General features: G+C 42.5%; 1 protein-coding gene across 1 annotated transcript; it reads left to right on the top strand.

The window, feature by feature from the left end:
* The first annotated feature begins 75,331 nt into the window (after window positions 1-75,331).
* BACE2 (beta-secretase 2) lies at window positions 75,332-143,116 on the top strand. The gene is made up of 9 exons (XM_037903821.2): window positions 75,332-75,910; window positions 112,826-112,914; window positions 122,835-123,051; window positions 124,304-124,432; window positions 126,562-126,696; window positions 129,647-129,748; window positions 132,730-132,879; window positions 134,237-134,405; window positions 138,248-143,116. Exons 1-9 carry the CDS (start codon window positions 75,626-75,628, stop codon window positions 138,499-138,501), a joined length of 1,530 nt encoding a protein of 509 aa, XP_037759749.1. The 5' UTR covers window positions 75,332-75,625; the 3' UTR covers window positions 138,502-143,116.
* Window positions 143,117-144,179: the final 1,063 nt, after the last annotated feature.

The raw sequence follows: 144,179 nt of genomic DNA, 5'->3' as shown, positions 1-144,179 counted from the left end.
TTATTGATAAATGTCAACATTTGAATGGCAACCACTTTATAGAAATTCTACGTGACAACAGTGTATTTCACTTTTCTAACTAACTGCTTAGGAAAAGTAGGAAACTCTCCTCCCCTCTTGGGCAAAGCAATGTATAGCATGCACCTGCTACTAAAATTGTATTAGCACCAATCTCCTCAGGATCAAACACTCCCACACTGAATTTTGATATGATTATTTTGCAAAGAATGTGCCAAAAGATTTACTTATTCTGTAGAACTGTTTAAAGAACGTTGTGGAGATCAAAGCAGCAAGCATTTTCATGACAAAAGGCATTTGTACTCTTGACTCTGTAGCACAGACAGTGATTAGTGAGTCATACACAGGTGTCTTGCTTTTCTTTTTTAAATAGCTAGTGTAGCATTTAACTAGACATTATGGTGCCGAATCAGTAGTTTCACATGTCTTCACCTTTATTGCTTGAACTGCTCACCATTAGCTGCTAATACCCCACTGATGCATTGGAGTTTGAAAAAAATATATGTTCTCTCACCGTTATTTAGGCTGCTCGTAAACAAGCATATACATTTTTACTGAGGATTTCTTGAGGGGGAAGGGAGCAACAGTGGTGTTTGAAATTTTAAAACGTGTCTAAAAAGGATTTATTTACAACAAAAAAAGCATTAAAATTGAAAGTGTCTTTTCATTGAGCTCAGTTAAGCCCAAATTCTAACACTATTTTGAACAACAAAATTCTGCATGCACAGTAACATCTGAAAATGGACATTTGCTCTCCATTGCTACATAATCCCTCATCATTCACCCCCAGTTGGATTTAGGGGGCAAAGTTAGACTAAGATTTGGTTGACTTTATACAAAAAAAATTTAGACTAAAAATAGCGAGCTAAAACCCCACTTTCTACATGGGTGGGAGATAATGGAAAACACTCACCTTTGTAGAGGGAACTTTAACATCTCTCTACCTCAGTAGTCACAGCAAGCAAGATTGATTCTCCACTGCACTGCATCAGCCTCACTGACTTCACCACTCTAATAGTTGAACTGATGCATTCAGCTGAGATGCTTTATGTCTGGAGCAGGGGCACTCAAACTGTGGTACTTGCACCACTGGTGGTACATGAGCTTGTTGGAAGTGGTACACCAAGAACTCAAAAAAAAAGATTTAATTTCAAATGAAGTCATAGCATGCACTGAAGCACATCAGAAGAGGCTTAAGAGGCAATATGCACTTTGCTTTCAGCCATAATGGTGAACATTTGATCATGCCAGCATCGTATAGTATCATTTAGTTGTGTGTTGTGGCTGTGCAAAAGGATACTGTAGTCCCAGTACAGACCCCTGGGGGACACCACTATTTACCTCTCTCCATTCTGAAAACTGACCATTTATTCCTACTCTTTATTTCTTATCTTTAACCAGTTACCAATCCATGAGAGAACCTTCCCTCTTATCTCATGACTGCTTACTTTGCATAAGAGCCTTTGGTGAGAGACCTTGTCAAAGACTTTCTGAAAATCTAAATACAATATATCCACTATTCCCCCTTGTCCACGTGCTTGTTGACCCCCCTCAAAGAATTCTAGTAGATTGGTGAGGCATGATTTCCCTTTACAAAAACCATGTTGACTATTCCCCAACAAATTATGTTCGTCTATGTGTCTGACAATTTTGGTCTTTGCTATAGTTTCAATCCGTTTGCCCAGTACTGAAGTCAGGCTTACAGGCCTGTAATTGCCGAGGTCTCCTCTAGAGCCCTTTTTAAAAATTGGGGTCACATTAGCTCTCCTCCAGTCATTTAGTACAGAAGCGGATTTAAATGATAGGTTACAGATGACAGTTAGTAGTCCTAAAGGAACTCAAATGTGAAATTGCAGAACTCTTGGGTGAATACCATCAGGTCCTGGTGATTTATTACTGTTTAGTACATCAATTTGTTCCAAAACCTCCTCTAATGACATCTCAATCTGGGACAGTTCCTCAGATTTGTCACCTAAAAAGAATGGCTCAGGTTTGAGAATCTCCCTCACATCCTCAACCATGAAGACCGATGCAAAAAATTAATTTAGTTTCTCCATAATGGCCTTATTGTCCTTGAGTGCTCCTTTATTATTTAGATCATCCAGCAGCCCCACTGGTTGTTTAGCAGGCTTCCTGCTTCTGATGTACTCAAAAAAAGTTTTGCTATTACTTTGAGTCTTTGGCTAGCTGTTCCTCAAAATTATTTTTTGGCTTTCCCAATTATATTTTTACACTTCATTTGCCAGAGTTTATGCTCCTTTCTATTTTCCCTGTTAGGATTTAACTTCCACTTTTTAAAGGATGCCTTTTTGCCTCTTGCTGCCTTTTTTTTTTTTTTTTTTACTTTGTTGTTTCGCCACAGTGGCTCTTTTTTGGTTCTCTTGCTATGTTTTTTAATTTGGGGTATACATTTAAGTTGAGCCTCTATTATGGTGTCTTTAAAAAGTTTCCATGCAGCTTGCAGGGATTTTACTTTTGGTGCTGTACATTTTAATTTCTGTTTAACCTCATTTTTGTGTAGTTCCCCTTTCTGAAATTAAATGCTACAGTGTTGGGCCGCTGTGGTGTTTTCCCCACCACAGGGATGTTAAATTTAATTATATTATGGTCACTACTACAAAGGGGTCCATGCAAAAAGACCCAGGGGAAATTCCATCCTGTCTTCAGAGGGAAATTGTGCTTATTGTGAAATCAAACATTCAAAAGTCATGTGTTAGGCTCCAAAAGTCTGAAGGTTTTTTGTTTAAGCTAATAAAATGTGGGGGGTGGGGGTTAATTTGCCTTCTGGTTTGAGGCTTTAGGGTGAACTTACTTCACATTCAAGCTTTTCTCTGCTAACATGACAAAATAACCCCCAAACCCCCAGACACTCTCCCTGTTAAAGCAAGCAGAGAATCTCAGAGCCTCTCACTTTCAGGAGCTGGAATTTAAGAAACACCAAAAATATCACGACTCAAGTCTCAAGAGTTAGCATAGGGATCGGCAACCTTTGGCACGTGGCCTGTCAGGGAAATCCACTGGCGGGCCGGGATGGTTTGTTTACCTGCAGCGTCCACAGATTCGGCCGATCACAGCTCCCACTGACCGTGATTTGCCGTTCCAAGCCAATGGGGGCTGCGGGAAGCAGCGGGAAGCACATCCCTCGGCCCACGCCGCTTCCCACAGCCCCCATTGGCCTGGAACGGCGAACCGCGGCCAGTGGGAGCTGTGATCGGCCGAACCTGCGGACGCTGCAGGTAAACAAACCATCCCGGCCCACCAGCGGATTTCCCCTGACGGGCCGCATGCAAAAAGGTTTCCGATCCCTGAGTTAGCAACACTGAAATGCTTGGTTGGTTCCACTGACTGCAAGCCTGGCTACAGGATTATGTAGAATTGCCTTGCCTGGCTCTTCAGGAGCCAAGCAGGCTGCTATTTGAGCCTCCTCTTAGTAGGGGGGAGATACTGTGCCATTTGCCCTGCATTGAAGGCATCCAAGGGCCCTGCTTAGGAAGGTGCTAGAGCTACTGAGGAGCTAAAGGCCTCCTGGAACTGAAGCTGCCCGAGACCTATATAAAGCCCTCACTGCCAGGCAAGACTCTGGCTCACGTTCACCCATAATCCAGTTCAATTTTAAGTCCCTGCTGCTGCTTAAGATAGACCGATTTAAAAAGCCAAACCAGAGAGTGTAGTTCAGTGGCACACACCAAGATAAAGACTTCCTCTATGACATAATTGTTACTTGTTGTTTGAGTAACGTGAGATTCATAAGTAATAATAATGGCTGCTTCATAGCATTTCTTTTTGATGCCCTGTCTAAAGACCTGAGATGTTTAGAAAGGATGTTATAATTGAATATTTTAGGCTTCCTTTGGCATTTATTACTATAGAGTCCAGAGATACTTAAGCCTATTAAGGAGTCAAATAAATGTGCACAAAAAGGATAAATGTACATATGATACTTCAAACATCAAATTAAGGTGGAATGTGAGCCACTGAAGTTTGCTGATCTAGAGTTTACTACGATGTCTATGTAGCTTTTGTCTGACTCATAGATTAGGTGGGGTATGACTCAATACCAGGGCTAGAACTGTGTAAAGACTGAGACCAGGGCCATCCTTAGGATTTATGGGGCCCTACGCAAGTTACCTGAGTGGGGATATTGAGGGATGGGGGAGGCAGGGGCTCCATTGAAGACAGTCCCCAGCTGGTGCCGCTGACCCCAGGATGTCTAGGGGGAACAGCCACCACCCCACCTCCCCCCCGTCCCCCACCCAGCACCACCATTCCCTCTGCTGCCCGCCCAGTGAGGCTTCTGCCGGGGCACCCAGGCGAGCTTGGGACTTCTTTCACCCCACAGCTTAGGCTGTCTGCTTGGGTGCCCATTTTTTTGAGGATCCCATATTGGCTTGGGGAGGCGCTTTGGGCACGTGCCCTGTTGGCCTGTGTTAATCTGCATGGGGGGGCAGTGATGGAGGCTCTGGCCAGGACCCCTGCCCCACGCACCCAGCTTTGAGAGGAGATGCTGCTCTCCAGCACACATGGCTCCCTCCCAGCAGCCATGTCAGCTCCTACCTTGTTGATCTCCCAAGGGGCAGAGAGAAGCCTTCCAGCCAGTGGGCAGGCTGAAGGGAGTGAGCAGTGGGCGAGGGGGAGGGGCCAGGTGGCTTCTTCCACTCCCCACCTTTTTAGTTTCCCACCCACCCTACGGATTGGCTGTCCTGATTCACTCTGCACATATGCAACAAGGAAGACACCAGGTACAAACTGCACACAAGCAACCCCAGCCAGCCTGCCCACAGGTAGAGACAGCGGAGTCAGCGCACAGCACAAGCTGAACAGGCCGGGGCCCCTCAGCCAGGGGGTGCCCCAAATTTTCAGGTGCCTTACACAGCCATGCATGCTACTTATGCCTAAGAACGGCCCCTACTGAGACTGCTTAAAAACAGAGGCGTTGCAATAGGTCTCTGTGGTACAGATAAAGAGGAAAGAATCTGCTTTGTTTCCATTTCACATGAACTGCATGTGACTTGGCTGGAGGGCTGAGTCACTGAAACTGCCTAAGACGTGCACCTCGGCGGGGGGTGCTTGCAAGAGTTGGCCACTCTGTTACCATAGGCATTGGGTATCGTAGGCACGGGAAGGCATTGCCTTCCTAAACAGCCTGACGTCCCACCCACCCATGCTCCAGGAGGGCTGGGGGTGCTGTTCCTTGGGGCAGGCAGGCTGGGAGCTGCGGTGCACCACTGGGGCCATGCCACACCATGGCACCTGTCTACCCAGGGCTGCTCTGGCCAGGGCCAGCTGCCCGGCTCTCCAGGGCCTGGGGCATGCCGGCTGCGGATTGGGCTGGACGGCGCAGCCTGGGAAGACTGGGGCCACGTTGCCCAGCGCTCCGGGCCCAGGGGGGGGCTGGGACAAGGGTTGCCAACTTTCTAATTGCATGCTGCTTCGCCCGCAGGCACTGCCCCTCCCCAGCTCCCATTGGCTGGTTCTCGGCCAATGGGAGTGCGGAGCTGATGCTCGGGTAGTGCACAGAACCTTGTGGCCCCCCTGCCTAGGAACTGGACCTGTGCAACGCGATGTCAGAACAGGTAGGGACTAGCCTGCCTTAGCTGGGCAGGACCACTGACCGGACTTTTAACGGCCCAGTAGGCAGTGCTGACCTGGAGCCCCCTGGGTCCCTTTTAGACTAGGCATTCCAGTCGAAAACCGGACACCAGGTCACACCCTAGCTGGGGCCATGCTGCCTGGTGCTCTGGGAATGTGGGGAGCTGAGGGGTGCTAGCCTGGGGCAGGGGCCAGCAGCCACAGTGGGGGGTGGCTGGGGGCACGAGGCAGGGGCCAGCCGCTACAGTGGGGTTGGGCTCCTGTTGGCGCAGAAGGGGTGGGGCCTCAGGCAGAAGGGGTGGGACTAGGGGCCTCCTCAAGCCAGGGGTTCCCCCACCGACCATGTCTGTTACAGTTGTAGAGAGCCTTAAAAATGGGATGTAAGCACAAACTAATAGTTTTGTCATTCTGCTGAGAGGGGAGCAGTTGGGATTTGCTGGAGGGACAAATGCAAAGAACAAAAGGAGCAGACCAAGCCAAGGAAGAAAGAAAAGGTGCAACAGCAGACATCACAAAAAATAAGCACATTTTCCTTCTGCGGGGGGGGGAGAGGGGGTAGAATGCAATAAGGTGTTGCACAAATGATAATGTTTACTTACTAATTAAAGTCACATTCCCTCACTTACATTGGAACAACTTACCAAGGGCTGTGATGGATTCTCCATCACTGACAATGTTTTTCTAGATGATGTGCTCTAGGAATTATTCTGGGGAAGTTTTATGACAGATGTTATACAGGAGGTCAGACTAGATGATCACAGTGATCCTCTCTGGCCCTTGGAATCTGAATCTGATACCTGTGGAAGCCTCCAGCTGACATCACTGGGAATTCTGCTCTGGATGAAGACGAGTACTGCATACACCAGAGACTTGTAGTAGATGAACCATCTAGGTACCCAAAGATGGAGATTACAAGACACTTTCACTCCCCAGAATGTTGCTGGAAAGCAAAAAGTTTCTGTATGAAGGCAGCTTCTATTTTAGTGTCCTGAGATTAATTTTGCATTTGTTATTACTGCCAGCAAGAATTGCCCCTCTCTAGAGCCACCTTCTTGTGTAACCGGGGATAAGTCACTTAATTTCTCTGTGCCTCAGTTTTCTATGTAAAGTGTGTTTCATGTTGATATGCTACGTAGAGGTTCTCCTCTGGCTGAATTCATTAATCTTTGTAAAGCACATTCAGCTTCCCAGACAACAAGGCACTAGAAAAATGAGAAGTATTTATTATTAGCAGCTACAGGCATAGGTGTGGACTTGTTTTACCCTGGGGGTGCTCCACCCTCGCTCTACCATCTCCACCAAGGCACCAGCTGTTCTCCACCCTCCCTGAGCCACCGAACAGCTGTGACTGGTGGGTGCTGAGCACCCACTATTTTTCCTGTGGGTGCCCCAACCCCAGAGCAATCCACAGAGTTGGCACCTGTGGCTACAGGGACAAAGTAAAACAGATTCATAGATTTTTAAAGCCAGAAAGGACCATTATGATCTAGTCTGACCTCTGCATAACAAGAAAAAAAAACCTCACTCAAGGATTTCTACATAAAGCCTCTAATTTCTGCTTGAGCTATGGAATCTCTTTTAGAAAGAGATCCAGTCTTGACTTAAAGGCTTCAGGTAATGGAGAATCCACCATGTACCACAATAAATTGTTCCAATGATTAGTTACACTCACTGCTGAATCATGGCCTTATTTCTAATGAGTTTGTTTAGCTTCACCTTTCAACCACTGGATCGCATTATCCCTTTTTCTGCAAGATTAGAGAACCACCTATTATCAGAAATTTCTTCCCTATGTGAATACTTTTAGACTGTGTTCAGATCACCTCCATCTTCTCTTGGATAAACTAAGCAAATTGAGCTGCTTTTGTGTTTCACTATAAAGCATATTTTTGGTACCTCAGATCATTCGAGTTGTTCTTTCCAATGTGTGAACACCCTTTCTGAAATGTGGATACCAGGCATGGACACAATATTTCAATAACGGTTTCTAACACTAGAGAGAGGTAATACCACCTCTGTACTCCTACTTGATATTACATTGCCTATACAGCCAAGGACCATGGTCATCCTTTTAGCTACATTATCACACTGTGAGTCCATGTCCAATTTGTTATTTATGACCATTAAGTCCTTTCAGATTCACTGCTTCCAGGAGACAGTCCCCCACCGTAGAAGTGTGACCTCCATTCCTAGATGTATGACCTGGCATTTGGCTGGGTTAAAAATGAATGTTGTTCAAATTAGCCCAATTTACCAAGTGATCCAGGTCTGTCTGGGTAACTGACCGGTCATTATTTGACACAAATTGGTGGAGTAGTATCTGCAGATTTTACGAGCAGTGATTTTATATTTTCTTCCAGATCAAGATATTGAATAGCATTGGAATAACAGATCCTTGCCAGACCCTGTTAGAAACAAGCCCACTGGATGATGATTGTCCATGCACAGTTAAATGGATTAAAATCTGGTTAATATATGCTATATTTTGTAGAGTCCTATTTTTTTAAAAAGTAGAATCAGAATATCATGCAGGACTCCGTCAAAAGTCTTATAGAAGCTTAAGTAAACTGTAAGTTCACAATTTTGGCTGGAAAAAAGGTCTCTCACCAACAAAACCCGGGTTTGTTTGATAAGACCAACTCTCCATAAAGCCATATTGATTGGCATTAATTATGCTGCCATGTTTTTATTGATTGTGTCACAGATCAGCCTTTGATTCCCTCCTGCCCCCAGGATCAGCATCAGGCTAACTAGCATCTCATTTACCCTTTTTAAATAGTGGCACAACTCTGACTCCCCCCCCACCCCCAGTCCCTGGAACACCGGGGAAATTTCAAAGATTTATTGAAAGTCAACCTTAATGATTCAGAGTTCCTCAACCAGTTCTCCTAGTACTCTGAGATGCAAGTTATCCAATCCCTCAGATTTTAAAATGTTTACTTTAATAGTTGTTTCACATCCTCTCTAGTTACTGATGGCATCGAAGTAGATTATAGTAAGATACAAATACATCATGCTATATCTTTCTGAATACAAAACAAATATGTTGAATACTTTTGCTTTTTCTGACTTGTGATTGATAATTCTATCATTCTTGTCAAGTATGTGATGGGCAGGGATGGAAAATGATGCTTTTCAGAACCCATGTTGAAAACTAACAGCTAGAGAGGCACAATTTAAAAAAACACCCACACCCAACCTTAAGGGGCTAGTAGGTGTTCCAAAGGAAGCCATAGTTCAAAAAAAAACCCCTAAGTAACAACCATTTTCTCTTGTGTCTGCCCCCCCTTTTTCCTTTTTAAAAAGCCACCTTTTTTGTTCTTTATATTCACATTTGTTTCCTCTCTTCCCTTGTTTCTCTGCACCTCAAGTTTCCCCCCCGCCCATGTTCTTGTGGGCCTCACCTTTCTACTTCCCATCAGCTCAGCACTTATCTGATTAGGTTTTGAAAGGTTGCCCTCCCTTTTTACACCTTCCTGAAAAATCTGTTAGTTAATCTCTTCCTTTTCCTGGCCTCTTTTTACACCCCAGCTGCAGTATACACACCCCAACCAAGTTTTCTTTTACCCTAATGTCTTGAATTCCTCTTCCTCTTATTTCCCCTTTAGTTAGGAACATGGATCTTGATTTGGATACAATATAGCAGTTCCTATCTAGTCCAGTAACATGTCTGACAGTGGTTGATATCAGATGCTTCAGAGGAAAATGTAAGAACCTAGCAGCAGGCAGTTTATGTGAGGGAGAAGGATTCACATGAGACCAGGAGGAGACCTAAAAGGCTGTTTTAAGCCTCATCCTTGCTCCCTTTTTCTTTCCCAGAGTCATATGCTAAAGTAAACACACCCATAGCTAAAAGCAAGCTAGCTAGAGAATCACCAACCTCTCATATGAGCCATTAATGAATCTTTAGGCCCAACCCATGGGCAGAAGAAAAAGTCTACAAGGTTTCATAATGGAACTATGAATTAAAGTTTGCCCCCCCCCGTGGCAGTCCATATCACTGAACATCCATCCTATATACTTGAAATATATATTTTTGAGTACTGCATTCAGTGCCTATACTTCAACCTCACTATAGTTTATGGGATTGTGACTCACTACATAGTACTCATTGGCAATAATGAATCTTTGTAACCATTGTGACAGACCCAGACCAGTGGGATACAGGAGTCTGGTAGAAGGCAAATATATTGGCCACTGGATGAAGAGTTTTCTGTTCCCTGAGTGACCAGATCAGGAGCTGCCATAGAGCAATCAGGAACCTGCCAGAGCCAATTAAGACAGGCAAGCTAATCAAGACACCTGGGGCCAATTAAGAACTTTCTAGATTCAATTATGGCAGGCAGGCTAATCAGGACACCTGGTTTAAAAAGGACCTCCTATCAGTTAGTAGGGGAGCATGCCAGGAGTGAGAAGGTGTGTTGCTGGAGGAGTGAAGAGTTCAAGTGTGATCAGACTTCAGGAGGCAGATCCTGCAGTAAGGATAAAGAAGGTGCTGGGGGGGAGGCAATAGGGAAGTAGCCCAGGGAGTTGTAGCTGTCACACAGCTGATACAGGGAACATTGTGGACAGCTTCTATCCACAGGGCCCTAGGCTGGAACCTGGTGTAGAGGGTGGGCCCGGGTTCTCCCCCATTTCCCCCTGCCCCCCAACTCCTGGTCAGACACAGGAGGAGTTGACCTGGTCTGTGAGAAACACCAGAAGGGAAGGTTTAAATTGGAAAGGGATCTGCCCTGTCCCCGACCCACTAGGTAGGACACAGACTGCAGGGATTTGTTCTCAGTTTCCCCCATGCTGGCTAGTGATGAGGTTTACTGAGTGGATGGTAGATTTGAGCCACACCCTAGAGTGGCCAAACTGAGGGCTGCTGTGAATCTCTGAGGCAAGCAAATCTGCCAATAAGTGCAGGACCCACTGAGGCAGAGGAGGAACTTTGTCACACCATGTAAAATTTAAATATTTACTGTAATGCTTCAGAAATGCAACTTTACAGCCTCCTGAATGCATTATATCCAGTGCATATGGCTGTAATGAATGATGTATGGTATAACAGATAATGTATGCAATGAATATTGCATATGAATGACCATGATCAAGACTTACAAATGTTCCTGAATGCATTACAATAGATCCATGCCAGTTCTTCCGACAGATCTGCAAATGAAGGAGATGCACACACTAAGTCTTGGACATTTTCAACTAATGCAGGCAGAAGAGTTAGGAAATCATATTCATCATTCCGAGACAACTTAATAGCTTCCAGGCAAGAAAAGGTAACTGGATTGTTGAGACTTGAATCAATTTCCTTCATTCAGAAGTGTTTTGGCCATGCCACCCTTTACAAGATTATTAGACAAGACTAGGAGGGCAGGTCACACCCTCAAGGTGGAGTTGTAGTGCCCTCTGGCCAGTGACGGCTCTCTTTGTTAGAAGGGCTGTTAATCCCAGAGCCTTTAAGGGTACATCTACATAGTCTGCAACAGCAAGTCTCAAAGCCCAGGTTGACGGTCTCACGGTCACTGGACTTGGCTACTGCACTAAAACCAGCTGTGTAGATGTTGCAGCTTGGACTCTGAAGCCTATCCCACTCCCAAGGCTTCAGAGTCCAGGCTGAGGTAGCCCAAGTCCCATAAACCCAAATCTGTCATCCCAGGCTCAGACTTTCTGTAACAGGCTGCCACTTTGTGTAGACACATCCTAAGGAGTGCTGTGATTGGCTGGCAGATGGGGAAGCACCTCGTGTTGCCAACTCTTGGGACTTCTTTGAGTCTTGCGATATGGTGTTTCTTTGAGCCCCCAGCTCTGGGAGTTAAGGTAGTTAGTATCTCATCTTTCATAAAAAAGAGAGTCTAGCCCTCATGGTTGCAGACAAGCCTGAAAAATGTGACCCAAATGCAACCTAGATATTCAGAAGGCAAATTAAAAACAATTTTAAAAAAACCCTCCCAATTTTAGCCAGACTCATGATATTTGAATGCTTGGGGGGTCAGCAAGAATCAACTCTCAAATGATGTGCCAAACCCAAGCAGGACTCTGTGCTTTCACCCTGCCACCTCAGATATCATCTTCGGCTATCCCTCAATGGAAGGATAATGTCTGCCAACGGGGCTCACTGATGAGTTTTTAAGTGGCTGAGGAGCCCAATTCTGCCCTGCAGATTTTCCCACAGAAGTGACAGGTATAATCTTGGAGGAGATCTTGTTGGCTGGACTGTTGTGCCCTTTCTTTCCTCCTTTGTTGCTTCTCTGTCTCATGAGCACATCTGTTCTCCTCAAAGTGAGCTGTGGCTTGACATATGGTGTAGCTTCATTGTGTTCTGTTCCTTGCCAAGTCCTCCCAGTTTGTTGGGTTGATACCTCCCTTTTTAAGATGTACTTTCAGTAGGGCTTTGAAACGCTTCCACTGCCCTCTGTGAGCCCTTCTTCCCTTACTTGAGAGAAGAGTACTTGTTTCAGGAGGCAAGTGTCAGGCATACGTACACAGTGGCCAGCCCAGTGGAGTTGGTTTTTTCCTGACTTGCGCTTATATATTGTTGATGTTGGCTGCAGAGAGAATGCTGTTAGTGTGACAGTCTTCCCAGCTGATCCTGAGAATCCTCCTGAGACAGTGCTGCTGGAACTGCTCCAGCTGCTTGAGATATCTGTAGATTACCCAGATCTCTCACCCATAGAGAAGGGTGGGGATGACAACTGCCTTGTAAACCAAGATCTTGGTACCTGTTTGTAGATCCTTGTCATTGAAGACTCATTTGAGTAGTATTCTAAAAGATGTGCTGGCACAGTGGACCTTTTATCCAATTTCCATGTCAATGTTGGCTGTTTGGGAGAGGTGGCAGTCAAAGTATGGAAAAATGGTACACATTTTCCAGGGGTTCTCTGCTGATGGTGATTTGTGGAGTATGAAGAGTAGTTTGTACAGGTTAGGTCTGGTAGGCTGGTTTTCCCCAATGTTGAGAGAGAGACAGACACACAAACACACCCAGGCTGTGATAGGCAGCTGCAAAAATTTCTTTGCAGGTTGACCTCTGTGTGTGCAAGAATGACAGTCATCTGCATACTGAAGGTCAGTGATGCCAATTCTCATGATCTTAGATTTTGTTTGGAGACCAAGATTAAGGAGATGGCCATCCATATTATACACAATCCTGATTCTGTCAGGAAGGCGGTTGTGAATGAGCATCGAGATCATGGCAAGGTAAATGGAGAAGAGTGTTGGAGTAATGACACAGTCCTGCCAGACACTGCTGCAAATGGTTCAGTCTCTGAGCCACTGCACAAAATGGTGGCAGTCATCCCATCACGGAGCAGTCTGATGATGGAAATGAATTTCTGTGGACAACCAAACCTACACAGTACCCTCCATAGGGCATCACAATTGATAGAGTCAAAGGCCTTGGTTAGGTCGATGAATGCCATGAACGGTTCCTGGTGTTGTCTCTGCACTTCTCCTGAATCTGTCATGCCACAAAGGTCACATCTGTTATGCCTTGGGGTGGCCTGAAGCCACACTGATTTTGGGAGGAGTTCCTCACCAAGGGGAGGAGGCAGTTTAGTAGGATCTGGGCAAGAATCTTCCCTGTGATGGAAAGGAGAGAGATGCCTCTGTAGTTCCCACACAAAGATTTGTCCCCTTTTCTTGAATATTGTAAATGCTGGCGTTCTTAAAGTCATGTGGAATTTCTTCACGGGTCCAGATTTTGTCAAGGAGTTGGCAACGTTTGTGCTGGAGCATTGTTCCATCAGCTTTAAAAACTTCAGCAGGGATGCTGTCTGGGCCTGGTGCCTTAGGATTTTTTGTCTGAGTGATGGCATTCCAGACTTCCTCAGAAGATTTGGGGCGGGGGGGGCGGGAAGAATCAGCAAGGTGTTCAATTGCTGAGTGTTGTGGAATAAACTTGATGTCTTCTGAGACCGTGGATTCACGGTTTAGTAGCTCTCAAAGCGTTCCTTCCAGTGTAGTTTAATAGCTGCATTGTCCCTGAGGAGGGTGGAGCCATCCCGAGAGCGTAACCGGGTTGGGGCCTTTGGAGCTTGGCTCACAGAGCTTTTGTTGCTTGAAAGAAGCTTCTCATGTCATCCTGGTCTATGAAACCCTGGATCTCAGAGGCCTTCTCTTGCCACCATTTGTTTTTGATGTTACATAGCTGACATTGGCTTTAAGCAGGTGATAGGCCTCATGTTTTCATTTGTTAGAGGAATCATTTTGCCAGTTACAAAATGCATTTCTTTTCTGTTGAATTAATGCTAGGATTTCTTCATTGTTTTCATCAAACCAGTCTTGGTACCGATGAGTGGAACATTCTATTGTTTCAGCACATGCCTTGTGAATGGCGTTTTTAAATTGATCCCAGTGCTCTTTAATGTCGATGTTGTAAGGCAGGTTAGAGTTTCTCAGACAAATGTTGCTGGAACATCTCGCAGCTGGCTTGGTCTTGAAGTGCTTTGATGTTGTACTGCTTTCGCTTAGTCTTTTGGTGTTTGCAGTGTGGTGGAGTGAGCTGCAGGTACATGACTGATCTTACTAATCGATCTGTCCAACAGTGATCGGCACCTCTCACCGCTCCTGTTATATGGATGTCGGTATAGTCTTGGGTTCTGACTATGACAGTCAAGGAGGTGCCAGTGTTTGGACTGAGGATGTTTTCAGGTGGTCTTAAATTTGTTACTCTGCCTGAAGATGGTATTTGTGATGAGCAGGTCATGCACCACACATTTGCTAAGAAGGAGAATACCATTGGGGGTTTGTTTCCCACCCCTTCTTTACCTGTTGTGCCTCTCCAGAGTTGGGAATCCCATCCAACTCTGGCATTGAAATCTCCCAGGAGGATGAGTTTGTCGGCCTTAGGTGTGGTTGTGAGGACAGCATCAAGAGTTCTATAAAATGCTCCTCTATAAAAGTCTTCCTCATCGAGTGTTAGGCGTATGCACGGATGACCATGGCATATTGGTTGTTGCTACGCTTGAGCCAAAAAGAGTCATGAGATGCTTGTTGATCCCCACAGGAAGCTCCAAAAGCTAATTGGTGACCTTATTTTTGATGGCAGCGCCAATCCTGTGAATGTCTCTCTTCTGGTGGCTTTCCTTTCCAAAAGAAGGTGTAGCCACCTCCATCCTCTTTTAATTGGCCCTCATCAGCCCGGCAGGTCTCACTAAGAGCTGCAATGGCAATGTTGAGTCTTGCCAGTTCTTCTTTCTGGGCATTCACTGCGCTTAGAGTCCATAATGGTGTGGATGCACCAGGTGGCAAAATTCATGGTCTGATATCTCATTTCAGCCCCAGAGTTGAGTGAGGCCTGTGTGCACATTTGTGATTAAAGACTCCCAGAGATCACTGCTCCTGTCTTCCCCACCACTCATCTGTCACCGCAGGACTTTGTGCAGGTGTGAACCCTTTGGCAGAGACCTGCGTGTGAAATCTTTTAACATAGGGAAACCAGTGTACACATGTTAACCACACAAAACTTGACAGAAGGAAAACCCCAACTCAGTGGCAAGGAGATCCAAGACAACCAGGGTCCTCTCTCCTGCTGCAGCCCCCATCTGCCATTGCAGCTGCAGAGTACTAGAAGATCCTCTATATGCGCCCGATTGACCATTGTGATCTTTTGAAGTTTGGACCACGGTTAGTCAGGAGCTTTGCCTCAGACCTGCTTGCCAAGGGGGACCCTGCCAGGAGTACAAAAGCTCCAGACAATATAGCTCGGAGGGTCATCAGTCTATGCAAGCCTCTCCGCCACAACAAGGTTGCAGACTATCAGAGAGGGCCCCATAATATAGGCTAATAGTCATGTTAATAACATCAGGGCTAACAGATTTGTGTGTGTCCAGAATTGTGTGTTCTGAATTAGAAGAGTTCACAGCTCAGCAAGTTTCCAGAATACCTTTTGGACTTTGAAGCAATTGCACAAGGTGCATTGCTTAGGCTTTAGTTACTCAGTATATGCACATACATGTTAAATTTGTTTCTTTCCTAGGATCTCTGCTTTATGTGGCTTGTCCTGGCAGCAAGGGTTAGAATTACTGTGGGTGGTGGTTTGGTCTCCCAACCTTGGAGAAAATAGGAGACGAAGTAATTCTCTTTTGTGAGTTCGGCTGAAGAAGCTGGACCCTGAAGGATGTCCAAGGTCTAGTGTGTAGTAACCTGTGTAGGGCTGAAGGCATTGGAAATATCAAAGCCTTGAGTGGAAGTGGGTTAATCAGGCTTGGGACAGATTATTCCAGTTTTGAGCACCAAAATTGAGCAAGCCAGCTTGCTTCCTCCAATTGCTGACAGGACAGGTTGTATTTTGGGGTATTAAAAAAAACTATGACCATTTGACCAAGTTAAATGCTTGTGCTGGTCTTTACTGGCTCCTGCCATTTGCAAAAAGGCCTTTGGAACATTTTTCTATAGTGTTTATACGTTAATCTTACCTTTGGTGATCAATGAGTTTTTACTAAATTAATCCCTCTCTCACTACAGTCCCCTGGGACATAAATTCCTGCAGCCACTAGGTGATATTTGTTGTTTCAAGTGAGCAATTTGATCAGTTGCAAGCATGTCACAAAGTCTGCCAGCAGACAACTTGCTATTTGTAACATTACCTCTGGGTTAGGAAGTGAAATCCTCCCTTCCCCTACACCCCTTCTAGAGGAAGTGGTTGGAAGTTCAGAAACAGACTTGTCACCTGGCATCAGTGATAAAGCACACACAACTTAGACCTTGTCTTCTCTTAGAAGTTGTACCACTTTAACTATGCTGGTATAGTTGTAGAAGGGGTTATCTGCATAGCTCATTCACCTTCATGCTGGGAATAAGCTATACTGCTATAAAGCACCTTCATCCTGCATCCAAACTAGGGCCTGTATCGGTATAACTATTTGGTTTAAAAAAAAAAATCACAGCTCTAACCAAATTTGTTATACAAATGCAACTTTCAAGTTTAGACAAGACCATAGATGTCAACTTAAAACAGCACACACAGAATTACCTCTGGGCAGTGTTCACTCTGCACCTGCCACACTAGTACAATCCACAACAAGAGTGTAGAGGGTCTTTCACACCTCCAGTACATTTAATTCTAAAACCTTTGGTTTGGAATACCAGAAGTTATGGGAGCTATAAACTGTTACTTAGACCTGATTTCGTAAAACATTTAAAAACATACTCAGTTGTTTACTGGATCATGGCCATAAGGAGTGAGACACCCTCTTCACTTATGTACTGCATGTGGGAGGTTACATTTTTGATAGGCCACAATAAGCAAAATAAAAAATGATAAACTATCTTTCACAATAACTTTCAGTGGCTATTTCCAAAATTTGGCTAACTAGTCACTTGTGACATGTTCCCTGGTTCTTAATTTAATAGCTGTTCATACATCAGTTTATGGTACCAAAATGATAGGTCAATTCTGCAAGTCAACTGAACATAAAAGGTTTTTTGATCTGCTAGCAGCTGATGACTAAGTACAGAGTCACACAAATAGAGCAACCATTTCTATATTAAACATGTCTTGTTACCTGTATAACTGAAGACAAACAACCTCACCAGTTCTCAAGTAACAAACATTTCCTACCTACATTTATAAAAGAGTCTACAAAAAAAAGTTGAAGTGTCGTAATAAATTTTGCTATCTTAATCTAGGAGGATCAGCTCAGACAAGCCTTTGCATTCCCCAGATCCTAGGGTCAGTCAGGGGCCAGTCCTGCCCCCCAACATTAAAGCCACCTTAGTACTGCTCTAACTTACACCCAGCTGCCAATGGTGCCAAGGGGCAGGATTGCCAGGGCATAAAAGCTACCCAGCCAAATCCCTGGTGCCATGCAGAGATTCCCCATCAGCAGGGAAAATTGTGGGGGGACTGGATCCATTATGGCAATCAGAAAAGAGTGAAGATGAGGCCTTGAATGCTCATTTACCTTTCTAGAGTGGTGAATACAGACTCCTGTAAAATAAACACTCAGAGTTGCATTTTGACCAAGTAGTAAAAAAAAAAAGCAGGTTTTCCTTAGTATCAATTCCATACACTACCACTGCATATGGGTCTCAAACCATTTTTCAAAAACACATTTTCTTTAACAAAAAACATTTTAGAAAATGTCAACTTCTCTTCATTATTTCTATTTGCCAATAAAGATCAAATACATATGCTTAATGTCTTCCAGCTGAAATCCTTGAATATAGGGAACAATGTCAGTGTTAAACTAGGGTATTTTTCCCCTTAAAATGGCATACAATATTCATTGGCATGCAAGAACAAGATTGTCACTCAAAAAAAGTTTCTGCCTCCAAGTTACACATCAAACTTTACAAATTTAAATATTAGAAAGTTAAAAAGCCACCCAGAAGGAAATAATGAAACTTATGTCCAGACAACTGTTATTGATGGAAAACAAGCTATTGATACTCAGGAACATAGAATCAGCTATAAACAATCCTCTGAACTGTTCAGGAAAGCCTCAGTTGCATCACTGATATTTTACATTTAATGTTTAAGAAATCACAGCAATGTCATACTTAAGAGGTTATATGCACATACATGTACCACAGCCTTGATGGCTGTGAAAGAAACCCTAAAGAGTGAGGTGTAATAGTCAGCTGGCATAAATTTGTCACTGCTCCATTGACATTTTCATTAGTTGAAGATCTACCCCTTAGAAGCCTTTTCCTATAGGACTGACTAGCACTGGGTCAGATCTTGCAATAAGTTGATTCTTTCCCCTTATATTTTTGAGCTGTAAGCTCTTTGGGATGGCGAGCACAACTTCCTGTGTGTTCGTACAGCACTTTGTATAACAGGGCCCTGATCCTAACTGGTGTCTCTGGGTACCGCAAATATAAAGTATGTTTCTTTGGCACAGGTATTTCCTGAAAGGGAGAGGTAGTTTTAAATATTTTTAGCCAATCAGAAGTGTCCTCCTGTGGCAGCAGGGAGAGGCTGTGGGGAGTTATTACAGAATACTAACCAAAAGAATCTTAGACATGTGGAGTAAAAAGGCAAGATTAAATTTCAGCATTTTTGACCAGCTTCCTTTATTCTCCATCAAGCAGAAAAAAAGCATGGCCCACTGGTTAGGGCACTAGCCTAGGACTTGAAAGACCTGAATTTGAGTCCATGTCCTGCCACAGGCTTCTTGTGTGATCATGAAGTCACTTAGGCAAGGTCTGCACAACAAGCTTCTGCTGACATAGAAGAGAGTGGTCACTTTGGATGGGCTATTACCAGCAAGAGAGTGAGTTTGTCTGTGGGGGGGGCGGAGGGTGAGAACCTGGATTTGTGCTGGAAATGGCCCATCCTGATGATCACTTTAGATAAGCTATTACCAGCAGGAGAGTGGGGTGGGAGGAGGTATTGTTTCATGGTGTCTGTGTATATAATAATGTCTTCTGCAATTTCCACAGTATGCATCCGATGAAGTGAGCTGTAGCTCACGAAAGCTCATGCTCAAATAAATTGGTTAGTCTCTAAGGTGCCACAAGTACTCCTTTTCTTTTTGTGAACACAGACTAACACGGCTGTTACTCTGAAACATAGCTATGTCAGTGAGGGGTGTGATTTGTGACCACCATGGCTGTACCAACAGAAGCTTCTAGTGTGGAGACAGCTTATTTGTAGATATAACTGTGATAGGGTGAATTCCCATCCTCTGCTAGAGAAGGAAAAAACCAGAATTAACAACATGCTCCACACTTGTGGGGTGACTAATTATTTCTTGGCTGGCAGGTGGGGGAGTGGAAGAGCTAAGTGATGAGCTCTAAGTCACCTGGGTCTTATCAGCAGAGTGAGGGAGCTCAGCAAAGGGGCTGTAGAGAAGTCAGGACTCTCCTGCAACAAGCAACCTCAGGAGCAGGGTAGGCATAAACTTCTGTGGGCATTATTTCTCTTTTTAAATTGGTTTTAGTTTTGCATTTGTAATTACTTACTTACAATAGACATAATTCACAGGCCCTTAGTGCTGTGCCTTTCAAAACAAACATGAGTCATCACAGCCCTTAGGTAAACTTCATGAGCTGGCTGTTACTGAGTACAAGAGCTGCAGCAAGCTGTTTGCCAGAGATTCAAACTCCTAAAGCTAGTAAAATACACTTCCATTTACTGATTACACTCATGATGGTTACCATCATCACTGCAGGACCATTCAGTTTACTACAGTCTTTTCATGGTGCTGTTGCCAAGATTATTTTCTTAACCAAATGGAACAAAGTATCGTTGCCCTTTTGGCTGAGCAGTTGGCCAGCATTCTGGGTCTTGGAAGGTTATTTCTGTTAAGTGGGAAATTGAGTAGGATATGATGCGGCATTCTTGGGCTGAAGAACGTACACAAAACAGGTAGTTTTTGCCCAGAAATCCTAAAGTCTGCACTCCAGAAAGTTCTATGCCCAAGAAGCCTTGTACCTCTCCTTCCTATTAGGGTCACACTCAACACCTTATCCTAGCTTTCTACCTCCAATGCAGGCAGCTTGCAACTGATAGGAGTCCCTGTGTTTGCAACCAGGGAAAACACCTTAGTCCACATGTCTTAACTCTGACCTGCCACATAGCTTTAGCCTCAGGAGATTCCCACCTTCAGCAGTTTTTACTATAGGGGGCTGACCAATGGCCCCTTCTGTTGAGCCAAAAAGAGTTCATGGCACACCCATTGGCTTTAGTGGGGTCGAGGATGGACACTGGATCCAAGACTCCCTTTATGGCAGCCATTAGAATGTCTCAGCCTAACATTATTATACACCCTGCAAAAGATCACAGGTCATATCCATCTTCACTGCCAGCTTTACCTTGGACATGCTTGTGACCATGGGAAACCTTCTGCTTACCCACCTATAAGAGAGGCAACAACCCTAGCACCAGTGAAAACCTACACACTCGTAACAGGACACATCACACTTCTATTAAACCAAGGGCTCATAAATGAATTTGACCATAACAGCTTTTTCTGTGTCTTGGCAGGGAAGGGGAGAGAAAAGAAAAGGAAGGGGGAAGAGCTGGTTCATTGGGACACATTTTTGTGCATAAGGCCCTAATACTGCAAAACATGACAAAGCTTAAACTTTAGCACCATACTATTTTGACCTGACCTCCATGGGACTACTTGTATTTGAAGTAAGTCACACGCATGGAGGATCATCAGTGAAGTAACTAGTTACATATGTTACCATGTCTACCGATATGACTAACTTTAGACAAAGTCAGCTGAACTACTCACAGCACATAAGTTGTAAAGATCCTTAACAGAGAGAGCGAAAGCTTTTTTTAAAAAGTTGAAAAATGAAACAAACTGTCTTGAGGAACCTGTGTTGAATGTTTTCATTGACCATGGTCAGTTTTCATAAGAAACCCCTGCAACAAATAACTGCTTTGTGTGGTTAAACATTCGCAGCCGTTCTACAGTATTTGAACTTTCAGGATGAAAAAAGGCAAAATTTCACAGACAATGCATCAGTGTCTTGAGCATTCTCTAGAGCAGCAGTTCTCAACCGGGGTCCCCAAGCTGGTTTCAGGGGTCCCCATGCCCCCTGTAGGGCTTAAAAGCCTCAATCCCCAATGCCCTCCCAGGGGGCTAAAAGCCTAGAGCTCTGGTACTCCCACAAGGCAGAATCCCCAAGTCCACCCCCATGTGGGGCTAAAGCTGGGAGCCCAGCCCCTGAGGCCTAAGCCCTGGCACCACATAGGGCAGAAGTTTTGAGTCCTAGCAGCTGAAGCCCCAAGTCCTTCTATGACAGGTGGCTGGAGTCCTGAGCCCCCCATTTCATGGTTGAAGCCCAGAGGCCCCCACACAGTGGGCCCTGGAGTTTTTGTAGCCAGGGGGGGTTGCGCTCAGAAAGAAAAAGATTGAGAACCCCTGCTCTAGAGTCATCACCTGCAGTCACTGTTAAACCAGTCACAGGCTTTACCTTTAAAGCATCCCATTGGCATGAATACTGGCACTTCCTCTGTCCTCAACAGTTTCCTGTTGCAGCAGTGCTTGCTATACAGTCACCTTGGAAAGGGGCTGCCTCTCTCCACCTACAAGTATCAGGGAGGCAATCCTCCCTTGTTCTGGGAGTTAACAATAGTCCACATAAAAAAGGTATAGTTGAGCCCTCTCATAGTGCAGGGTCACCCCTCTCTTCTTAGAGGGACAATAGCTCAAGTGTCTCCGAGATAAGGCTACATTTCTAACCCTTTGTCAGCCTGAGGGCCCAAATTGAGCTTTCTAGGCTATGAAGAAAAAGAAACTAAACTAAAGATTCCTCTGTTTATACAGGAAGTGAGGCAATAGGTTATCTTCAGCCACTTGCTTAATTAACACTCTCTGCTCTGGGATCTAACTCTGCTTCCCTATAAGTTTGCTGCTTATTAAGCTGGAATCCTTCCTTGTAGGGAGCTGCCTTCTCCAGGTGCAGCAGGTCTCACAGGTGCATTGGGTTAGAGTTGACTGTGCCCCGAGAGGTCATTAACCTCTTCCTGGCTGGCATGGAAGCCTGTCCCCCCACAACTATCTTTAAAGAAGATACAGATTGCTGTAAGTATTACAATAAGCTTGAATCCTAGCACTCCCTCCTCCCCACATCCGTGCTTCTAATCTTGATGCAGATTCCAGACTGTAAAGAGACACCAGGGTAGCAATGTCACACTTTGCTCAGCTTTGTGTAGAACAAACACTCTAATATTCTTTCAGTTGAATGTAGCTTTTTTTTTTGTTAAAGAATGAAACATTACTTTTTGGTATTGCCAACTCTCACGGCTCATTGTGAGTCTTGTGATGCTTTTCCTAAAGAGGCAGCTCCTGGAGTTAAGTGCTCACATGAGAATTTCAGCTTTCCTTTAAAAAAAAATTCTAAGGCTCATGGTTGTGAAGAAACTCTTCATAATGTGGCCCAAGTGCACCCTGAAGACTCAGAAACCACAAACACCAATAAAAGGAACCCCAAGTTAGGGTTTATTTAAACCTTAATTTAAAGCTTATAAATAAAATGAGATATAAGCTAATATCAGGATTTTTTGATGGCCTAATTCATTTTTGAATGACTGAGGTAGCAATAGCGTTTCTAGTTCTTTAAGTTTGGCTACTTTTTACCTTATCATTTGTTTAGCAGGACTGGTTTGTTTTGTTAAATCCAAAACTTTTCATAATGTATGTGGCAGTATTAGTATGCATGCTATTTCATACAGAAAATAACACCAGGCCTTTGCCCTGCATAAGGTGAGCATGAGACTGGTATCAAGCATGAGCAGGAGAGAGAGATGGTTTTGGCTGTTACCATGTGGGCTACATAGTCAGCTGACCTGGCTTAGGTGTCGGGAGAGGGTTAGCAGCTGAGGACCCCAAGAGGAGGATGGTGTCTATCTCTGGCCTATCAACCAGGTGAATCAGGTCAGCCACTTGAGTGCCTAACCCCCCTTCCCTTTGCATTTCACTCTTCGCTGACTTAAGCAGTTATCGACTCAGCTTGCTGGTGTCTGCAGATTCCCTCTTTAGGTGCCTATGTCTTCCCGTGCATTGTAAGGGGAGCCTGGGAGCCTAGTTAAGGGCTGAGATTTCTACTAGGCAGCAGGGTAATGACCAGTTAGGCATTACAATGCAGAGTGGAGCATTGTACATTTTGAGGATCTGGGCCTGTGTTACCAGGCAGTGCATATTTCAGTATTATGTAAAACTTCCTATCAAACAAGTACAGAACATCAGTGATTTTCTGATGAATATTTCTCTGGCACTCACTCTCGCTAACTAGTGTTTAGGGAGTAGATTCCTGTCACTGCACCTTTGCTTTACCGATGTTCCCTTTGTTATAAGCCTATCAAGAGAGTTTAGTTCAGACATGTACGTGTTTCTCTTACATCATCATATATGGCACTGAGAAACATAGAATTATGCTGAGAACTATGTAGTACACTGATTGAAGTGGGATTTGTAGGTAGTTAAGACCTTTGAAAATCAAGACACTTTTATTTAAGAGCAAAAAGAAAAGGAGTACTAGTTACACCTTAGAGACTAACCAATTTATTTGAGCATAAGCTTTCGTGAGCTACAGCTCACTTCATCGGGTGCATTCAGTGGAAAATACAGTGAGGAGATTTATACACACACAGAACATGAAAAAATGGGTGTTATCATACACACTGTAAGAGTGATCACTTAAGATGAGCTATTACCAGCAGGAGAGTGGGGGGGGGGGAGGAGGAGAAAATCTTTTGTAGTGATAATCAAGGTGGGCCATTTCCAGCAGTTGACAGGAATTTCTGAGGAGCAGAGGGGGGTGGGGGAAATAAACATGGGGAAATGGTTTTACTTTGTGTAATGACACATCCACTCCCAGTCTCTATTCAAGCCTAAGTTAATTGTATCCAGTTTGCAAATTAATTCCAATTCAGCAGTCTCTCATTGGAGTCTGTTCCTGAAGTCTTTTTGTTCTAATATTGTGACCTTTAGGTCTGAAATTGAGTGACCAGAGAGATTGAAGTGTTCTCTGACTGGTTTATGAATGTTATAATTCTTGACTTCTGATTTGTGTCCATTTTATTCTTTTACGTAGAGACTGTCCAGTTTGACCAATGTACATGGCAGAGGGGCATTGCTGGCACATGATGGCATATATCACATTGGTAGATGCGCAGGTGAACGAGTCTCTGATAGTGTGGCTGATGTGATTAGGCCCTGTGATGGTGTCCCCGAATAGATATGTGGACACAGCTGGCAACGGGCTTTGTTGCAAGGATAGGTTCTTGGGTTAGTGGTTCTATTGTGTGGTGTGTGGTTGCTGGTGAGTGATTGCTTCAGGTTGGGGGGCTGTCTGTAGGCAAGGACTGGCCTGTCTCCCAAGATTTGTGAGAGTGATGGGTCGTCCTTCAGGATAGGTTGTAGATCCTCGATGATGCGTTGGAGAGGTTTTAGTTGGGGGCTGAAGGGGATGGCTAGTGGCGTTCTGTTATTATCTTTGTTGTGTCTGTCCTGTAGTAGGTGACTTCTGGGTACTCTTCTGGCTCTGTCAGTTTTCTTCACTTCAGCAGGTGGGTACTGTAGTTGTAAGAATGCTTGATAGAGATCTTGTAGGTGTTTGTCTCTGTCTGAGGGGTTGGAGCAAATGCGGTTGTAATATTTGTCTAATGTTTCTGTCCTAAGGAATGCTGCAAAGAGCCGAAACTTACTCATTAAATAATATTTAAAAGAAAGAAACAAGTCACTTGGTTCAAACCACAGATTTCTCTGGTTGGGAACCTACATATCAACTGACCTGGGAAAATGAGTTACTTTGAGATCATGTGTAAGTCACCCGGTTCCTTCCCTCTGCTATCTGCTCCATTCCTGTAAGCAGGCTGAGAATTGAAATGTAAGACTCTTATTTCTCAAGCATTTATAGTCCTACTGATTTTATTAATACTTAGTGCCTTTCATCAAGGAATCTCAAAGCACTGTACAGAAGTGGATGCTCTATCCATTTTACACATGGAGAAATAGAAATGGAGAGTGAAATCCTAGTCCTATTGAGTTTTGCCATTGATTTCAGCAGGGCCAGGACTTCACCAGAAAGGTTAAAATGACTTGCCTAAGGTCAAATGGGAAATCAGAGTCAGGAATAGAACCAAGCTTTTCTGACCCTCTGTTCCTTTCTCCAACTTTAAAATGACACTGTTTCTACTGAGAAGGATTACTACCTGTTTCAGTACCCCATTGGCTCATAAGATGGGAGACAGGGTGTGGTGGGACAGCAAAATGTGTCTACTTTCCCTATGGGGGGAGGAAGGGAACAGCACTGGCCAACCTCATTAACATAAAGTCTAACCCATAATTTATATATAGTTCCACATGGTATGTTTTGTTGGTTTAGTTGGAATTTGTCTTTGTTTGTTACTATAACTGTTATGAAAAGGCATAGAAACTTGCAAGATATATCCTGTATTCAATGGGTCACCCTTGTTTCATAGGCAGTATAATAGTTTAGCAATAGAATTCAAGTTCAACAAAAGAAGCTAGCAGGCTCTATCTTGGGGACTAGGACATCTATCTCATGGAGAGCCCTGTATGCTAGGAGTGCCTGACCTAGGTATTCTGAACTATGCATAGAGTGGTTCTATGTGACTGGGCCAAGCTGAATTGGCACTGAGGACAGATGAGACCAGCAGTGTTGACAGCATGGAACTGAACCAGGTAACTGCACTTCAGAGTAGTACCTGGTGGTGCAGACTTCTTTGGACAGGAGCAATCAGGCGGAAGAGAGCACCTACTTACGTCCTTAACTACAAGTGAGTCAACTTGGACCTGTGAGTGTGGTTTTAAATAGGTGGGGGTGTTTTGTGGCTAGGAATTCTGGACTTAAATAGGCCAGACAATTAATATTTGGGGCTATGGTGTTGGTCATATTCCTGACTGTAGCGGGGCAGTCACCCTGCTCCGGCCCTGAAAGGGTTAAAGCCAGCCCTTGGAGAGAGCTGAGGCTGTGAGAAAAGGCTAGGCTGATTGGAGGTTTAGAGGGCAGGGTGGTAGAGCGGCTCTGGAGATGGACAGGACTACTCCGGTGTCTGCCCTTTCGAGGGCGGGCACTGGTGCTCAGTCAACTAGTCCTGTCCATGCTCTGGTACCGGCTCAACACCCTGGTTCCGGATTTCCTGGCCAACCTCCGGAAGTTGATTCTGGAGTTCTTCTGGTGAGGACTGCACTGGGTCTCTGCAGGGGTTCTCCATCTACCCCTGGAGGAGGGAGGGCAGGGCCTGAAGTGTCTGCGCAGTCAGGTCCATGTCTTCCACCTCCAGGCCCTGCAGAGGCTCCTTTATGGTGCAGGTAGTCCGGCATGGAGTATATTGGCGCACGCCTTCCTGCGCCGCTTCCGAGGGCTCCGATATGACCAGCAGCTCCTTTATCTCCATCTGAGAGGTCTTCCGCGAGACCTCTCCAGGCAGCCGGTCTTCTACCAGGACCTCCTCCGGACCTGGAAACTGTTCACAGCGACCAGGTCCGTGGCGGCCTCCGTGGGGGAAGATCTCCTCGTGGAGCCCCTGCTACACAAGCTCCGTGTGCAGGTGACGGAGTCCCCCTCGGTGCGCCAGAGATCGACTCTGGTGACTTCTGCCAGGACCAGAGACCTCCTGGACTACGACCGGGGAGACTGGCTGGATCCCCTGACGCTCGCTCTGCGCATGGGGCTCTCCAGACCTCGTACTCCCCTGCGTGTACTTCAGGAGGTGAGGGCCGCTTTGCCGCCCGCTGCTTGGGTTTACCTCGACCGGGTCCTGCGAGAGGGCGCGCCCCGCCCACCCTCCACCCCAGGCCCTCCTGACCTTTTCATCGGGCCCCTGCCCCGTGGATCCGACCGACCCCCCCCCCCCGGCCCCTTCACCGTGAGCCGGTTACGCGAGCTGCAGTCGGTCCGGTTCCAGACCTCACCAAAACAACATCTCTACACGCTCGTGCTCCACACCCTTCATGTCCTCACCCTCGTGTCCCGCCCTGACACAAAGTGGCGGGACCTCCTACCACCTCTAGAGGGTGAGGAGCCCCGGTGGGCCAGCCTCTATTCCACCTTAGTTCCGAGGCCCGCCGGGGATATCAGTTGGCAGCTCCTTCACGGGGCCGTGAGCACGGGCGTGTACTTGGCGCGGTTCACCCCAATCCCAGACACCTGCCCCTTTTGCGGCGTGAGGGAAACCCTGGCGCACGTCTACCTGGAGTGCGCCAGGTTGCAGCCCCTATTCCGGCTCCTCACGAATATTTTGTTCAGGTTTTGGTTGCACTTTTCTCCTCACCTCCTTATCTATGCACTCCCTGTCCGTGGCCCCACTAAGTCGCGGGACCTCCTGGTCAACCTCCTTTTGGCCCTGGCTAAAGTGGCCATCTATAAAACCAGGGTGAGGAGGTTGGCCGATGGAGTCTCCCGCGACTGCGGGGCCTATTTCCGATCCTCTGTCCGTTCACGCCTCCGGGCAGAGTTCCTCTGGGCGGCATCCACTGACTCCCTTGACGCCTTTGAGGAGCAGTGGGCACTGTCCAGGGTTCTCTGCTCGGTGTCCCCGTCCGGTTCCCTTCATTTGACCCTTTGACCGCACTCCCGTCCCTGTTGTTCATTAGTTGTCCCCCGTAATTATTTGGTTTCCCAGGTCCTGTGGATCCCCTCTTAGGCTTGGGGGGGGGGATCCTTTAGCAGTGGGCGGGCTTCCCCCGCCCACTTCCTGGATCCCAGTAGGGCTGATTGGGAAGGCAGTCACAGCTGTTTGCCAGAAGCTGGGAATGGGTGACAGTGGATTGATCACTGGATGATGACCTGTTCTGTTCATTCCCTCTGGGGCACCTGACATTGGCCACTGTTGGAAGACAGGATACTGGGCTAGATGGATCTTTGGTTGACCCAGTATGGACGTTCTTACGTTCTTAAATATAAGCACAATATTTATATTCAAGTTGATTTATTTTATAATTGTATGGTAAAAATGAGAAAGCAATTTGTCAGTATTAGTGTGCTGTGACACTTCTGTATTTTTACGTCTGATTTTGTAAGCAAATAGTTTTTAAGTGAGGTGAAACTTGGGGGTACCCGAGACAAAACAGACTCCTGAAAGGGGTACAGTAGTCTGGAAAGGTTGAGAACCACTGATTTATGGTATCTACATCATCATTAATGGCATGTGCTTAGAACTATCTTCACTCTTGGTCAATCTATTATCTAGCTGTATAACTTCCCACTGATTGATAAAATGTCTACCACTGTATTCAGTTAATGGTGTAGAGCAGTGGTTCTCAAACTTTTGTCCTGGTGACCCCTTTCACACAGCAAGCCTCTGAGTGTGACCCCCCCCTTATAAATTAAAAAAATGTTTATATATTTAACACCATTATAAATGCTGGACGCAGAGCGGGGTTTGGGGTGGAGGCTGACAGCTCATGTCCCCCAATGTAAAAACCTCACAACCCCTTGAGGGGTCCCGATCCCCAGTTTGAGACTCCCTGGTGTAGAGTGCAAAGTTACATAGTGAAGCAACAGATGCATAAAAGTAAAGGTGCTGAACAATAATGCCATGAGCCTGAGGGCATGGGGCCTGATTCTGATCTCACGTAACTGGTTTTACACACGTGTAACTTCACAGGCCTCCATAGAGTTACCCCAGAATTACGCTGAGACCAGAATCACAGTTAAACTCATGAAGTTCCACGGGGTGCGTAGTTTGTGGGACTTCAGTTCCCTGATTGCTGTCAAAGGGGGAATTGGTGGGACAATCTTCACGTGTAGGCTGGCAGTTAGCCTGTCCTGTGAGGTCTTGCCTCAGTGTAAGCGGGGGAATAGTCCCGCTTTTGTGGGGAACTTTCCTGGCTTCTGCACTGTCCCGGTGAAGTGGGCTAGTGAAAGGATCTGAGTCCTCGCTCCCACTTCCTTTACCCAGTGGCCTCCCTGCCCTTGAGGACTCCCCTTCCACTCTCCTGTCTGGCAGAGTCCTCGTAACCCCAACAAGGCTGGGTCCAGGATTCCTGGGGGCTCGACCCCCAACCCTGCTGTGGTCACCTAGGACAGGGGCTAGGGTGTCCCCACTCCGGGGTACTCTCTCTGCACTGGGCACTTCTCTGACCCACTGACCATTACATACAAGTTAAAGCAAATGCAAGTTATTTAATCAACACTTAATTTTAAAAAGAATAAGGAAAAATGGGAAAGGTTAAAGGAAACACATCACCCCGCTCTGTGGCAGGGAACATCACAAACAGTGTCTCTGGAACGTCAGGGCAGGTCACAGTCTGTTCCTTGTAAGTCCCAGGCCGACCTTCTCAGGCCCTGGCTGTGCTGCAGGGATGCTGTGGGTTGGACACTTGCTCTGGTGGTGGCCACACTCTCTCAGGCTCTAAGTGGCAGGACCCTTCTTCCCAGTGTCGCCCCTGCCCTGTCGGGGTTATGATCCAAGCCTGGCCTGCAGAGCCCCTTGGCTGAGGCGTCTCCCTGTGCTGGGCCAGCTGCCCAGAGTCCCCTTTGCTCTCCCCAGCTGCTCACCACAGACTGCTCCAGCCCCAGCTCCACCACTCTCTCTGCACTGCTGCTGCTCTGCCTCCAGCTCCCTGGGCTGCTTCTTTGGCCCCTCTGCCTCTGGTTGCTACAGCTCTGCTCCCAGGACAGGTCTGCTCTGCAGGCTGCCTCTGTGACTCTGCTCCCAGCACTGACCTGCTTCCTAGGCTGCTTTTCTGGCCCCTCTGGCTCTGGTTGGTTGCTGCAGCTTTCTTCCCAGGGCAATGGGAGTTGCTGGAAGCGGCGGCCAGTACATCCCTCGGCCTGCGATGCTTCCCGCAGCTCCCATTGGCCTGGAGCAGCGAACCGCGGCCACTGGGAGCCGTGATCGGCCGAACCTGCGGACGCAGCAAGTAAACAAACCGGCCCGGCCCGCCAGGGGCTTTCCCTGCACAAGCGGCAGAACAAGTTTGGGAACCACTGCATTAGGCATTAGCTGTTGGTACAAAAAGACCCACAGTTTAGTTTAAGATCTGCCACTAAGTTTGCTGTTTCTTTTAAAGTACTTTTAATGAGTGTTTGGAATGAAAGGAGGCAGTGCATGTATGTGTAGCTAACATAGGCATGTGGTTCATATCTTGTAAGGTGTGCATGATTAAGGCATGTGTTTAGAGATGCCTTCCTAAATCAGGGCACCTGTGAAGCCTTGCCTATCAGAAATCTCTCATTTTGAGAGATCACTCATTTTAATTCCAAAATTATCACATTTCACTCAAACTGTGTTTCCTCTTTTTTACTGTTGAAAATTTATGTACCTCAGAAATAAAGAATCATTAACCTAAAGGTTATAGAAAGTCATTTCTATTAAAGGACTTAATTCCACAGCATTGTAGGTTTCCTGCATGAATAATTTTGTCTGTCCCTTAACACTGGCATGCAATAACCAAAGAATTATGACTAAGACATTTTAGTGTTTTGTAGATCAAGATTAGAGTAAACTGACTCTTTTTTTTTTTTCTATATGCCACCTCCTTCCGCTTTGGCATCACATTGGAGTGCCAGCAACTGGGGTGTGGCTAGAGAAAGAATCGGGCACTGTTAACAAGAGTTTAGGGTCACAGCAAGAGCCGGAACCAGAAGGCAGAGCAGGGCTGGAGCAAGGCTGGGAACAAACCAGACACTGTAAGTGCTGAGCAGCCAGTAATCTGTGCTGCCTGGTTCCCTTCAGCCAATCAGGCAGTTCTGCTGTAACTGTAAGTGCCAGGCTTGGTGGCTGGCCCTCATTCTTGACAGGCAGAGTAAGTTGTCTTGGTTCCTTAGCATGTTTGGATTTCTTTCAAGTGTAACTTTAATTCAATGTCCTGGGTTTATAATCCCTATCATTTTTTTAACCTTAAAGTTACTGATATGTACATTCAGCCTTAATTCCATTTTAACAGTTTTTATCTCAAAATTCTTTAGCTTAGAAACCCAAAGAGGGTGCTACCATGTGATACTAAATAGCTTCAAATAATTAGACTTTGAATAACTTTTACTTTTTAAAATCAGATTGAAGCACAGCAGACATTTTAGCTGGATTTACCACTGTGTTGCACCACTAGAGAAGTGGAGAGCAACCAAAGCATACTGGTGAATCTAGCCCTTAATTTGCAACCTTCACTGGTTTAGAGGTTGTTAGTGAGACTGGCACTACATGAAAGTGAGACAAGGCAGACCCACTCCATGACTCCCAATGTCTGTGCTTTAAGGACCTACTTGTGCTATTTCAATCATAGAATATCAGGGTTGGAAGGGACCTCTGGAGGTCATCTAGTCCAACCTCCTGCTCAAAGCAAGACCAATCCCCAATTTTTGCCCCAGATCCCAAATGGCCCCCTTAAGGACTGAACTCACAACCCTGGGTTTAGCAGGCCAATGCTCAAACCACTGAGCTATCCCTCCCAGCCCCACCTGGCCATGGAGGTGAAGTTGTTTTGCCATGCAGAGCCTTTCAAGCATTCATGCCCATGGGATCTTTAAACTCTCTACCAGTCTTCTTCTTAGCCTATGCACAATATCTCATCTAGCATCTGAGTAGGATTCATCACTGAATTTGATCTGATGGTTGAATCATTAGCTTCTCTGGCTTGGGTCAGGTACTAACGGGGAGTGCGACGTGAACACTGATCCATGCCCTCCATTCTTCCAATGAGAGTTCTTGATAGGTGTCCAATCTTCCTCGTGCCACTGAGTCATTACAATCAATAGCACTAATGCATATAAATTAGCTGTAAATGATTGGTTGAGTTATTTCTGATGTCACAATGGAACATTTTAAAGTAACCTGAGCCTGCCTGCCTGTTTCTCTAATCCTAAGCTATTAATTGTATTATCTTAAAAACATAGTTTCTTCAAATATAGTACATGCACAATATTTCAATTAATTTTAGTTATATGGGAAGTTTGAAGTGCCTGCATTGTTCCATTGTTATCATTTGGTATGAAGAAACACAGTAAATTTCTTAAAGGACCAAGTTGTAATTAATTTTAACTCAAGCTAATTAACAGACTTGCTGGTAAATTCTCAGAAAATTCATTCTGTGTACACAGAGTAAGTGCTGACAGTTTGGGGATGAGGCGCTGTAATTTTACAACACAGAGGTTGAATCCTTGATTTAAATGTAAAATGGAACTTGCTTAACTATATAGTCCCAACCAGCACCTCCATTTTTTTAGATTAGACTATAAAGTATACTGTTAAGTACAGATGTTTTATTGACATTGATTTAGTAGCTCTATAAGAGTATAGCAGGAGAGAGAGTGATGTTTTTTTAGCATATAAAAGCCCTTATGCCTCTGTCAGCAAACACTTAAGTTCTTTAAAATAAACAAAGTATATTGGCTGGGGAAATCCTTTAGGCTACAAGTACGTGAAAAAGAAATAGAAAAGCAGTGTATTCAATATTTCTTTTTGGATAGGAGAGCTATGCAAAGCTTTCTGTGTCCTAATCTTTAGGCACCTGGAGAGTAAGCTAAAGCACTCTTCATGTCCCATAGGCATAGGGAATACACCATGCTTTTGCTATCCTCTTTACAATAGCTGTCCAGAGAACGTCACGTAGGGACTCAGCCTTCTGTTACCCGCTTCCTTTCTTGGCTTCTGAATGCAGTGCTGATGCACAATAGGTCAAATTCAGTCAGGTTGCACTTGAGAAATTTCATCCAATCATTCATTCAGCTTCCTTTGCCTTCACAACATCAGTAAGAAAAGGTATTCTGCTAGCTTTTCCCATTGTCTTGGGAATAGTCAGCCCACATTTAGGCTCCTGCTCTGATTACTTCAAAGAATAAGACAATCCATAGGCACAGGAAGTGTTTCTACAGCACAAGCAATGCACAGAGTGGCAGTATGTTATCCACATCTTTGTGTAACGTCATCTTTGACTTGTTAGCAGTCAGCCAAAAGCTAAAGAATTGGCCAACAAACTCCAATTAACTAATTTGTAAGGCTATGTTTCATATATGTGTTAGTGATTTTAATCAGTGTTAATTACCCTGTCTTCATATATATTATGTGAGACAGCATATACACAGACTTTTTTTTTTATTGGGCCATATGGCAGTCTGTAATATACTGGCCAAAAAAGTATAATGAGAGAGAGAGAGAGAGAGAGACACACAAAAATCAGTCTGCTATGCAACACTCATTGATGATTTTCAAAATGAATTTCATTGTTTGCCCAATACAGGATGTGCTGTGCTGTTCTTTCCTTACACAGCCTGGCTACAGGCGCAGACCCAAGCTTCTTCATGTGGCCATATGACAAGATGCTGATTCTCAATTCCAAATCCAGCATGGAGATGGAGAGAGTTCATTAACAGTTAGTGCTGAGCTACCCCACTTCCAAAGGCGAACAGAGGGAGATGATTGTTACAAGTAGGGAGACCCCCAAACTGAGGAAAACGAGCCCAATCCTGGGCATAGTCAAGAGTTAATGGTTGGGAATTTCAGAAGGGAACACTGTCCGTGGTCAGGTTAAAGAAGTGTGGAGCACAGCTCTTCCTCTTCTGCTGAAAAGAGTAGGGAGAGTTCCGCCTTCACTCCTTTTGAAGGTGTTGGGGACACTGGGGCATGGCCACTAGGTAACTCGAGGGGATGGAAGACCACGAGTGTCAATGAAGCCCCCTCGCACTAGGCCCAAGTGTCCTTGGGGGGGCCCCCCGCCTGGAGGCACTCACAGCAGTTATGCTGAGGATCTGCAACAATATGTTGCAAAGTCAGACTGCCTGAAACTAAACAAGGCCAAACAGGGCAGATATGGAAGAACAATGCTGAATAAAGCAGCTTTATGTATGGTTTAACAGATGGTACGGAGAACAAGGGAACTAGCTGGTAACTGGATTGGCTGGCTATATGGATACTTAGGGCAGCTTGCTATTGGATAAGTATGCTGAAGAAAGGATGTATAAAAGCCTGTGTAGCTTCCTGCTCTGTGTGCAGGATTTGAGATTCTATTCTCCCAGTACCTTGTTTGCAGCTGCAAATAAACTTTTCTGCTTCTCCACCCCGTTGTGATTATTGGGTGATTATTATATACCGGGCAACGAACCCCTGCTGTTTGCCTCTGGCACTGGGTGCCGGCAACAAAGGCATCTCAGCTTGCACAGAACAGTTGCTCCTCTTACTACTTCACAGACATTTTGGTAATTAATTGATCTTTAAATATTCATGGTAAATAGGCCTAATGGCCTGTGATGGGATGTTAGATGGGGTGAGATCTGAGTTACTACAGAAAATTCTTTCCTGGGTATCTGGCTGGTGAATCTTGCCCATATGCTCAGGGTTTAGCTGATCGCCATATTTGGGGTCAGGAAGGAATTTTCCTCCAGGGCAGATTGGAAGAGGCCCTGGAGGTTTTTCACCTTGCTCTGTAGCATGGGGCACAGGTCACTTGCTGGAGGATTCTCTGCTCCTTGAAGTCTTTAAACCACGATTTGAGGACTTCAATAGCTCAGACATAGGTGTGAGGTTTTTTGCAGGAGTGGATAGGTGAGATTCTGTGGCCTGCATTGTGCTGGAGGTCGGACTAGATGATCATAATGGTCCCTTCTGACCTTAGTATCTATGACTGGTGAAATGAGGATATAGCTGGTATAGGCCTTGCTGGAGTGCTAGGCTGGACAAAGGTGTCCCTCCTACGACTGCCCCTTTTATACTTTGATACAAACCAGTTACATATTACAGTCCTGACTGGTTACCACCCTTATCCTTGTAACTGCTAGTCTGAACAAAACATCCCCATCCATTACCCTGTCATCTCATCCTTATCATACTTGGGGTTCATGTGTTCCTGTGCCTTCTCCTAGGAATGTGTTTATACCATTACTTGAGAACTCTAGGTGTTCCTATACCATCCTCTCAGGTCAAGAATGTGCTTACTTGGTGTTAGTTAATACCTATGGTGCTGGTGTTTTGTCAAAGTCAGACCTATTCTGGTTCACAGCTTTGGGTTCACACTGTTAGTTATGCCTAGGGCTCCCACAAAGCCTACAGCAGTTAAAAGATACTACAGTGCGAGCAGCTAGAGGAGCTGGTTCCCCAGCTGCAGAGCTTTGGGGGCTTCAAATCTTTGCCTCTCTTTCTGTAAGGAGGCTCCCCCCCCCCCCCCGGGAGAATAGAGAAGAGGCCTGTCATTTCTAGCAGTCCCTCCTCCCCAGGTGAAAAGAGTCCCCACCACTGACTTGCCCTCAAGAATCCAGGAGCCTACAATGATCAGATTTCCAATATACTGTCACTCCTTTTGGCCCAATCAGTTAATCCACAAAGCCTAAAATACTGGCTCTTTCTACTAGGGGAAGAAATTCATGACAGTCATGAATTTCTTTGGAGCTATCCTGTTTGTGTACATCTTTGTTAATAAAGTCCTGTTTCCTTCAACGCGACAGGAACAGAGAACAGCAGGCAGTTTCCTTGCTCACAAATCCAAGCTGCTTTCCAGCCAGCACTCTGCCCAAAAGCTTTCTCCTAATGCCACACTAAAACTGTTTTTCTGTCTGCTTTGTCCAGAGGCTTTCTGCTTCTGACCCACACAACAACTGTTGCTAACTCTTGCATTTTTTTCCCCCTACAAGTGACAGATTTTGGCTGGGTCTGGAGCCAGCCTGGGGAAGCCATGAGGACCTCCAGTGCCTCTCACAAATTTCAGGCCCACTAAGGGGGAAATCTCCCCTGAATGGCTGCCTGCCCCACTTGCCCACCTCTTGGGAAAGAGCAGCCAATCAGAACTGCTGCAGGAAGCAGACAGAACTCTCCTCCTCCGCTTAGGAGCAGACACCATTCTCGCAGGAGGGGAGCAACAAGAGCCCAACAGCTCCAGGCAGCCCAGCTCCCTCCTCCCCTTCCCTTTCTCTGAGCAATGGAATGGCTCCTCTGGTCCCTTTTCCCAGGCTGGGGCACAGGGAGAGAGGGGAGCGGATGGAGAACCCCAGGAGAGGCAGAAGCGAGGCTGAGGGATGGGGGAGTAGAATTGATGCAGAAGCTGGGGGCAGGATTGATCTGGAGATTAGCAGTAGAATTAATTCCTGGTCAGGGGTTGCTTAAATATGGAGTGAGACTTCCAGCAGCAGGGGCCAAAATCCCCCCTACCGAGTACATTTCAGAGCATAGGCAACACTAATTGTCACACTGGGGACGGGGGCCTCAAAAGTCAAAGGCCAGACCAAAAATACAATATAATTTTTTTTTAAAAAAAAACACCTCATTTGGGGGTCCTGACTCATGATTTTTGAGACTTTGGTAATGGTAAGATGGAAGACCCATGCCTTGCTCTGGGCACAGCCTGCTAAAGCTGCCAGGCTAATGGTCTCAGAAAAGCATAAACTCTAATCTCAGCTCAGACTGGTAGAGATGCTGAACTAGAGACTCCAAAGAGATCCATTTACCAAGCTATACATGCTGAGCCAATGATGTCACAGAGGCCTGTCCCTTCAGATTGGACCAGCCCTCTACTTGTTCCTTATCAGTCCAGCAGTTACAGAGGCTAAACAAGAATTAGAGGGGGAGGGATTTGCAGTGGGACCAGCAGTAGGGGCTGAATGTGGCTGGAGTGTTTGAGACTTCAGGTCTTCCTGCCAGTGGGTGGAGCAGCACAAGCAACTGAGGGGAGGAGAATTCTCTAAGCTGGGAGTCCCCAGAGTAAGAAGGAGACAGATGCAAATAGTGAAGATCTGTGTCTCTGCTGGTTCCCCTTTGCCTACAAGGCAACAGAGAGATGAAGATGTGACATCACCAGCAAAGTGCTTGCTAGAACATCGCATTCTGTGGATGAGTGGGGGTGCAAAGGGATTGAAAATTTGTTATTAATATGAGCCTTCAATTCAATCTCTGTGGGTGGATTTTTGTACCCCCATAGAGCCCTGTTGACTTTACTGAGGCTATACAGAATTACAGTGGTCCACCTACATGGATCCAGTTGCAGGATCAGGGTAGTGCTGATTGTCTTTCTAAGCCTTTCTATTTAGGGCATTCATACAAGACCACTATGATGGGGTCCCCAGGGTACAACCTGGACTGTGGGACCACTGAGCCCTCAAAATGCACCAACCTGGGCTGCCTCTCTCACTGTGACACTGATGTCAAGCTACAAACCTCTGGCAGCCTCTGCTTCCTTCTCCTTTAAGGCTCACAGGTGCCAAGCTGCTTTAGCACCAAGATTTGCTGATGTTCTTTCTCCTTTTTGGCTGCTTGCAGTTTGTACAGTGCCAAGCTTGCAACTGCATCACTAGTGCTAATTTTTATACCTTCCCTTTCCCGAAATAAGCAAACAGAAAATAACAAACTGGTAACCTTCTCCTTGACTGTTCTCAGGCACCACACTTAAAGTCTCACTTAAAATCTCTACACCAGTGTCTGACGTGCAAATCTCACTCAGAACAACAAACTCTTTCATTTTACCCTGCTCACTGTGCCGAGGTCCAAAGGGTGCAATCTGGACTGTGGAACCACTGAGTCCCCCCCAAACCCACCAACCTGGGTTGCATCTCACACTGTGATGCTGATGTAAACAAAGACTGTGAATGACTAGCCAACTACAAAAGCAGTTTTCTCTCCCTTGGTGTTCACAACTCAACTGCTAGAAGAGGGCCTCATCCTCCCTGATTGAACTAACCTTGTTATCCCTAGCCTGATTCTTGCTTGCATATTTATACCTGCCTCTGGAAATTTCCACTACATGCATACAGTGAGGTGGGTATTCACCCACAAAAGGTTATGCTCCAACACATCTGTTAGTATATAAGGTGCCACAGGACTCTGCCACTTTTACAAACCTCTGCAAGGCACTGCACTTACACAGACATCCACAGCCAAGGACATACCCAACTCGCTTACATGAATGATCTCCCAGTCACTCATGAACCATCAATAGAGGGGCTCCAGACAATTCTGCCCAGCTCCCAAATCTTGCACCCCAGAACTGTACTATCTTGCACTGGTCAGAAGCCTGGCCAGTGTACGCTCATTACCTAGTTCGCCACTCCGACAAAAGGGTAATGGATGTGCAGTAGCCCTTGTTAACCCGAGCTGAGATTTCCCAAGCACAGAAACTACAGAAAGATAGATTTTAAGTGATTATAAGGTCAGAGGTAGTTGCCTTAAGAAAATTTATAAATAAGCATGCATTTTAAATCCTAAACTTTTAGTCTAAGCAAGAGTTGAATCAAACAATGTCTCACCCTGATAGATGGTACAAGCAAGTTACTGTTTCTCGATACTCAGGCTAGAACTACCTTCTACTCTGGGACCACCCTCCCCCACTTCAAAGTCTTTGTCTTCCGGATGGTCTTCCAGGTGTTGAGGAGGGAGAGAGAGAGGTTAAGTCGTGATGTCACTTCCCCTCTTTCTTCCAGCTTGCTGGAAAGATCCTTGCTGTAACAAGAGTTATTATATACCTTCTTCAAGAAGTGTCTGGGATAGTGGATAGTGTTGATGAGCCATTAATGCTGTCTGGCTATTGATGGCTACTCCTTTGTTGTAACTGGTTGTGGGTGTTTCCAACCTCACAAGATATTTCAGTAACACATATTACTATCATTGTATGTGAAGTTATAAAGTATGTACAATCCAATAGGAGGTTATTGTTCAACAGATCAAAACTTACAAAATGATACCTCACAAGGCACACTTTTTACAAAACATATCATAATATCACATTGGTGAATATGTGGGTTCCAGCATGCTACTGTGAGGTAGAGTGTCACAACCATCCTTAAGTTTATTTCTTTTATCAAATGTTTATTGGGGGCGGAATCCAATTCTCTGCTGGAGCCAATGAAACTGCAGTTTGCACCAGCAGAAAATTTGGCCATTTGTCTGAACAGTTAACAATTCCTTGGAGACCGATACAGATAGACCAGAAAACAGTAACTTTCCTTCACTGTCTGAAGGAGACTAGACTACACATTCTTCCCCTCCAACATCCCCATTATTTTCTGAACTTGGGTAGGGAAACATTTAAGATACCTTAATACCTGTTTTACAGGAATTGAATCACATTTAGTTTGATCGGGTGCCCTTTGTAGACCTATAATATACTGACATCTGGTGGACATGGGAGTAATTGGTGGGGGGATTTTTTGTTTGTTTTTTAATTTTTTGCTATTGTTTTAACATAAAAGTTACACATGGAAGAAAGTAGGGGTCCAATCTATGCATGTCAGTTCCCATTACAGTCAGTGAGAATTCATGGGGCTTGATAGTTTGGTGGAATCTGATCTAGGCTTGTTCCCTAAGTTGCTAGTCTCAAAAGGTTTGCTCACACTGGTCTTATATGGCTCAAGAAATGGGGATTCTACCATTCCCTTGTGGGGGGACGCTGTCTTTCAGTCTGTCCTTCAGCAAACACGTTTGCTTCCCACTGTTGCTTCTAATTATACATCCCTGGACCGTGTTCAAAAATTATTATTTTTAGTCTGATGTTTACGCCCTTCAAAAAATTGTGGGAAGTGTTTGTAGACAAAGATACATAATGTATTACTTTTCTATTTAAAAAAAAAAGGGGTGGGGTGTCTTTCAGAGTTCATTTTAAAAGTCTCCGTGGCCACAACTTCATAGGCATGAAATGAGTAAGTGATGGAGGGGAAAAAGCAAGATTTATACTGAGAAAGTGTAGCAAGCTCCCCTGTTGATATAGTGGAGAGGAAGACAAGCTCCCACCCACCCTCTTCTGGAAACTGTAGCCCAGAGCTCTTTTAAAAAAAAAAAACAAAACAGGTGCCTAGCCTCCTGTCCTCTCTGCTTCCTCCACCCAGACCACTTCTCCGGATACTCTTTTCCCATTACCCAGCATTTCCTTTGTGATTGAGAAACACGTGTACCATTTTATGGCAGGTCGGTATTTGACTCTCCAGCCAACCTAAACTGCTTCACTTCAGGGTACCACATTCAAAGTCCAAACTACCCAGTCTGACCAGCTCAGGCAGCCTGAAGGAACCTTCCATGCCTCTCATTCTTTCTGTTCAAGTCTGGTGGCAAGATCTAAGTGAACAAAACAAAAGTCAGGAAAAAGCAAACTTCTGCACCCTCCTTCTGGGTTCACAGGTTCTCTACAATCAGTTGGTGTCAGTTTCCCAAAAACTTCTCTCACTCCAGATTTCCTCATTCGGTCATCTGGATGTGTCCGATACCAATCACAGCTCCTGCTCCTTTTTACTGTCCTCTTATTAAGAGGTTTCAGAGTAGCAGCCGCGTTAGTCTGTATCCGCAAAAAGAAAAGGAATACTTGTGGCACCTTGTCTCTAAGGTGCCACAAGTACTCCTTTTCTTATTAAAAGAGAGAGTAGCTATTTTTTAATATCCTTTCCCAGCCCTCAATACAGGGGTAGACTTCAGGTCCCAGTAGTTTCCTGGACTACAATTCCCAGCATTCTCTGGTGCTGTACTGAAAGTAGGAACTCAGTAAAGCTGAACCATCCTGGAAGGGTCAGTACACCCTGTTACTGGACCATTAAATGTACAGCGGTGACAGAGCATGGATACTAAAGCAGTTCAAGTATTGCCAAACAATGTTTGTAAATGTTTGCTTAAATACTGAACCACTATCATGTCCATGTAGTCCTTATTGTTTGCTGTTCATAAACATTCAGGTGAACAGCTTTTGGTTCATGTGAATGTTTGAGGAATAGCTCTTCTCTGTACAAATATCCATATTTGCATATAAACAAGGACGTTCATGCTCGAACAAGGGTATCTGTAATTCATTATTCCGTTTAAAAAGTCAGTCATCCAACCAGGAGGCAAATATGTAGCCAGGTGAACAGTCACACACCACAAATAGTCAGACTGACCATATTGTACACATAGGCTGGAAACTTCCAAACTATACAGTGAGTAGTAATTTATAGATTTGTAGAAACCAGTTGCAGTCTGTGAATACTACACAAACAGAAAAAGGGCTAAATTGCCAATGCATAATTTTTATTGGATCAACTTCTGTTACAACAATCTGTAACACACACCTGCCTGCTAACCCTTAACAGCCCACTTCAAACCCTTTTGCATAACAATCTAACCCTTATTAGCATTCCATCTCAAGTGACCTCCATCAAGGTGTCGCCCCTTATGGGTAACTATCTGTCCCAACTTGTATTTAGCTCAGACACACTGCTTCCTTCCCCAGTCCTGAAGAAGAGCTCTGTTTAGCTCAAAAGATTATATCTTCCCCCAACAGAAGTTTGCCCAATCACAGGCACTGGCTTTCATTTTTGTAGGTGGGTGCTTTTGAAGAAGTGTATGTGTTTGCGGGGAGGGGAGAAAAGACTCTGCCAGTTTTGGGAGAGGCTATTTTCAGCATATTTATACACTTCATTCATATTCTAGTTATTGAGTATGTGTCTATCATTGGTATAATTACTATTTTAGTAATGATTACATTGTTATGAACTACCTAATTACTGTGATGTTGCACTCCATATGCTTTATGAAAATATGCTTATGAATGTGAATATGATGTAACTGGAATATGTTTTATGCAAAAGGTCTCTTGTAAGGTATCATTACAAAACTTATAATCTACTGAGTGTGTTCATCCTATTTGTATGCATGTAACATTCTTGTATCTGAAGCTAGAAATATGAAGTATAACTCTGAGGTCCTATTGTAATTATGCAAAGTGTGGGCCACTAATGGTGGTTTAGAATTTTGAGGGTCCCATTGACTAGGACAATTGGTTGTAAATGGCTCTGTTTACTTGCAAACCTTCCTATGTACATGTGGGCCAGCCCAGGAAGAATGGAGGCTGGGGTCTCCCAGGACATGTGATCATTTCACCTGATACTGGAATCCATCCTAAATCTGGTACTTTTCGATTTAGAAGGAGGGGTGGGAACCCAGAGAGACAAAACAGTCCCACCTTGAGCCAAAGCTATAGAAAGGGGTGGAGCAGGACAGAGGGGGAGGCCAGTCATGAGGACACTCCTACTTTCCGTCTGAGATGTCTGCTGGAACTAACAAGGTCTGTACCGGGGGAAAGAATTGGGCCCAGACTAGGAAGGAGTCTGGTCTGTGAAAGAAGCTTATTGGAACATCTCTGAGGGTGAGATTTTACCTGTAATCAGTTTCTTAATGTTAGAAACACACTTAGACTTGCGTGTTTTTGCTTTATTTTGCTTGGTGACTTACTTTGTTCCATCTGTTATTACTTGAAACCACTTAAATCATACTTTTTATACTTAATAAAATCACTTTTGTTTATTAGTAAACCCAGAGTAAGTGAGTAATACCTCGGGGAGCAAACAGTTGTGCATATCTCTCTATCAATGTTATAGAGGGTGGACAATTTATGAGTTTACCCTGTATAAGCTTTATACAGAGTAAAACTGATTTATTTGGGGTTTGGATCCCAATGGAAGCTGGGTGCTGGAGGCAGGAAACCTGCTGAGCCATTTTTGGTTAAAGTTTGCAGCTTTGGGGGCGTGGACCAGACCTGGGTCTGAGTTGCAGCAGGCTAGCATGTCTGGCTTAACAAGGCAAGATTCTGGAGTCCCAAACTGGTAGGGAAAATGGGCTCGGAGGTAATTCCAGCACATCAGGTGATGGTCACAGAGACCCCCTTGGGACTGAATCCATCACAATTACATTATCATGAATTACAGTATATTAAAATCATTGCAATCACGTACGACCTATCTTCACTAACATCCGAGTTTAAAGACACTACATCTTACGGTAGCTTTGTTGAGAGTTTTATCCAGAATCTTCTTTAAATCTAGTTCCCTGGTATGGTCTGGATGCACATTAAGGATAGCTACATTATTCAGTTCCGTCTGTCCCATTGATGACTGGAGATATTTTTTAAATCTTCTGAAGCTGGAGAATGAGTGTTCCACATGGATGATGCAGGCATAATGAGAAGGATTCTTATAAATTTGCAGTACTCTGGAACCATAGTGCTTCCAGGGTACTGCAAATGACTCCAACATTTCTTTCTTGAAGGGTAACCGCTAAATTAGACCGCATTATTTTGTATGTATAGTTGGGATTATATTTTGCCACGTGCATTACTTTTAAATTTAACATTGAATTTCATCGGCCATTTTGTTGCCAACTCACCCAGTTTTGTGAGGTCCCTTTAAAACTCTTTGCAGTCAGCTTTGGACTTAACTAGCTTCAGTAATTTTGTATCGTCTGCAAATTTCGCATTGTCTGCAAATTTTGCCACCTCACTGTTTACCCCTTTTTCCAGGTCATTTATGAATATGTTGAATAGGACTGGTCCCAGTACAGACTGCTGGGGGACACCACTGTTTACCTCTCTCTATTCTGAAAATGGACCATTTAGTCCAACCTTTTCTTTCCTATCTTTTAACTGGAGTGCCTGACAAAGCTTTCAGGATCATCTAATGATCTTTAAATTAATTTAATGACAAGCCTTGTTATCCTGAATCTGTTTATAAACAAACTCCCTGCCCCAAGGGAAGAAGCTGGGAGCAGCACAGAATTTATCACATTCTACACTCCGAGCTCCTTCTGGGGTGAGGGCATACACTGTGAGGACACCTCCAGTATGAAACTCGGGGGGTGAGACAATAACCACTATGGCTCATGGGTGCAGAGCACCCACAGAGTCAGCCAGGTGAAGCGAGTTATATGGGCCCATGGTGCCAGGGCTTCAGCAATATTCAGGGCCCGGGGTCCCAGCTCCACCAATGTTTAGGTCTGGGTCTCTTGGCTTGGCATTGCAAAACATAACAGCAGGTCTTTGGGAAAGGTCAAATAAACATATCAGCAGACTAATTGGCCTACACAGGATCTCCTATCTTCTAGATCTTCCCTTGTAAGCTCTTTGAGGCAGGGACTGTCTTTTTGTTCTCTGTTTGTACAGCACCTAGCACAACAAAGTCCTGGTTCAAAACAGGGTCTTCTAGGTGCTATAATAAAACAATTAATAATAATAATCCTTAGTGAAGGAGCTTAGAGAAGGGAGATATTCCTCTCTTTATTTTAGGAAAATAGGAGTTGTGACACCAGGTCCAACATTTGCTGTAAAGAAACCATTACCTTTCAGATGCTCTGAGGAAGGCAAAAGCATAGAGGATGTACCTATTCAGATGCGCAGTTCTATGGCGGAAGGTACTTCTTCCCAAGCAACTCCTGAATGCTAAACACTTTATGGCCTGAAATATTAGGTATTATTTCTAGGGTTGTGGATTAATTGCAGTTAACTCACATGATTAACTCAAAAAAATTAATCACAATTTTAAAAAATTTATCACATGGTTAAACAATAGAATACCAATTGAAATTTATTAAATATTTGGATTTTTTCTACATTTTCAAATATATTGTTTTCTATTACAACACCACATACAAACTGTACAGTGCTCACTTTATATTATTTTTTATTACAAATATTTGCACTGTAAAAATGATAAACAAAAGAAAGGGTATTTTCCAATTCCCCTCATACAAGTACTGTAATGCACTCTCTTTATCGTGAAAGTGTAGCTTACAAATTTAGATTTTTTGTTTTTGTTACGTAACTGCACTCAAAAACAAAACAATGTAAAACAAGACCACTCAGGCCTACTTCTTGTTCAGCCAATCGCTAAGACAAACAAGTTTGTTTACATTTACGGGAGATACTGCTGCCTGCTTCTTATCTACAATGTCACTGAAAGTGAGAACAGGTGTTCGCATGGTGCTCTTGTAGCCCGCGTTGCAAGGTATTTATGTTCCAGATATGCTAAACAATCGTATGCCCCTTCATGCTTCGGCCACCATTCCAGAGGACGTGCTTCCATGCTGATGATGCTCGTTAAAAAAACAATGTGTTAATTAAATTTGTGACGTAACTCCTTGGGAGGAGAATTGTATGTCTCCTGTTCTGTTTTACCCGCATTCTGCCACATGTTTCATGTTATAGCAGTCTCGGAGGATGATCCATCATATGGTGGTTTTAAGAACACTTTCAAAGCAGATACAATAGCTACAGCTCTTGACCCAAGGTTTAAGAATCTGAAGTGCCATCCAAAACCTGAGAGGGATGAGGTGTGGAGAATGCTTTCAGAAGTCTTAAAAGAGCAACGCTCAGATGCAGAAACTACAGAACCCGAACCACCAGAAAAGAAAATCAACCTTCTGCTGGAGGCATCTGACTCAGATAATGAAAATGAACATGCGTCGGTCCACTCTACTTTGGATCATTATCAAGCAGAACCAGTCGTCAGCATGGACACGTCCTCTGGAATGATGATTGAAACATGAAGGGACATATGAATCTTTAGCACATCTGGCATGTAAATATCTTGCAACGCTGGCTACAACAGTGCCATGCGAACGCCTCTTCTCACTTTCAGGTGACATTGTAAACAAGAAGCGGGCAGCATTATCTACTGCAAATTGTAACCAAACTTGTTTGTCTGAGCAGTTGGCTGAACAAGAAGTAGGACTGAGTGGACTTGTAGGCTCTAAAGTTTTACATTGTTTTATTTTTGAATGCAGTTATTTTTGTACATAATTCTACATTTGTAAGTTCAACTTTTATGATAAAGAGATTGCACTGCAGTACTTGTATTAGATGAACTGAAAAATACTATTTTTTTTTGTTTTTTACAGTGCAAATATTTGTAATAAAAAATAAAGTGAGTGCAGTACAATTTATATTGAGTTCAATTACAACACAAAATACATTTGAAAATGTAGAAAACATCCAAACATATTTATTTAAATGGTATTCTATTATTTAACAGCGCGATTAATCATGATTAATTTTTTTAATTGTGTAATTAATAGCGATTAATGTTTTTAATCACTTCACAGTCCTAATTATTTCCCTTGTATCTTTCTTTTTTCATGGCTATAAATATTATACGCTGATAGGTGAAAGGGGGAAGACATGGCGCTCAGGGCATAGCCCATTGTAATGCCCACACACACACAACATATCGCTGACAGAATGGCGCTATGCCTGTGCCTCCCCCAAGCTCTATTGTAGATTGTTGAGGGGCATGTCTGTGTGTGGTGGACCATGTCAGGAAGGGGTCTGACTAGTATGATCCTGCATTCCAGCTGTTTTCTACTTCCTGTGGCCTACGGGGTGGGGGGCATGGGTAGTTGAGTGTAAACTGCAGCAACTCTGGAGCTGCTCTGACTTATACCAGGGGTTGAGCAGGGCCCAGAAATGGGTGATTGAAATGTGGCTTAAAGCCACCTTTCCTTCCATCACCCAACCCACCTGTTCCTGTGCTGAACAAAGACAAATGGGCCCTTTGTCTCAACTTCTGGCCCCAACAACTCCAGAGATTGCCAATATATTTAATCAAGTACTGTGTTTTGGTTTGTTTGTTTTAAATGTATTGCCTTTCACTCTCCTGAAGGAACCTCTTGTTCTTTTACTGTGGGAAGGAGTTAAGAAACAAGTGCCTGACACTGTTTTTCACTCTCTTTCATAATCTTGGCTATTTTAGTCAAGTCTCTTACCAAGTTAAATAATCACAATCTTCGTAGTCTCTCATTGTAAATACTGCCATTCTCAAACTATATTTGTTTCCCTTCATTGCACCCTTTCAGTATTTCAGTTAGCTTAATTCTCTGATTTAAGACAGGCATGTAATATTCTGTTCTTGATTAGATTATTACATACAATTTTTTGTTTTGTGTTCAACCAATGGATTAACAAGATATGTCTAGATATGTTGTCCTTGCCCTCAGGGACACACAAACGCTGTAACTGTGACCAGATCTAAGAGTGGGGGGAAGACTAAAAGGTCCTTCTTCCCTCATTACCCTTATGCAGGACTACTCACAGACCAGCCTCAATCTAGCTCTTACCTTGTAAACTCCTTTATGAAAGGAGCAATCTGTTTTTAATATTAGTCTTTAAATGCCATGCACAGCTGTGGTGCTGCAGCAATAAATAATAATAATGAAAACAATTATTGCAGGTCTGGATGGCTCAGGGGACTGACCATGTGACAAGGAACATTTCACTTCTGGGTCATCGGTTTGAATCCAGCCCCTCTTGATACAGACTGAAAATTATTACCATTTGATTGTACGTTTCTCAATGCAGTATTTAATGGATGGGGGGTGTCAACAATTTTAAGCATCTGCACCAAATTTGGCACTCATTAGCACAGCTGTTGGCACTCACCACTGAAAGACTAAAGTGTGAATGGTGTGGAAACGCTACACTAGAAAATTAGATCGGCCCAGTTACGTTGCTCAGGGGTGTGAAAAATCCATACCCTGAGTATCAGAGTTAAGGCAGCCGAACTCCCCCCCACAAGTAGACAGCGGTAGGTCAGCAGAAGAATTCTTCCGTTAGCCAAGTTACCGCCTCTCGGGGAGGTGGATTTACTACAGTGTTGGGAGATCCCCTTGAGTTGCGGTAGTAAGTGTCTACACTGAAGTTCTACAGCAGTGCAACTCCAGCTGTGCCGCTGTAGCATTTTAAGTGTAGACATAGCCTCCTCCTCTCCCTTGTGTGTGCATGGCGGGCTTGAGGGGGTAGGGAAGGGTCCTCCAGTGTAACTTAGACACACACTGGTGAAACAATGAAAGGGAGCTGTCTGTGCTGTACCTGTCTTGTGGGTAAACAGAATCTTTCATTCCCTGGGCATTTCAACCAGGCATCTTTTCATAAGAACGACAACAAGTCAGGGAAAGGTGGAAGCGTTTTTTTTCTGCTACTGTTACTCACACTGAAAATGGTTCCATTGATTTCAATGGGGCTGTTCACAGAGTAAAGAACTACTCAGTATGAGTGAGGGTGGCAGAATCTGCCCATTCATTTACAGAGAGTAGGGCAGAAACTTCTGAACAGTACAGGCTGCAGCTTCTGGTCCACATGGACATGACAGAGGCAGAGAGGCTGCTCTGAAGAAGAGAATTTGACCATAAAATTCACTAGAATTCAGCCATAGAAACTGACTTGGCCAATCAGAATGAGTGGGATTAGAGTGACTGCCAGAACTCTAAAACAAGGAGCCAAACTGAGGGTGACGTCAAACCAGAACTACAGGCTGTCAGAACACTTTTTTTCCAACACATTCAATTATATTTCTAGTCTTTTATTGTTTTAAGAAATCTGGCGATGCTGCGGTGTTTTGATAACACCATTCTCTAATGTTCAGTTCACAACATATTATTCAGATAACAATAGGCTAGACCGACTTGGTCTACACACCTGTACGGGAGGAGGGACGAAGGAAGAACGCCTTCACTCCCGCTTACATCAGGGTATGAGCTACCCAGACTTCGGTCCAGGTACATAGTGGAAGTGGGTGCGGTGTACACAATGCTCGCCTACTCAAGAGTGGGGAATTATTTCCACCTCCCACCACACCATCTAGCACAGCTGAGCTAGTATACGGGGTTGTAATTTGCTGCTGGTATAAGCCAGCAGTCCCACGCACATACACCCTCCCCCAGGGCAAGGGAGAAGCAGGGACAGAACTGTGCCCCATTGCGGTGTCTCTAGGGAATAATGTCTCACCAGGCCATTCCTGGTGTGGTACAGCTCATTCAATATCCCTTCCTCAAGGCAGAGTGAGGGCACAACCTATCCCCATATGAATTAGCTACAGCTAATACTGTTTTATGAGAGCTTCAATCTTTATGCAATCCCCCTCACAAACAATTGCACACAGTCCCCTTCCAGGTTTCCCTTCTCCAGCTGTCTGGCTCTCGCCACATGACTCTTGCAACAGCTGAAGCTATTGGCATGCAGGCCCCTTCCCCAGGGCCTTTAGGTATGTCTGTACTGCATCTGAGAGCAAGCCTCCCAGCTTGGGTCCACAGACTTGTGCTAGCTGCGCTCGCAGTAGTGCTCTAAAAATAGCTGTGTAGCCATCGGGGCTGAGTCCATGAATCCTGGGGGTGAGGTGAGCTGCAACATCAAAGCAATGTCTGCATTGCTACTTTTAGTTCACTAGCATGAGCCCCACTATCCTGAGTCTGTGGATGCATGCTGGGAGGCTCTCTCACAGATGTAGTCTAGGCATACGCTTATTGGGCAGACAGGGAGACCACACTCTAGATTCTTCCGAAGTTTTCCACTGGACAACAGTGCCACGCAGAGGATTCAGGGGGCCTGGGGCAAAGCAATTTCGGAGGCCCATTCCTTAAAAAAAGGTTAATTTTGCCGCCCCAAGCAGCGAAGAAAAAAAGAAGAAAAACCCAAGTCGTGCTGCCGAAGAAAGAAGAGGACAGGAGGACCCGCCGCCAAATTGCCGCAGAAGACTGAAGTGGAGCGATTGAGCTGCCTCCGAAGTGCCGCCGATGAGGAAGAGCGGGACTGAAAGACCCGACGCCAAAATTGCCCCCGCCCTGTCTGCGGGGCCTGGGGCAAATTGCCCCACTTTTCCCCCCACATTCCCCGGGCGGCCCTGCTGGACAAACCTTCTAGAAGCCTTGCCCTCTTCCAGACCTCTTCTGTTATGGGAAAGAGAGGTATTCATATCCAGTATTGTCAACCCCAAATGTTCAAAAATCATGAGGTTGGATTAAAAATAAAGATTTTTTATTTTTTATTTTAATATTGGGTTCTTTTTTGCCCTTTGGTTTCTGAGTCTTTCAGGTGCACTCAGGTCACATTTTCAAGTATTCCTCCACAATCGTAAAAGCTAGAAAGTGTTTGTTTGTTTGTTTCCCCCACCTAAATGAAAGCTGAGATTCTCACCTATCCATACACCAGGAGCCAGAGCTTCAAAAAGAACACCAAATATTGTAAGACTTGAGAAAAAATCTTGAGGATTAGCAACACTCTGAATCCCTTGTGACTGCCCCTCTTTATATTTCTTGCTGTGAACTATATCTGCACTGGTACCTATGGGTATGTCTACACTACGGAATAAGGTCGAATTTATAGAAGTCGGTTTTTTAGAAATCGGTTTTATATATTCGAGTGTGTGTGTCCCCACAGAAGTGCATTAAGTGCATTAACTCGGCGGAGTGCTTCCACAGTACCGAGGCTAGAGTCGACTTCCGGAGCGTTGCACTGTGGGTAGCTATCCCACAGTTCCCGCAGTCTCCGCTGCCCATTGGAATTCTGGGTTGAGATCCCAATGCCTGATGGGGCTGAAACATTGTCGCGGGTGGTTCTGGGTACATATCGTCAGTCCCCCCTTCCCTCCCTCCCTCCGTGAAAGCAAGGGCAGACAATCGTTTCGCGCCTTTTTTCCTGAGTTACCTGTGCGGACGCCATACCACCGCAAGCATGGAGCCCGCTCAGGTAACCGTCACCGTATGTCTCCTGGGTGCTGGAAGACGTGGTTCTGCATTGCTACACAGTAGCAGCAACCCCTTGCCTTCTGGCAGCAGACAGTACAATACGACTGGTAGCCGTCCTCGTCATGTCCGAGGTGCTCCTGGCCACGTCGGCTGGGAGCGCCTGGGCAGACATGGGCTCAGGGACTAAATTTTTGGTGACTTGACCAGGTCATTCTCTTAAGTCCGGCAGTCAGTCCTATTGAACCATCTTATGGTGAGCAGGTAGGCAATATGTCCTTCTGCACCGTCTGCTGCCAGCCAAAGATGTAAAAGATAGATGGAGTGGATCAAAACAAGAAATAAACCGGATTTGTTTTGTACTCATTTGCCTCTTCCCCTGTCTAGGGGACTCATTCCTCTAGGTCACAGTGCAGTCACTCACAGAGAAGGTGCAGCGAGCTAAATCTAGCCATGTATCAATCAGAGGCCAGGCTAACCTCCTTGTTCCAATAAGAACAATAACTTAGGTGCACCATTTCTTATTGGAACCCTCCGTGAAGTCAACCCTGTAACCCCTCCCTGCGTCAGAGCAACGGCAAACAATCGTGCATCTGAGTTGAGAGTGCTGTCCAGAGCGGTCAAAATGGAGCACTCTGGGATAGCTCCCGGAGGCCAATACCGTCGAATTGTGTCCACAGTACCCCAAATTCGACCCGGCAAGGCCGATTTAAGCGCTAATCCACTTGTCAGGGGTGGAGTAAGGAAATCGATTTTAAGAGCCCTTTAAGTCGAAATAAATGGCTTCATCGTGTGGACAGGTACGGGTTTACATCGATTTAACGCTGCTAAATTCGACCTAAAGCCCTAGTGTAGACCAGGGCTATGGGAACTACAACCCTCCAAATGCCTGGGTTCTGGGCTGAAATAGTACCAGGATAGCGCTGCATCTGGGGTTTACCCTTAAAAGTCCAGCACATCCCATTGCAGGTTTTTAATACATCACTTGTAATTCTGTGGAGCTGGACAAGAGTTACAAAGGAAACAATGAAAAATAATAAACAGAAATGGCAAAGTCAGCAACAGCTAGATCCCAGTATAAGTGCTGTATTGAGGCATAAGGAAGCTAAGAAGAGGAATCTTGATGCATCATAGACAATATTGTAGCATTAAGTTGTAGAACATAGAAAGCCTTTAAGATGAGACTCAGAATGAAGAACGAAATGAAAAGTGAAAGGGGAAGGGACATATTTGCAAAGAGAAGGAGCCAGAGGAGAAAGCTTGATGTTAGAAACAGCATGGGATGAACAAATTGTGCTAAAATTGAGAATTTGAATAAAGGAACCAGGCGGGTGGCTAGGGAATGAAGAAGAAGGAAAAGTACTTTGAGCAGTAGGAATAAAAATAAGGTGAGATTAGTAGGAAAGCAAGAGGGAACCTTTGGAGACAGAACAGCTGCGAGACATAAGTAATAGATCAAAGTGAAAAATCAGTCATGCTGCATGGTTTTGAACAGATTGAAGGGGGCAACTAGAAAAATGGTGTGTGGGGGGGGAAGGTATGGGCATAGACAGTGTTGTAAGAGTTGAGACACAAAACAAGAAGTGCATGAAAGATGGCACTGATAGAACTGAAGGCGGTAATTTTGATGGGAAATTATCAAATCATGCAGATATCTTTTGAGCATGTGAGAGACCAGGGTTAAGAAAAAAGAACATAATTAGTTTTAAAGAGACTACGTACTCTTGGTGGTGGCAACTGAAATTATAAGAATATAATAAATAGTGAGAAAGGAGAGGAGAGAAGATGAATAGTGAGAATTGGAGGGGAAGGAAAGGATTGCTGTTTTCATAATTATTACTTTAAAGTAGTTGGCTTTCATAAACAAAGGAGATAAGGAAGGTACAAATAGAATTATTGATGAGGAGTGACCAGACAAGAAAGGAGAAACACAGCTGGGTGTCATCAGCATACAAATATTGCAGGTCAGAAGCAAAAGTGTTGCCAAAAGCGCAAGTATAAAAATAAAATAGAGCCAAGAACAAAACCCTGAGGAACATCCACTGAGAGAGGAAAAGGATCATCCTCTCAAGACGCCTTGAAGGATCAGCCAGAGAAACCGGATAAAAATTGAAAAAAATATGAAAAAGCATAGGTGCCAAAGTGAGGAAGGAAAAGGAAATGATCCAAAGATAAATCATGAAGAAAGAGGACAAGGGAGAAACTTTTGGATTTGCTCATTTTAAAAAGTTTCGTTTTTACTTTTGTTTTTTGGGGGTTTTTTGTTTTGTTTTGTTTTGTTTTGTGAGACCTGTCATGGTAAAATGACACAAGATAAAAATGGTTTGGAAGGGTTCAAGAGCAAAATGCCCATATGCACTATGAGTCAGTTTTTAAATACATGATCACGTACCATCTTTTCTACCTGGTCCCTGCCTCGTTTATTACATTCTTGGGGCTACTGTGTTATGTTTGAGACCCCTCTGTGTTCCTAATGGCTCCCAGAATCTGACAGATACACGGGGGGTGTATAACAAGGTGCAGAACAGACCAATGGCAATCAGGGGCAAAGTTACAGAGAAGAAAAATAAACACTATCCCTTGCTAGAACAGTATCAGTGTACAGGAGGTCCCATGAGTTCTGGGAGATAGAAGCAGACAAATAGCTCAGCTGCAGTGGGACTGGATCAAGGGAAGATTTAAAGAATAGAGAAAATGAAAGTGCTGGGTTCATGGGGACAGCAAGAGTTTTATATGGGAAGAATGAGGGAAGGACAGGGTTCGTGATGAAGGCCACAGATGACTGTAATACAAAGACTTCTCTCTGTCCTGGTTTGTAGGATGGAAAGAAAGTTTAAGAAGCAACTTTAAACTGTCTTTATGAAAACTGTTGATTCCATTTCCCGTGATGATGGAGAGTGTGGAGCCAATTAAGGAAAGCACAGAAGGAAAGGAATCAGTGCGGGGAAGAAGAATAGGTGAGGTCCAGATGAGACTGAAAGCATAAGAGAGAAAAGGCAAACTGATTAGATATCCTAGGAAGAGTTACAATAATGTTAGTTATGCGCTTTGTACATTAGCACAGCATTACCTGAACAATTCCTGCAGAACTGAGAAAATAACAGGTTTTAGAATAACTGACCTACATAATAAGGCATTGTACACATATCCAGGGTTCTGATGGCAACATGCTTGCATAAATTCCTCCTCCTGTTTTAAGCGAATAAAGTATTCTTGGCTTTCTGTCCTGAACTGTTGTGTAGTGTTGCTGGGCACTGTTAAGGAACCACCATGTTTCACTTGAGAAGTGGTTGCACTTCAGTGGTGAGTGAATTCATGTACTGGAGCATTTGCTGGCTTTCCATGAAACCTTATTTCAGCCTCTTTGTATGTGTTGATACATTTGTAATTACAAGCTATTTTTTCCACAGGACCCCCTTCATTGTTTTGTGCACAGAATGACCAATGCTTACTGAGTGGGTAGCTATTCTATATTTCTTTGTATCCTCACCATTCAGTTTTATCTACCGTACACTAGCCAAACCCTGTACTCGGTACAGAGTTATTAGCTTCCTCATGGGCTTTACTGTGGTGCTCTTGGCATAGCTCAGCTCTTTGCAAACATGAATGAATTTATCTGCATAACACTCTAGTAAAGTGGCATTATTATCCCCATTTTATACTGAGGTATTTTAATTGAGGCACAAAGATCAAAGCCAAAATTGTAAAAAATGTCAACTAATTTTGAGTGTTGTTTGAGAAGCCCTGGGCCTCTGATTTTTTAGAGTACTTTCCATTTTACAGCACTTTATATGTTCAGAGCAGAGCTCCTGTTGGCCTCCTGCCTCACTCGTTACACACCTTCCAACTTCTACAACAAAGGAGGCAGGAGTCCTGAAGACAACAGCCTATTTCACTGCATAACGCTGATACATTCCTAGAGCACGATCCTTCCTGTGGAAAAAATAGTGAGTAATCATGTAATTCAGGACTGTATCTGAATGCACCCAAACAAGGTGGTTGACGCTGCCAATCATTCATTTCCAAGGAATGCTTGACTTTGCAACCTAAATGTTCTTTTAACAGCTTTTGGATGTAATTTCCTTTGTTTTTTAAAAACTTAAATATTGGGGGGGGGGGGGGGGGGGGGAACCACACTGACCCTCCACATATGTCCTCAGAAGAACACCCACAGCACACACAGCACCTCTAGCAAACAGAGTAGCTGGTAGCAGTCAAAGGCTGCTATCCTCTATGTGGATGGGCTGCTAGAAGGGGAAGGCGATATACATTTTTTCAGTGGGTCTCACAACTCTTTGCTGTATATCAAAGAAATGTATGGACTTAGGACCCTAGATGCAATTCCAGTTCTGTAGAGGAGAGTGGTCTATCAGATCCTTCTGCCCCTCTTATGCCCTCCCCACTCCTGCATCTGTCTCCTGCCCCAATCCTTCCCCCAAGTTCTTGTTCCAGTCCTCAGTTGCTGCTCTTTCTTCTACCCCCTCTGCTCCTTTCTCCAGTCCTGTTCCTAACCTCTTTCCCCTAGACTCCTATACCCTCGTCCTACTGCTCTGCATCTCTTCCTCCTTTCCCTCCCCTACTCTATTCCTCACTCCTGTGCTCTCACTCCTCCACATTGCCTAGATGCCAGCAGGAGGAGCACTGACAGCACAGAAGAGAGGGAATCTCCCTGCTTTCATTTGGCACTGGCACTGCACGGTCTCCTGGTCATTAGGAGGAGCAAGTGCAGGGAAACTCCAGTTTCCCCTGCAGCCCTTGGCTGGAGCATGCTCAGTCACTTTGTGGGGATGGCACAGAGGCAGTCTGATTACAGGTCGGAGCTGGTGACATGTGAGGGGTTGGAGCATGCCCAGTGCAGGTGGAACCTCGAGAATTTATCTGCCAAATCCTAACCAGCCTCTGAGCATATGCCAACTACATTTTTTCCAAGGTTTAAAAATTCACCCAAATGTAGGTGAATTCTTATGGGAACAGTAAAAGGCACATCACTGACTACAGGGAAATACCCTTGCCATCTTTCTAATCCTTGAGCCAAAGCATGCAGGCCTTATAGCTTCTCAACTAAATGTTGTAAGAATTTGTTTTTAACCAGGGGAGAACTTTCATTTTTCCCTAACTTAGTTCTCTGTCTGGAACATTTAACTGATGCTTCCCAAAAAAGTTCAACCTGAGGCAGACCATCGGCATGGAAAAATTCATCCCAAATGGTTAAAATTCAGTGAAATTATAAGTAACTAAAGACAGTGTAGTCTAAAGAGATGCATTGGGGAATGTTAACAGTAGGCAACCCTATCAGCTTTGCCTATAATGATGCAATTTGTTGTACAACTCAAACAACTAAAAGATGGCAACCCTATATTTCTTGTGGAGGGATGAGGTGTTAACATGTAGGCAGTTTTGCTAATTATATTTTATTCTCACAAAGCAGTTTTTGCAACAAAAAATTAAAGAGACATGCCTGTATATTCAAAAAGAGAGAGAATGTTCCACAAAAAGGGGAAAGGAATCACTCCAAAATAAGCATATGATCACTACCAATCATCTCTTCTCCACATATGTTTTACTCGCAGAAAAAATGGTAAAGTTCAAAGCTCTCTTGTGGGTTTTGGGTGTGTGTGTTTTTTTGTTTGTTTTTATGTTTTTTTAAACTTGCATAAGCTGCATTTCCTGAGCAGATCATCCTGGCTCTCATGGACCTTGGCAGCATTACAGGGGTCACATGGATGAACTGCTCTTGAATGATTTTTCCAAAGTATGAAGTAAGGACATTCTTCCCTTCAAAGCAGCCATGCATGTCCTTTTTGCCCCTCCAGCTGTTTTTTAAAATTCATTAGACACTTTATATGTTGTGTTCATCACCAAGGGATAGTGTAAGAAGAACTCCCCCATTAATATTAATTTTCCTTGCAATGAAGTATTTCACTCATGGTTTTTTTTGCTTGTTTGTTTGTTTGGAAGGATTCCCCTTTAAAATCCAAGTGCAAGAGGTATAGGATTTTCTTCACAGCAATAGTTCTAATTTTTGGATGTCTGGGATGAAGGGGAGAGTGACAGTTCTGATTTATCTTCTGCTAACCCTTTAGAGATCCAGAGTGTTGCCCTTGTCAGAGTTGCCATGAGAGTACCCGTTTAGCACACAGCAACGTCTCACGCCCTGGAAATCACAGAAGAGACATTAGCAAGGGTCACTATGCATGAGGCACTCCTGCCACCATTTCTTACAAATCCAAGTGGTTGTTGTAAACTACGCATCTCCTAGTATAATTCTGTGTGGTAGGGTGAACCCACAATGGCTTGTTAAGGCCTTGATTCAGCAGAGCTTTAATTTTAAGCACATGCTTTGTTGAAGAGGGTTGAGATTACTAACCAGATTAAAGTTAAGCACGTGGTGAAGTGCTGTGCTGAGATGACGCTTGAGTGTTGCCTGATCATTTTATGTGATTAAAATATGGATGCTTTTCTAGGGCCTGCTGCAGAGACTGTGACCCTTGAAAGTGCTCTCTTATTTCCCCCTTTAGATTTGTATTTTCAGCAAGTTCACTGAAGGAGATTAACTACCACATTGCAATGAGTTTTCTTTCTTTGTTTTCTAGACTGGCTAATAGGATTATGTTTACTATATCCTGAAATTCAGATTCAAATACAGGAGCAGTCAACCCTTTGTCATGGCCAGCGTACAGGCCTGGTTTTTTGCGTAGGTCTGTAGAATGTATTAACTTGTAATCAATGCAGTCATTCTCTGCAATGATAAATATACCTATAAGGATCCAAAAGTCTTATTAAGATAAATGAGACAGAGTACTCTATGAGAGAGACTTGCATGCAATGACAATAATACATTAACACAATATTTCTATCATATACTCAGTATTCCAATGGTATATTCTACTGCAGGGAATGAAGTGGAGAAGAACAAGTTTTATCAGTTCTATTCAACTTTTAATCCTGTGTGTGTGCACATACATACATGTGCTAAGATTTACCATTTACAAATAGGATGCAACTATAGTTAATTTAAGAGATTTTTTTTTTACTCGCTAAACAGGCTTCACATTCAAAAGTTTTTTTTCTCTAAGTGTATTTTCACTCAGGCTTATTATTAACTAATGAGTCTACCAAGCATAACAGCCAACAGTTACATTTTTATAGTTAAAGTTACATAGATATGGCACACCTATAAATGTGTATATATGAACATGTGTTATATATACCCACATCAAACAGCATAAAAACATTGTCAATATCTCTCTTACATCCCACAAAGTGTTAAAATAAAATTAAGGTTGCAAAGTCAAGGACACAAGTGTTAGGAAGTGTCATAATCAAGGTATCCCATAAAAATTTAAATTCGGTCCCTTTTGCAGCTGCATTATGATACAGTCTTTAATTATATATGATCTCATACTATTTCACCTCCCCCCCCCGCCCCCTCCAAACACACACACAGAATAAGCCCTGCCTCGGTCAGTGAATGGGTAGATTTTCCAATATTTCATCTTATCCTCCACATTCAATGTGTGGGCCTAGGTTTTATTTAACGTCCACCATCCAAACCCAGCACTGAATACAAAATTGATTTCCACCTTGGCATTTCCATAATGCTCTGAGAGTATCTGAGTGCTTCACAAACAGCAATCAATCTTCATACCACCAATCTGAGATTAGGTGGTGGTATCCCCATTTTACAGCTGGGGAAATGGAGGCACAGAGATTTAAGGCCAAAGTTGTCGAAGGGTTCACTGATTTTGGGTGCCAAATTTGAGATGTCCAGGACCTGATTTTTTTTTTTGGAATACTTAGAATTTCTATAGAAGCACATATGAACTCTGTGGCAGAGGCAGGGATAGAATGCAATTCTCCAGGGTGCCATTCTGCTCCTTTGAATATGAGAACAATCTTTGTGCTCTTGGAATGAATTAGGATTGTGTAGTGAAGAAGGCGGTTATCTGTTGGACCCCTGTCTAATTTGTGGAAGCAGTTGGAAGGTAGGTGGTGAACACGAGGTAGGGAACTGCTGGAAGACAGTCTATCTTGTGCACTGAATGAGGCAGAAGTCCTGTGGGGAAAAAAATGGCATGTGATCATGTCAAAGGCTATATCGTAATGCATATGCACAAGGGGGCTGAATTAAGGTTGCATGGGCAACCTGAATAGTGACATTCCCTAACTTTCCAATGCTTGACTTTGTATCCTTAGTGTTCTTTTAAAGTAATTTCCTATTTTCTTATAAAAAACTGAAAAAAAACCCTACCACGTGGAACCATATTGACTCCCACATGGTTCATCAGCAGGTCTGGGCTACTTAGAGCCACAGCAGATCTCTACCACTTGAGTAATGGAGTAACTGATAGTGGTAGGAGGCTGTTATCCTCTGTGTGGACCAGCCACTAAAGAGGGTTGAGACATACGCTTTGCTAGTGTGTGTCACAGCTATTTGGCAGTTATATAGACTGACCTGGACCACTTGGTAGGTGGACTCATATGAAAAATATGGTGTCATAGGCTATGCCTGCCCTGTAGTGCCCCCTGCTGAGTCAGTGTGATGCTGTAAGTACACTCTACTTCAGTTTCCCTTCTCAAGAAGCCAATAATTCCACCTCAGTCACTCTTGATGCTTGATTCAATAATACCCTCCTTAAGGCTTGTTTATTACAAGACCCCTACAAAAGGGCCAGAACAAAAAGTCCCAATAAGAAAAGACCAAGAGTGAGAGCAGACACTATGTACAGACCTATTAAACAGGGTGGACCAGCTGTTCCAAATATTTTGTTACTATCAAGCCCATCAGCTCAACACTGTAGTGGATTGGAGGTGCTCTAATCCAGCCAAAAACACTGGGTCTTTACTGAAGAAGAAAATTGCAGCAATATAAACAATGGGTAAACTACCATGGATTTAAAACAAAAACAAAAAAAAACCACACACGACAGACCCTTCTGAAATTTACACATTCTTCAACCTATGAATTTGGGATAAGACTAGAGAGAAAATTCATTCTCTTCTCTCAATGACACCCAGTGCAAATAATCCAGATCTTAACCCAAATCACAAGCCACAGAGTTTCAAAGATTGGGGAGGGCTGTGGAATACACACAGTGGGCCAGCTACTCAGTAAAGAGACTTTTCTAATTTAGTTTTGATCTCTAAATAACTTTAACTGACCCATTCTCCCCTGATACCAGTACTTTCAAGTCAGGAATTATGTTTCTCAACTTTTTAGAATGCCTGTTTTATACTAAAAGCTAATTTTAATAGAACCTATGCCATCTGGTCAGCTAGGAAACAAAACAAAAAAACAAATTTATAATCAAGCTTTGCAGACAGCTTTCCTAACAAAAAAAAGTGTCCACATATGCCATGCTCAGAAAGGGATGTGGATAGACAATTACCCCAAGAGAACGGGGTTTGATCTGGAGAAGAGGACCAGCAACCTTAGTCTGTAGTACAATAAAATTAAAATTTCTTTCAGATACTGTTTCAATGATACCTCACCCCAGTCAGGTTTAAAAATAGAGAGAGATTACATGGGGATTCATGTTGGAGAAACTGTGGTGAAAGAGGAGATTTTATGTGCGTATGTATGGTGGACCTGTCCAGTCATTAGAGACTATTGGGAAATCCGTAACCAAATATCACAAATTGTTGGATATTTATTACCAAACGCTCCTTTGGTAATCCTCCTGGGGCTTCCTAGTGGCAGTGGTCACACAAAAAGAAAATAAAGAATGAATCCGCTAGTAGCAGCTCAGCAATTGGTAGCCTCTCATTGGAAAAAAGAAAGAGCCCAACCACTGAGGAATAGTTCCCCAAAAACGTTGTGGTTATGGAAAATACATACACCAACTATGCACCTAGCACAATAGATAGAGGACAGATGTAACAAAATATCTGAGTTTCTCTTTTATTCATTCAGTGCCCAGACAAAGTACATTCACCTTCCCCGCCCCCCCTCCAAAAAAAAACCCAACACACCTGTCCAGTTTTCTGGAATATTAACATTTGATAGGCATACCTGGTCTGTTATGTGTATACAGAGATTTCACACAATTTAATAAAATCACTAGAAATGACACAGGTGTTGTAATGATGCTCACTCTGTAATATGGTAACACCCTGTTAAATAGAAAGATCTGATGACAAGATTCCTATATAACAGCTCTTAAAACAAAACTAACTGTTGTAATCATTGTTTTGTTTCCGATATTTGCAGGGTAAGGATTTGTAAAATTGTTAGTTTCTTAAATAAATAGCTTAAAACCAACACAAACAAAACAAATCAAGAAGTCCCAGATAAACAAAAGGTACTTCTGGCTTTCAGGTTCCTCTGATGCCTGCCTGCTAAGCTCTATTCTTAGTCGTCTCAGCATTCTTACTCTTTAAGTCTCTCCTCATGGCAGGAGCCTCAGCTCTCTTCTGGAGCTGGATAATTCCTGAAATTATTATCCCTCTCCCTACCAAGAACCCTGAGCTCTCCTCCTGGAGCTGGCTAGTAATTTACCTCCCTCAAGGAATTTGGGGGAGATGGTTGGGAGATGTCCAGGTAATCTCCACGCTGGATTTTAGCATTGAGAGGAAAGAAAACGAAGTAAGAAAGGATACAGCCATGGGTAGGAGGAAGGGCAGTGTAGATACCAGTCTAATAGGTTATACTGGCTGTAGAATGACCGTGCCTATTAGGGTACAGAATGTGAGTGAGGCCAAACAGCAAAAATTAAGATGTTTGTACACTAATGCGAGGAGCCTAGGTAACAAAATGGAGGAACTAGAGCTACTGGTGCAGGAAGTAAAACCAGATATTATAGGGATAACAGAAACATGGTGGAATAGTAGTCATGACTGGACTACAGGTATTGAGGGGTATGTGCTGTTTAGGAAAGACCGAAATAAAGGTAAAGGTGGTGGAGTAGCATTGTATATCAATGATGAGGTAGAATGTAAAGAAATAAGAAGCAATGAAATGGATATGACTGAGTCCGTCTGGGCAAAAATTACATTGGAGAAGAAAACTATTAGCGCCTCCCCTGGGATAGTGCTTGGGGTGTGCTATAGACCACCGGGATCTAATTTGGATATGGATAGAGCCCTTTTTAATGTTTTTAATAAAGTAAATACTAATAGAAACTGTGTGATCATGGGAGACTTTAACTTCCCAGATATAGACTGGAGGACGAGTGCTAGTAATAATAATAGGGCTCAGATTTTCCTAGATGCAATTGTTGATGGATTCCTTCAGCAAGAAGTTGCTGAACCGACTAGAGGGGATGCCATTTTAGATTTGGTTTTGGTGAGTAGTGAGGACCTCATAGAAGAAATGGTTGTAGGGGATAGTCTTGGCTCAAGTGATCATGAGCTAATTCAGTTCAAACTGAACGGAACGATTAACAAAAATAAATCTGCAACTAGGGTTTTTGATTTCAAAAGGGCTGACTTTCAAAAATTAAGGAAATTAGTTAGGGAAGTGGATTGGACTGAAGAATTTATAGATCTAAAGGTAGAGGAGGCCTGGGATTATTTTAAATCTAAGCTGCAGAAGCTATCAGAAGCCTGCATCCCAAGAAAGGGGGAAAAATTCATAGGCAGGAGTTGTAGACCAAGCTGGATGAGCAAGCATCTCAGAGAGGTGATTAAGAAAAAGCAGAAAGCATACAGGGAGTGGAAGAAGGGAGGGATTAGCAAGGAAAGCTACCTTATCGAGGTCAGAACATGTAGGGATAAAGTGAGACAGGCTAAAAGTCAAGTAGAGTTGGACCTTGCAAAGGGAATTAAAACCAATAGTAAAAGGTTCTATAGTCACATAAATAAGAAGAAAACAAAGAAACAAGAAGTGGGACCGCTAAACACTGAGGATGGAGTGGAGGTCAAGGATAATCTAGGCATGGCCCAATATCTAAACAAATACTTTGCCTCAGTCTTTAATAAGACTAAAGAGGATCTTAGGGATAATGATAGCATGACAAATGGGAATGAGGATATGGAGGTAGACATTACCATATTTGAGGTAGAAGCGAAACTCAAACAGCTTAATGGGACTAAATCGGGGGGCCCAGATAATCTCCATCCAAGAATATTAAAGGAATTGGCACATGAAATTGCAAGCCCATTAGCAAGAATTTTTAATGAATCTGTAAACTCAGGGGTTGTACCGTATGATTGGAGAATTGCTAACATAGTTCCTGTTTTTAAGAAAGGGAAAAAACGTGATCCGGGTAATTATAGGCCTGTTAGTTTGACATCTGTAGTATGCAAGGTCTTGGAAAAAATTTTGAAGGAGAAGGTAGTTAAGGACATTGAAGTCAATGGTAAATGGGACAAAATACAACATGGTTTTACAAAAGGTAGATCGTGCCAAACCAACCTGATCTCCTTCTTTGAGAAAGTAACAGATTTTTTAGACAAAGGAAACGCAGTGGATCTACTTTACCTAGATTTTAGTAAGGCGTTTGATACCGTGCCACATGGGGAATTATTAGTTAAATTGGATAAGATGGGGATCAGAAGGAAAACTGAAAGGTGGATAAGGAATTGGTTAAAGGGGAGACTACAACGGGTCCTACTGAAAGGTGAACTGTCAGGCTGGAGGGAGGTTACCAGTGGAGTTCCTCAAGGATCGGTTTTGGGACCAATCTTATTTAATCTTTTAATTACTGACCTTGGCACAAAAAGTGGAAGTGTGCTAATAAAGTTTGCGGATGATACAAAGCTGGGAGGTATTGCCAATGTAGAGAAGGACAGGGATATCCTACAGGAGGATCTGGATGACCTTGTAAACTGGAGTAATAGTAATAGGATGAAATTTAATAGTGAGAAGTGTAAGGTCATGCATTTAGGGATTAATAACAAGAATTTTAGTTATAAGCTAGGGACACATCAATTAGAAGTAACGGAGGAGGAAAAGGACCTTAGAGTATTGGTTGATCATAGGATGACTATGAGCTGCCAATATGATGTGGCCGTGAAAAAAGCTAATGCGGTCTTGGGATGCATCAGGAGAGGTATTTCCAGCAGGGATAAGGAGGTTTTAGTACCGTTATACAAGGCACTGGTGAGACCTCACCTGGAATACTGTGTGCAGTTCTGGTCTCCCATGTTTAAGAAGGATGAATTCAAACTGGAACAGGTACAGAGAAGGGCTACTAGGATGATCCGAGGAATGGGAAACTTGTCTTATGAAAGGAGACTCAAGGAGCTTGGCTTGTTTAGCCTAACTAAAAGAAGGTTGAGGGGAGATATGATTGCTCTCTATAAATATATCAGAGGGATTATTTAAGCTCAGTACCAATGTGGACACAAGAACAAATGGATATAAACTGGCCACCAGGAAATTTAGACTAGAAATTAGACGAAGGTTTCTAACCATCAGAGGAGTGAAGTTTTGGAATAGCCTTCCAAGGGAAGCAGTGGGGGCAAAAGATCTATCTGGCTTTAAGATTAAACTCGATAAGTTTATGGAGGAGATGGTATGATGGGATAAGATGGTTTTGGTAATTAAATATTCATGGTAAATAGGCCCAATGGCCTGTGATGGGATATTAGATGGGGTGGGATCCGAGTTACCCAGGAAAGAATTTTCTGTAGTATCTGGCTGATGAATCTTGCCCATATACTCAGGGTTTAGCTGATCGCCATATTTGCGGTCAGGAAGGAATTTTCCTCCAGGACAGATTGGAAGAGGCCCTGGAGGTTTTTTGCCTTCCTCTGTAGCATGGGGCACGGGTCACTTGCTGGAGGATTCTCTGCTCCTTGAAGTCTTTAAACTATGGTTTGAGGACTTCAATAGCACAGATATAGGTGTGAGGTTTTCTGCAGGAGTGGTGGGTGAAATTCTGTGGCCTGCGTTGTGCAGGAGGTCAGACTAGATGATCATAATGGTCCCTTCTGACCTAAATATCTATGAATCTATGAAACTGGCCCCACTTAATCCTCAAGTTCAGAGGATTTGGAAACCTTCTCCTGCTGGGTTTAGATCCCAGCTAACTCAAGGCCCTGCAGGGGCCCTCTTACTCCTTTCAGCATCTGCAAACAGCTGACCTGTTGTGAAGTCAAAGGCAGCATTTATGCATTTATTATAGGAATTTATTAATCTATTTTCTGACAGCAGAGAAATGTAGAGACTGAGGAATCCTGGGTTCAATTTCCAGATTACTGAGGGGAGTGTACTATAGTGATCATTCCTTATTGGCTGGGTGAGAGGACAGCCCTGCCCCACCCTTTCTGCATGGCTCCAGGTTGCAGTCCCATAAAGATACAGTACCAGGATCCCCTCTAAATACTACTTCTTGCCTGGGACCCCTTTCCTTTCTCCCCGGGTCTCCTAAGTCTTTGTGTATCAGATCACCCCAAACTCGTAAAGGGCTATGCCGGGTGGCAGGGTAGATTGACAAGTAGGGGCAGACTACACCATCACATGTGCATTTTAACAACCAGAAGCAAAGTCATACATCTAGGAATAAAAATGGAGATCACATTTATAATATTGCGGACTTTGAAAAGGACTTAGGGGTTGTGGTAGAAAACCAAATGAACATGACCTCACAGTGCAATGCTGTAGCTGAGAGGGTGAATGCAAATCTTGGATGTATAAGCAAGGGAATATGAAATAGAAGTAGGAAGGCGGTATTGCCTCTCTATACAGCATTAGTGAAACCATTACTGGAATATTGTGTCCTGTGGACTGCAGAGCTGCAGGGGAAGAGGGGAGAACCGGAGCTATGGCTCAGCAACTTTTAAACAGAAATGTGGAAAAAATTGTTGCCATCTGACCCATTTTTGACCACCCTGGCCACCTTTTCTACTCTCTTGCCAGTCAAGAGATGTAATTTGCCAGAGTTTTTTGCTGCACGCGCGTACGGCTGCACATTCAGTGAGCTAGTAACTAGCCACACACCAGGGCTGGGAGCATGCTGCAGCCAGCACCCATGGCCTGCTCTGTGTGCATGGCATGCAGTGACACGCCCTCACCTACCAGCTGCCAAAACAGTGATGGCGCCTTTTAGAGCTGGGAACAAGACAGGAAGCAGGGCAGACCCATCGCCCGAGGGTGAGGCTTGCCAGCAGGGAGGGTAAGGTAAGAAGTGGGGTGGGGGAGGCAGTGGCTCCTGGGAGGAGATGATAGGAGGTTTCCCTCTAGGGCTGAGGCTCCTGAGAGGGGTTGGGGCATGGAGGCTTATTGGCCTGTGGGGGAGGGGTGGTCAGGCTCCTACTGGGGATGCCTGAGAGGAGGAAGAAGAGTCAAGTGGGAGGGTTGAATGGCAGGGGATGCACCACTTTAAATGATGCTCTGCAGCTGCTGTTTTGTCCAGTTCTGGTGTCTACAATTCAAAAAGTATGGTGACCCATCGGAAGGAGTTCAGACTAGAAACAGTTAACAGATTTTTACAAGGATACTTCATCATTGGAACAACTTACCCAGAGACCTGGTAGATCCTTCATCATTTGAAGTCTTTAAGTCAAGACAGGATCTCTTTCTAAGAGATACGCTCTTGCTCAAAAAGAAGTTACGGGCTTGATGCAGAAAATATAAGCTAGGGTTCTTTGGCCTGTGTTGTGCAAGTCAGACTAAATGATCATAATGGTCATTCCTGGCCTTAAAATCTATGCATTTATTATAGGAATTTATTAATCTATTTTCTGACAGCAGAGAAATGTGGAGACTGAGGAATCCTGGGTTCAATTTCCAGGTTACTTAGGGGAGTGTACTGTAGTGATTATAGATCCTTCTACCCCTGTGCCTCTAGCCGGCTCTGTCCCCCATGCTCCTAGACAAACCCACCCCATACCTTCTCACTCATATCCCCCCACACTCCGTCAGTGCCCATCTACCCCCCTAATCCCTGCTCCTGTCCCCACTCCTCTGTTTTCTCTGCACCGTCTGGCTGCTGCAAACCGGTCTTCTTCTGTACCCATTTCTCCATTTCTTACCACTTTGCATTCCATTGTGGATGCTGATGCTGCCGCCACCACCACCTCCTTCTCCTGTATGCTGCCTGAGCATCCCCAGAAGAGTATTAAGACCACAGGTGACACAGTCTGTCTACTCTCAGTTCCTGAGTCCAGCACCACTTTGGCCTCTGGCAATTACAGGGGAAGTCCAGCTTAGCCTCTGAAGCCCTAGCATGGAGCATGCTCAGTTGCCCCATAATGATAGTGCATACAAAGGGCGGTAACATGTAGGAGTTCTGAGGAGGCAGAGCATGCTCAGTGCAGATGGAGTCTTCAGAGAATTTAGTTGCAATACTCTAACAAGTCTCTATTGAGCATGTGCAAACTCAGATTTTTCAGAGGCTTATAACTTGACTAAATTGATGTGAATATTCACTGTAACAGCAAGACACATCTGTGACATGAGAGCAAGCTCCCTTTCAAATTTCAAGCCCCATCTCCAAAGCACAGAGTTGCTGGAGCTTCTCAAAGCAAAGGTTGCTCACATTTTTTTTAAATGGCAAAACAATATATTTTCTCCTTAACCTCATTCTCAGAAATGTCTGAAATGTTTTTGCTGAAACTTTCCAAAACAATTCAGCTGAAGGCAAGATACCTAGCATGGAAAATTTCAGCTCAAACAGCTAAATTTTGGCAAAGTTATAAGCAACAGAAAACAGGGTCTTATAATGGAAAGTGTGGGGAAATCTTAACTGTAAATAGCACTACCAACTCCTGTAATGCATTATTTGAATGTCAGAACAAAAGAAATAGTATAAAAATGAATTAGACTTTAAAAAAAATCGGTTAAAGAAAAATGGCTCAATTCTGCCCATATAAAGAGCCAGCGAATCTCATTTACTTCAGTGAGTTACACAATTATAAATGAAGGTAGAATGACCTGAAGTTTCTTAAGCTGTTTTCGAAGTTTTGCCTTCTTTGGCTATCTGCCTATGAGAATCTACCTTAATGGAACAGTTTCCCTGGTCCATTGTTTCCTGAAATCAAAGAATGCCAATAGGCAAGTATAATTAGTCTCATTGCTAGGTATCTGGAACAAACAGTGGGAGATACAAAAGTTACAAGGAAATCTATGAGCCCAGATCAGGATAGGAAACAATGAACCACTACAAAGATTAAAATAAATAGAAAAATTGAAATGCAGAGGCAGGTAATAATATTTGTAAATATAACTCAGTGTTTTTCAAACTTAGTAATGTTTCTGGTTTGTTTTGAAAGAGGATGTATGATGTTTTGTCCTGGTTCATATTTTATACAAACTGGTTCACCAATATCTAGTTACCATATGGCTTTAAGATGGCATGTGCTTTTATTACTAATTAACTTTAAAAAACCTGAACAGACTTGTCCCTACCTCAGCAGAAGGTCCTGCGTCCAGAGCTATCAGTAGTTCATTATCAGTTTTTAAATTATGTGTGAGTTAAAAATATTTTTAGGCAGTGACTGTTCTTCTAGTTGGAGATAACACTCAGAAAGCTTCATCTATCCCAGAACATTGTGAACTAAGATTATAGTTGGTATTGGAGTGCATTCAGTGAAATAAAATTCTATATCTTTGTCCTTTAGCCCCAATAAAATTTTTAATTTAATGAAGGTCTGCAGAGGAACAAGAAGATACTAACAAAGCATATTTTGTAATGTTGATAGCTATACACTGTGACAGATATTATGACTGCCTGCAGTATCTTTGGGGGAACATATTGCATTAAGTTTATGAATGGTCTATATGTCATTGTGGGCCAGAGATTGTATGCAACTTCAGGGGGCAAGGGTTATCACAACTCGTCCAGGAATTAAAAACAGCTGGGAAGGGGTGGGAGGGTGATTAAGGCTAGTTGTGGATGCATACACTGGTTCAAACTGGGTTTCCTAGAGTTCATCAGACAAAGAAAGGGGTTTTGGTATGAAAAGATTGAGTTTAAACTGACTCAGGGCCTTCATTCTGATCCAGCAAATGGACAGGACCTTCTGGTTCGGGGGGAGATAACCCTTGTGAAAGGGCTGGAGAGATTTTGGCTCACTAGAGCCATCTAAGACGATGGGTGACCTCTCATAAGCTTTTAGCATAGAAACTTTTTTTTGTCTTTGTGTTTTAAATGTTTTCTGTGTAATGCTTTTACATAAATATTTTTCTTTGAGAAGTCTGATTGGTAACTGGTATGCACTGTTGTAACCCCTGGAGAAAGGTTAACCACTAGTGCTGGACCCTGGTCAGACCTGCTAGGGAAATCGCAGTGAGGTATAGGGGGATTGCAAGTCAAAACCGCCCAGGCTGGAGGGAGAAAGGTGCAGGTGTCCACCTGAGAGAGGTGATGGTTGGGAACCTGAAATCTTACGTGGATGCCTTCAAGAAAGACCAGGAAGGGGGACAAAGGGCTCTTAACCCTGAAACTGTGACATATGCCTGTCAAATGGACCATGGTTTTGGTTGCAAGAAAGATCTGGATAACTGTGGAATATTTATTTTTTCTTGGCCCACATTGCAAATCTAATCATTCTGAGACATCAGGAAAGATCTGAACCCTATTGCTGGGTTATTTCCTTGTTAGAAGAGTGGACATACGCTAGAAAGAGTCTAATTTGATGTATATAATGCTGGTCCTAGTGATGATTTTGTCATTGACTTCAATGAGACCAAGATTTGGCTCATAATTCCTGTGATAATTTTAGATAAAAATAGCAAAGTTTACACACACAAAGCACCACTTTCAGAACTCCAAACAAATCAGCTCTGAGTTAAAATTCTCAGTCAGACTACAGCTAAACTTTGTGTTCTAGCTCCTCCCCAAACACAGTTAATGAATCCTACTAAGTACTGTATCCAGTTTGCCAATCCAAATCCCCCCTCCTCCTGCCAAGAGTCACTCAGACACACTGATCTGAAGTCTGTGGGCCACATTCAGTTCTGAACATCTACTCTGGGGTTACATTACATCTAACTTAGAACCCCAGGACAGTGTAACTTATCTGTAGTTTCAGGAATTTAAACAAGTTGCAAATCTTAGCATAAATCTTTATGGATGGTGGTAATTTTGTATAACGTACCCAGTCTACACAGTCTCCTCCAGGAATTAGTCAGTGTGAAAAAGAGAGAAAGGTAGATAACTTAAAAACTGTATGAGGGCAATCTGCTGGGATTGATTGTGGGTGTCAGATATGACCGATAGATACTCTTTATTATTTGGCTTTGCAGAAATAATGAGTTATGCAGTCGCTTCCTTTGTGTAACCTGCTGGCCATTTCCTAGCTATTGGTTGGATGAACGGACAGTGTAATATGGCAATGTCACAAAATGCCTCACTCTATATGAGGGTGGTCCAAAAATTGCGACATTTAAAACTTCCACTAAATTTTCATCCACATTTCAATGCAAAAGAAAATTTGTGAAAATATAGTTTCATTTTTTAAGACTGATTATGTTCTTAAGTGACTTCTGTGTTACCCAGGATATCTTACATGCAAGGTGCTATGTCTTAGTTAGATGTTTTGGTTGTGCCAGTCTACTTGCCACAATCACAATGTGATTTTATTTCCTGTAGCATATTCAGCAACCCCAGAAGTAGCAGGTATGGCCCCTGCAGACCAGAGCAGTTGGCCCGGAGCAATAAGACATGTTTAAATCTTATGTGTGGGAGAGGGAGGAGGTAGTTTAACTTAGAAAGTTCTGCGAGTCACCATTAGGTGCACTTCCACTTCCACAGTATAGCTGTAAGTGTGTGCAGCCAAGGAAGGGCATGCCTCAATTTGTAAATGACCACATTCCCTTTTCTACCTGCGCCCCCTCTGCAGTGCTACCCCCATGGTAAATAAGTGGATTTCACTGGCTGAAGCGTGCAAGTTATACTCTCCACACACTTAAACCTCCCAAAGTGGGCAATGGGCAGATTTTCAAAAGTGCTCAGCACCCACTAGCTCCTGTTGTTCTTAGTGGGAGCTGCTGGCTGCTAAACTCTTTAGAGAATCTGGCCACTTCATTTAGATGTTTCAGTGGGAGCTGAGAACTTTTGAAAATCTGGCTGTATGTTACTATTTGCCTTACCATTTATACCACCCTTAACCTTATCAATGGACTTGGTCATATATATGTTTTCTAGTGTTGGTCAAGTGGATTGCAGCCCTGCAAATTTATGCAAATATCTGAATAATCTTTGCAGCCTGACAGTTTTAATGAGGTTTTTAAAGTGCTATAATAGTTCATCACACGTTTGATTTTTCATTGTTTATAAATGTATAACCATTGCTGGTTGTAATGTATGAATGTTTGGAATCAGATCAATGATTGATAGATTAAAATCTAATCCAGAAATAAGTTTTCCTGTAGGCTGCTGCCTGGTGAAAACTCTGCAAACTTCCTGAGCTGTATTCCTGAGCACTGCTGACTGGGCCATTAAAAATTTGGCCAGTGGCACAGTGGGGCTAAGGTAGGCTCCCCACCTGCCGTGGCTCTGTGCGGCTCCCGGAAGCAGTGGCATGTCCCCCCTCCAGCTCCTACGTGTAGGCAGTCAGGAGGCTCCACACGCTGCCCCTGCCAGTTTCACAGCTCCCATTGGCTGGGAACCACTGCCAATGGGAGCTGTGGGGGTGGTGCCTGCAGATGGGGTAACACACAGAGCCACCTGGCCGCACCTCCACAAAGGAGCTGGAGAGGGGACATGCCGCTGCTTCCGGGAGCTACCTGAGGTAAGCACCGCCTGGAGCCTGCATCCTCTCCCGTGCCCCAACCCCCTGCCCCAGCCCTGATCCCCCTCCTGCCCTCCAAACCCCTTGGTCCCAGCCTGGAGCACCCTCCTGCACCCCAAATCCCTCATCCCCAGCCCCACCCCAGAGTCCGTACCTCCAGCCGGAGCTCTCACCTCCCCCCTGCCCCAGCCCAGAGCCCCCTCCCACACCCTGAACCACTCATATCTGGCCCCATCCCAGAGGCCATATCCCCTCCCACACCCCTGCCCCAGCCCAGAACCCCCTCCCATACTCTGAACCCCTTGGCTCCAACCCCCAGCACCCTCCTGCACCCCAAACCTCTCATCCCTGGCCCCACCCTGGAGCCCACACCCCAAGCTGGAGCCCTCACCCCCTCCCGCATCCCAACCCCCTGAGCCAGCCGGTGAAAATGAGCAAGTGAGTGAGGGTGGGGCGAGCGAGCGACAGAGGGGAGATGGAGTGAGCAGGGGTGGGACCTTAGAAAAGGGGTATGGCAGAGGCGGGGCTTTAAGATGGGTGGGGCAAGGGTGTTCAGTTTTGCGCAAGTCGAATGTTGGCAACCTACTTCCTGCTTGTTTTCCCAATGGAATAACCCAATATAGTCATACAGTAAACATCCCAATAACCAGGTCAACATAAAATATTCGTAAAATTACAGATCAGCTCCATATCTGTCACACAGGGCATTCCGTTTATACCAGTGGAAGGCTCTTTTGGATATAGATATGGATACAATAGGCCTGGTTCACTAATTGGTTACTCCAATTTTATTCTGGTATGATTCCACTGAACTGGATTAATACAGTGGTGAATCAAGTTCCAATTTGCATTTCTACATGTAAATGGATGTCTTCATAAATATAGATTTATACCTACGCATAGATGCCTATAGCAAAATAGATATTCAATCAAATAACTTTCTCATATTTATAAGAAGAGGAATATATCATAGAAACCAGAATTATTGAAAGATATTTTAGAAAACAGGAGAAACAGATACTTAAGATTACCTGCTTCCAACATTTCATATTTTTATATATATTGTGCACAAAGTTGTGTATTAAATTTATATGTACTATAGGCAAATGATCTGCCCTGGGAGAAATATTTTGGATCTGAGTGTCTTCAGATTTTTTGAAGGACTTTGACTTCTTTCAGTTATCTGTCTTGCTTTCATAAACCCTGATTCTGCAGTGACACTGTCATGCATGTGAGTATTCAATAGGACTATTCACATGCATGTTATGGAATCAGGGCCACAGGGTGAATAAAGGAGAAACGAATAAACTACCAGGGTGAATAAAGGAGAAACGAGAAGTGGCAGAGCCCACACAATTAACCATTGTGCAACCAAACACAAGTTCTGCTGTCATGATGTGGAGCGGAGTGGAGTGGGGCAGGGCGGGGTGGGGGAATGCAGTGAAGCTGTGCACACATAATTTATTATAAGACAAAACACAATCCTTCAATCTGCAGAAGGTTCTTGACTCCCATCATTTGTAAGCAGGCATTCTAAAAGCCCAGTCCTGTGTGCAACAGGACCAGATAGATTAAAACTTTTACCAAATGCTTACATTTAAATGTTACAAAAAGACTAGTTTCCATTTGAACATCTAGAAGATACTACAGAATATGTTATATACTTTTGAAAGCTTATACTTCACAGATGTTTCTTCTGACTGCTGTTGCTTTAGCCAGAGATACCATCTAGATATCTTAGCAACAGAGGGAGAAGACTTAGTGTATTGCACAAGAATTTAAATAAAATTTATATAGCTGCTGACTAACATAATATACCCTTATTGCTGTGAGGGGATTTTAAATTGTTTTCTAATTTCCTTTTCCTTGGCAAGGTGAGATCATTCCTCCCATTCTCAGCATTCCCACAAAGAGTCCTAATCCTTTGACTCCCCCTGGTTGCCGAGTAGGCCTCATATTGACCATGATTAGACAGGTCATGATCAGGTTACTGAATAACCTGTCATTATCAGTGCCTTGTTAGACTAGAAAAGTCATTACTACAGCAATATAACCTTTCTTGTGAGCTCTGAACATGCCACTTCCACAGTTGTTTAGCTGCTATCAATCTAGACACAGGGAGTCTGACTCTTTGACCCAAGTGGTGGTGTCTAGTTCTGTTATCTGTGATTCCAGGGCATGAGAGGCCAGATACAGCAGGACCTGAAAAATTTCACTCACCTACTTCTCGGTGGTGAGTAGCAAGTTTTCCATGGCCAGGGGTCCTAAGTAATTGCACCAAATTTTAAGCTTCCATTTAAAAGCATAGTGTCTAAGCCTTGAGTGCAAAAATAACCTTCCAACTGTGAACTTAAGCAGTAGTGTCTACCTGCGCCTGTAAGCAGGCATTTCCATTGTTTCTGCTTGCTGCATATAGCATTCCCAGGCAACAGCAGAATGAAATTAAGAAACCTCTGGTCAGTGTCCCTCTGCTGTTGAGAACTGTATAGACATTCGTTAAAAAGAGAAGAATCATGTCAACTTTGCTAGGCTGCTTCTTGGGAAAGCTCTGAGTAGCAACAGAGAGGCACATAGACCAAGTGGGAATAGTGGAGAAGAGCTCCAAAATGTGTGATGGTGGGAGGGACAGAGTTACTGATACTCCCCCTGAAAGAATCAGGAGGCTGTAAGAAGCATTCAGAGAGGGTTGTGGGACCTCAAATTTATCATGTGATACAAAAGCTGGAGGCCCATATTTGGGTGCCTATCTCCCACTGAGGATCTGGGCTGGAGCTTCTAAGCAATGTTCAGGGATAACACCCTCACCTGCATTTCTCCCCAGCATGTTGCTCCTGGACCCCGCTGGTGTCTCAGCTGTCCCATCTGTAAAATGGGGGTAATACTTTTTGCTTTACAGGGTTGTTGTGGGGATTTATTAATATCTGTGAAACACTTGCAGATCTTCTGAAATTCATTATAATAATGAAGGAAGTTAATGCCTATCCTTTCTCTCTCTCAGTGCAAAGCTCTCCTTCCTAAGCCATTTAACTGGTGGCTGGCTTACACATAAAGACAGAACAGGTGGTTGCCCAGGACAACAAATTGTTTGGCGATTCTTTAGAGGTTTGCGATTTGGGTCTGGACATTTTCCTGTTTACTTAACACAGGGGGGAAGAGCTAGAAAGGGTGCAGATTGGACTTGGATTCTATTATTTTTCAAGGGTTTCAGACCTTCATCTCAATTTAATTATCTCGCACTCACTTTATCATTCCTGGAGAGGTTTAAAAAAAAACACTAATGCTGCAGCAGGTTAGAGGAAAAGCTCGTTAGATTTCACATCTTTTGATTGTTATTATTTGTGTTATGATTATGTTAAAAACCTCATCGTGATTACAACCAAAGGATTTATTCCGTATAACTATACTTCATACTCAAGTCAGTAAACGATATACCATATTAATATGGAAAATGAATGTAAATGTATAGCGATTGAGATCAGGGTGATTACTAACATGCAAAGTCATTTATCTTTACTGTTACCTTGAACGTCTTCCCGATTTTGTTGGCTCACCTCTTTATTGTCAAATCCTAGGCTGAGAGCTTTCCAGGGCAGATATCGTTTTTATTTTACTTGTTTACACAGAGTGTATATGTGACACACTGGAGTTTTAATCCCTGATTGTGTTCCTCAGGCGCTAACATAAAATAAGTAGTAAATGGTCATCATCTCGTTTCTGATCTTGGGCTAGAAGATGTAGCTCAGGAAAGCTTATGCTCAAATAAATTTGTTAGTCTCTCAGGTTCCCCAAGTCCTCCTTTTCTCTTCACTCAGCCAGTGTGTTGTGTGCATAAATAGCTACATCAGTGGCGCTATACTGATTTACACGGGCTGAGGAGCTGGCTTCTTGATCACAAGTTATTCCTCTAATTACTTCCTAACTATATACATCTATCTCCCTGTCTCTTGGAGGCGGTGGGAGGGAGGAGTAATACATTAATGGAAGTTCAGAGAGAGGATGGAAGGTGCGATTATAAAAGTGATTTACTTGTATAAACGTAACGAAAAAGAGAGATCCCACTGAAGCCCCCACAGCGTGGAAAAACGTGTAATGGGGAGGTGAGAAAACTAGCTCTGGAAGGGGAGGTGATGAGAGGTGTCTCTGTGTGTGAGGTTATTCCGTACTCTGGTGGTGACAGCCGTGTCCTCTGTAATGAAAAGCACCGGAGAAATGCCATGCTCGGACACAAACTCACTGGCAGAAGCGGCTGGCCCCAAGGGATGTTGTCTGACCGGTGATTTCCATACTTCGCCTCCCTCCAGGCGACTCGCCGTCTCGAACCTCGCAGCGGGACTTTGGAACCGGCTCTTTCTCCGTGTGAACGCGGCCGAGAGCCGCGCGCTCCGGCCGCAGGAAGGGCTGGGCAGCAGCTAACAAGCAACTTTTCCCCGGGCTGAGCCGAGCCCCGCCCCGCCCTGCCGGGGGTGGGTGGCGTTTGCCCCCCTCCTCCCCCTTGTCCCTTTAAGGGCCTGGGTAAACTTTTTCCTGCTGCCTCCAGGCGGCCCCGTCACATCCGCTGGCCGGAGCCCGGTGGGGAAGTTTCTTGGCGCTTGTTCCCAGCCCAAACTCTTGGGTCCCGCCGCTGCGCGCGGAGCGCCCCCCGGGCTCTGGCGGGGCGCGTGCGAGGAGGCGCCGGGGCGCGAGATGAAGCCGGGGCGTGGGGAAGCCGGAGCCGCCCTCCTCCTCCTCCTCCTCCTCCTCCCCGGCTGCTGCAGCCCCGCGGCCAGGCGGCTGCTCTCTCCTGCCTGAGCCGCCGAGCGTCCCGCTGCCGCCGGGATGGGGACGCTGCCCGCGGCTCCCTGCCTCCTGCTGCTCCTGGCTGGCGCTGCCGGGCTGGGCCGGCCTCGCTTCTCCTTCCCCCTGCGGGTGTCTCCGCCGGCCGCCCCGGGGAACGGCTCCGGGAGCAGCCGCCACTTGGTCCCCCCCGGCGAGGCGGACGGCTTGGCCTTAGCCTCGGAGCCCGGGGCCGCCGTCAGCTTCTTGGCCATGGTGGAGAATCTGCAGGGAGACTCCGGCCGGGGCTACTACCTGGAGATGCTGATCGGGACCCCGCCGCAGAAGGTGAGACTCCCCCGCCGCGCGCGAGCTGGGCTCCCCGGGGCAAGCGACTTGCCTCCCAACCGGGCTGGAGTCCCGCCTGCTACCCCCGCGCCTGCCGGCTGCACCCCCGCCCCAGCGTGCGGGGCGCTGCGCCCCACGGGCGCGTCGAGGAGGAAAGGTTCTTGGGCGGGGGTGGGGGCAGGTCGGGGGGCGTTAGACGCCTGTCGCTGTTCTTCCCATGCCGGCCAGCTACCCCCGGGGAGGAGTTTTCCTGAGTTTCCTCCTCCCCGGAGCAATGTTCTCCTCCAGCTCCGCTGGGAGTGAGACCGGGCTCAGCTGAGCTGCCACGGGTGCAGGGGACGGTGCACCTTCCTTTAAGGGGGGCCTTCTTCCTTAATAAAGGCACTGGTGCCGCCGCTCACAGGTGAGGTCCCTTGCCGAAGGGGTTGTGCATGAGCTCAGTTTAAAAGCACTATTCAAAAGGAGATCGATCTATTTATATACACGCGCTATTGAAGGGACCGCAGAGACCCTTCTCATGTAGTTTGGAGGACTAGAGAGGTCCCTTTGATTGTTTATGGAGAGGAGGAAAAGTCACTCCTGGCTTCTTCGTCTTTTTCTTTTTTTGATAACATTGGAAGACCTTAAATATCATCAGCATGTTGGTGAGTTAGAAGTGACTGTTACACATGTGAGCGATGACGGCAAGTGTTGAAGGACTGGATTGACTTCCCCACCCCCTTGTTGCCTTTTAATTGCAGTATTGTTAGGTGGCGAAAAACAGAGAAACGAAAAAATAGTGTATTGACCTCGTGCTAAGTACAGTTATACCGCTTGCAACTTTTCTGAAAGGCAGCATTTCCATTCATTGGCACTTTGCATGAGAAACGAATGTCCTCAGGCACAGTAATTTTAAGGAAATCCTGCAGAGCCGGTCTTTTTATTTCAAACTGTTTGATGTCAATTTGATTTGAAACAAGTTTCTCTGTCAGTCAAAAATATTGTATTTAACATACCTTATCTTATTTTCGAAGTCCACCTTGAGGTGTGATGGAGTAGGCTGACTGCCAGACGCTCCTGATCCCCCGCATAGAGATTACTCAACCACTCTTACTACATTAAGTACTACAGTAATGCAAAGTTTTAAAACATCTTACATTTTATTTAAAATGTAGCCTCTATACTGCTAATAGTTAAAGAATGCACTTCCTGTGGTTGGAATTATTCCTCCTTCTTGCCCCCTCCCCTTACAAATTCCTTCAAAAGTGTTTGTTGAAAACTTGGTTGTTCTTTCATCTGTGTCATGTGAAGCCTTGGTGGACTGTTGGTGGGGATGACTTGTCAGCTGAGAAGGATTAATTTTCCAAAAGCCCTTGGGGCTTTGTGTCACTTTTTTCCCCTCAAGTTTAGTACTCCCACTCTTTTAATGAGATTTAAGTGAATGAAGGGACCCTATGTAGGTGAAAATGTTTTTATTTTATTTTTTATTCTGACTTCTTACCATAATGAAAAGTTAGTCAGTCATATAGATACTTAGTAAAATGGAAAAGTTCAGCTAATAAGCCCTCTCTGGGCTTGTGTATAATAATTTTTCTGCTTTGATAGAAGAGGATTGGCCTAATTGCCATTCTGACTAATTGAAATGTATTACAGTAGGTAATAAAGCAGTACATGGATTCAGACAGAGTTGGATAGTTTTATGATAAATACATGTTATGGGGGCTACTTAGATCTGATGCATCAGATCTATCACTTGATTGCCCCTGGGTTCAAGAAGAATTTTTTCCTCGATATTGAATGCTGCCCAGGGTGTGGGGGAGTGTGTTTTCCACTACTCTGTGGAATGTCCAATACTGTCTTCTGTGAGATTCAAGATATCAGACTTGATCATATCAATAATCTGATCCTGTGTGCCTTAAACTACAACACAACTGTATGTAGAAAAAGGTAAATAAACAGCATATGAATATCTCTTACCTATACACTTTTAGTGGTTCTGAAATAAGAAGAAAAACAAAATTATGGAGATTCATGTAGACCTTCAGGAATAATATTACTAAGAAAGATGTTCCTTATTTCAATTATATGCCCCAAGTCCTTACCCATAAGTGATATTACTTTAACTGTTAAGTGTATTACAAGTAATGTAAAATTTAAAATAAACTTGGTCATCATTTTACATCTGAAATTGGGTTTAAAGTTTAACTCGCTGTAAACTGAATTTTCTCAGAGTAAAACATTGAAACATGATCCCATTGATGTTTATAAGTAAAGTCATGGATATGCTTAAATGTTTGCAGGATCAAGACTTAAAAAAAAAAAAAAAAAAAAAGTTTCAACTGAACAAGTGAGGTGCTTTACACACCTCCTTCTCTGCTTGACTCTGAAATGGCAAACATATGTCTGATGCAAGTGTACCTCACAGTGAAGAGTATAAACTGATAAGCAACTAAAAGGTAGTATATCTCGTCCTCTTTCAGCCTCTATGAAAGATGGTGATTTATAGCACAGTATCCCAAAAATATCAGGACACCAATTTAGCTGCCAATCCACCCTCATTCTATTACCAATAGATTCAAGTGCACATACGTTCTTTGAGAATTATTTGAAAGCTAAAAATGTCATGGTGTTTTGAGGAATGTTATTATATATGTCTTTTATTTCATGGAGTTGTCCTGTTTCTGATGAATGGTGTACTTTATGGCTGCCTGCTATTCCAAATCTGAAGATTATAGTATGAGTTGGCAAGAAGGCATTGACTGCACTAGTCTAATTTTTTATTTCTTTAAATAATCTGGAAACAGATTAAATGCCTTTACTCAATATTGTATTATTTTTGCAAGCCTCGAAATGGAAGCTATAAGCACTTTGATAAGTGGAATGAAAAATTGTCTAGTTTTATTTGTTTTCCATGTATTTTTACTAAAGCGTTGTCTACTTTGCTCCTTCCTACAGTTTTTGACAAACAAACAAGAGACAGAAGCCTAACTTTAAAAACAAACAAACCACATTTTCCCCAGATTCCTCTCGTGAGTCTATCTTGATCGTTCTTAACATTTGCAGAGTAGCACTTTCCTCAGATTACACCCATCTTGTTATCCTCTCATCCCATTGTGTTCCCAAATTGTGCCTATATTGAGACTACACAAATATTTTCCTTGTAACTTTAATGCAAAAGGGTGGGTGGAGGAACTATGTACCTCTGAGTAGTCAGCATGATGCAGCTGAGTTTTGATCAGTTGCCACTGAAACCGTGGTGGAACTTGAATTTTATTCTAGTGACCAAACATCTGTTTTATGCACTCAGTTCAGTTTAATTATTAATGCGAAGCATGAAAGCAGCTTTTGTAATGGCAGTTTGTTCTGCTCAGAGGGTCAGCAAAAATCTGACCTATAACTGGCATTTAGAAAGTTGTATTAAGGATAAAGTGGTTATTGGAACTAACTGTCTTCATTGCGAACCATGAATTCCAATTTCCATAAGATTAACTGGAGACAGTCCCTCTATCACTGTCCAACTACAAAAAAACCGAGGAATATGTATTAAATACCTTAACTATGTGTTGGGCACTTAAAATTTGTGGCTTGATGTTTCAAAGGTTATAAATTCTGACAGTTCTGGATTCAGTTCCGGGTGTGGTGATGGGAGAGTAATTGCTGCCAGTGAGGAATGACAAGAGGGGCTGAAGACTTGTGGTGATAGGATAGGACAGAAAAAGGGAGGCCAATTGGGTAAACGCCAGTTGAACTAGGGTAGTATAGCAGATTATTACAGGCTAAATCAGTAGGCAGTGGTGGTAGGGAAGGGAAATAAGGGATAGAACTAGGCTTTGAATGAGTGGGTGAAAACTGGAAGGAAAACCTAGGATGGAATCAGCAGAGTAAGGAATGTTTTTTAAAAACCATACACACACAGGAGCATGGCCTCTGGGGACGGGTGAACCTGCTAGACTACCTTTGACATAAAACCTTAAATAGTCATGGACCTGACAAGTTGTGTGCCAAGGTAGATTAAAAAGTACTGTATGTTGCATCAACACATAGGAAGTATTTTTCTGGAAAGCATCTTCTACTCTGTGGGCTTGTCTAGACATGTTAGCCAGTACATTTAAATTAACATGATTTTAAACAAGACTTTGGACCTGCTATGGATAAAGCAAGTCTGTGACACCCCGTACCCCATGTTCACCACTTTTATACGGTTATGATATATTTTCTACAAAGTATGCCTTGTGAGGTATTGTTTGAACACACATGATCTGCTGAACATCGTTGTCCTGTTATGATGTGTGTAACAACACTGCATGTGAAACTATGAGATTTTACTGCATAATATTACTAAAATGTGCTATGGTTTTGGGAAATGCGGAGAATTGCTACCAGGGACAACACAAAAGACTGAGCACAGGTGCCGAGAAACTATTAACTGTTTAATTGGGCATTCGCCAGCAGGAGGGAAGGTATAAACAGAGTATTTACAATTCCTCTGAAGGATGGTTTGCAGAGCACATATGCAGTGGAAGTGCCTACCTCTGCGATCCAGCAAGGATTTTTCCAGTACAAAGAGTTGGGGTATGAGAGAGGAGAAGGGCCCTGTCCTCCTCTCCTCTCCTCGCCACCACTTTTCTCTCTGCTTATGACATCAACGAATATCTAAGGGCACTGAATCAGGGGGAGGGAGGTCCCAGGCTGAAAGGAAATCCAGCCTGTGAACTGACGACTGTGAATTGCCTGCAACATCTGGTGGGTGAGAGAGCTGTTTGCTTCAAATCTTACTTAGAACTGTAATCTAATTCTTAAACTTTACCAAGTTATCTTTTATTTATTTTGTAACCAATTCTGACTTTTATGCCTTATCACTTGTAATCACTTAAAATCTATCTTTCTGTAGTTAATAAACTTGTTCTATTGTTTTATCAAAACCAGTGTGTTTTGGGGAATCTCTACTCAGGTTAACAAAGGCTGGTGCATAATCATTTCCTTTGATGGAATGATGGACTATTAATGAGCTTGTGCTGGCCAGAACTCTATTGAAGACTGCAAGACACACGTTTCTGAGGGGCAAGGCTGGGGACTGCAGTTATGTGGGTATCACCTTGTATATAATTTGTGGGTGGCTGGGCATAGCATTCATGTATCCATCAGAGTGACTTTTACATGCTGGTGGCTGTGAGTGAACAGAGCTGGTAGGGGTTGCTGTTCACCACCAAAGCAGTGTAAAAGACCTCTCTGGCTGTAGGATTAACATAAGAATGGCCAAGGATTAAGGGGACACAGCAGTCCAGTGGCCCAGATTGCATCCTGGGGAATGTCACAAAGTCACATTTGAAAATGTGTTAGCTGGTCATGGTCAAGCCGAGGTACTCCTCTAGCAGGAAGCTGAGTACTGTAACACATCTATATTTCAATATCTGCTAATAGGAGTCAAAATTCCTTTTTATCTTTTCTCTGTTGCTGTGAAGTGTGACTTTATTCATAGTTAGAGTGAATTTGAGAGGGAAATGGCTCCCAGCCTCTTTTCTGCATGGATTTTGGTTTGGGCTCAGGTCTTGTAAGAGCGCAAGATAATATTCAGCAGTTCCATCCTGTAATTTGTAAGCATCATATTCATCTTAAGAAGAAAAGTGTTTTTTCTGTCAGACACAGCATTTCTACGACTTTGTCTAACCTCTCACTGCTTTTCCGACTTAGCTTTTGTAATGTAAAGAAGCATGTGTTTCAGATGGTTTTGTTTACTTCAAAAATATACCCTACTAAAATCAAAAAAGGAATTATCTTTTTATAGTCTGTTCTGTGTGCAAATTTGAGTAATGCTATCTGAGGAATTGAAAGAAAAAAAAAAACTGCTTTAAAGCAAAGTACCATGCAGTGGCGGTTTAGCCATTTTGGATATTAAAGAGACAAGGTAGGTGAAGTAATATCTTCAGGTCACTGAGGAAGAGCTCTGTGTAAGCTCGTCTGTCTCATCAACAAAAGTTGGTCCAATAAAAGATATTACCTCACCCACCTTGTCTCTCTGATAAAGCAGAGTAGTTTAGTTACCTCAAGGAGAAAAGTGGGTTTGACTTAATGTCACTGTCTTTACTTTTCAAACTGGGAAGAAGCTTTAAAATAACAGCATAGACAGAGTGCATGCTCGCTCTCTCACTCGCTCGCTTCCTCTGTGTCTTGATTCTACAATGACACCTAGGACCATGGTCTCTGAGAGCCTCTCAAGAGAACTAAAAACATAATAGTCCAGTGGTCTAACTTCCTTTGCCCAAGGCAGTTTGGATTGTCATTGTTTCCTTCTCTCCCCTCCCCCATTATTGCTTCCCTCTTTCTTTCTTTTTTGCCTTGACCTGCTTCTCCTCCTTTTTTATTTATTTTTTTCTTCTTTTCTTATTGGCGTCTTATTTTCTGGAAAAATAAACCATGTATTGGGGAGCAAACTGTTCTTCCTGCTCTGTAGCTTTCCTCCTGAGATGCAGATATTTGGTTTCCAGTTTAACAAGAAGATCTAGGAAGGTTCCATGTTCATACGGTACCCAAACGCCCCACTTACATTATGAAGAAATTGTGCATGGGAGAGAGGGGATTTCCACAAAAGGTAACTTTAAAAGGTTGGATGAAAAATTTCCTATTAACTGAAAAAAATTATAGTGCATCAAATACAATTAATGTGTCATAATTAAAAGGCTCTGTTTTAAAGGGGTACTGTCAAGATGATTACACTTGAGAATTATTTCTCCTTACCTATGTTTTCTAATAAGTTATGAAGAATAAATTAGACTTTTAAAAATTGTTACTTTCCTTCTAAGTCTGTACTTAATTCAGTTTGTGACTACTGCAATTAAACTGCCAGTAAAACAGAACATAACCAGCTGTGTCTCTTTCATGCGTTAGCACAAACTGCTGTTATATATGGCTTGTATATGTTCAAAAAAGTTTAAATCACATATAAAACAATGAAGTTGACACTGATTTGTTTAAACTAAAAAGATAATCATATTTAGTAACAGTCTTCCCTTTTTAATAATACACAAATGAACCCATATTTGGGGCTAAACTACTTGACATCACTTTTGTTCATTATGATATGGACTATCAGACTTCCTTTTTTTTTTTTTTTTTTTTTTTTTTTAACAAAAAAAGGACAGTTTTATCCTAAGTAATTTTAGTTTCTTATAAGTTACCAAACTGGTAACAGAACATACATGTAAGTTTGGACATTGTAAATTACAGATCAGCACAAAGTGGGATTGGTACTGCATCCCTTACATAAAGCTCCCACTGATTTCTGGAGAGGTTACTAGGGAGCAAGGGATCTAGAATTGGGCTGAGTAGCTCACAGTATTGCCAAAGCCAAGCATTCAAAGCAGATATTGGTTTTAAAATGTGTGTGTGTGTTTGAGCTGTTACTCAAGTCACATGTACAAAATTTTTCTCCACAAGCCTGAGGGCTAGAAATCTTGTTTGTTTTTTATTTAAATGAAAGCTGAAAATCAAACAGCATTGATCTGGGAGCTGGAGCTTTAAGCAAACATCAAATATCACAAGGCTTGCAATGAAATTGTGAGATAGTGTTGCCAACTTTCTAATCACACAAAACTGAACACCCCTGGCCCTTCTCCAAGGCCATGCTTCCCACTCACTCCATTTCCCCCCTCGCTCCATTTCTCACTCTCCCCCACCCTCACTCACATTCACCGGGCTGGGGCAGGAGCTTGGGGTGTGGGAGAGGGTGAGGGCGTGGACTTGGAGGTGGGACTAGAAATGAGGGGTTCAGGGTGCAGGAGGGGGTTGGAGTGCGGGCCAGCACATTCCTTGGCCCGCGCTGCTTCCCGCTGCCCCCATTGGCCTGGAGCGGCGAATCGTGGCCAGTGGGAGCTGCGATTGGCCAAACCTCTGGACTCAGCAGGTAAACAAACGAGCCTGGCCTGCCAGGTGGCTTACCGTGGCAGCTGTGGGCCAAAGGTTGCCGATCCCGGCTTTACTCTCTTGAACAGTCCCATGGGCTTAAAATAGGTAAGTTGTGTAGGCTCAAAAAGTGGCTGCCAAAGCTACAATGGCATTTATGATTACACCTCAAAAAAACAGGCGGAGAGTGTAGCAAGGGCTCAGGCTTTTATGTTGTTAGATTATTTTATTTTTTATTATCACTGAGTTATCTAATTCATTGTTGTCTACCATGTTAGAGGGCTTTCCCTCAACCCTCCCACTTCTCTGGTTCTTGTCACACAGACAGCAAGCAGCAAAAGACCAGAAGTCTGAAGTGCAGACAATGCGATGTTTATTTGGGTTAGTTTCCAAGCAAGCATATTCCCAAACCCTTCACACCAGTTGGGCTTATCCCTATATGCCAATAGTGTGTTCCCCAGTGTCGCGCCCTCCCCCCGCCCCCTTCCAGTTCTGGCACCTCAGAGCATTTACCCCGTGTACCCTTCCCAGCTCTGGCGCCAGAGAGCTTTGCCTGTGTCCCTGTTCTCCATTCCTGCCCCCCCCCTTAGCAAGCATGATTCCAATTTCCCCTTCCACTTCCTGTTTGACCCCAGTTTATATAGTAATATTCTCAGCTATACCTTAACCAATCATTTTACTGAAATTTAACTAACCAATCCTAACACATTGTAACATAATTCTCTAACCAATTATATCCCACTACCCTAATTAACTTACACCTAGCAAAATTAATTCTACAGCAGACAGAAACAATTAGAGAACCAGACAGATTAACAACAGAAAAGTGGGGGCCATAAAGATAAAACAGTACAGAAATGAGGGTTTCACAACCACAAGCATTGATAAGTGATTTCTTGCCAGACAAAATGCTATCAAACTACGTTTTCTTTAACCATCTTAAGATCTATTTCTTTAGCTGGTGGTGATGGGCACTATCAGGACAGGATTGTCTTCCTAAGAGCCCAGCACCACCTTATTTCAATGTGACTGGTTTGGCATGTGAGGATGAGCCAAAGGCCTTAGCCTAAGAACAAGGCCTCAGACTATCCTAATGAGAAGGCCCATACGCAGGTGGACTTGTGATTTTTGATTCTTTGTTTTATACCTCCATAACTAAGAACTTAGGTGTATTTTTATCACTTAGCTAAAGTATAGGCCTTTACAGCAGTGTTTTCCCCAGGAATTGAAATGCGGGGGAGAGGGGTTGGATTATTCAGGGTGGGATGAGGGCCGACGAGGGTTGAGACTGTGAGGGCAAAGGTGGTCTGTATGGCACCATAGTTGAAACTGAAAAATGTTTAATGACCATTTTATTAGATTTAACTCATGTTTTAAAATCATCACAGAAATTAAAGTTGGCTACTCAATCCTGCTACAAAGCACTACGTCTACATCTGTCTTGGTTTCTTGTAATTTTGCACTCTTCAGTTGGGTTGAACTACTAGTGATGAGAAAGAAGTTGAAGTTAAATTTTCATTTGTTCATCGTATGCTATTCCACTCTGTGTTCAAATTCTCTATTCTGTTCTGATCGCATACCAGCCCTATTGCTGGTAGTGCCTCGCTCCACTCAACTGTAGGTGTTTTATAAGACAGGCATCTGTAAAAGCTACGTGGAGGTTGAGTAGAATCCAGAAATCGCTATTGTAGATTTGTAAGAATCAAGTCGATGTATTTTTTTTCAGCTGGCTTAACAAGCACTTCTTGTCCTCTTCACTTAAAGAGTCAATATAAGTACCTTCATTAGTCAACTTCTGGAAGAAGCAAGGATTTCAGTCCAGTACATTTTCAATGGATATCTCTGATCCAAGGGTAGCGTCTATTGCTGGACAAAGATCTACTACTGTTATAGCAGATGCCTGGATGACAGTGTTTAACGACCCAAGTGGTTTCAACAATAGACATACAAGAGAGAGAATCGTGATAGTCTTCTCTGAACTTAGTAACAAAAGTAGTCCACCAGCCTCACTACTTAGATCTGTCCTATCTTGGTGGATACTTTCCCAAGCCAGTAATAACGGTTGCAGTAATTTTAAGACCACAGCCAGGAATCGCTCATGAGATAGTGCATGTTTTCCCAGGTTGGACTAATTTGAACTTCAATCCCAGTGTATCTTCTATTTGTTTCCAAGACGTTCAGTCCTTTTGGACTCTTGCTGGGGAAAAAAAAAAGTATAAAGCCATTAAATGTGTGGCTTTTTAATGTCTTTTTAAGATTCTGCAGCTCGTACTTGTACTATCGCTAGCTGGAATAGATGGCCTCTGTAGTGTGAATAGGAGAGATTAGGGTTCCACTTTTCTCTGAGCAAAGCTTGCACTCCACTATGTCTTCCAGAGAAGTTTGTAACTCCATTAAATGCACAAGCAGCCATCTGTTTGGGGTTCAATTTACAAGCATTTAACTCTTCTTAGATGTCACAATGCAGCTGATGTCTTCTATAACCTGAACATCTAGAATGCATCTACTAGCCTACCATGGACATCAAGATAACATATGCAATGACTTAATACTTGACGCCTATTTGCATTGGTGCTTCATCAGCCATGTATGCACATATTTTGAATATGCTGAGAGAGTTCTTCACTTTTTCAGCTGTTGCACCGCATGCTTCTAGAGAGTCAGCTGAGCTTTTTCAGAAAGATAGCGAGCATTTGCCAGTCTTGTTCAAAACCAGAGTCCACTTCCGGATTAACAAGTGACAATGCCTCCAGTTGGCCTCCCGTTTGTAGTGTATGGTATCTCTTACTTAAATAGAAAGTATGATGCCGCAGCCATGTTGAGTCACATAAACTGAGTTGTGTCTCCAGCATTCTTAACAGCCTCATTAAGTTCTTCTAAAATTGGCTTTGAGAGTGACTGGTTTATAGGGCTTTCGGCACGTTGATGCAGTCCAGAGGCATGGTGTTTTGCAGCCTTTTCAGATAGGTTGTCGGTATTGGCTTAGCTGATCAGTCTGGCAGACCAAGCTCCTCCACTTTTACAATATAAATCCATGATATGCCCACATCTTAAATACTGCATATAGTTCTGGTCACCACATCTCAGAAAGATATATTGGGATTGGAAAGGGTACAGAGAAGGGCAACAAAAATGATTAGGGGTATGGAACAGATTCCATACAAGGAGAGATTAAAAAGGCTAGGACTTTTCAGCTTGGAAAAGAGACGAGTAAGAGGGGATATGATAGAGGCTTATAAAATCTTGACTGGTGTGGGGAAAATGAATAAGGAAGTGTCATTTATCCCTTCACTTAACACAAGAACCAGGGGTCACCAAATGCAATTACTAGGCAGTAAGTTTAAAACAAACAAAAGGAAGTATTTCTTCACACAATGCACAGTCACCCATGGAACTTTTTGCCAGGGATGTTGTGAAAGCCAAAATTATAACAGGGTTCAAAAAAGAACTAGATAGGTTCATAGAGGTCAGGTCCATCAATTGCTATTAGCCAGGATGGGCAGGGATGCAACACCATGCTCTGAGTGTCCCTAGCCTCTATTCGCCAGAAGCTGGGAGTGGACAACAGGGGAGGGATCACTCGATGATTCCCTGTTCTGTTCATTTCCTCTGAAGCACCTGGAATAGTCACTGTCGGAAGACAGGATACTGGGATAGATGGAGCATTGGTCTGACACCATATGGCCGTTCTTACATAAAAATAATTGCAATAAAAAAGTTTAGTACAGAAATCCCCAAGATAATGACCTCTTGAGATAGCGATGATGTGAGATTATGACCTTGGCAAATAATGCACTTTAAAAATCTTGGCCTACTAGGAAATGTATTTATATAAGTATCCCAGTCACAAATCTAACATAGTCCAATGCTCTGACCGTTGTTGTCTGTCGTGCCACCGTTCATTCTACCGCTCCGTCCCCAGTGGCCCTGCACTGTCACCTTCTGCTGCAACCTGCCACTGTGACCTCTGTGAGTCAGTGTCTCGAGGTTCCACCCAGCTCTCAGGGTGCGGGGGGATGGGACGGGACAGGAATCTTGCTGTTCATGCAGGCTGGGCCATCTCTTCCACAGAAACACTGTCCCACAGCAGGTCTAAGCACTTAAATCTGATTATCAGTGATTTCAGCTCTAGTGGTCACTTACAAAGCCTAATCAGCTCTCTCTCTAAACAGAAGAGAGGGGCTGGTCAAATAGTGCCTGTGACTCTTATGCAGAGCCCACACCACCAAGCAAAACACCTGTGCCCCACCCTCTCTCTCTCTCTTTTCAGTAGGATTTGGCATCCAAACCTCTTGCTTAGGGAGTGCAGTTCAGTTGAGGGTGACCAGGGCTTAATTTGTAACGAAAAGGTGCCAGGGCTCAAGCAAGTTTGATACTTTCATAACTGATATGACAAGCCCAGAGGTCCCAGGGCTATGAACTGTCCAGCCTAGAGGTGCTGGGGCTCAACCCTGGCAAGCCCTTGCACAAATTATGCACTGAGGGAGACCCCCTCATTCAGGCAGGCTAAGCACAGTTCTGCTGCTCTTTACTCCTACAATAAGGATAACAACATTTCATAACCCCCACATTTAATACTTAAGTGATTTGTAACCCAACACCAGCCAAAATTGATCACTTGGGTAACACAGCTCTGTCTGCCGGATACCTAGGCAGAGTAGGTGTGTTCATGTAAATACAGTCTGGTCCTGAAGCCTTTCCACCCATCCCTGGCTCATCACCAGCTGTCAGGGGAGAGCACATTCAGACCTTGCTTATAAATAAATAATTTGAAACTATTAGGTATCCAAAACAAATGTGCCGACATTGTCATAAATAACAGCTGTATGAGGAAGCTAGCCTTTGTTCATACTTTTCAAACCTATTCTGCTTTCTCAGGTACAAGTATTTTATCATATACTGTATATGCTTTTAAAGTGTGTATTAATGTTTCAATTTCAATTCAAACTTCCAACCAATGACTAAATTGGCAACACTGCATGTAACTGGGGAGGAGGGAGTGTTGGGGAAATTCAGGGGGGATGTACCCCTGAAGGGGTCTAGGGAAATCCCTGCTTTACAGGTAGGCCTGAATATCTATGTTCTAAAATACCCTATACCTTCTCCCACTGCGATCACTAAGGGCACTACACTGAACTATGGCTACAAAGTTTGCGAATGTAGACAGGGCCTAATTTAAGGCTCTGAGTTTCTGGTAATTTCTAGTCACTCTAGTGTTGAGTTAAAAGGGATAATTTTAAACTGTTGATCCCCAAGTAATTTTATTCTAAAAATTACCAAAAATACTCAGTTCAGTGAAATGAGAAGTGGTAGGTCAGCTCTTTCCAACTGTTTCTCTTACCGTCAATTCAGAAAAGACCAAAATTAAAACAGAGTTATTGATACAGGCTATTCCTGAGACTGTCTCAGGAATTGCAATTCCCCTAGTTAGGCCTGGTCTACACTATGTGTTTGTCGGATTTAGCAGCGTTAAATCGAATTAACCCTGCACCCGTCCACACAACGAAGCCATTTTTTCGACATAAAGGGCTCTGAAAACCTCCCCAATGAGGGGATTAGCACTGAAATCAACATCGCCATTTCGAATTAGGGTTAGTGTGGATGCAATTTGAAGGTATTGGCCTCCGGGAGCTATCCCACAGTGCATTGTGACCCTTCTGGACAGCATTCTGTGCTCGGATGTACTCGCCAGGTACACAGAAAAAGCCCCGGGAACTTTTGAATCTCATTTCCCGTTTGGCCAGGCAAGCTCATCAGCACAGGTGACCATGCAGTCCCAGAATCGCAAAAGAGCTCCAGCATGGACTGTATGGGAGGTACTGGATCTGATCGCTGTATGGGGAGTCGAATCCGTGCTATCAGAACTACGTTCCAAAAGATGAAAGGCCAAAACATTTCAAAAAATCTCTGAGGGCCATGAGGCTACAGCAGGGATGCAGCACAGTGCTGCGTGAAACTTAAGGAGCTCAGACAAGCGTACCAGAAAACCAAAGAGTCAAACGGATGCTCTGGGATAGAGCCCCAGAAATGCCACTTCTACGCTGGGCTGCATGCAATTCTAGGGGGGGCCACCACCACTACCCCAGCCCTGTCCGTGGACTCCGATGATGGGGTACTCTCCGTCATGCCTGAGGATTTTTCAGACGGGGAAGATGAGGAGGACGAGCTTGAGGAGAGCACACAGCACACTGTTCTCTCCGACAGCCAGGATCTTTTTATCACCCTGACTGAAATACCCTCCCAACCCAACAAAGCCGGAGAAGGGACCTCTGGTGAGTGTACCTTTTTAAATATAATACATGTTATAAAAGCAAGTGGTTTTTTTTTAATGATTAAGTAGCCCTGAGGACTTGGGATGCATTCATAGTATAGCTACTGGAAAAGTCTGTTAACGTGTCTGGGGATGGAGCAGAAATCCTCCAGGGACGTCTCCATGAAGCTCTCCTGGAGGTACTCTAAAAGCCTTTGCAGAAGGTTTCTGGGGAGAGCAGCCTTATTCCATCCTCCCATGGTGGGACGCTTTACCATGCCATGCTAGTAGCAAGTAATCTGGTATCAATGCATGACAAAGCCTGGCAGCGTATGGTCCCGGTGTTTGCTGGCATTCAAGCAACATCCGTTCTTTATCTCTGTGTTATCCTCAGGAGAGTGATATCATTCGTGGTAACCTGGTTGAAATAGGGGAATTTAATTGAGGGGACATTCAGAGGTGGCTGTTCCTACTGGGCTAGTTGCCTGTGGCTGAAAAGAAATCCTCCCCGCAGTTAGCCACACGGTGGGGGGAGGGGGGTATTGGTGCTGAGCTGTTCACGTTTGGCTAGCAAGGATCTTCCCCGATATCAGCCATGCCGTGGGATGAGGGGTAAAGCAATCATCCCAGAGAATTGGATGTGGGGAGGGGTTAGTTTGGTTTCTGCTACTGCACATTAACAGGAAAACGGCAGCACTAAATGGCCAACTCAACGTGCTTTGCTTGTATGGGAAAGGAGGGCGCTGCTGTTATGAAGGTTGCAGAAGCCAAAAGACTATGGCTTACCGTGGCCGCCTGCAAGCTGAATTCTGTTGCCCAGCACTGCGTGTGTGATCTCTAACACCAAAGCCGCAGGAACTCAATATAAGATGCAAAATGCGACCTTGTACCAAAATCACATGTACTATGTAATGTGAATAGTGTTGTTCATGTTGTACATGAAAGAGTATAGCCATTGTTCTGTAAAATGTATCTTTAAATACTTCACTCCCTTTTTTTTCCTCCAGCAGCTGCAAATGTTTCAGCCTCTGGGACGGAGGAGGGAGGCTTATCTCAGATAAGGTGGCAAAAAAAACGCACGTGCGATGAAATGTTCTCTGAGCTCATGCAGTCATCCGGCACTGACAGCTCAGCAGAATGTGTGGAGGGACACAATACAGAGTACAGGAAAGTGGCTGATGAACGTGAGGAGAGGTCGTGGCGTCAGGAAGATCAGAGGAGGCATGAGGCAACGCTGAGGGTACTGCGGGATCAAACGGACATGCTCTGGCATCTGGTGGAGGTTCATGAATGGCAGCAGGATCACAGACTACAGCTGCAGCCCCTGTTTAACCGCCCTCTCTCCTCTCCAACTTCCATAGCCTCCTCACCCAGATGCCCAAGAACGTGTGGGGGGAGGCTCTGGGTACCCAACCACTCCACCCCAGTGGACAGCCCAAGCAACAGAAGGCTGGCATTCAACAAGTGTTAAAGTGGCCTTCTCCTTCCCTCCGACCCTCCTCCCACACCCCACCTGGGCTACCTTGTGAGTTATCTCCCTATTTTTATAATCAATTAATAAAGAATACATGTTTTTTAAACGATAGTGACTTTATTTCCTTTGCAAGCAAGCTGTGATCAAAGGGGGGAGGGCGGGTGGCTTACAGGGAATTTAGAGGCAACCAAGGGGGCAGGTTTTCATCAAGGAGAAACAAACAGAAGTGTCACACAGTACCCTGGCCAGTCATGAAACTGGTTTTCAACACTTCTCTGCGCTGCCCTTCCTGCTGTGCTCTTCTAACCGCCCTGGTGTCTGGCTGCATGTATTCAGCAGCCAGGCGATTTGCCTCAACCTCCCACCTCGCCATAAACGTCTCCCCCTTACCCTCACAGAGATTGTGGAGCACTCAGCAAGCAGCAATAACAACGGGAATACTGGTTTTGCTGAGGTCTGATCGTGTCGTAAACTGCACCAGTGATCCTTTAAACGTCCAAATGCACACTCTACCACCACTCTGCACTTGCTCAGCCTATAGTTGAACAGCTCCTGACTACTGTCCAGGGTGCCTGTGTACGGCTTCATGAGCCAGGCATTAAGGGGTAGGCTGGGTCCCCAAGGATAACTATAGACACTTCAATATCCCCAACAGTTATTTTCTGGAAGTAAATCCCTTCCTGCAGCCGTTTAAACAGACCAGAGTTCCTGAAGACGCGAGCGTCATGAACCTTTCCCGGCCATCCCACACTGATGTTGGTGAAACGTCCCTTGTGATCCACCAGTGCTTGCAGCACCACTGAAAAGTACCCCTTGCGGTTTATGTACTGCCTGCCCTGGTGGTCCCATCCCAAGATAGGGATATGCATTCCGTCTATAGCCCCACCACAGTTAGGGGATCCCATTGCAGCAAAGCCATCTAGCATGACCTGCACATTTCCCAAAGTCACTACCTTTAATAGCAGCAGCTCAATGATTGCGCTGGCTACTTGTGTCACAGCAACCCCCACAGTAGATTTGCCCACTCCAAATTGATTACCGAGTGACTGGTAGCTGTCTGGCATTGCAAGCTTCCACAGGGCTATTGCCACTCGCTTGTGAATTGTGAGGGCTGCTCTCATCTTGGTATTCTTGCGCGTCAGGGCAGGGGAAAGCAAGTCAAAGTTCCAAGGAAAGTGCCCTTACGCATGCAAAAGTTTCGGAGCTACTGGGAATCATCCCAAACCCGCAACACTATGCGGTCCCACCAGTCTGTGCTTGTTTCCCAGGCCCAGAATCGGTGTTCCACGGCATGAGCCTGCCCCAATAACTACATGATCTCCAAATTGCCGGGGACCGCGGTTTTAGAGAAATCTGTGTTCATGTCCTCATCACTGCGCTGCTGTCACCTCCTCGCCTGGTTTTTCAGGTGCTGGTTCTACATAAATTGCATGATAGTGCGCGAGGTGTTTACAATGGTCATAACTGCTGCAGTGAGCTGAACGGGCTCCATGCTTGCCGTGCTATAGCGTCTGCTCAGGCAATCCAGGGAAAAGGGCGCGAAATGATTGTCTGCTGTTGCTTTCATGGAGGGATGGAGGGTTGACTGATGACATTTACCCATAACCACCCGCAACAAATGTTTGACCCCATCAGGCATTGGGAGCTCAGCCCAGAATTCCAATGGGCAGCGGGGACTGCGGGACACAGTGCACCGCTCGGAATGTCGACGCTTGCCACGGTACTGTGGACACACACCGCCGAATTAATGTGCTTAATGTGGACGCATGCACTCGACTTTGTACAATCTGTTCCCAAAAATAGACTTATGTAAAATCGGAATACTTTCGTAGTGTAGACATGGCCTAAGTCACAGTAGTTCTTTTACATATGTTAGGGGAGACGCTATCATCAAAACCAAGCAAAATAATCACAATTATTAACCAATGCTATTTTATTATTAAAGAAAAAAATTATTGAACAAAACAACACAGATGACAGAATACAAATGATAAGATGGCTATTTCCATTACAATCTCTTCTATATATGTCTCTGTGGAAAGCTAACAGACACTACACTCTGAGAATGGACTGCCTCCTTGGCGTTCTTTGTTTGGCAAGTTAAGACCAAAGTTATTGTTTCCAAATACTATTGTGAATTCAATTTTAGTATCTTATTAGATGTATGTATGGGCAAAACAATTTGTTTAAGGGCAAGAGGATCTTGTTGCTTGTTAATAAATAATCAGACTGTTCATAATTGGGCAAAGTAAATACTTAAATTAGTTATTTAGAAGTAGCCATTTAAAGATTTTAGTCTTGAGAAGGGTCAATTACAAAGATGAAGAATATTTAAATCCCACTATTTCTCTTTACAAGATGTATTCCTGGAGACAGGAACTGAATGGTCTAATCACTTGATGATTAACGGGAGGAACTGTTAGTATTTTAAGTTACAGTAGCATTTCAGTATCCCGGTAAAATCATGATACGAGTTTAAATCTAATTCCTGTGCAGTGTCTTATTAGTTAACTTTCTATTACCAATCCATGTTGAAGTTTTGGAGTGACTTTCCTTGGGTAAATTTCTTCTCCCTCCTCCTACCCCCCCCCCCCATCTGTCTGTGGCAGATTGCTTGTAGAGATGGACAGTAATTGTGAAGTGTTTGCTGCCTAATCAGGGTAGTGAAGGGTGCATGTGTGAGGTGCGCTCGCTTCAGAGTTATATATAAAATATTCTTTTTCTCTTATTTCTATGGAATTAGGAAAATGCACCTTTCAGGCTTGTTTAGATTCAAAGCTAGTTGCTGTTGCTCTTTCATTGGCTTCATGGCTTTGGGGATGGCTGAGGTGATACCTTCAGCTCCTGAATATGCAGTCTTCCTAATGAATATGCAATATTTCTTTAATTACCTTTTGTTCTTATGGTGGGAAAACCTCAGATAACATTTAACATTAGTATTAATTCTTTCTTTTTTTTTATTTATTTATTTATTTATTTATTTTAAGTCCATTCTCTGAGATCCATTCAGTTCCTTCAGGGTTTAATAGGAGTTGAAATTCTGTTTCAAATGAGTCCAAACACTTTTGTTCTTTCTATACAAGTCAGCTCTTAAAATAATCTTTTTTTTTTTTTTTAAATTAAATTCTTGAAGTTTAAATCCTCATAAAAGACCTGCCCCAGCCCTGTCTTTAACCAGTCTTTGGAGAGGTTATTTTTGTCCTCATGAGTTAGGTGAGGGATTGATTCAGCATTACCAGATACTTATTTCCCTATTAATATTCTTATATGAATAACCTGTTTAGAATCAAATTACCTTGCCATATTTGTACATAAATCATTTTACTGTTTACACAGCAATCGTATTAGGAGCTTTGCATTTAGCGAACATATTTGCAAGTATGCATTTCACAAAGGTTTTTGCTATTTCAATGTTTAAGAAACAAACAAAAGGTTGAAAACACTTCCAACTAGGCACCTTTCCAACAGGCTCTTCTGCATGAAGTTTTTTAGGTTAATTATAAATTTCATTTCAGCTAGGATATTTCTAGACTTCTTTGTGTAGATTTACTTAGACCAGTGGTTTCCAAACTTGTTCCGCCGCTTATGCAGGGGAAGCCCCTGGCGGGCCGGTTTGTTTATACATAAAACACAAAAACTAACTTTGTATGTATCCTGCAAAGCATCATATAAAGGAAAATAATACACAATGTTAAAGCAAAATCGAAGTTATAAAGCTGGCTTCCAGAGTCTGTATAAACATACTTGGAGATAATAAATATTTTGACTCTAAAGCCACGTTCACCTTCCCTGATATTTGCTTGTCCTTGGGAGATAAGGTAGAAGCCTCTTAAAATTGCTTTGGTCAGCTTCAATATTTCACATAATTAAACAAAAATGCATGCATGTGAGGTACTTTTCTCCAACTACCATACATATGAAAGTAATGATAAATATACCATAAGCTTCAGTAAAGGCACTCGCAAGTTTAATGACCTAATATTAAAAATAATGTTGTTAATACAATTTTTGCATCTGTATTGAGACCTATCCTCTACAGTAGTATCTAAAAGCTGGTCCCAGTGGCATTCTGCTTGTAATCAGTTTTCTTGTAAATGCTGTAGTGTAGTGAGCAGAATGCCAATGCTTCAGTTCCCAAATTCTCCCTAAAGGGTAGAAATTTTAATTGTATTTAAAAAGATTGGGGGGGATTTTAAGTTTTTTCATAACTTTCATGGGGCATTTGCGTTTTTGTTTTTAACTCTTTTATTTTTATATTATTTAAATATAATATATAATCTTGTGTTCTGTGAGTTCAAAGAAAGTTTCTATATGTTTTCTATGTACACTACAGACCTCAGTTAATTAAATAAATCAATGCAAGATTTTGAGAACTGCTTCTGAGATTAAAATTCTATTCCTTGAGCACCCTGGTTATTAAGGGACAGTAACTGGCCTACAACATGCAGACATGCATTGCTGATCATGTTGGGAAAACTTGGCTAGTGTCCTTGTGCACGCAGGTCGTACAGATTTCAGAGTATCAGCCGTGTTAGTCTGTATTTGCAAAAAGAAAAGGAGTACTTGTGGCACCTTAGAGACTAACCAATTTATTTGAGCATAAGCTTTCGTGAGCTACAGTGAGCTACAGTGAGCTGTAGCTCACGAAAGCTTATGCTCAAATAAATTGGTTAGTCTCTAAGGTGCCAGGTCGTACAGAGTAACTTTTCTAAGACATGAGGCTGGGCATTTGCGCTGAAGAGCAGGAACAAGTGTTATACCAATAAAATAAAAACCAGCAGGATCTTATTAAAGGGAAAAGGGCAAAATACCACATTTATTGTGAATACAGAAAGAATCATAGTAAGCAGTTAGTTACAGCTATAACATTCCATTCAATCTCATATTTATTCACACATTCATTCATACACACACACACAGGTTCTGCAAGGTTGTTATCATAGTAAGCAGTTAGTTACAGCTATAACATTCCATTCAATCTCATATTTATTCACACATTCATTCATACACACACACAGGTTCTGCAAGGTTGTTATCATAGTAAGCAGTTAGTTATAGCTATAACATTCCATTCAATCTCATATTTATTCACACATTCATTCTCACACACACAGGTTCTGCAAAGTTGTTATCATAGTTACCAGCCTTAGAGTTGCTCATGCCAAGCCACTGGCCAGGTGGCCTGGACATGAGGAGGGAGCAGGGCCTTGTCAGATGCTCATCTGATGCTCCTGGAAGTTGGTTTGCAGAATCAGACCCCAAAGTTCTCACTTTTTAGAGTCTATTTTTATAGGAATTTCTTCCTATGCCAGTCTATGGGAATTGCTTCATCATGCTGTTGCTGAATCAATCAGCAGATAGCACATTCCTGACGGCTCCGTGCTGCTAGATGTTATCTTGTTCTTTGGTTCTCCCATTCTTGAGGCTGTTGGGTGGATTCCAGTCTGCCCTCCGGGGGTCCTCTGGTTATTTCCACTTGACGCCTTCTTCAGCCGATGGACACTGGATTCTTAGGCTGGCACCTCCCTGATCATTCAGTTATTATCCACACCAAGCATCCATCCACATACATCCTCTATCTCTATTTTAATCACAATTGTTAATACAACAAAAGGGCGGGGAGTTTCTGGGTGCTGTTTCTGTTGTTAGAGTATTGCTTTGAGTCTCTCTCTCTCTCTGTGAATTGCTTTGAGAACAGACTCTGTCTTAGAATGTACTAACACAATTAGCAGCTTGAAAGTTTCACACATAGAGGGAGAGAAACAGTACCAAAAACCAAGAGACCTCTTAATTAGTAATACCCTGGAATTTAAACTATGGGGAATCAAACTCATTTGTGATTTTAATACAGAACTTCTTTAATATGATCCAACATAATCCCCCTTTTGACACTAAGATTTATAATCGTCAGTGTCACTTTCTATGTAGTCTATTCAAGAGAAGGTACTGTGAGGCAATTTGAGTTTGTGATTCCAATTCATGCCACATACATGATCTTAGTGATGTATCTTTACTACAAGGTTCTGGGGCAACAGGCAAGGTGAGGCACACCCACTTTTGAGGAGTCCATTCGGTAGAACCTCTAGTGTCCAATAGCTTCCCCTCCCTCCCCAGCCCACTGGCTCAAGGTCCAGGGTAGCCAGAAGGATCCCATGTGTAATATGGGGAGTGGGTTAACCTTCAATACCTTTGCCTCCAGGGACTGTTGGTGTGCAATTTTGACAACAATTTCTCCCATTAACAAGTCTAGTTTACAATACTGGAAACATATTGCATCCATTCATATTGATAAGTGTCAAACAATGATCTCTTTCTTTTTTAACAAATGCATCAAACCTTAATATTTCCCAATATGACCCAGAACATTTTGTGTTCCAAAGTAGCTAGTGCAAGTATCTGCATTTCAGTGCATACCATAGCTATGGCTGTGTAGTTTCCTATTTCTAATATATTTTTTTTTTCTTATGGATAAGCCATGTGGTAGTATTAAGCCATTACTAAAGATTCCATCGGCCTTTTAGGTTACCCAGACCAATTTGGACCAAGTCTACATTGGCATGTACTTGTTTTTGTATCAGGCTGTCCTGTAGCTGGGACAGAAAGCTTAATTTATTTTTAAGTTCCTGCAAGTCTTCAGTATTTTTTTTTTTTTAAACACGCAACAGTGCTACCAACAAGACAAAACACAAGACAAAACATAGAACACAAAACACAATTTCTGTTGTGACAGTAGATTCATGGTATTGGGTTGCTTTTCAGCTGGCATCAGCTTTTCCTGATTTTTCTGAAAGACACAAAGAACATGTTTCTACCCCTTTTGGGGTGGCAGATTATTGCTTAAAATATTTCTTTTACAAATACCCTTGCTGATTGCAGGCAAAACAGAGGAATTGCCCCCACATTTTCCTGTTTTTGTTCTATAGGCAGGCCAGGTTTCAATGGCTTTTATCTTTTAAGGGTTATGGGAAATTATCCCACTGTTTAGTCATTAAATCCCTGAGTTTTCCTTCTTATACAGCAGACCAAGTTTATAATGTGTTTCCTGCTGTGTTAAGCTTTAAGTTTTATTTACAGGTAATAACTGAGAAGCATCATTACCATACGACCTTAAAAGGTTTTTCCAAAAATCATACACACTATACGTTGTTACAGGGATACTTATCATTAAATTTATTAAAATTATCTTGTTATCCCATGCCTTTTATTTAGACAATTTGTTTGCTGACCAGGTGTGTCCTTTATCTGCAGCTCCTTTGTGCTGCTAGTTCTTTCCTTCCTTTATCATTTAGGTAATTTGCATTTTCACAGACACTTCCTGCTTTTGGATTTAAAGCCATCAGCAGCTCAGAGACTCTATCTTAAAAGGGACACAATCAACTTTCACCAGAGTTTTCATTACTTTTAACTTCTGCTTCCAAAACACACAGCAATCTAAAAAAGAAATCCCAACCTATTGTGGCTCCCTTTGGAGCACTAATAGCATTTTAATTAAGTAGCATGGTATGTTTGCATTTCTTTTGCCCCTTCTACAATATACCCTGCACATGTTCTGGGGCAAATGCACATTCCTTCCATAGTTTAACTTCTATAACATTATCCAGATCCGTTTTTACATAAGGTGTCACTATTTATTTTTTTGCTTACAGAGTTTTCATGTACCTTTATCAAAGTGACAGTCTGATTACTCAGAGCCATTTTAAGACTCAAGTGTTTCTAACATTGCTTCTTTTTGTTTTGTGCACCTCACCCCTGCTGTTGCTTCAGAAGGGCACTGTCTTTTTTTAATTTTTTTTTTTACTACAACTCTCATCTGCTATTTTGTTACAAAAACAAACAAACAAAAAACAAAACAAACAAACAAAAAGAATCCAGAATTTTTTTTTTTATATTCTCCTGATTTTGACTGCCCTGCTGCAGCCACAACTTAAAAACATTTTAAATTTTGTAAAGCATTGAGTTACCTTTTAAGGGTTAAATGGCAAATCCCAAAGCCAAACAACACTAATTACCTGTGTCTAGCAAAAAGGTCTGTCAGTTTTGCAACTTTGAATTAAAGAGTCAAATGGATTTTTAGTGGCATTATTTAAAACAAAAACAAAACCAACTGGTCCTTAGAACTTTACATATTTACACACACACAGACAGATACATACACATTTTCTTTTCCTTAACATCCCTTCCACACTGCTCTGTTTTTTACATCTTACATCCCTTTATACATTTGAGGCAGTTAAGTTCCAATAGAACCCTCTTATGTTCTTTTAGCAAATTTGACTAAATTGTCCAGTCAAATGATTTTAATCAGATAGTTTATTTTTGCCTGACTAATTTACAGACATTCCTTTGGAAAAGGGCCCATTTTTCTTTCAGAATGGCTGCAAAGAAACCAAGAATGCTCTTTCTCTAACACTTTTTTCCTTTTTAACATTTTCACAAAGTTTAACTGCTTAATTCCCTCCAGCCTCTGCAGAGTTAACTTTTTTTTTTTTACTCTCTTTTCTCTTTGTAATTATGCCTGGGGGTGCCGTACATAGGACCCTTCTCCCCCTTTACCTGCGTCCCTCCAGCCTCTGCAGAGTGAACTTTTTCAATCTTTTTGTATTCCTGGAGTGCCTCTTTCACTATTTTCAGCTGGCTTTGGGTATTTGTAGCCAGCACCTTCCAATTGTCTGCTCCCTTTTCCGTTTGTGCCTTCTCCTGTTTACATGAAGACAAGCGGAGGGAAGAATCCTTACATGCCTCCCACAACAACCAAATTGCTGCTGCATCTCTTTTGGCAGCACTAGCAGGTTTGTATATGAGGATATACTGAGCCAATCTATCCTCTAGGTCCGAAATAGTGCAGACATCAGCTAGGGATTGTTTAGTCCAAGGACTGTGCCCAAATTTTTGAAGGATTTGTTTAAAAGGTGTAATTTCTTTAACAAAAGGTGAGGTTGGAGTTCCTTCTGACTTCATTCCTCCCTCTGGTACTGGCTTACCCTGTTTTCTTTTAAACATCTTAACATGGATATTTCAATCTCTTTGTCACTCCTGGTATTACTTAGCAAGTGACACAGCCTAGATTCTGAAATCATAGCTTAATCTATGCGTTTTTCCCCTGCTACCTTCCCGGAGGCCAGCGGGTCCCCTGCTACCTTCCCGGAGGCCAGCGGGTCCCCTGCTACCTTCCCGGAGGCCAGCGGGTCCTCTGCTACCTTCCCGGAGGCCAGCGGGTCTGGTTAACCTAATAGAAATGCCTAGCTCACTAGAGCTGGCGGTGTGCACACCAATATTTACAATAACTGAGGTTTTTTACCAATATTCCCCCTTTCGCATTTCTCCACCAAAATGTTATACCAATAAAATAAAAACCAGCAGGATCTTATTAAAGGGAAAAAGGCAAAATACCACATTTATTGTGAATACAGAAAGAATCATAGTAAGCAGTTAGTTATAGCTATAACATTCCATTCAATCTCATATTTATTCACACATTCATTCATACACACACACACACACACACAGGTTCTGCAAAGTTGTTATCATAGTTACCAGCCTTAGAGTTGCTCATGCCAAGCCACTGGCCAGGTGGCCTGGACATGAGGAGGGAGCAGGGCCTTGTCAGATGCTCATCTGATGCTCCTAGAAGTTGGTTTGCAGAATCAGACCCCAAAGTTCTCACTTTTTAGAGTCTATTTTTATAGGAATTTCTTCCTATGCCAGTCTATGGGAATTGCTTCATCATGCTGTTGCTTAATCAATCAGCAGATAGCACATTCCTGACGGCTCCGTGCTGCTAGATGTTATCTTGTTCTTTGGTTCTCCCATTCTTGAGGCTGTTGGGTGGATTCCAGTCTGCCCTCTGGGGGTCCTCTGGTTATTTCCACTTGACGCCTTCTTCAGCCGATGGACACTGGATTCTTAGGCTGGCACCTCCCTGATCATTCAGTTATTATCCACACCAAGCATCCATCCACATACATCCTCTATCTCTATTTTAATCACAATTGTTAATACAACAAAAGGGCGGGGAGTTTCTGGGTGCTGTTTCTGTTGTTAGAGTATTGCTTTGAGTCTCTCTCTCTCTCTGTGAATTGCTTTGAGAACAGACTCTGTCTTAGAATGTACTAACACAATTAGCAGCTTGAAAGTTTCACACATAGAGGGAGAGAAACAGTACCAAAAACCAAGAGACCTCTTAATTAGTAATACCCTGGAATTTAAACTATGGGGAATCAAACTCATTTGTGATTTTAATACAGAACTTCTTTAATATGATCCAACACAAGCTCGGATTAGAACATCATAATTTTAAAGAAATACCACTTCCATTAATAGACGTAGAATGTGGCTTACCCAGGGCATTTTGTTTCAATATAATTAGCTTGTGTTTTCAAAATCCACTATCTTAAAATAATTGCTAGCAGCCTAATGCTCGTGAGCAGCCCTACAAACCAGGGAATTATGTACACAGTGGAATGTGGCAGAGATTTGGGGCTTTGATTCTGTCAATGCTTAAACATATCTTTAACTTTGAAACCAGCAGGACTCCTCACATGCGTGAATTTTAAGCGTGTGCGTGTTTGCAGGATCAGGGTCTTTGAGAAGCTAGAGAGAGGACTCGACTCACAAAGACTTATGTTTTGAAAAATGGGGTGGGTGTGTGTGTGTGTGTGTGTTTAACTTCAAAAGTGCCTCTAAAAATAAAATCTTTAGTTTAGGAAGAATGGCTAGAAATGACCTGGAGAACATGTAGGTACCCAAGACTATCAGCAGAGGCCTCTTACACCAAATCACATCTTTTAAAAATTTGTTAATATTTTTTTAAAAATCTGGTACGAGGAGGAATTAAATGAAGTTGCTAAACTTCACACTGCTTTAAAATAAACAAGGAATAGCTTGTGTTCAGCAATGAAGCATGTTCATATATCATGAATAGGATAGATGGGATATGCGATAAATCTAAACACTGAGAATAAATATCAGTCTGAAAAATGACACCACAAGAAATGGCACACGTGTGTGTAGGGGAAATGTTCAGGAATTGGCAGAAGGGAAAGCACAGTAACAAATACTGGATATTTTGTTACCATGATTGGCTGATTATTATTATATTTAAACTGTAGTAGCCTTTTATTATTGTCAAAATGATAATATATTTAAAGCATTTCCCATATCTCTCTTCTAAATGACTGTTCATCATTCCCACAGTCCAATGTTCATATTTCTGTTGCCGGTATGGCTTAGTAAGTTTCAGTAGCTCATTTTTGGTATTTTAAAAAATGCGAATCTAACCTACACAAAGCAAAATCCATTGCGAATCTAACCTACAAAAAGCACAATCCAGCAGATTGACTAGTCCATATAACGCTCATCCTCTTGTAACCACAAAGGAAAGAGACTAGTGCTTTGTGGGGAGGGAAGGAACTTTGGCCCAAGTCCTACAATGTGCTTCACAGGGGCAGATCTATGCATTGGACAGAGCCTTACTGTTTTCATTGGGGCCTGTGCAGGTGAAAGGGGCCATGATTAGGGTAATACTTACAAAGTTGAAATCTTGGCCCTATTGAAGTCAGTGAGATGTACGATGGTTGAGAAAATACTGTGGAAATACTACAGAGGAACTTTTTTCAGAGTAGCAGCTGTGTTAGTCTGTATCCGCAAAAAGAAAAGGAGGACTTGTGGCATCTTAGAGACTAACAAATTTATTTGAGCATAAGCTTTCGTGAGCTACAGCTCACTTCATTGGATGCATGCAGTAGAAAATACAGTGGGGAGATTTTATATACACAGAGAACATGAAACAATGGGTGTTACCATACACACTGTAATGAGAGTGATCAGGTAAGGTGAGCTATTACTAGTGGGGGTGGGGGACCTTTTGTAGTGATAGGTATGGTTTTTTTCCCCTCCCCCCGCCCTCCTGCTGGTAATAGCTCACTTTACCTGATCACTCTCGTTACAGTGTGTATGGTAACACCCATTGTTTCATGTTCTCTGTGTATATAAAATCTCCCCACTGTATTTTCCACTACATGCATCTGATGAAGTGAGTTGTAGCTCACGAAAGCTTATGCTCAAATAAATTTTAGTCTCTAAGGTGCCATAAGTACTCCTTTTCTTATAGAGGAACTTGTTTCTGAGTTCTCTTCTGTTTCACTGCAATAGAACCTTAATTTGTGTTTTAATCACCTGCTAATAAACAAACAGTAGTAGCTCAGTAAAGAGCTAGAAGTAAGTAGGGTTGCCAGGTGTCCAGTTTTCGACTGGAACGCCCACTCGAAAAGGGATCCTGGCAGCTGACCAGGCCATTAAAAGTCTGGTCAGCGACATAGTGGGGCTAAGGCAGGCTCCCTGCCTGCCCTGGCTCCACATGGCTCCTGGAAGCAGCTAGCATTTCCCTCCGGCTTCCAGGAGGAGGCGTGGCCATGGGGGCGCTGCCCCTGCCCCAAGCGCTGGCTCTGCAGCTCCCATTGGCCAGGAATCGCAGCCAATGAGAGCTGTGGGGGCAGTGCCTGTGGATGGGGGTGGTGCCTGTGGAAGGGGGCAGCATGCAGAGCTGTCAGGCCGCCCCTCCACCTAGGAGCCAGTGGGAAATGCCGGCCACTTCCGGGAGCCGCCTGAAGTAAGCACTGCCTGGAGCCCACACCCCGAACCCTCTCCTGCATCCCAACCCTTTGCCCCAGCCAGGAGCTCCTCCCAGAGCCCGCACCCCATCCTGCACTCCAAACCCCTCAGCCCCAGATCCGCCCCAGAGCCAACACCCCCAGCTGGAGTCCTCACCCCTGCACCCTGAACCGCTCATTTCTGGCCCCACCCCAGAGCCCACACCCCCAGCCCAGTGCCTGTATCCCCTCCCACACTCTATTCCCCTGCCCCTGCCCCAGCCCCCTCCCACACTCCGAACCCCTAATTTCTGGCCCCACCCTGGAGACCTCACCCCCTCCCACACCAACTTCCTGCCCCGCCCGGTGAAAATGAGCGAAGGGAGGGAGAGCAAGCGATGCAGGGAGTGGGGGATGGAGTGAGCCTGGTGGGGGGGACAGGGCAGAGGTGTTCGGTTTTCTGCAGTCAGAACGTTGGCAACCCCAGCTAGAAGAAGTGCTGGGGGGAGGTCTCATGTTAAGCCAGTACTCTTTACAAAATATTCTACAGAGCATGTACTAACACTAAAATCATTTTGCAGTTGTCTGTGTGTTTGTCTATTATGTTATCCTTGACATTTTCGTTTGCTTACTCACTGACTTGCAAAATTTGTTCATCTGCATATCTCTCAACAGCCTAACCAAACAATGTGACACACTGGTAAAATGTGTGGCACTGCCCATGTAACAAAATATGTTGAGAAATGATTAAGTTTTCACATCTCCATTTTGTCTTGTACGCCTTTTTTCTTTTTCACATGGATTGCCAGTCCTCTCACGCTAGCTTCATTTTTAAACCTTCCTTTTAAAAATGAAGCTAGCATGAGAGGACTGGCAATGTTTAGATGTCTTTCTTCCCTACTGCCACTCCCACCCGATCAGCCTGGGGACTCTCCCAGTTTACCTTAATGAAACTGCATGCTGTCCCTTCTCCCTTTGATAGCCATTGTAAAAGAGCTTTCCCTGTTGGGCCGGCTATTTACATGGAGACATTAGCCAGTGCTGCAGAATTAGTTGGGTAGAGCCGGGTGGGCCACTTACTCAGAATCAGAGCAGCTGTATAACAGCCAGTCAGAAACAGCTGAGAACCATTCTATGGGTTCTTCTGCAGGGTACAACAGAACAATTTATGACTGTGTAACTGCAATCTGGGAACTGCCCAGAAGTGATGGCAAACCTGGGAATTCTTTGTCACCTGTGGAGTTCCACAACAGGATCTCAGTCATTTGTAGAGATTAGCAAAGTTGGACGGTATTTTGTTCCAGGCTCACTTGAAAAGCATTAGCTGTAAATGTAAATGTAAATGTGCAAAAAAGTGGGGCCATGTTTCTGATTGCTGTGCACAACACTGGGATCCTATACACCTAGGCATTCTTCCAAATATTTATTTCTTTAAATTAAAGTGAATCTTCAAAAGGAACAGGTGGGAAAAAAATCTATAGTGAAGCTCAGTCTTTTGTTTTGAGAAATCTGTCTGTAAATGTTATCATCTCATTCCAGATAGAGAAAAACTGTAACTGTTTTTTAAAAAACCCACATTTAAGAATTATAAAATGATTTATTTTCAGAAATGAAATTGTAAAAGAACACAACTAGCAAAATCAGTGCCAATAAATAACACACAAACGTGGACAAACATAGTATATAGTAGTAAGATTGCATTTTCTGTCTTGTTTGATGGTTGCAAGCAATTCTTACCAGATGGGCTGATGATGTAATTAGGAATCATTGTGTTAAATGAGGCAGTATTTAAATTGGCTGCTAATTTTCCTATCTATTAAGCAGCTTTTTTTTAAAAAAAAGTGTTATCCAAATGATTTCTGGCTGCTAATCACTAACTACAGACCTAACTGTTTTCCCTCATTTAATGTATTGTTTAGAAAATTACTTCTAGTCAGGTTGATTACAGATGTGTAAAACAAAATAAGAGACGAATTAATGCTACATGTTTGGGTTTTTTCAATTATGGTAGACTTTTAGTGTCTCATGAGATTTGCATGTGTCAGTGTGTACTACTTTACTAACTAAGCTTCTCACTTGTGCAGGCATTGGAGTTTCTATACATATTAAGGGAATAGTCCCTAAAGGTGGGCAGTAGCCCCTTGAATAAGCGTATTGTATGGGCACACTCTAGCAAGAGAGTAGGACTATAAATCGTATTTGAAGCAGGAGAAGTAGGAAGCATGAGAGCAAGGGAGGACAAGTTTTGAGCAGTGTGTGACTGTAACAACTCCTGAATGGTTCTTTGTATCTTCACTGGCGTGAGGGGGTAGGTTCTTAAATTGAGGTAAAAGCCTAGTGAAGACCAGACAGTTCATAGTTTTTCCATAATTTAGCAGGTCAAGTTAAGTGTTTCAACTCAACCTGCTAACTCAGGTGAAAACTACAAAATGCCTTGTCACTAGGATTTTACCTTGAGGTAAGAATTTATCTACCGAGCCCCCTTCCTCACCACCACCTCAGTAAAGACAAGGCCACAAGAAATTGAACGTGTGACCTTTCGACCTAAAAGTATAAACCGCTGCAGCTAAAAGGATCAGGTCCACTAGTTTGAAGGCAGTAGCAGACTTAAAACAAACAAAAAAAACTATTTGCACAGTCCAGTCTTCAGAATCAAAGATCAGCTGTGGTTTCATGTGGATTATACAACAAATAGCATCGAAAGCAGCAGCGGGGTCTATGAGAATGGAGTGCAGGTCCTGGGACTTGACCAGGAAAAGGTTGTGTTAAATATTGGTGGGAGCAGTTTCAGTGAAGTGGAGAGGGCACGGTAACCTGTCACTAGTTTGCATCAGAACTGTACTGTGATTAGTTTGTGCTGAGAACTCCAGTGAGGGGTGCCAGGTGGTAGAAAGTAGGGAAGACCAGGTTTCCCCCATCTAAAACCAGCAAGAGATCACTAATAACTCTGACTAGTGTGGGCTCAAGTCTAAAAGAAAGCCAGGACCCATGCAGGTAGCAGATCTATGGGAGGGTTCCAGTGCATCTGAACTTGAATGATCACTGCCTTCTCATTTGCCTTTTCAAGAACATACGAAATGTTGAGACTCTCAGTGATTGGCAGGATACGGTTTCCTGAAGGGCTGGCTGATGTCTGCACGTTTGAGTATTTCGCTCCCACGCTTGGGCATTATCAGTACTTCACTTAACTATCAGTGATGATACTGTAGCAACACCACATGTTCTAGCAAATAAGTGGGACAGGGTCAGAACCAGAGATGACTGAGGTGTTGCCAGATGGAAAAAGACAACAAATCAATAGTCAAATGTTTTGTAGCTTCTAAAACTGATATTAATCAATGGAGAGGGTTTTTTAAAAAACAAAAACCCCTAAAGGCACTCTGGTAAGTCTGTCACAACCCTGGTCAAGCTTCCCAGAATACTCACCCGGCTGCTGGTTTTGTACCCGCATGCTGGGACTTTGTGCCTGTAAGCTCCCCTTGGTCACTGGGTAAACTGGCATTTCTGGCACACTTCTTGTCTGGTACCCCTTCTGGAAGTGGGACTCCATGGCCTACCTGCCTGGGCCCCCAGGACCAGTGCCTACCTCTGCAAGACCCGAGTAGCTTATGCATACACATTTCCGAGAGCTCCCTCTCATGGGCATTCTGGTTTACTGTTTAATCATCCTGGGACACTTTATCGTTAAAGGAAATAGACACACTTTGCAAAGGAGTTTCTAAAAAAATCGCTGGTTTTACTTCAGACAGCACAAGAGATACAGCTCCAGGTAAAATATAAACACTGTAGGCCATTCCCTGACTCGGTTTCCTCACCACTCTTGAGTGTTCTTTGGAATTTGGGTCAGTATTCTTTCAAGGTTCCAAGTCCCCTGTGTTGGACTGTACTCCTCCAGCTCATGGCTTCTCCTCCAAAACGTATGGAGTCTTTCTCTGTGACTCCTGCAGTCAATGTCCTTCAGCTCCATCTGATCAAAGAGGTTTCCTCTTGCTCAAGCAACCTGCCCCATTGAGTCCCTCTGTGAGTACTGCCTCAATTTCTCCACCTCTGTATGCTAGTGGGGATAACTGGCTTTTTTGTTCACCTTCTGGAGGAATTCCATCGCCTCTTGCTGCAGACAAGCTGGGTCAAACTGGTTTTTGTAGGCTTTAGCCATCCCATTGTTCAAAGGTACTCCCATTTGAATGGGAGCTGTTCAGGTTAATGACTTGGGATTGTCCCAGGTCTGGGAGACATATGATACCAGCTCTGAAAGCAGATGGTTGATTCCGCATATGCTGAAACACACTAAATGGCACAGCAACTTCATAAAATGAGCCAGAATTCATAAGTGGTGAATAGCTTCCCCAAATCATTACATCTTTTTTTTAAATAGAAGTAGAGCAGTATACAGAAAACTCTGCTTGATGTTGGATCAAAACCCAAATACTGGGAGATTTGAGGAATCCTTTAAATGATGTATTGGCAGGGATTTTAACTCCCCAATAGACATTTTGCCTGGGTTTAATATCTTGGCAAATTCAGAACAAATATAGATTGTGCCATATAAATGTATAGCCTTCCTCCTCACTATGTCATAACATGTTTAGCATATGGGATTTTAAATACATTTATGGCTTTGTTTTATTTCTCTTTACTAGCACAACTTGATGGCATTTTATATTATTGTGTCTTCAGCAAAAGAGCTACAAAGAATAGTGTGTAAAATGTCATGTTCAAATTTGGCATGGCAAAGAAAAATGTCACTACCTTGTCTGCTTTTTGGATTAGATGCTCTTAAGTGTAATCCTCATCGTGGTCAACCCAACATGAATCGGACCAGTGGTGAATTAGCCACTGGGCCAATGGGGCCCCAGCCAATTGGAGGGCCCCAGAAAAATGGGCACCCGCATTCCCCGGAAGGAGTGCTGGGAGGGTGGAGTGGGGCAAGCTCCCACGCCCCGGCAGGAGTGCTGGGCAGGGGAACTGGGGACTGCAGATGGAAGGGGTGGGGAGGGACCCCCAGTTGATCTGGCCCAAGGCCCCACAAAACCTTAATCCACCTCTGCATAGGGACTTAAATCCAACAAAATAACACTCAAGTGTCCCTATAGATGTTCATTGCATGTCCTACAGCTCTATTAAAGGTGATCTACAAAGGAAAAAGTAGCTTCTACCTTCTTATATATATGAAATTGAAGTTAGAAACAGCAATTTAAAAAAAACCCTTTCAGGCTTTCCTTTATACATCAAATAGGAGCAAACAATCACGTCTTTTTTTTTTTTCTTTTTTTCTTAAATAATGCTTTGCACTTTAGCAGTCTTGCTAACTTATAATCTTTTGTTTGTGTTTCTGTTCAGTTGTGTTACTATGCTCTTGGATTTCTCAATAACTTCCTCTGACACTTCATGACAAAACATGGTGGTTGTTGGATACCCGCACATAAGTAACAATGATAACTCTAGTTTTCAGTGTGAACGGCAAGCTGCTTCTGTTATATTGGCAATGTACAGTGCAATGTAAAGTAGGCTTCAATATTTGGCAATGCAGAAAGGGTTTCCTTCATGATGAGATGTGAAGGAGCTGTAAGGAACTGCAGACCTAAAAAAGAAAACTCAGTAATTTACACCCATCCCAAAATGTTCCACTACTCACTGGATCTATTGTGAAGACTACAATATATCTGTGTTTGTATTAGCTGTCTGTGTCTAGTTATGCATAAACATATAGATGCAGAATGGCGGTTTGAATAGCAATTTGTCATGTGAATGCTGGTTATACTAGAGTGGGCTTGCAACTTTTTTGTGTTCTACTACTGTTCTTTGTATTTTATGGGGGATTTTTTTTTCTTTGTTTAAGAACCAGACAGAGTGAATCCTGTACTGCTCAGTGAAGTAGGCAGTAAAATTGCCTTTTATTCAGGGATTCATGAATTGTGTGGTGCTGCCATTCTGGGGTTTTAAAGTATCTTTCATATATGAGCTATTTGTGATTTTTGATTTTTAAATTAAACTCCTCCTCCATGTATGGTGCCATGTATTTTACTGATGTCAAGACAACACATATATACATATAATATTACTTCACTCAAGGATCACAAATTGTTTGAGAAACACTAATTAATTTGAAGTCTTGCATCTAGAGCTGGACATAATTTTTCAGCTGAAATGTTTTTTTCAACAAAAAATGCAGGTTTGGTGACACCAAAACATTTTGTGAATTTGTGTCAGTTACACCAAATTGTTTCAAGTTTGCTTTTTTTAAAAGAAAACCTTTTTAAAATTTAATTTCAACACATTTGAAATGAAATGTTTAAATTGTTTTATTTCAGATTACTCTTTGTTTTGAAATTGTTTATTATATCTATAAATGTAAAAATGCTTGGAATCCAAATGAAATGTTTCATTTCAGGTTGAACAAAATGTTTTGTTTCAAAATAAATTTATTTTTTCAATTTTGGGGGGAATTGCCACTGAACCAATCCATTATTTGCCCAGCTCTATATGCAGACCCCCCTTTGAGGTAAAATTTGTTGTTTCTAACGGGCTTTGTCACTATAGCCATTTCTTTCTGGAAAGAATACTCATTTCTACTGTAAAGAAAAATAGAATAAAATTGTTGTTCTCTCTAGATAAATTGTAAGACATTATTCCAAGCCATTGGTTAAATGAAGGATACAGTTTGTCAGCTCATTATTTTATTGCCAGTCATACATAATGTTTTTCTTAAAGCCTCAGCTCTGGGAATCAAGTGAGTATGAGTATTTCAGCTTTCATTTTTTAGGAAAAAAGTAAGTTTCTAGCTCTTGTGGGTACAGAATAAAGCTTGAAAACATGATCTAAATGTACCCCAAAGTCTGAGAAACCAGAAGGCAAGTAAAAAGTATCCAAAAGCTATTATTTTAACTTACCTGTGAGTTTTTTGAATGCTTTTGGTGTTGATAGCAATGAGGATGAGCTATTCTGTCAACAAGTGAGCAGTTCAGAACATTGTGCCATAGACTGATGGTCAGTTATTTTATCTCTACTTATCTGTTCAATCCCATATCATTTATTAACTAGGTAAACTAAAGTTACCCAAGAAAGTGAGAATGGAAACATTTTTATTTTTTAAATATGCTTCTTGGACTTGCCAGTGACTGCCCAATAAAAGTTAACTGAGGTGCACTACCAATGCAAGTTTGAAAGTGACAAATCGTAAGGTCATTTAATGATGAGGGTGTTCTTGAAAGGTTAACTTTGGAGAATTTCTGATTTTGGAACATTTCTACTCAATGTTGCTAAAACGATCATTTCAGGATGAACTGTGAACTAAAATATCTTGACCCAAACTCTACCTTTTATTTATTTATTTTTTAATCTATGTCCTAATGCTCCTGCTTCCCCCATATTTTATCCTTGTTTCTTCACTTCCTCTCCCACTTCTAACCTGAGACTTTTCTTTCCCATTCCCCGATCTCTCTCAGCTGCTCGTGCTATAGATATTTGAAATCTGTGTTTTACTTATCTCATCTTTTGAGTAAGAGGAAACTTTCATCTCCCCTTAGTTCTGCTACCAGTGAGTCCTGGGGCAAAAATTCCATAAATTCTAACATATCTGATATTTTAATTGCGCTACATTGGGAATCCCCCCTCCCCCGCCCCCCCCCCGCAACTACCGCCTCCGTTTACATCGATTATACAATGGCCACATTTTCAAGCCCAGGTTATTAACATATGCCCTTGATCTCTTCCAGCCAATCCTTTATCCCTATCTTTATCCCTCCAGCCAATCCTGACAACACTTACACATGGGCTTAACTTTAAGCATGCATATAGTTCCACTGACTACTTGCGTGCCTAAAGTTAAATGTGTCTGTCCACAGGATCAGGTACTACATAAACTCAAGAGTAACCCTAAGTGTTTATATCTCTTTCCCCTTTTTAACACTTTTTTTTCCCAAGGTTTAGCAGGAGCCAAGGAGTAAAATGAAATTCAAATGCAGAAGAGCTTCATAGGTGGAGCCAGGCTGCAAGATCCTAGTCCAGTGGTTCTCAAACTGTGGGTCGGGACCCCAAAGTGGATTGCAACCCCATTTTAATAGAGTCTCCAGGGCTGGCGTTAGACTTGCTGTGGGCCAAAGCCCAAGTTCCCCCCCCTCCTCCCTCCATCACCTCAGGCTCAAGCTTTAGTCCCCGCTCCTGCGGTCATGTAGTAATTTTTGTTGTCAGAAAGAGGTCGTTGCGCAAGGAAGTTTGAGAACCTAGTCTATTTCCCCTGTAGTCAGCTCCAATTGCAGATGTACTTTTCAAGTGAACTTGGTGCAAATAGTGATTGCAGCTGTTTATAGCTCTTTGTTCAGTGGTTAGTACCTTATTCAAGGTGTCTCTCTACAGGCAACAGGCTGCCTAGAACTATACATAATGGGATACTAACAATTCAGAATGAATTTGATCCTTAAAAGCTATTTGTGGAAGGCACTGAATGTATCTCCTTCTTGAATTAGAGTTTCAGTGCTCTACTTCTGTTCCCCCTCCCCTTCCTTTGTAGACATGTGGATTCATCAAAGCATTTTACTGTAGTGGGCTAATTTGATGAAAGGTCACAGCAATATATCTTCCCTTACAGTGATTTATGCATAAATATTTGAGTTTATTCTCTGCAAGAATATTCATCTCCGTTTATAAATTTAAGATTGTACTTATGTTTTCATCTAAGTTTAAATTGAATATGAAAACAAAACTCCCTTTCTTTTCTGGTTTTGCAGTTAAATATTCTGGTTGACACTGGAAGCAGTAATTTTGCAGTCGCAGGTACCCCAAACCCTGATGTAACATTGTACTTCAATACAAAGGAGTAAGTATCTTTATAAAACGCTTTGAATAGGATTGAATGTCCTGGGTGCTGGCCTGTATATGGAAAAGACAATGCAAAGCAGGTGGATGGGCTTCTATTGCAGTTGACTGCTGAATGTGGTGTATATGTCTCTTGTTTTTAGCACGAGCGTCTACCACCTTTCCTCATGCTGAGAAGCTCCTTACTCCACAACTGGTTCCACAGATTTCAGTGAAGCTACTTGCGGCATGAGGTGTTTTTTTTTAATCTGGCCCTGAATTATTTGTAGAATACCACGTGCTCTAGAATCCAGGCACCAAATACAAGATCAAGATAAGCTTCAAGATTAATTGAAATGGCCTCAGGCCTTGTCATCTCAGGGTTTGGCTGTTTTCACCATTTTTTCTTCTTAGTTTAAATTATTTTAGGTAGGTTTCTGCAAAAAGATGTAACTATATCTAGGTTTGCCAGAATTTCACTTTTACTTTTTTTATCATTTTAACTGATATCAATCAGACATGCCAAACCCACAAAAAAACCGCAGAAATTGGGGTTGTTTTTGGCTTAATTGGCTTGTGAGTTGCTTGTTGGCTAGTTTTTTGGCTTGTAGCTTTTTTTTTATTTATTTTTTAAAAGGCTCCTGGCAAGCAGAGGTACGGGGAGGAGGAAGAGAGTCGGGGTGCCAAGGGGCCCACCACAGTCCCAGACTGCACACTGGGGGCATCTAATCACATAGAGAGTTGGGGTTCTTAGGGATTGGCTTGTTTTGGCCTTGTTGTGAAATGGGATTAATTTGGGATTAGCTTGATTTTTGGTTTATTGTTAAAGTCGGTGTGCTTATTTACCGCGTGAAAGTTGGCAACTGTGATATCAATGTTTATTTTTAAGCATTTTTAAAATTTTTATTTTTAATTTTAATAGTTGTGAAAACTTATGCATTGTAATTTTTATTATATTTAAATTTTCACAGTTGTGGGACCTTATGGGGGTGGTTAGAGAATTATTTAATGACAATAGACATCGAGATTCGAAAAGTAAAAGCTTTATAACCATTAAAATGTGACTTGTCAACGTTGTGTCAAAATATACAGTGTAAATGTCTTTAAATCAAAGCCTGTTCTGAAGCAGCATTTTTCTTACTCTGTCTTTCTGTAAATTTTGATTTATCATCTAACAATATTTCCTTTTCAGTGCTCTCCCTGTGATTCTTAATATTGGAGTCCTTGTATGCCAACTGAACAACCCCTGTTCAGTAATGGTTTTAAGGAGGATATAAATGTTATGGGGAAGCTATCACCTGATTGCTTCCTGAGTAAAGCTGTGCAAATAACATATTTTTGGTTTGCTGGCAAATCAGAAAAACTGGTAAAAAAAAAAAAATCATTGTGGGTCAAACCAAACATTTCACTTGGATTTGGAGCATTTTTAATGTCTTAAAATGTATTAAATTTGAAGGAAGTTTCTAAATCAGAAGCCATTTTGAATTAAAAAAAAATCTCTAAAGGAAAGTCTTCGACTGTTTGGGAATTATTTTTTGTTTTTTCTACATGAACAAGTCAGCAAAGCTGATGTGAATGTCTGCAAAATGTTTAAATGTCGCTCGATCTGCATTTTTCGGCCGAAAAAGTTTTGGCTGAAAAATTTCACCCAGCTCTACTCTTGCGTTGTGAATGAGGGGAAATCCTCATTCTCCCTCCTCCCCCCCAGTAAGCTTTCAGAAGCTAAGCAGGATGGCCAATTCCAGCCCTCCTGTGAGGGCCATGGGGTGGGGGTTGTGGGAGGCATTGATGAGTATCCTAAGGCTCAAAGGGTGGGAGCAGAGGAGGAGGGGAGGAAGTGGGACCTCCCCATGGATGGAGTCTGGAGAGTGGCAGGGAGAGCCAGGAAGGTGTTTCTAGATCCTTGTGACCCCCTCCATGGGGGCTGGGGAGCAGTGGTAGAAGGGGGAAGGAGGTTTTCCTCTTACCCTACACCCTCCGGGGTTTGCTGATCCCCAATCCTCCAGTAAACCACGCTCTTTCTTGCCTCTGCCCCAGAAGGCCTTAAAACAGCCCCAGTCCTGCAAACATCCAGAGGTTCACAAGAGGAGAGCCTAATTCCCATATCCCTCCTAGACTGTGTAGCAAACGATCCCCTGTCTTGAGGACCTGCAGAGAGTGGGGTCTCCCTTTTGTATAGACTGTAGGACGTCAGAAGCTTAGGGACTCGTTTCACAGGCTGGTAGGTGAGGACTGGGTTATGAGGAGACTTCATGGCCAACAGACCGGGAGGGAGGAGGGGATCCTTCCTTGCCCTCCTTCTCTTCCCTAAGGACTTCTTAGTATCTGTAGGGACAGGTCTTATCTCTAGGATTTAGGACCATTTTCAAACAAATCTATCACCCACCCAACCCCATCCTAAGAATTGCCATACAAAACACTTGAAGGTTGTAATTACACATCAGTGTTTTGTGTATGTTATCTTTGAAAAACACTGGCAGAAAAAATGGACATTGAAATCCAGGGCTAAGGTTGCTCTTTCCTGTGCTTGTAATGAGTTTCACTAAAAGAACCACAACTGTGACTCATTCCTGGCAGATAGTTAACAAAAGGTAGGTGACACTGAGGGAATACAGAGAGGAACAAAAACATTCAACAAATCCTAACTGAACATAGTATAAGATTTTGTAGCACAAGCATTTTGAACATATGAACATGGATAGATCGCACGTTTCTAATTCCAAACACTTCTTTAAAGCATAGACATACTGTGGGTGGAATCCTGCTCCCACTGAAGGCAAGGAGAGCTTTACAATTGATGTCAGTGGGAGCAGGATTCCACCCCATTGCAGTTTACAGAGGTTAAAGATGGGTGCCTATTTGTATTGCTCTAAAACAAAATAAAAATAATTTCAAATCCCTCCTCCCCGTCAATGATATCTCATGCAATTTCAATTCCATTAAACAACAGCAGTACACGCTGGGGATTATGAGGTGCTCTGACAGTCTTTCATTTGAAAAGTTAATAGTTCAACTACTCTTAGTTTAGTATGTAAATTATCATCCATAAGGATCTGTTTCAGTAATCCTAAAGTGGGATAGTGAGAATGTTCTCTGGTAATGGATGGAAACCACTTGAACCTTTTGCAAGTGAATTGTCAAGAAAAAAGTTCTTAACATTCTTTTTCTCATGCTGTTCAAAAAATACTTGTTGGTGAATGTAGCTTGCTACTTTTCCACAAAGGATTTACTTGAACTGTTGTGTGGGGTGTTTAATATATTTCAGATATCATGTTGAGTCTTCAATTAGCCTAATCCTTTATTTTTTTAAAGTTACTTTTTCAAATTGTTTGGTCATGAAAATCCATCTAGTTTTCTTCTCTAAAACCTTTTAACTTATCAGTTTTGTTAGCTAAGTCTACTGCCTTAAAACTGATCTGAAACGTCTACTGGGGCATGCATGTTTTTGATCATCCCTTGGACTTGGGAGGTAAATCTAACTTCCCAGTCGAACGTATCTAAAAATTGAGAGCCAGGAGTATCCATAAATGGAGTCTACAGCCAGAAGGGACCACTGGGATCATCTAGTTGGACATCCTGCATGACAGGGGCCATAGGACTTCCCTGAAAGCATTCCTGTTTGAACTAGCATATATCTTTTGGAAAAACATGATTTTAAAATGGTCAGTGATGGAGAATCCACCACAACCTTTGGTAATTTTTTCCAATGGCTAATTGTCCTCCCTGTTTGGGCAAAAGAAAAGGAAAAAAAAATTGTGCTTTATTTCTAGCTTGTTTTAGCTATATCTAATTGAAATCAAGCTAAAAATATACATAAGGACAAGCAGAAGTAAGTCACATTGCCTTACAGTATTCCTATATGGTTTTAATGGCACATGCACCGAAGAACTGAGTCCAAATAGAATACCCAACTTTGCCTTCTTGGCTAAATATTTAGTAGTTTAAACCATGGAAGAGATTTATGAGGAGTTTTACTGTTTTGGTTTGGTGGCTTTTTTGTGTTTTGTTTTGTTTGTTTGTTTTTTTGGCGGGGGGGTTGTTTGTTTTTGTTTGTTTGGTTTGGTTTTGGTTTTTGCCTTGGAGGAAGAATTGGCAACAAGGGAAATGATTGAAGGTCTGCTTGGCATTTTGATGTTTTTGTAATTGGGGGGTGGGGAGGAGGGTGGGAGAAGAGACAGAAACGACTTTTCATTAAAATAGTTCAGTCTGTTGATTCTCTCATTCTTTGCTATTGTTTGAGTTTCTTTAGACATTGACTTGGATCTGTGGAGACTGTACGGGATTTACAGGAAAATATGAAGCAAACTTTCTCTTTGCCTAGTTTTACTGGCTTGTGGGGTCTGGGTGTGGCATTTTTGAGTGGCGAGTGGGGATTATGAAAGAATTCTATGTACTGATCATAGACAAGTTGGGTGCTAGGTTTTCCTCATACTGCTCTGCCAGTGAATCTTCTCCTGAACTGATCTGCTTTCAAGGAAGACATGTATTGGGTTATGTTTTATTTAATGCTGAAGATGGGTACATAACTAGCACTCAAATGAGACCACAGCTTATTTCCATTTTTGACTGAAGTCAAACTTGAAGTGTTTTTTGTGTTTATTAAACTGATTCTTCTTGGGTTTTTTTTTTTTTCTCTGCATGTGTTTTTTGAATATTACAGTAGCATGTACGTTATGCTAGGTACGCTCCAAGTACAGAAGAGGTTAGTCTAAGGCCCAGATCCTGTAACATGTGAGCAGACTGCAGTGCCCATCTGGCTCTGGGTGTAACAGTCTACCGAGGTGTGCAGTATTGGGGACTAAGAAAAGACTTCCAAATGGTTTGGCTTTTAATATACTTTTTCTGTTTTGTTAGCAACATAAAACAGTAAATTCTGAAATAATTTCAGTCACTTCCCCAGTTACTCATTTCCCTCTCCTCTTCCCTCCCCCAGATCTAGTCATTGCCCCCTCCCTCACAAATCATCAACTCCTCTGTCACAAAAAAAAAATGCCCATCAACTGCAGGCGCTGGTGTCAGTGGTGCTCCTGAAGTGCATGCCCTGCTGCTTTGGCTGCCTCCTCGGCTTGTGCCTTCTGCCTCCTAGAAAGAGCCTGGAGGCTCCTATAGGCTGCATCACAGGAGACACTGTGGGGGCTTCAGTCCCATGTGCTGGCGGGGAGAACACTAGTGGCCCTACAGTCCCCATAGTTCCTTTACATGGAAGCAAGTCAGGGCCCTTTATTTGTCCCGGAAGTTCCGGTGCACTCCCTTCAGGGAGTGCTGGAGCCTCTTGTATTTTCTAATCATGGCCAATATAGTTTCTGTAGGATTCTTTTTGTGTTTGTTTAAAATCCTGGGACCATGAACTAGAACAACTTACTAGAAGTCAAAGCATTCTTGGATCAGTCAGATGAAAATATTGGCTGACTCTAGTCATGCAGTCCAGAGCAGATGTAGTAAGTGTATATACATGCCATAGAATAAAACTACCTCCGCCAGGGTGTCATCAGATCCCAGGATGCTGATGGGTTGTCACTCTCCTAATAAATGAGGGAAAGTGAATTATAGAATAAGGGTTAGATGCTCTCAATGTTGCTAGCCACATGTATTCAGAAATCAGAAGTATGATTTTTCTCCTCTTCTTCCCATCCCCCTTCCCCTCCTCCCCCTAAAAAGGGGGGCTTAAAAACAGTGACCATTTATAAATGATTTTTTTTTTTTTGCCTTCAGGTATTTTTGAGCTGTTTATATGGAAGCCTTCACCCCTAATTTGTGTGTGATCATTTCAAGCTTCAAATTAAACCTTTAAATGCATTCACACAAGGAGATCTCACTGCTTGCTAAGAAGAGAAGGACTCTCTCTTCTTAATCCCTCCTGTCCTCTGGTGTTTGGAAAGCTGTAATTTTTCACACTTTTTTTTTGCCCCCTTCTTTATCCGCCCAGCCCCTCCCCCACCAATTCACGCTCTCCCATACTCTGTTGTCCCACACAGGCCTGCCCCCTTTTTTCTCTCCCTTCCCCATCCCCTTCAGATTCCTTCATAAATATTGCCAATTATTCAGACCCAATTTTGATTTTATACAATTGTTTTAATATTACAATACTGCTTTGAGACTTCATTTGGGATCAGGTCAGAGGTGAAAGTAAGCCGGTAAGCCCCGGGCTGGATCGGCTTCCCCAGGTGCAATTTAAAGGGCCTGCGGCTCCCAGCAGTGGCTGGAGCCCCCGGCCCTTTAAATTGCCTCCAGAGCCCTGCTGCCGGAGCCCTGGGGTAGTGGCGGCAGGGCTGGGGTGACGATTTAAAGGGCCTGGGGCGGTAGCGGCGGCCGAGCTCTGGACCCTTTAAATCGTCTCCGGAGACCCGCCGCCGCTTCCCCAGGACTCCGGCAGGCTCTGGGGACGATTTAAAGGGCTCGGGGTGGTAGCGGCGGCCGGAGCTCCATCCCCGGAGCCCTGGGGAAGCAGCGGAATCCGGGGACGATTTAAAGGGCCCAGCGGTCTGGCCGCCGCTACCACCCAGGACCCTTTTAAACCGCTGCCAGAGCCCCCGGCTGCCACTGTTACCCCAGGGAGGGGGAAGGAGGCACTTGCCAGTACAGGGTGGGCCGGGGCTGGCTCTGACCTCCCTCAGCCCCACCCCTTCCGGGGGTCAGAGCCAGCCCCAGCCCAGCCCCGTACTGGTAAGTCCCTAGACTTACTTTCACCCCTGGATCAGGTGCCCCATTGTGCTAGGTGCAGTACAAATGGTATACACAATCACGTTAACACAACTGTAGCAGTGACAAGTTAAAGGTGGTATGACTGCTTCTGAAATTTAAGGAAGGCAGATGCTCAGCTGGTTCTGGGACATGTTTAGTGACTGAGGTACACACCTGGCCGGAAGTTCATGAAGATGTGCTATTGGAAGCAGGTATTTTCAAAATTTGTAGGGGAGCGTGCTGGATAAAACTGCAATCAAAGAAGAATATCTCTAATTCAGATGCATGAAGGAAGTGATTTTTTTTTCCCTGATGGAGAAGAGAAGAATAGACTCTGTAGGCAGACTTTCTAAAGAAATCCATAAGTGCATTAGAAAAGAAGTGCCATTAAGATAAGGGAAAAGTACAGTTTCAGTATGTACTGTACTAAAGGTAACACTAGGAAAGTGGCATTGAAGAAGTGCCCCTAGGAGTGGTGCATTAGTTCACCTTTCTTTTTTTTCTTTTTGAGGATTATGGAGTCTAACGGACCACAATGACTTTTTAATGGTTAGACAGCCCTTAATTTTAGGGAATCTGTGAATGTAGAATGGAGTTTAGGTTTTTTTCTTTTCCCCTACCACTAGGCATAAGGGCTTCAAATTTAAGTGAAAATTTTTAAATTGAAAACTGCAGTTTGGCTGCCTGATAGTCCAACAAAATAGCCAGGGGTCCCCTGTGCAGGGGTGGATGGAGGGCAGTATTTGAGACTATAATTTGGTCTTTTGTTCATGGGCCAGAAGTTTAGGTATGCAAGAAAGTTGACACTCTGCTTCTTGAGAGTGATTGCCTTTCCCCCTTTTTGGACTGGAGGTTGAGCTCCAAAGAAAGCTTTTGCATCCTTCTCTTCAACGAGGGCTGTGGGAATCGCATGCAGACCAGGCTGGGGTTTCTTAAGGAGTTTTCCACTGAGCAGGAAAGGAGTTCTCCTTTCTAGGGAATGTCATGATTATATGGAAAAACTAGGAGCCTCCTATGCAATCTTCGATGCTCATGCAGTCCCTTATACACCACACTCCTTGCTACTGACCTAATAAGTTTCATGTGTTTTTTCCCTGGCTCTGCTGAGCTTACGGAAGGCCCTCTTACAGAGTAAGTTCACAGGAAAGGAAGCAAGTGAGTTGACCAGCTTCCACTTGCCTCTTGGGAGGGGGAAAAAATCTGGAATCCTTGTAACAAAAATGTTCACAGCTATGTTGGTTCTCAAGGAAAAAAAGTGCTGAGGTATGTTAATGTGATAACCATTTTGGTGGGGTTTTCCCCCCAATTTTGGGGGGGAAAGGTATCAGATTATGAAGTCAAAATTTTCCTGTCCTTGGAGGTTGGACCATTTTTATTTATATATAATAATAATAATTAAAAAAACCATGTAAAGTAAACTATTCAACTTCACTGTGATTTGCAAAGATACAATGCACAATTTTGGGAGAGGATGCTGTGTTGTGTTGCATAGGCTCGCTGCACTCTTCCTCAAGATTCCCATGAACGCTGGAGGTTAGGGGAATTTTGCTTGGTTTTGGATTTTGATGCGAAAAATTTTCATCCAGTAATCTTCATATTTAATTGAATATAAATGTGTGCCAAGAACCAAATACAGATGGTTCAACAAGCACAACTTGTCTTTAATGTATATTCATTGCTATATATTTAAATTATACATTATAATACTGTTTTATGTATTTACACATATTTAGTCATCACTATAAAACTCACTAACTTACAGGCTCCCAGCAAAGGTGGTTCTTCCTCTGTGATAGTAAAGACGTATTGAACTAAACTAAGCCCTGTCATTTGGCACTAAAACACTGAGTGCCAGGAAATTGGACCAAAAGTCAATCGCAAGAAATTCAAGTTTCATTGCTCTCCTGTAATGTTAAAAAAAAAAAAAAAAAATCATTGTGAAGTTCATGTTAGAAACAAGGCCTTCAAAAAATAAAATCCTAAGCACTCTGTTTTAGTGCCTATGTCAAGGCTCCTAAATATGACTTACACTTTTAGCTTTTAAAGAATGGCTTTTGGCAAGTCTGTCTGAAAATAAAGCACTAGGCTATGGTAATTCCATTTTCTGATACCAGCCCTGCGCACGCGTGCTTGGTGAGGCCCTGATTCTGCTCTCATTGAAGTCAAGGGCAAAACTCCCACTGACTTTAGTGGTGTAGAATCAAGTCCTGAATGTTAGCATTCAGAATGCTGTATTCAGACTTTCTTCAGGAAGTAGGACCGTACCAACCTCATCTTACCTCACTTTATGTGTCTCCTTGTCAATCTCCAAACCCAATAACATAAAACATTTCTAGTTTCCAAAACCCTGCGTGGATTTGCCCCTTTCTTCCTTCCTTCCTTTCGGAACTCATGATTCCTTCTGCTCTTCTCTTTGACTTGCTGTTCCTAAACTTCTGTTGCCCCAAGTCTATACAGAACTTTTCTCCCTCCTCCTGTAAGTCAATGAGTCACTATTAAATCTGTCTCCTTCCTTGAATTACAATTAAGACTGCCTGAAATGCATATAACTTATGTTCTGTTGCTATGTAACTAGGAATTACATTCCTATTTACCCAAAATGGAATTTTTAATAACGTTAATTAGGTGTCTGTCTAAAACTATTCAATTAGCTTGGCATTTCAATTTCAGTTTTGAACACAGAGCTTTTCAGTTTCCTGTAAATTGAATGTTTGCAGTGGTGGTGTAGCTGTGTTGGTCCCAGGATATTAGAGAGACAAGGTGGGTGAGGTAATATCTTTTATTGGACCAACTTCTGTTGGTGAGAGAGACGAGCTTTCAAGCTTACACAGAGCTCTGCCTCAGGTCTGGGAAACTAACCTGAAAGCTTGTCTCTCTCTCACCAACAGAAGTTGGTCCAATAAAAGATATTACCTCACCCACCTTCTCACTGAATGCACTATTATTTATTTCTATAGTGGTACTGGTGCAACCAGAATCAGCGTCCTATTGTACAGTGTCTAGTACAATCCCCGATTAAAAAGCCATCTCAAATCCTGAAGAGTTTAATCATTGAAGGAGTTAAATACCAAAATAGGGGGTCAATTTCTCTTTCCATTCTCTACCCTTACAGTCTTCCTGGAGTATATGTGATTTGTTTTCCAGAAGTCACTTTAAATTATTCCTACTCATGAAAAAAAAAAAGTTAAACAGTATTTGCATGATAAAGGAGCAGTTCATTTATTTTATAGCATCTCTTCTGTCTCCCACCCCGTTGTATAGGTCAAGTACATATAAGTCACAAGGCACTGATGTCACTGTTCGGTATACTCAAGGAAGTTGGACTGGAGTGCTTGGCACTGATGTCATTACTATTCCAAAGGGAATCAATGGCACTTACACTGTCAACATTGCTACCATTCTGGACTCAGAGAATTTCTTTTTACCGGGGATTAAATGGCATGGAATCCTTGGACTTGCCTATGCCACCTTAGCCAAGGTAAGGCTCCTCCCCCACCCCACCTTTCATGATTAAAATAAAGCAAAAAATAAAAACAGGGTAATGAAGGGAAGTGCTTTCAAATGTCATGGAGCATTCCCCTGAAGGCTTTAGACTCCTTGTTCCCCCCCCCTTATCTAGAGATCTGGAGATGAAAATCAGACTACCCAAACTACCTTAACTCTACATTCATTGTGCTGCCCTGAGAAATCCAGAAACTCAAACTTGCCCACTTATAACATAAAATGTGTTATCAGTTGCCACCAGAACTGGAATTCTTTACACCTAATTGGATGGCAATTACCTTGAGTTGAACCTTCCTTACTGTAATTCGCTGTCACTGAGGGTAGCAGGGAGGGAAGGGAGCTCTTTTTCAAATTGCTGATTAGACAAATAACATACTTAAGGATTTTGCTCTCTTTTTATTAAGGCATTGGTCTTGTGAAGTTCTAAGGGTGCTCACCTCACAGGATCAGGCCCTAGTGTTCTGTGTGCTGAACAAATAGCCAAGTGTTATGAAATGCAGAGCTGATATATCTCAATATAAACCTGCTCAGCTTAACTGCTTTTATAGAAAGTGTAAAGGCTAGTGTGGGGGCACAGTATCACTCTAGATATGTAGTGTATGACACCAATTATTAAACCAATAGTTAATTGTGGTAGGTGCATTTTGATATTCCACCCGTTCCAAAGGAAGGAAGGTGAGATTTAGAAACTGAAGATTAGAGTTCAAATCTGAACTGCTGGATGATTGAGCTCTAAAATGCTGCCATTTGACCGTGGAAAAGTGGCAGGGAAAACTGATTCCTGATTCTTCTGCTGACCCACAATGCAATATATGGCAAATCCTTCTGCAGAAATTGAGTGCCCTTCGGTGCTTTTAGCAGTGAAATGCGTAGGCTTTGTCAGGAGCCAATACTGCAATCAATGAGTACACTGTTGTTTCTGGATGCATATATCAATGGCCAAGAATAAAAATGTGTGTGAGAAATATCTAAAGACAGGGAAATGACAAAAGTTTGTCTGTTCTGTTTTCCTTTTAATTAATTATTTAAATCTGGAGTGTTTTTTCATCGATCAGTTGTCAGAAATTCATCTTCGTCCACTGAAGGGGAATTTTGTGATTGATTCGCTTGTTTCTACAAAACCTATTTAAAATGATTCTTAAAGCAGTTTATCATCTGAGCGAATAATCCTGCATTTATCTGCTTTTTTCTTCTTCTTTTTTTTTTTTCCCCTCAACATACTCTAGCCGTCAAGTTCTGTGGAGACATTCTTTGATTCCCTTGTGAGTCAAGCAGAGATACCCAATGTTTTCTCCCTGCAGATGTGTGGAGCTGGAAGGCCTGTTTCTGGAAGTGGTACCAACGGAGGTAGTCTTGTGGGTATCTGTCAGTCTGAAAGGGAAAAATCATTCAAACTAATCATTCTCTCGCTTTCCAGAGTTAATAAACATAAGAAATCTATTTTAATTTACAAAGTTTAAAGTGCCTCTTTATTCTTTCCACCTTTTATCCATTTTTACTTAAATATGCTCCACTAATTAGCTTTTGGGTTTTTTTCTTTGGTGTTTTTTGAGCCAACCGCTACATTTTATATTGAATTTTGTCTTTTTAATTAGAAACTTGTAAGAAAGAAGCACTGTCCCTTAACTTCTTGACTTGAGGCCAGATTCACCACCTCTGCTCACACTGAGTTGTCCCGAACTCTGCAAGTAACATAATTTAAATTAACAGGAACACTCGGAATAAAGTAGTACTTGATGTGAATAAAGCTGGCAGAATCTGGTCCCTACTCCTTGCAAATTTTTGCTACAGTTATTTTTGACAAATGTGTAAGTTAATACACTTGAGAAATGTATATGACAAAGAGCAAATTCTGATCCTATTGTACATAAGAATGGCCATACAAGTCATCTAGCCCAATATCCTGTCTTCTGACAGTGGCCTGTGCCAGAGCCTTTAGAAGGAATGAAGAGAACAGGATAATTTTGTGTGATCTGTCATTTAATCCCAGCATCTGGCAGTTGAAGATCTAGGGACACACAGAGCTTGGGGTTGTGTCCCAGGCTATCTTGGCTAATACCATCAATGGACCTATCCTCCATGAACTTATCTAATTCTTTTTTGAACCGAGTTATCCTTTTGGCCTTCACAACATCCCTTGGCAATGAGTTCCACTCACCCACCAGCATGAACTACTTGTCATTCCAGTATATTTTGTACCCCTTTATCCATCAACTTCATGAAAAAACTTGTGCAGATACAGACAGACATTATCTTCCTTTCCAAAAGTGGAAACCCATTATTACAGTGTCCCATGGATTATCTTCATTCGACCAAGTTTCTGCAATGCCTATTATATCAATATCCTCATTTAATGCCAGGCACTCATCTTTCTTCATCTTGGTATTTAGTCTTAGTATTTTGTCTTCTAGCATTTGTATATAAGCACTTGTATATTTTGTCAATAGTCAGTTGTTTGCCTCCATGTGTTTATATTTTAATTGGATTCTTTTATGTGCGACTGTTCCTCACTAGCTACTACCTGCACTTTACTGATTTTATTTCCTATTCTTTGTGTTAGACTATAGAGTTCCCCCTTTAATAAATTCATCCCTAAGGGATGTCTCTGCCCAAACCACATGCTCCTCTGCACCTATTGGCTTTCCCCCAGCCCTTAGTTAAAAAAAAAAAAAAATCCTCTACAACCTTTTCAATTTTACATGCCAGCAGTCTGGTCCCATTTTGGTTTAGGTGGAGTTCATCTGTCCTGTATAGGCTCCTCCTTTCCTCAAAGGTTCCTAATAAACCTAAAACCTGCCTCCCTACACCATCATCTCATCCACACATTGAGACCTGTAGTTCTGCCTGTCTGCATGTGGAACTGGAAGCATTTCAGAGAATGTTACCATGGAGGTCAGTAAGACCAAGAAATGGCCTTAAATTAAAACTAACTAACTTTAGTGTATCAAAGGTACAATTAACAGAAATGGAAATGCTACCAGGAACTAATAATGGTAGCATTGACTCAACTGCCATATTGCATTTCTCTTAAGTGCATCTAAAAATTGCATTATTAGGCTATATTAACTCTTAAGTGAATTTTTCATGTGAAGGCTAAATGTTCTTTCCCATTCTTGTGTGTTGCCTAGATTCAGCCTTGGCAGTATCATTAAAAACCCTGTTTAATTTTAACTCAAGAAGGGAACGCCCATAAGGAAATCAATTTGAAGTTGGCAGGCGTTGCGGGTACTTGGGACATTTCAAGAGGAGGTCCTAAATAGGAATTTGACTTGTTAACTATAGCAAGTGCCCTCTGGCATCTTGACGTTTGAAATACTTGAAACGTATCCTTTTATCCAATTGTGTTCAACAACTGAATTTTTGCAGATGGAGCTCAGTAAAATGTATTTGCCCTGTGTAATCACAGTTTTCTTAGTTTTTATGCAAGTACGGGGGGGGGGAGGGAGTTTGCATTACTCTGAAGCTTACGATTTTGTCTCTTCAGATCATGGGTGGAATTGAACCAAGTTTGTACAAGGGTGATATCTGGTACACACCTATAAAGGAGGAGTGGTATTACCAGATTGAAATTCTCAAACTGGAAGTTGGAGGCCAGAACCTTAACCTGGACTGCAGAGAGGTATTTGCAATGAGAAAACTGTTTGTCTATAGGTTTAAAAAAACAAAACAAAACACCACCCTAACTATTTTTAAGCAAAGAGTCCATTCATTTGGTTTAAAACAAAAAGTGAAGCAATCAAAGTTAAACTCTGAAATGTACTGCCCTTCTATATGGAAGTATGTTACAGCCCTCTTTACAAGATTTAAAAGTTGGTGACAACCCGTGAAAAAGAACAAACTTTGTACATCTTAAACAATACGATGTGTTTGTATATATGCCAAACACATGAAAAGGAAAATGTTTCAAACAGCACTGTCGCAGGGTGGCTGGCCCAAGGTTACTGAAATAGGTCCAGCGCCTCTGTGCCAGAACAGCTGCTCCCAGATGAGCCAATTAAGAGAGCAGGGCTGCCTTTGGGCTATAAAGGGTCTGAGGGAATTCAGTGAGGGCACAGCAGTCCTTACCCATATGCAAAGTATGCAGCTGCCCCAAATTTCCTGGTGCCCTGTGCAGCTGCATGCTGCTCCAGCCCCTGCCCCGCCTCTTCCCCATGGCCCCCGCCCCTGAGGACTGCAGCAGGGCTGGGCCTGTACTCACCAGCGGTGGGAAGTGCGGCGACCTTGACCCAGCTGCGCTGCTGGGGGGTGCTTCCCACCGTCCTCCAAGCCAGCCCCGCCCATCCCCTCCCACATGGAGGCCTGGGCGCCCCCCCTTCCACCATACCCCATGGGGGAGCTGCATATGGCCCCAGAACAGCTAGGGACGGCCCTGAGTAAGGGTAAAACTAGAAGGGGACCTGCAGAGTGAAGCTGCAGGGAGAGGGGGTCTCCTGTAGTGGTCCCTGATGAAGGAATTTGGGGCTGGGTAAGAAGACTTAGCTGAAAGTTTTGTTTTTCCTTTGGGAGAAGGCAAGCTAGGCCCTAGCATCTTCTCTGTCGGCTCTGACAGTGGGAAGAGACTATGCCCAGTGTAATGCTAGGTGCAAGATTTTGTTTTTGTGTTTGCTTTTTTGGAACTCTGTGTTTTAACAAATAAACCGGGCCCCAAGAAGGGCTCTGAGTGGATGAGCAAGACTGTGTGCAGTTTTGTTTAAGGAGCCCTGAACAAAGCGAAAAAGGGGGCAGAGCAGTGCAGAGGCACCGATGGCCACAAGGGGTGCTCGGCTGCAGCCACTGTGTAACAAGCACCTTGAAATGGCACTGGTGAGAAGTGGGTTGCCATTGCTTCAGTAGCCTTTTGGTATGAGTCCTTCACAAAAAAAATTGCCACTTAAATCTTTAGTTTTATCACTGAAGTTAAATATTTTTGCAGGTACTGTTGCTGCTATTATTTTCTGTCATTTTTAGAATGCCCAGGCCATGCTAGTCACTGTACAGAAGTCTGAAGACATAGTCCCTGCCACGATCAAAGCAGACCCCTAATTAAAGTTTAGGAGCTAAACAGTAGGCAAAGGTCAGAGTAGTTATAAGGTTAGCTAGTTTGTTAGTCCTTCTGAATTTGCATAGATGCACAATGATTACCCTGGGAGGATGAATTGTGATCGACTGGACTTACCCTTCAGTATTTGCTAATGAATTAGGAAACAGAGCATTTTTGTAAAACTTACAGTCACAAGAGACAACAGTCCTCCTTTCCTCCCTGGAAAATCTAATCTCTTTTGCTTCAATCCTGGCAAGCTGTCTAGTATTCTATTGCAGTTATGGTCTTGATCCTTCAGGGTGAGGATTTGGAGGAGAGAAGTGCTGAGTTGCCAGCATAGCTGCTGCATCTGGTGGATTGTTGTCTGTGATCCAGTAAGGTTAATCTAAGGCGAGCAGGCTTTGCATACTGGTGGGTCTAAACACACTGTGACTAGTATAGAAAGCATTGAGCTGTTAGGTTGTGAGTAATATTGCTTTCTTTGCACCTTCACATGTATTTCTGTCAGTGGATGGCCATCATGACTGTGTTTGCTATAAACTACTTCCAAGTGCAGCTCTGAGATGCTAGTTGGTGGTGACAGGAGTAGCTGAAAATAATAAACATGACTGCTGTGCTTATCATTTGTGTTCACTAGCTTGTGGGGTGGGTTTGTTTGTTTGTGTGTTAGTTAAACGTACATGTCTTGACCACAACCTCCTCCCTCAATTCCCTTTCCCTCTGCTCCATAGAAGCATTTCTGCACACATGCTGAATGAACACTAAATGGTTTGATGTAATGCTTAAACTCTCCGCATTTCTTTTAGCAGTGCTCAGCAATCTGCAGGACCAAGCACTACCAAAAGAAAACCAAAGTATCTTTTGGTTTTAACAAGATTTGAGTTTCATCAGTGCATTTCAGAACTGCATTAAAAATATTCCATGTAATTGATATTCATTAAACTTAAGGATTTAAAATTGTGGTGTTACTTCTGTAATTTAATTGTGTAAACTAATTAAAGACTCTGTTTCCTTGTTTGTTTTTTTAAATTGTGCCATAAACATCCAACTCCTAAATAATGTTGCATATATTGGTTCAATTGATAGAAAAAGAAGTTCATAGAAAAACCTACCATTTCCACATGTTTCTATCATTAACAATAGTCACTAACAGGTATTTTGTAAAAGGCATGCCTCGTTAATGTTTATGGATTCATATACTGTACTTATGCTTGAGAAACTTCTTAATTTACTGGATTTTGTATATGAGAAGAGAAACATGTCCATTTTGCAAGCATGGATTATAATGTGATAAGACTTGAATTTACCATTCTGGTTCAGTGGTTCCTTGTGCACTTCTGCCTTTTTTTTTTTTTTTTTTTTTTGCCTACTACAGAAACAGAGGTAAAAAGTAGGTGAAGTATTTGACATTTGTATTGTTGATGGTGACTCGTATGATAAGCACTGCTACTGAAAAAGAACAGTCTAGTCATTGTGATGAAGCAACTGACTACACCATTTAACTCGCATACAGTATATTAACTGTGCTCCTTCCCTCTTGTTCTCTTAGTATAATGCGGACAAAGCAATAGTAGACAGTGGCACCACTCTCCTCCGCCTGCCCCAGAAAGTTTTCAGTGCTGTGGTCGAAGCAATTGTGCACACATCTTTGGTAAGCTGATCTTGTAAAACCTGCCTTGTTCCTTGAAGGAAAACCTGCATGTGGATATTTTCGGGTGTTGTCTAGCACTAGAGTTCATGAGTTCTCAATCTGGGGGGTCCCGAACTCATGTGTCTGGAGGTTGCGATCACCCTGCCCACGTTGCTAAATGGGCGATGGCTCTGGGTAGGGTCGGGTCCCAGTGTGGAAAAAGGAGTCCTAATATGGAAAAGGTTGAGAACTATTGCAGTGGCGTAATGCTTGTTCTGATGCACTGAAGAACCATTAATGTGATTCCCTGCTTCTCAAATTCAGTGCACTTGGGTCTGACAATTAGTTCACTGATTCAAAAGTAAATGTTCATGAAACATAAAGGGCTGATTCTGCAAGCACTTCCTGTCAGGCATAATGCCTACTGTCATTAGAGTCTCGTGGACTTCAATGAGACTATTCATATCTATAAAGCTACTTATGGGCCTGATTCTGCCACCATTATGTTTAGAAGCATCTTGCTCTGGAACCAGTCCTACGGAAATCAGAACTGTTCATGGAGGGGGAGTCAGAGTGTCAGACTCTGACTCACATGAGTAATGTTAGCAGGATCGTGTTTAGCATCCAATATATTTCAGTGGCTGTACTTTCTACCGCAACACAGTGCTGTAGTACCACTTTCACCATGTTTTGCTCGTGGAAGGCACTGTTTCATTGAAGTATGACATTTGCTTAGATTAACATTCTGTTAAAAAGTGGTGGTGGGAGGGGGATTCTTAAATTCGGCTAAAATCCTTTATTTTAATGACCTGCATGGTCCATTTATGTGGTATAAAGCCATGCCTCCCAAAATATATTGGTTTGGCATATAAAAATAAGGCAGACAAGTGTAATGTAAGAAACTATTATTCTTGAAATCAAAGCAAGCATTCAAAACCGTATAGTCTTGCCCTGTCCAGGCCTAATGCCAGCACACAGTATTTTTCAGACTGCAAGGTCTATCTTCCTAGAGAAGGTTGAGAGAGAAAAGAAGTATTTTCTTTCTAGATTATTTTTCAGTAGTTCAGACCAAAGGCTGAGACCTTCAAAGTGCCGAGCACTCTGTTCTGGGCCCGCCAACCACTTGGCATGTGCTTAACTTCAAGCACACAAGTAGTCCATTGACTTCAGTGGGGACAACTCCCATGATTAAGTGCTTGGCTGGCCCAGGAACAGTGCTCGCCACCTTGCCATACTGAAGCCCTTAACACAGAGCAGCCTGTTCAGTGCTGGATAGCCCACAGGCAACTTTGATCTTTCAGAGTCCTTTGTGGAAATGAGCAGATCACCATCTCAAAACATTTCTCCAAATACTGCTGTTATGATGATGTCACCCATTCTTTGTAAAATAAGTGAACCCTACACACCATGTGGGAGGAGTACTATGGCATCAGTTGAGCAGACCTTGTCCTAAAGGGACCAAGGTCAGTTCAGTAGTGAAGATGTTCACCTCAGACTTTAGAAATCCAGGCTGAATTTCCTGCTCGGCATGTGACCTTGAGTAAGTCACTTAATCTTTATGTGCCTCAGTTCCCCATGTGTGAAACAGGGATAATAACACTTCTCTACCTCAGTGGTGACGTGAGGCTAAATTAAAGATTGTGAGGTGCTCAGATACTATAGTAAAGGGGGTTATACAAGAATGATAGACAGGTATTGCATTAGGAAATGCTGAAGTCTAAATGATTGACTGTGTTCTGACTTCCAAACAGTAGGGATTTTTTTATTCACATATTTATTTTAAGACTTTAGAGAAAGTTTTAAGCCATGTTTGCAAACACGTGTCACCACTGGAATTTTCTACACGCATATATGGCTTCAATTTGTTATGAGAGTCTATTTTGGTGAATACACATAAATAAACCATGTAAGAGGAAGTTGGGTTTAGCTTTTTTGTTCGCCTGCACAGAATGTTTGGTGTAATGGTGTTTCGTACAGCAAGGTACTGTGTGGTGTGTGCTGTTTCATAAGGAAACAGGAACAGGCACAAAGTGCTGCACAGGATTAAGGAAGTGTGTTTGTCTTGTCTGGCATCATGTCAACATTTATGTGCTTCAGGGAGTAGAACAGGATGTTTGTCTTGGGTGGAGAAGCTCTGCAAGGGTTTATTGTTTGCTTGGTTAATACCATGGCTGTAGTAAGAAACGCTGTTCATCAATTTTATTTCAAAAGCATGTCAAGTTGTATGAGGGGTGAGGCAGGAAAAGGGACTAAAGGCCTGATCCAAAGTCTGCTGAAGTCAGTGGAAAGGTTCCCGTTGATTTCAAAGGGCTTTGGATAAGACCCTAAATTCATAGCTTGGAAATCGCATGAAGACAATAGTTTATCTCTGGAGAAGGGAGGAGGTTCTTGACTTCATTAGATTGTTTGTGTTTAAAATGTACCTACTTCTTTGTATCTATGCTCAGCTCCAGATGTACATGAAAGTTTGGGGAGTGGGTGGGGAAGGAGTAACGGCTAGTTACTACTTTTCCTGTTTGTTGATGTTGCAGTAATTGCTCAGGGAGCTTATGAGTTTCACCATCCTGCCTACATATTTACTGCAGCTAGTTAAATAGTTTATAAATATTCTGTCCCTGCTGCCAAGGCTAAATTAGTGTTTTGATCCACAGACCTAATAGAGATGTTCATGTCCCACAGTCCTTCCAAAATCCTACCACTAGGCATATTTATGTGTGTTTATGCCACAATAAGATTTTTTAATAAACTGTCTTAACACTAATCAGTTTGATGCATTAGAACAGCCTGAAGGGTTGACTTGACCTCACTGATGGCTTATAATGGACACAAGCTTCATACGTCTTATCACAGAAGAAGACAATCACCTCCACTGGACTTGTCCACCCTTGAGCTCCCCTAGTTAAGGGAGAAGAAAGCATGCCTGAATACTAAAAAGATTAAAATTATTGTTATATGCATCTATTAGAGGATATGTAACGTGTGTGTCACATTTTTTTCCATAGATCCAAACATTCTCCTCTGGATTCTGGACTGGTTCCCAGCTTGCATGCTGGGATAAAACCAAAACACCATTTTCCTTATTTCCTAAACTTTCTATCTACCTGAGAGATGAAAACTCTAGCAGATCATTTCGGATCACTATCCTACCACAGGTTTGAACTTGTCTTATTATTTGGATTTGATCAGCCACACTACAGTCTAAAAAAGAAAAGGAGGACTTGTGGCACCTTAGAGACTAACAAATTTATTTGAGCATAAGCTTTCATGAGCTACAGCTCACTTCATCGGATGCATTCAGTAGAAAATACAGTGGGGAGATTTTTATACACAGAGAACATGAAACAATGGGTGTTACCATACATGCATCCGATGAAGCGAGCTGTAGCTCACAAAAGCTTATGCTCAAATAAATTTGTTAGTCTAGAAGGTGCCACAAGTACTCCTTTTCTTTTTGCGAATACAGACTAACACGGCTGCTACTCTGACTACAGTCTAATAATTCCTTACAGCAACAGAGAAATAAACTTTATGATGACATAGTTCTTTCATCTTTGCTTTGTACAGCTTGCCTTCTCATCCCATTTGTATAAAGCTATTTTGGTGATGCACAGATAATCAACCCCAGTCATTTATTTTAACTATCATTGGAGTTCCTACTTACAAAAAATGTTTTTAATGGTTGTCTCAACAGGGCTACTTCTAGATCTGCTGAACATTTTTGATGAAATTTGAACGCTAAATTTTAAAAGGGAAAAATTTCAATGACACTTTGCAAAAACATCCCCATTTTTTCGCTAACTGTGGAGCAGAAGGGGGAGTTTTCAAATTGTCAAGAAACAATTCCAAGAATGCTTTTGTACTCTTTTCTCCCATGACCGTGTGAGGCACTTCTTCCTGAAAATGGCACTCTTGGCAAAGGACCTTATTATCCCTTTGCCAATTTCCCAGTTTGTTTTTATTGTCATTATAGCCTAGATGCAGTATGTACTGCCCGTTTTTTAAAATATAATGTGCCACTTCTGCTTTAATCATAGACTAATATAATTCCTGAGATTGCCTTTTCAGCGTTGGTGGCAATGTGAACTAAACATTAGTTTTACACCCTCCATCCAGATAATCCTTTTGAATATTTCTGTAATTTGAGTGCATATCTCTTCCCCCCCCCCCACACACACACACAATACAAAATGTAAAAAGTTCACTTAAATGAAAGTGAAGGTGACTTTTAAGTGTCAGCTAATTAAAAGTCCAAATTTAACCAGTGTTCCTAGTTCTTAACTCCACTGACACTCTGCCCAGTTTTAAGTATCTTACAACACTCATCTTGCTCTAATTCATTCATTTCTTATGAACTCCTGAGTGCTCAAAATTAGAAATCAAAAGCTCTGGAGAACACTCCAGATTAAGAGCCGTGTTTTTGCATGCATCCACAGTTATGAACTAATGTCATTATCTTCTAAATACTGTGGATTACTGCTACTTATTTTATTTATTTATTTAAATGAACAGCTTTATATTCAACCCATCCTTGGGATTGGACAGAATTTAGAATGCTACCGGTTTGGCATCTCTTCGTCCACCAGTGCCCTGGTTATTGGTGCTACAGTTATGGAGGGCTTCTATGTTATCTTTGACAGGGCTCAGAAGAGAGTGGGCTTTGCAGTTAGTCCATGCGCAGGTAAGAGAAACATTCCCCATGGGAAATATCTGCCATTTTCAAAACTGGAGCTTTATCAACTGCTCTGTCAACAAGGACAATCATTTTACAAGTTTGCAATTTGCAGATAAGTAGAAGCTGATGCGAATTTTCCACCATTGCCAGTAAAGATGAGATCATAGTAATAAGCCAGCACAGCTTGTAAAAGAGTAAAAATTGTGACTTTCTGACCTTTCACTAGTATCTGAAAACATTAAGGTTGGAAAAGATGTATATAATTTATTAAAGACTTTTACAGGCTTTTGATGGTCCTAAGCAAATGGTTAAGGAAATGTTGTTACCAAGGGGTACAGAGTAAACTCCTGTCACTCATCTCTTAACTAGTCTTTAGGGAAACATAGGAGAGTGCATCAGTAATTCCCCTTTTGGTGTGCCAGAGCCTGGGCTCCATCACAAGCCTAAATGCCCACATTGCTATTTTTAGCTCCACCGTGTGAGCCCAAGTCAAATGACCCAGGCTCTGAGACTTGCTGCCATGGGTCTTTTGTAGCTGTGTAGACATACCTTAAGTGAGCCTAGCCAGCTGACTTAGTTTAAAGCAGCTTCTAAGCTGGTGGGCAGGGAGCCAAATGAGCCATAACTGGCTACCTAACAGCTTCCTCTCTCTCTGTGCCCTGTCGTTGTCATAAATCCATGAAATGTGGGTACTTCATTCAGTTCTGAGAATCTTACTTCAAAGAAAAGGGATTACACTTGCTGAATAAGAATAGAATCTGTATTTATATTAGCTAGGATATAAACTGATCACCAGCTGGTGCCGGGAAGAATTCCTCTCTCAACCAACCTCCTCAGCATTGTGGTATAGTAACGTTTGTCCATGTTTATTATGAGAACTTGCTTTCTTCATGTGATGTAAGCCACTGTCTAAAACAGGCTATTCTGCAGATGTGGCAATTCCCACATACATGTGAAAGTTGATACATGGCCAAATACACTAGTTACTCTGAATTCACTTCTTGACAGCTTCCATATTATGGATATACAAGAGGTCTGGTAAACGAATTTTTCATCAGAAAACCATGAGTATGCATGGTAAACAGTCAGCATGGTGTAAAGAGATTAATCAGCATAACTCGCTTCCCACAGGGGCCAAACCATGACTTCCATAGCAACTGTATTACTGTATTTTAGTGGGACTCTTCAGCCTATTCACCGGCTTAAAATAAACTGAATAACTGATTACGTTTCCTCACTTTTGAGAGCTTGTTGAATACATAGTTTCTTGTCCCTGGTTATATAATGAAACAGGGTTTGTGGTTAATGATAGAACATTGACCTGCACTTTGAATTTGCTGGGTTTTATGGCCTTTTAAATAGGGATTAAAAATATAATTAGCAAAAATTAAGAACTGGACCAAAACCAGTCACTGAACTGAACCCCAAACTTCTTTTGAGGTTTGACTTGGTAAAGGTAAGAACTAGCTTATCTCTGGGAACCTTTCTTGCTTGCTCACCCCTTCAAGTTCTCCAAGATGTGCCAGTCAAACATCCCCTATCAGGCATGCACCACACTGCTGGGAGGGAACTAACTGCTGGCTGGATCCCATGTGCTTTAAGCCTCTGGATCTCAGAGTCCAGGCACTGCCCCATCTTGGAGACCCTAGGCACTCTCTTGGGGGTGCTGATCTTCCTGAAAACATAGATCCTGTGGTCCAACTGCTAGTTCCTGGGACTAGGGCTGACTCCTCAGACTCTCACGCCCCATCCCCCCCATATCTTAAACACACCCCCTCTCAGAATTCCAGTAGTGTGGGTGCTTTGGGGGTCCCAGGTTAACAAAAAACACAAATACAGACTGTACAGGATTCTAACACCATTGCTCTTTACGTGCACAATAAATACACAGATCTGTACAAAAATAATAAACTCTACACTCATTTCCCTGCCTCAGTTTCCTCACCACTCTGGAGGAGAGAATTCACAAGTTGTACAGACAGATTCCCCAAATCTTCATACCCTTCTTTCTCACTTACCCCTCCAGTTTCTCCAGTACTTGCCTTGCCTGTCTGGGAGAGAGCTGAAGTTTGAGGAGGGTCTGATAGAGGGCTAGGGGAAAGCTGTCAGTTTATTGCAGGAAGAGAAGAAATCCAAACTCTTACTAGTTCAGATAAGCCTTTGAACATTTGAGCTTAATTTAAGGAAAGCTTCAAAACATGTTTCTTCCATTGCAAATTTCAAATCTGCCTCAATGTTGTTTAAAGGAGTATACTGAAGTAGACTGTCTTTTTCATAAGAATTTGTGAAAAGTTCTCAGGTGGTAAGCTGGGGAGAGTAGTCCAGATTCTAAAGATCCAGTTTATTTTAAAACTGTTAGAAAAATTCATAACAAAAACCAGCTTTTGGGGGGATGGAGGGAAGAGGAGGAAGGTTCATAAACTGTGGCTGCCTCATTAGAGCTATGGCAGCCTGTCATTGTCTCTGCAAAATAAAAACAAAGGGTTTTGGATCAGGCCCTAAATTCTCACTCAGGAATAGATGTTCAGATCATACGATTTTTTTTTAATGTTGTTTTTTTGCTTTTTAAGCAATGCAGCTCTCATTAACCATAACTTCTACATGTAGTAAGATTCTGCCTTTTAATTTTTTTGTACTAAATGATAAGAATGTAAGATTGTCTCATGAATGAATTATGGAAGAAATATACTGAGTGTTATCCATATAAGAGATAAAAGTATAAAATAGCAGTAGTTAAAAAAACAAAAAAAAACTAATTTGACCATATTGCTGATTGATCATTTTCTAAGCTAAATCTGTCAAAGCATTTTCTGAGGGATTCTCATGGCCAAACACAGAAAGCAGATATAAAATGGTCATATTTACAGTCATTTAAACTTTTATCTAAAGTAATTATCAGACACCACCAACATTTAAAAATACAAACCACTGAAATAAATGTGTGCTGAAATTTGCTTGGTCTCACTATAAACCTTTCAAATTATGCATGCATGTATGTTTAAAAAGGAGCACCACCCCAGAAGTGAAATTCTTGCCCTATTGAAGGCAATGGCAAAACATACGCTGATATAAATTTGTTGGAATTTTAAGTTGTATCATGGGCACCTATGATGGAATCCTGGCTCCATTTTATACCCTAACATAGCTGAAGTGCAACAGTGGTCATAATTGTTGGTTCATATTAAAAAAAACTTTTAATAAATTAGACAAATTTCCCTATTTTATTCAGTTGTATTTTGGTGGGATGTTTTTATGCTCCTGTCAGCTGCTCTGACAACCATTTTTGATTGCCTTTTTGTTACTCTCAAAACAAATTGAGAGATTAGGGACTGTATATATTTAAAGGCTACCTGCAAAGCAGTAAAATTGTGTCCCTTTTTTGCTGTGTTAAAATAGAATATTTGTCTTATTTTTGTATTAATAGTAGCGTCAGGTATGATTTACATTGTTTTTGCTGGAAGACTCCATGGGTGATTGGTGAAATACGGGGAATGACACATCACCCCTAGAAATTAGTTGACAGGGAAAGTGTTTATTATGTAGAAGTAGTAAGAAGGGATAGAAAAGCACTGTTGTTTGTCATACAGTGTTAACCCTAACACATTAACCTGATGTCTTTACCACAACTGTTCCCTGGTTTTTCCAAAAATGTAGATAAAGCATAATTCTTATCCAAAAACTGTGTGAAGAACACAGCGCTAATGCAGTTATTCCAAATATCTAAAATACAGAACTATTTGAATTTGCTACTGTTGTAGTTTATTTTAAATCTTGCTAAGAAAAGTCATCTCTTCCCATCCTTCAGCATTAGCTGTTTAGATAATGTTTCTCTTTTTGTAATTTCTCAGAAGTTGGTGGCTCTCCAGTATCTGAGATTGAAGGCCCTTTCACAACATCAGATATAGCAAGCAACTGTGTCGCCAAAATGACCTTCCATGAACCGATGTTGTGGATTATCTCCTATGCTCTCATGAGTTTATGCGGAATCATGCTCCTTGTCTTGATAATCTTTCTGCTTCTTCCACCTCGCTGTCAGCATTGCTTCACTGACAATGATGTAGTCAATGACGAGTCATCGTTAGTGCGTCATCGATGGAAATGAGGAACTTGATCAAAGTCAAAGAACCTTGGATTCTCTTAACACAATTAAGGATAAAGTTTCCAACCATGGAGAGAAAGCCAAGGCCTTGTTCCATATACATTAATCTCAAATCACTGTTCTACTGCTGGATACTCTGCAGGCATATTGAATCATAACTTTTACGCTTTATTTTCTAACACTGATTCTGACCAAAACATTATAACCTTACTCAAGTGCTACCTTACTTGTTCTGCTCCTCAATAGCACAGCTGAACCTTTAAGATCTCAGTAGTGCTTTTAAAAACAAAAACAACCAAAAAAAACCAGCATTGTGATGTTCTTCCATCAGATGCACAATGTTACTCATCCCTTCCTCACAAGAAGAAAAGAACTGTCAAGTTTCTAATCTTAATCAAGCCTTGAATATAGAAGGAAAAAAGATCATAAGTTTTATTGATTTTTTCTTATTAATCACATTAAAGAAATACTATTTTCTGTTTACAGCAATTCATTTTCAAACAGTGCTCACAGCGCGGGGGAGAGGGAAAGGTGAGTCTTGTGCAGCAGATGGAAGAAAGTCAGGTCTAGAAGAAATTTAATTTTATTTTCCAAGAAAATAAACTGCTGACATTTGAGTGGGTCTCCCTTTGTAGGCCATCCTTCCTAAATAGATTGAAGAGGAAAAATGGGAAACCAAAACTACTCAGCTTTAGTGTAAAACAAGACTACCTCTGTTAATTTATAAGGATACTTACTCTTGGTAAGTGTGGCGCACATAAAACTGCTCTTAAACCACTAGAAATCTCTTACCACAAGACGCATTTTCTTGACTCCCAAATAGTTATTGCTTAATCCTCCTTTTATAAAATAGTTTTTCACTTAAACACGTTAAGGTATGTCAGCTTAGCTCTGGCATGTCCATCTTGGTGAAAAATATATTATATTGACGCTGAGCGGTGGGAACGCTAGGTAAGAGACTGAAAAGTACTGGTCCAGTAATCCTAAAAATTATATTAAAAATAAAAAACCACTCTGGACCAGATTATTATCTCAGTTGTACAAGCATAAATCTGGAGTTTAACGGAGATCAGAATATGACCCTTTCTTTAAATATTGATGAGTATTTTCTTATAGCTAGTAAGCCAGGGTTGCAGTAGCTCAACCTTGCTTTCCTTCGTAAAGTTCTTGCTCAGTCAATGGGGTGGCGGGGGGAGGGAAGGGAGGGAGGAACAATGCTAGGCTTAGAAATTCAATTATAGTTACACTTTTTAAACACCGCCTACATTTTGTGTCCTGGCTAAAAGTGCCTCTTATGGTGTTTTATTATAGTTTCAGATTGCTGGGTTGTCTGAGGAAATAGCTGGAGTTTGTTTATACATCTGAAAATGCTTTTCTTGGAACTAGGAGTAGGAAATTTCTGCATAGGTCTTGTTTTGGTTTTTTTCTTCTTCTGGCCTTATAAAAAAACTATACTAAGAAATGTAAAAATCTGCATAGCAAGAATGAGAAAAATGTGTTAGAATTAGGCTTATTTTCATAGATTTTTATCCCCATGATATTTCTCACTATAAATCCACACAATTTTCCTTTTTATATTGTTAAAAAATAGACTTTTTTTCCTTTCTCAGTTCTAATATGAAGATGACTCAAATCATGCTAAGAAAGCACCACCTTTGTTTCCTCATGTGAGCTGGGTGACTTGAGTTTTTTTCTTTCACATATCATGTCATTTCTGTTCCATAGTGCACTTTCAGATTAAGTTTGGATTTTTCTTTTCTTGCAGAAAAGGAGAATAAAACACAATGCACCTGATTTTCTGAAGTCCTGAGCTCCCACCGCTCCTGTTGATTTCACATGGCACTGGGGTGCTCAGAACTTTTGAAAATGTGGCCCTGAGTTTCTTTATAATTGAAGGTTCATACCACTGAAACAAATTTGCATTAGGAGCATTGAGTTGAAACATAAAAAGAAAGTTCCTTTTTGAGTTTTACCCAAAGTTTTTGCTTTGGAAAGAATGGTGTTTCTAGTTCTTTAATCCAATTCCATTCAGTCCTCCTGAGTTTGGCTTGGCACATAGGAATGTGACTGAAAATAATCTTTTTGGTTTTTGTTCAGGAAATATATTTAATACTCTTGTCATATTTTGTTTTAAATTAAAATATTTTTTGACTTTTTGTACGGAGTCTGGATTAATAGTGCAGGGGAGAATGGAACCATCTTTATTACTTTTGAAGGGGAAAAACTGCATACCCTTGAAATATTTTCACTTTAGCTTTCTGATTACTGAAGAAGATCTTAAGCAAATTATTGGACAAAATTATTGGTATACTTTGTATTGACAAGTTAGTTCTCTCCAGAGTAGTTCAATAAAGTATTTTTAATGTACTGTATTTCATATAAAAGCCCTTCTGTTTGTTTCATTTTAAATGTCATCAGTCAAGATATTTTAATAGAAATACTTGAATTACATAAGCAATAATCCAGTAACAGAAATTAAATAGGCGGTAATACAGTGTGAGTTTTCATGGCATCCCTTGCCACTAAAAATCTGGCTTATGTTAAGGTGCTGTTAGTTACATCCGCTAGCCGAACAAACTTTATCTCAGCTACTAAATTGATACTTACCATGGCAGATATTCAGGTGGGTATTGCTTTGTTGCTCTGGCAACAGAAAAAGCAATGGGAACTCTTACAGGTTTCAATTGTTAGCCAGCAGCACATTACGAAAATAATGCACTTGAGCATTTTTCTATGAAAGATGAAGCTCAATGATAAACTAAAATCTTATGAAGTGTTTCTTATTCAGGAGGATTTTTTTTTCCAGTTTTGAAATAGTGCTATAAGGTATCTGATACTCCTGTTGATTTATTTCAGGGATATTCATAGATTTTTAAACCATGCCTTCAAAAACAAGGTTATAGGGGAAAATAGGTATTGATTTCCAAGACAGTTTGTCACTTTTAAAAAAATAAACAAATGTACCCCAAATGAAGGGGTAATAGACCAATATATCCCAATGCTAATATAACCATAGTAGTTTCTGATGCAATGCAATCCCAATTTTAACATTAAATTTATTTATCAGGCAAATGTGGAAAAGTCATAGTTCATTGCACAGAGCTTCTTTAATCATTAATAAAATTTAGCTGTTTCCTAATTAATTAGATGTGCCATTGATTTCACTTCATGTTGGAATTCAAGCTGCAGCAAGGGAAAACAAAAATTCTGTCTTCACTGTTCTGTTGCTCCAAGTTCAATTTCAGGGATCTTATTTTGGGCTAACTTGCTCAACTCAGGCAGTGACAAGAACAGATAAATATGATTTTGAAAGTATTTTTTTATATATTGTAATGAAGTTGAGCTGACTGCTAATGTTAATTAAATAGCCTACACTTAGCATCCTTCTGCTATAGATCTTGAACTTACTTAAATCACACTGATTTATCAGTCATTAACATTCCAGTTCTGAGCTTTGCCTTTGTGTAGATTAATAGATAGTAAATCACAGACTCCTCAGAACTAAGAATCTGTATGTCTTTTTAAGAAAGAAACACTAACCTCTTAACAATATTCTTATCTTTATTAGTTGAAAGCCAGTAATTGAGTAGAATCCTAAGGTGTTTTCTGTATAAGAGTGGAAGTCTTCCTTGGTATTGATTGCAGGGTACATTGTTTTGGTAGTAGGTAGTTTGTATTGTCTGTGTGTGAAAATCCCTGGTGCACCTATCCCAACAGCGTAGCAATTCTACGTAGGATTTGCTAAATACAAGAGACTAGATTCTATGGCTCAGAGGTCATCCAGAATGATTGTTCCATTGAAGTGATTTTTGATTTCTTTAATGGTCCCAATACGAGTCTTCCAATTCTGACATCAGCTTTGCCAGCATGAAGAAGCTTGGAAAGGTAACCTGTAGAAATGAGTGTGAAAGTAAATGAAATATGTGTAAATCAGAAAAGTAAGCTGCCCATAATTTGTGATTGTTTCTATTGTAAAACAGTTTAAAATCTACAAAATTGGCATTCTTTACATGAATTTCAGGTACAATTTGCCAAAATATTACAAATGATTATAGACTAGTATATGCCTCCTATAGGTTCAAGTTAAGTCAGACTCTACTCCTGGACTGTTGCAAACGCTGGTTTTATAACCATTGACATTCTTGCTGCTGTTTGACTATCATAAGCGAGTTAGGTTGTATCCCATTATCATCCTCCCATCTCTTGAGCTTCTCAGAGTAACTTCCTTCATATCTAGGCTAGGCTCGTTATGGTCCCAGGTCTTACTACTGCCTAATGGCTCTTAGGTGACATAATTCACTGCTCTGAAATTAACTGATGGTCTCAGCTCGGCTTATATAGGAAAGGGAGCTATATTGCAAAAACCTCTGTTGCAACTGGCGCTGACAGGCAGAGAGGCTAAGGATTCGTTGAAATGGATTAGTTTTGTAAAATAGTATGGGAAGAGACTATACTCTGCACCTACTAAAAGACTGATCATGGCTGAAGCATGTTTGTTGGCAGGGCAAAATAGAAAAGCTTGCATTGCTGCTGCTCTGGCTTTACCTCTGCTGTGGATACTTAGATCTTAGTTCACAGTCTGGCACCTTCTGTGAGAATTCACTTGTAGGTATGTTTTCAAAAATCAGACTATCCTAAAGAACCTCTCTCATGTTCTTCACGTCAGAGTGGATGCATAATTCTCATTAACAAGTGTAATGATTCCAGACTGGAATCTCAAAGCATCCACTACATAGTTTTTCCCGCATTCTGATTGCGGATAACCTTGTTTTTCTGCATTGCTGATAGTGTATTTGCAGGCAAATGAAACTAGGTTCTTATATATATTTTAAATATATTAAATATTCATTACTACTTGCATAGCTTCACAAATATTTAAACTTTTTTTTTTCTTTTCATCGTTAATTCAGCATGGTTGGCTCTCTAGTGTTAGGCAGACAGTTTATATTCCGACAAAAAATGCAGATAGGATACTTTTTCAGCCAACAAAAGCTTTAAATATAGAAAGTAACTAACTTTTCAAATGAACATAACTTTCAATTAAATGTTTAATGTCTTATTTAAAATTAAGTGATTGTCATCAGAATTTAACTGTGTATTTGACTCTAGTTTGTATATTATGAGCAAAATAGGGAGAGAAACTGCTGACACAACTTATTCTTTCCCTTTTGGAATAAAACTGAACTGGTGACCAAAGAATTAAATTATGGCTGTGATCACACCAATTAATAATGGTAACTAAAAATAATGTTTCTAAACTTTTAGTGTCAAAATATTATCTACATGTATATCTTCTTTCTCACCACTTGGGAAATGCTGGGGGGCGGGGATAGAGGGAAGAAATTCTAAAGGAGGTGACATGAGGGAATAATTGTAAGAAAGTCAGCAGTAAGTCAGGACCAGCCCTTAAGCCAGCATTTCTCAAACATGGCCACCAGGGGCTTTTCTTGCAGCCACAGCCTCCTGGGGGGGCGAGGGGGGAAGCAGTGGCCCCTCCTCTGGGGCTGCCAGGAGGGATTGGGCCTTGCCCCCCTTTGGAGCCACAAATATCAGAGGAGCAGACAGCCGGTGTGAGTTCCCTATCAACAGTCAAAACATGTTACTCTAATGCAGGGCTGGCCAACCTGAGCCTGAGAAGGAGCCAGAATTTACCAATGAACATTGCCAAAGAGCCACAGTAA

This window comes from Chelonia mydas, chromosome 1, assembly GCF_015237465.2.
Source record: "Chelonia mydas isolate rCheMyd1 chromosome 1, rCheMyd1.pri.v2, whole genome shotgun sequence".
NCBI lineage: Eukaryota > Metazoa > Chordata > Testudines > Cheloniidae > Chelonia > Chelonia mydas.
The sequence above is the reverse complement of the archived record's forward strand: the minus strand, read 5'-3'. Positions and strand labels throughout refer to the sequence as shown.

Bases quoted from the DNA above. Each gene is read 5' to 3' on its own strand.
- BACE2 (XM_037903821.2), top strand. From the start codon at position 75,626: ATGGGGACGCTGCCCGCGGCTCCCTGCCTCCTGCTGCTCCTGGCTGGC. The intron at 129,749-132,729 runs GTAAGCTGATCT...TTTTTTCCATAG, and splicing joins CAATTGTGCACACATCTTTG to ATCCAAACATTCTCCTCTGG. The intron at 132,880-134,236 runs GTTTGAACTTGT...TTAAATGAACAG, and splicing joins GGATCACTATCCTACCACAG to CTTTATATTCAACCCATCCT.